Genomic DNA, 132606 nt, shown 5'->3' on the forward strand with positions numbered 1-132606 from the left:
TAATTTTATTTTTTATTTAAAAAATATAAAATATATATATAAAAATATATTTAATATATTTTTAAATATAATTATATTTGTATAATTGCAACCCCGTTTTCAGTCAACATAAATTAATTATCTGCAATTTTTCAAACAGAATATGAAGAGTTGCCATCAGATGTTCAACTCAAAGCATGACAGTGTCTCTTCAACAGACTTTCATAAGCCACTTCTTACCAAAGAAAGATATCCTTTATTTCGCCCTTACGCCTTATTCCTGTCATCACTGTCAGGCAGAACGTACATATGTGAACAACTCTATTCAAGGATGAAGCACAGGAACAGTAAAATTTCATCAAAAATCTGATGAACACCTTCAGAGCTCAGTAAGAACTGCAGCCACTGCCAGTGAAACAGACACTGATGTGATAGATTCACACAAACATGGTCACATATCCCACCCGTCTTATGGTGTTGTTGCTCTCTTTTGTTTTAATAAAAAATGTTCAGAAATAAAACAAGTTTTGTTACTTATATACATGATATACTTTATTATACTGATATTACATGATACACTTTATATTTGGCCCAGTACAACTCCTCTTCAGACAACTGGCCCAGGCAGCGAAAGGTTGGACTCTTAACTCCAATTTAAGAGGAGTCTAAATAAGCTTTAGTTAATACTTAAATGGCATATTTCCATTTTTATTTTAGAATGATATATCATATGGCAGCCTAGAGGAAAAAAAAAATCACTTTTTCTGTGCCTTTACAAATAAATAATCACATTTTAATTCATCTCAATTTTTACTTTAACTTTGTTAGACTAACATGAAATCTTTAAGGAAATCCATGAATGTGCATAAGACCTACTGAAACTTCTTCCACATTCTCTTCTCTCTGGAAATCTTGCCAGTGTATATCACTGCTGGACCATGCTAACAACTCATCTGTCTACACTGAATGCATTTTCAAAGACAATGCTTTTCTGATGCCAAGATGTAGTAACAGATCTACTCTAGCATCATAATGCTAGAGTATCTGCAAGTGAAAAGTGAAGAAAATTTTCCTACTAAGTTTTGATGCACTAGAAGATGTTGGCATGACCTCTGCTGACAGAAAAAAGTTCTCGATAGTTTTTAATATGCAGAGCAATGAGACTTTGGCTAAAAAGTTACATATGCACAGATGCCTCTCACTTGCTCATGTTCACACAGCATCAGTTTCAGGAGTTTCTGAACATCTTAAGGTTACCAAAGAACCCGAAGCACAGATTTTAAAATACAATCTAGAGATACCACCTCAAGCTGAAGTCGTATCAGTACCAAATATCTGAGAGCATCTCTTTACCAGCATCAGAGAGCTCTTGGCAGCGGCGGAACAACCTGAGCGGCGCGGAGCACTGTGCGGAGCCGGCCCCGGAGCGGCGTGGAGCCGTCGCGGCACGCCGCCGAGCTTCCCAGGAGCTGCTGAGCGGGCTTTCCCACGCACCGCGGGCACCTCGCCACGCACCGCCGGGCGCAGCCACGTTGCTCGGCGCGTGCCCGCGTCGGCAGCGCTCCCGTGCGCGCAGTACCTGCAGTACCTCCCGGTGGCCACAGGAGGGCGTCAGGAGACGCCTCCGGCCCGTCGCCTGCCCGCCGTTGCCCCGATGCTGCTCGCTATTCAATCCCCACTATTTCAAAATATACTCCAGCCCCAAACACTACCAATTTCACCCTAAATTCCTCACAAGCCTTTGCTGCCTCACCCCAATCTGCAGCCCTTAATCCTCCCACTATCACAATGGACTCCCGTCCTAACTCCTCAGCATTTTCTCCTCACACTCCAGAGCAAAATCCTCATTGTTTCACCCCGTGCTCCAGCCGCAAGCCCTCACTATTTTCTTGCAAACATGAGTCCCAAATCCTCACCATCACCCTCACACGCAAAACCTAATTCCTTGCATTTTCACCCCAGGCTCAAGTGCCAAATCTAGATAATTCACTCAAAACTCCATCTTAACTTCTTGCTATTCCACACCAGGCAACAGCCCCAATTTTTCCTTATTTCACAACCCTAAACTGCTGCCCCATATCATCACTCTTTCACCCCATCGCCAGTCTTGAATTCTCGCTCATTCACTTCAAACTCCAGTCCCTCTTGGTACCCTTGAGACACCTCCCCATGAGTCTGTGACTTCAGAATTGACAGAAGAAGCAAAGTACTGCTGAAGCGTTAAGAATAGATGAAATAATGAAGAGAAAAGAGACAATAAAAAGAGGGGTCGAAAGGCCCCTGTTGTGCGCCTCTGGTGAAGTGGAGACTCCTGGCTACCCAGTGCTGTTGCGCTCGTTTATTTATTGCTCAATAAATTCTTTACTGTTGGCAATGATCAGTGTGTATCATTCTTTTCACACCTATAACAATTTGGTGCTGTGACTCGGATCCAGGCCACTCTGCTGCGGAATTCCCACTCCAGGGGGGGGAGCCCCATCTTCGGACAGCCCCTGGGCTGGGTAATTCCTGTGCAGAGATCTGTAGCTCCGACCTCTAAATTTGGTAAGCGAGCAAAAGAAACTGCAGCACCCAGTAATTTTTGTGCATGAAGACCTGAATGGAGACTCAGGATTAAGTATTTGCATGAAATTGTTCGGTCGGGGTGGGTATCCCAGAGCATGTGTGACTGAGACATCCCATAGGGGAGAAATGAGTGTGGACCCTCTAGTAGTGCAGTTCCCATTGCCCGCAAGGGCGTGGGTCATGACTGAGGGGCACGAGTGTGTGTGTGTGTGTGCATGAGTGCTCTGGAAGATGGGGCAGAGTCAGAGTAAGCCCTCTGACTCCATGGGTGGCTCGCAGGTAAAGCTACCAGACATACCACTACAAAGCCCCCTAGGTTTAATGTTAAAACATTGGGGCGATTCTCCCTCTAGACAAGGAAAGAGTAAGGTGAAGATGGTACATTACTGTATGGAGGTTTGGGGAGGAAAGCAGATAAGGATGGATCAGTTGTTCTGACCTGAATTAGGGTCCTTTGAGGACCAGATCTGCCTTTCTCTAAATGCTTATGTGAATGAAAAACAGCCTTTTAATCTGGAAGAGAGTGAGTATGCCAAATTATGGGTAGAATCTGATATTCAAACTTTTGTGTTCCCCATAATTAGAAAAAGGAATACAACAAAGGAGGACATTATACACTATCCCCCTTCACATTATGCTCCCCCCAAACAGAATCCAACGGCTCCTCCAGAGAAAGCTGAATCTGACTCAGGAGATGAACCCCTAGGCTTTCCTAGAAGGATCTCTAGAAGGCAAGTTAGGCAGGTGAGAGGTCAAGGAAGAAGCCTTCTCCCTTTAAGGGAAATACCCATAGCTACCAGGGGACCAAACCCAGGAGTTGGATATGTTTCAGTTCCCTTAAATTCAGGAGATATGAGGGAATTTAAAAAGGAGATGGGGAATTTGCTAGAAGATCCTTTCGGGGTCTCTGAGAGGCTAGATCAATTTTTAGGTCCCAGCCTTTATACCTGGGATGAAATACAGGCAATTTTGAGCATACTATTTACAGTAGAAGAAAGGGATATGATCAGGAGGGCAGGTATGCAAATTTGGGGTCAGCAACATCAGGCTGGTCCAGGAGCAGACATAAAGTGGCCCTTACAGCAGCCCAATTGGGATAATCAGAACCAGGCACATCACTCACATGGCAGATTTGTGAGTTATTATTATTCAAGGGATTAGAGAATCTGTTCCTCAGGGGCAGAATATTAATAAGGCTTTTAGTGAACAACAAAAAAAGGATGAAACCCCTACTGAGTGGTTAGAGAGACTATGCAGAAATTTACAATTATATTCAGGATTAGATCCTGTTATCCCCTTGAGGCAAGCTCTCCTGAAAATGCAGTTCGTGGCCAGGTCCTGGATGGATATTCGAAAGAAATTAGAAAAGTTGAAGGATTGGCAGGAGAGAGGATTAGACGAATTGCTAAAGGAGGCTCAGAAAGTATACATACGGAGAGAGGAAGAGACTCAGAAGAGGCAAGCTAGACTTCTGGCAGCCGCAGTAAGAACAGAAGGGGGCTTTTCAGGCAAGGAGAAGAGGGAATATTCCTCAGGTAGAGAATGCACTTCAACCTAACCAGCTGAGACCTAGAGAGATGAGGACAGTAGAACATTTCTACTGTCAGAAAAAGGGACATGTGAAGAAAGACTGTAGAGAGAGAATCCAGGACGAGAAGATGTTTAAGGAGGACTGAGGGGGTAAGGGGCTCTATGTGCTGGGGACCCGGAAAAAAAAAAGAGCCCTTGATAAAATTGAAACTGGGTCCTCAGTGTCAGGAAATAGAATTTTTGGTAGACTCCGGGGCAGAAAGATCAACTGTTCAATATTTACCTCGAGGATGTTCTGTATCCTCAGAAAAGATACAATTAGTTGGAGTGAAAGGGGAACCTTTTATGGTACCTGTTATAAAGCAGGTAGAAATAGAATCACCTAGCACCTGTGGAATTGGGTCCTTTTTATTGATACCTGAAGCAGAATATAATTTGCTAGGGAGAGATTTAATTGTGGAGTTAGGAATAAATTTGAAATTAAAATATAGAGAATTAACTGTTAACCTATATACTCTAACAATAGAAGATGAGGCTAGAGTTAACCCAGAAGTTTGGTATCCAGAATCAGTGGGGAAGTTAAACATAGAACCGTTTGAAGTGACTATGAAGAACCCAGAGATCCCAGTTAGGATAAGGCAATATCCCATTTCACAGGAAGGTAAATTAGGGCTACAACCTGAAATTGAGAGATTAATAGCTAAAGTCTCCCCTCTGTATGTCTCCCTGTAATACTCCTATACTCCTTGTAAAAAAAACCTGATGGCACATACAGACTGGTCCACGATTTAAGGGAAATTAATAAGAGAACAATAACCCGTTTCCCAATAGTGGCAAACCCCTATACCCTGCTTAGTCAATTAAAACCAGAATTTAAATGGTATAGTGCAATTGATTTAAAGGAGGCTTTTTGGACCTGCCCCCTGAAGGCAGAATGCAGAGATTACTTTGCCTTCAAGTGGGAAGATCCAAACACCCATAGAAAACAACAACTTAGATGGACAGTGCTTGTTTGGACAAGCCCTTGAGCAGGTATTAAAAACTTACGAATCAAACCCACAGGTAATCTTAGTACAATACATAGATGACTTACTATTAGCTGGAACAGATGAGGAGGCGGTTAGACAGGAGAGCATTAAACTATTAAATTTCTTAGGTTCAAATGAGTTGAAAGTTTCAAAGGCAAAATTACAATTTACAGAAGAGGAAGTGAGATATCTGGGACATTGGTTAAGCAAGGGGAATAAGAAATTAGATCCAGAATGAGTAAATGGGATTTTATCTTTAAAAGCCCCAAGAAGTAAGAGGCAGGTGAGGCAGTTCTTAGGGCTGCTAGGATACTGTCAACAATGGATCAAGAATTATAGTAGTAAGGTAAATTTTTTGTACCAGAAATTAGTAAAAGATGGATTAGTAAAGTGGAGTCAGAAGGATGAGCAAAGATCAGAAGATTTAAAGGTAGATCTTGTTAATGCACCAGTGTTATGCTTACCTGATATAAAAAGACCTTTTTACCTCTTTGTAAATACAGACAAAAGGACTGCCTTTGGGGTACTGACCCAGGAATGGGCTGGGAAGAAGAAGCCAGTGGGATACTCTTCAAAACTCTTAGATCCTATTAGCTGTGGTGGCCTACCTGTTTACAAGCAATTGTTGCTGTAGCTCTGTTAGTAGAAGAAGCAGGGAAGATTACTTTCGGAGGTGAGTTAAAAGTGTATACTCCACGTAACATAAGGGAAGTACTACAACAAAAAGCAGATAAGTGGATTACAGATGCTGGACTATTGAAATATGAAGGGATCCTAATACATTCTCCTAAATTAGAAATAGAAAGTACAAGTTTACAATATCCTACTCAATTTTTATATGGGGAACCAGATGAAGATTTAACCCATGATTGTATTCAGTGTATAGAGTATCAGACTAAAATATGGGAGGACTTAGAGGAGGAGGAGTCATTAGAAGGGGAAAAATTATTTGTAGATGGTTCCTCCCAGGTGGTAGAAGGGAAACGAAAATCAGGGTATGCTATAATAAATGGGAAAACATTTACAGTAATTGAATCAGGACCATTGGATAAAACGTGGTCAGGTCAAGCCTGTGAATTATATGCAGCCCTTAGAGCCTTACAGACGATAAAAAGGAAAAATTGGGACCATCTATACAGATTCTAAATATGCGTATGGGGTAGTCCATACCTTTGGAAAAATATGGGAGGAAAGAGGATTGGTAAACTCACATGGGAAAGGGTTAATTCACGAGTCATTAATAAGGCAAACTCTGAGGGCAATAAGAGAACCAGAGAAAACCGCAGTAGTACACGTAAAAGGCCACCAGAGGGGGATGTCGGCTCAAATAAGGAGAAATAATTTCGCTGACGAAGCAGCGAAAAGAGCACCCTTATTGATCCTAAAGGAAATACAGTCTGATAGTCCCCGAAAAGAAACAAGCGAGGCTAAAAGCTTTACAATACAAGAGAAAGAAAGGCTACGACAAATGAAGGTTGAGGAAAAGGAAGGAAAATGGTTATTACCTGATGGAAGAGAGGTAATCCCTAAAGGACTAGCTTGGAGAATATTAGAATTTCATAAACAGACTCATTGGGGAGTTCAGGCCTTGGTGGACCAGTTTGCAATTAAATATATGTGTATAGGCAATTATAGTGTAGCTAAAATAATTGTAGATAATTGTATGATTTGTAGGAAAGTAAATAAAGAACAACTGAGGGAAAAAATACAAGGAGGAAGGGAATTGGCTGTTAGACCTTTTGCTAAAATACAAATAGAATTCACAGACCTTCCAAAGATTGGAAGATATAAATACTTATTAGTAATAATAGACCATTTAACACATTTTGTGGAAGCCTACCCCACCGCTATGGCTACAGCCCAGACAGTAATTAAGATATTGTTTGAACATATTATTCCCAGATATGGGAACATTGAGGTTATAGATTCAGGTAGAGGTCCTCATTTTGTATCAAAAGCAGTGAAAGAAGCCTTAGCTCCTATGGGAACCAAATGGGAATATCATACTCCATAGCACCCACAAAGCTCAGGAAGAGTAGAAAGGATGAATGGGGAAATTAAAAAACAGCTTACCAAGTTAATGATTGAAACCAAGATGTCTTGGATTAAGTGTTTGCCTCTGGCACTACTTAATCTAAGGACACAACCAAGAACAGACACTGGAATATTGCCTTTTGAAATGTTATATAGAATGCCATATGATTTAGAACTCCCATCAGAACATCCCATGGTAGAAGAAAAATTACTACAGGGATATTTAATTGAAATTAATAAAAGAAGGAATGAATTAAGAAAGAAAGGACTGGAGGTACAAAGGACTCCGCTAGATGTAGAAATACACCGAATTAGTCCAGGGGACAAGGTTTTAATTAAAACGTGGAAAGAATCATCTCTAACTCCCCTCTGGGAAGGGCTTTTCTTGTTTTATTAACAACAGAAGCAGCGATCCGGACAGCTGAGCGCGGATGGACCCATGCGAGCCGAGTGAAAGAACCAATCCATGATACAGGACCCCAGTGGAAGGTGTCCAAGACTTCAGATGATCTAAAAATCACTCTAAGAAAAACGTAAAACTGCTGTTGTTGTTTTTTTTTTTTTCTTTTAACAGATAAGATAACTCAGTCATTTCATTGTATATGTATTGTGCATTGTATATAATGAACACTTGGTGAACTCACTCTCCCTATAAATACCTTTTAAGATAATTGGGAAATAGTTTTGTGAGCAATCAAGAAGCTAAGAAAAAAAAAAAAGAGAGAGAGAGGAGCTATAGATAGAGATTGGAGAGACTTATAAGGCAAGGAAAGGGGAGGTTCCCCTGAAGAATATGACTGCTGCCGAGAAGATCATACACTCTGCTGCTCTAAGCAAAAGAGTAGGTGAGGGAGGCAGAGGCGTACAGTGGTGGGGCTATGAGAATGACCTCCGAGGTGAAATCACCTTGACCTTTGTCTCCTAATCTGGAAGGCCTCTTGAAGCAATACTGAAAGTGCTCACTGTATTAAATTACCAAAAAAAAAAAAAAAAAAAAGAGAGAATTAAAAAAGGGGGTTGGGGCTAAGAAATAACTTGAAGGTATTCAGTCTAGAAAATGAGTACACCAACAATAGTCGCAATACTATTGTTAACAACAACAATGGTGAGAATGGACAACAACCCCCACCAATTAGATAAGCAGTTTACTTCACTGAGAATAGTTGTTGAGGAAAATCTGGACCACGATGAAAAATCAATAACTGCTCTGGAAAAATCCCTAACATCCCTATCGGAGGTAGTCCTACAGAATAGATGAGGATTAGATCTTGTATTAGTACAAGGGGGACTATGTGCAGCAATGGGGAAGGAGTGTTGTTCCTATGTTGATCATATGGTGGCAGTTAGGGACTCTTTGGCTAAACTAAGAGGAGAGCTTGAAAAAAGGAAACAAGTCAACTATGCTATTTTGCTCACGACGTTATTATACACTATAGATGGACCCCTAGTTCTGTTAATCCTAGTATTAGCTACTAGTCTCTATATACTGAATAAAATAATTACTGCAATAAAACACTGCCTGAAACAATTAAAAGGAAAAGATAATGTTTTAGCCCAAGATGCAGTGATACAGTTTGATGGACAAGATGAGAAAAAAGAAAAGGAGTGATTGTGATAAAAATAAGTGCTGTACTTGTTAATCAAACCGACTTGAGACAGATGTGTCAGTATTTTTCAGTGTTTTGCTTTCTGAAAACTATGTAGTTTGTAGAAGTCTCAAAATAGATATATACATGTTTTGTCTAAGAACTTTGTAGTTTGTGCAAATTGGAGCCTCAGCGCTTAGTTCTAACACCTGAACAATGAACAACAGATAGCAGTGACCTTCTAAGAAACTGAAAAAGAAAAATAAATGAAAATCTAGCCTTAAGTGTGCATGATCGGAGATGAAGAGGACTACGTCCCTTTTCATCTCAATCACCAGGAGGCAGAGAACGACTCCCAGATAGCAGATGCAGCCCAGGAAGAGTAAGAGAAATACGAATGTAGAAATACAAGACAATAGAAAGAGGGGTCGAGAGGCCCCGTTTGCGCACCTCTGGTGGAGCAGACTCCTGGCCGCCCAGCGCTGTTTTGCTCATTTATTGCTTGCTCAGTAAATACTTTACTGTTGGCAACAGTGTGTATGGTTCTTTCCACACCTATGACAGTGGCACTGTTCCTGGTTGCCATGGTGACTCTTTGTGATAGTTGCCATGGTGAAGCTGTGTGATGGTTGTCAAGGTGACCACATCTGGAGGTTGCCATGTTGACACAGCGTGATTCTTGCCATGGTGATGCTCTGCGATGGTAGCCATGGCGACACTGTGTGACTGTTGCCATGGAGACGCTGTGATGGTTGCCATAGTGATGCTGTGAGATTGTTGCCATGGTGACTCTGTGTGATGGTTACCACGATGAAGCTGTTTGATGGTAGCCATGGTGACGCTGTGATGTTTGCCATGGTGATGCTTTGTGATGGTTGCCATGGTGACTAAGTGTCATGGTTACCATGGTGACGCTGTGATGGTTACCATGGTGATGCTTTGTGATTGTTGCCATGATGATGCTATGTGATGTTTTCCATGGAGACTGTGAGGGGGTTTGCCAAAGTGACACTGTTTGATGGTTCCCATGGTGACGTTGTGTGACTGTTACCATGCTGACAATGTGTGATGCTTGCAATAGTTTCCACAGTGACATTTTGTGATGATGTCACGGTGTTGTCCGTGACAGTGACCCAAGGGAAACGGAGAAGGGAGAGGGGAGAGAAAAAGAAACTGCGTCAGTGGCCGCGCGGCCGCCCGAACAGAGCCGCGCTCCGGGAGGGGGAGGGGGAAACAGCGGGAAGGGATGGGTCTACAAGAAAACAACGGCACGATCTGAGAAGGAACGGTAACTTTACTAAATCTAATAAAATTGAACAACTGAGAGAGAGATAAAATTTCCAACCCAAAAGCTGTGAGCTTACGTTAAGGAGAACCTGCAGGGGAAGCACACGTGCTGCACCTCCACGGCAGCCCAGAGCAACGCGCCCAGACCGAGCGCCGCCTGCATCCGGTGCGGAGCTCCGCCCCTCTGCTGCTCCCACAGCATTAACTCCTTCACTGCTGCATGATGCTCTGATGTGGAATACCGGCATCAAAACCACAAAACCACAACATTCCACCCCTTATTCCACATCATCACATCATGCTTCACACACATCTATACATAACCAAACAGTAATAACATAAATTACATAGAAACATATATATATATATACATACATACACACGTAATTACAGACTGCATTCCCCCAGCATCAAATTCCCTTGTGGGACACACTGGACGTCCCCATTTTTATCCATTACCCACCAGGTGCACCCAGGTCCCTGCGCAAAAACGGTTCCACGGAGGGGTTTGCCCTTTCCAGAGGCTGGAAGGACCCACACCGCTTTTCCCAACATGCTCCTCACATGTACCACAGGGACCTTATCTCCCCCTATGGTCTGTAGGGAGCTGGACTGTGTAGGACCCTCTCGGTTGACTGATCCCCTAGTGTTGACCAGCCAGGTGGCTTCTGCCAGATGCTTCTCCCAGTGCTTGAATATCCCACCACCCATTGCTCTCAGCGTGGTTTTTAACAACCCGTTGTAGCGCTCGATCTTACCAGCAGCTGGTGCATGGTAGGGGATATGGTAGATCCATTCAATGCCGTGTTCTTTGGCCCAGATATCCACAAGAGAATTTTTGAAATGAGTCCCATTATCGGACTCAATTCTCTCTGGAGTGCCGTGTCACCATAGGACTTGTCTCTCGAGCCCTAAGATGGTGTTTCGGGCGGTAGCATGGGGTACTGCGTATGTCTCAAGCCACCCAGTGGTCGCCTCCACCATGGTGAGCACGTAACGCTTACCATCGCGAGTTCGTGGCAAGGTGATATAATCAACCTGCCACGCCTCCCCATATTTATACTTTTCCCATCGCCCTTCCTGCCAGAGGGGTTTCATCCTCTTGGCCTGTTTAATTATGGCACATGTGTCACAGTCATGGATAACCTGTGCAACAGCATCCATAGTTAAGTCCACCCCTCGGTCTCTAGCCCACTTATAGGTCGCATCCCTTCCTTGATGGCCTGAGGTCTCATGGGCCTACCGAGCTAAAAATAGCTCTCCTTTGTTCTGCCAGTCCAAATCGATCTGAGACACCTCAATTCTGGCAGCTCGATCTACCTGATGGTTATTTCTCTGCTCTTCAGTAGCTCGATTCTTGGGCACATGAGCATCTACATGACGAACCTTTACACCCAACCTTTTTGTTCGGGCAGCAATGTCTTTCCACAGTTCAGCAGCCCAAATAGGTTTACCGTTCCATTGCCAGTTGTCCTGTTCCCACTGCTGCAACCACCCCCATAAAGCATTTGCCACCATCCAAGAGTCAGTATAAAGATATAGCATGGGCCACCTCTCCCGTTCAGCCACATCTAAGGCCAGCTGGACAGCCTTTACCTCTGCAAATTGGCTTGACTCTCCTTCTCCTTCGGTGGCCTCTGCAACTCGTCGTGTGGGGCTCCACACAGCAGCCTTCCATCTGCGATGCTTCCCAACAATACGACACGATCCATCAGTGAAGAGGGCATATGTCTTTTCATTCTCTAGTAGTTCGTTATATGGTGGGGCCTCTTTAGCACGTGGTATCTCCTCTGATGGGGATGTTCCAAATTTCTTGCCTTCAGGCCAGTCCATGATCACCTCCAGGATTCCTGGACGGTTGAGGTTCCCCATCCGAGCTCACTGTGTAATCAGTGCAATCCACTTACTCCAGGTGGCATCGGTAGCATGATGGGTGGGGGGAACCTTTCCTTTGAACATCCAATTCAGCACTGGCAGTCGAGGTGCCAGGAGGAGCTGTGTCTCAGTACCAATTACTTCAGAGGCAGCCCGAACCCCCTCGTATGCTGCCAAAATCTCCTTCTCAGTTGGAGTGTAGCACTCCTCTGAACCCCTGTACGCTCTGCTCCAAAATCCAAGGGGTCGGCCTCGGGTCTCCCCAGAGGCTCTTTGCCACAGACTCCAAGTGGGACCTTTCTCTCCAGCAGCAGTGTAGAGGATGTTTTTCACATCCTGTCCCAACCGAACTGGCCCCAGGGCCACAGCACGGGCTATCTCCTGCTTAATTTGCTCAAAGGCCTGCTGCTGTTCAGGACCCCATGCAAAATTATTCTTTTTCCGAGTCACTTGATAGAGGGGGCTTACTATGAGGCTGTAGTTTGGGATGTGCATCCTCCAAAAACCTACTACACCCAGAAAAGACTGTGTCTCTTTCTTGCTAGTGGGTGGTGACATACTGGTGATTTTGTCAATCACATCTCCTGGAATGTGACGACGTCCATCTTGCCATTTTACTCCTAGGAATTGAATTTCTTGGGCAGGTCCCTTCACTTTGTTCCGTTTAATAGCAAAACCAGCACCCAGAAGAATTTGGATTATTCGCTCTCCTTTTTTAAAAACTTCCTCTGCTGTATCACCCCACACAACAATGTCATCAATATATTGGAGGTGCTCAGGTGCCCCACCCTGTTCCAGTGTGGTTTGAATCAGCCCATGGCAGATGGTTGGGCTGTGTTTCCACCCCTGGGGCAAACGGTTCCAGGTGTACTGAACGCCCCTCCAGGTGAAAGCAAACTGTGGTCTGCACTCTGTGGCCAAAGGAATAGAAAAGAATGCATTGGCAATGTCTATAGTGGCATACCACTTGGCTGCTTTTGACTCCAGTTCATACTGCAGCTCCTACATATCTGGCACAGCAGCACTCAGAGGGGGTGTGACTTCATTCAGGCCACGGTAATCTACCGTCAGCCTCCATTCTCCACTGGCTTTACACACTGGCCATATGGGGCTGTTAAAAGGTGGGTGAGTCTTGCTGATCACTCCCTGGCTCTCTAGCTGACGGATCAAGTTATGAATGGGGAGCAAGGAACCCCTGTTGGTGCAGTACTGCCGTCTGTGCACTGTTTTTGTAGCGACAGGTACCTGCTGCTCTTTCACTTTCAGTACCCCCACAACAGACGGATCTTCTGACAGGCCAGGTAAAACAGACAGCTGCTGAATGTTGTCTGCATCTACAGCAGCTATTCCAAAAGCCCATCGGTACCCCTTGGGATCCTTGAAATGTCCCCTCCTGAGATAGTCAATACCGAGTATGCATGGAGCCCCCTGTCCAGTCACTATGGGATGCTTCTGCCAGGTTTTACCGGTGAGGCTTATTTCTGCCTCCAACACAGACAGTTCCTGAGAACCCCCAGTCACTCCAGAAATATGAATCAACTCTGTCCCTTTATAACTCGAGGGCATCAGAGTGCACTGTGCACCAGTGTCCACCAGTGCCTTATATCTTTGTGGCTCTAATGTGCCAGGCCATCTAATCCACACAGTCCAATACACTCTATTATCCCTTTCCCTCCCCTGGCTGAGGGCAGGGCCCCTCTATTGGTTACCTGCAGTGACGGGAGCAATTTCATTGGTGGCTGATCTCTGCTGTAGTTCTCTCACCCGTGCTCGCAGTGCAGGAGTGGGTTTTTTATGCCACTTCCTCATGTCCTCTCCGTTTTCTTGTAAGAAGCTCCACATGGCCACACGTGACATGATGTTACTGCCGTCATTTGCTCGTGCAGAGGGGCGGTTGCCTTTGGTGGCCGAGACTTTCAACAGTTTGATCAATTGCTTCATCAGATTCTTTGGGTCATGCTCGTCTTCATCAGGTGTTTCCAATACTGACACAGGTTCATCCCTATTCATCAGTAATGACAGTTCCTCCAGTATAGTTTTCTGTGTCTTCTTCATCTCACCTACTTCTTCTGCTACTATAGCTGCAATGGAAGCACGTGATGGTGGAAACTGCTGTTCAAAGTTTTGGAGTGTAATAGTCAATTCATAAACTGGGAGTCTTCTGTCTTGACCCTCGAATCTATGGAACATTGCTACCAGTGTGCTTGCGTACCTCTCTGGTGCTGTTTTTGAGAGCTTGCGATATACATCAGGTGTGCACCTTACTCTATCAGGATCACGGTCCTGGTGTGGATTGTTAGGGACGAAATTGGGATCATACAGCATCTCTACTACGGCTGTTTCTCTCAAAAATTGGATGCCTTTCTCCACGGTGTTCCATCTTTCCACCTTAGGCTCCAGATCATCTTTGTAAGGGTATCTATCCTTTACAGCCACTAGGACTCGTTCCCAGAGGGTAGCGACTCCATTCAGACATCTGCCAATTCCTCTGTCGATAGCTGGGTCTCGGGCAATGCTTGCCAGTTGGCGGGCTTCGCTGCCATCTAGGGACACGCTGCTGGCACCGCTGTCCCAACACCGCAGCAACCAGGTGACAATAGATTCACCCGAGCGCCGTGCAAACTCCTTTCTTGAACCTTGTATTTCAGTCATCTTTAGGGGCCGACGAGTAGTGGTAACAGTGACTCCATCATCATCGCTGTCTTCTCCATGTCTCTCACTTTTCTTAGTGGCCTTTTTAGGTGGTGGTGATGGTGGTGGTGGTGCTGAGGAGGGCCCCTCGCCTGGATCTTCCTTTTTTTTCTCTGCTTCTTCTTCTTTCCGTTCTAGGCGCGAAGATGGCCGTGTCCATTTCTGGCCTTCCACAGGGGCAACCGACACTGATACCGGTGCTTCCTGTGATTGGTCAGGTCTAGCTTCGAGGTTTTCATTTTTGCTTTGGACCTTGGTTTGGAAACCATTTCTCTCCAGAATATCAATTATGGCTCGATAAGCACAAGCCAGACCCCAAACAATACATTCCTTCTCAGATCGTCCTGAGTCCCATGACTCCTTACCTAAACACTCACTGAATTTCTCAGGGTCCCACAGGTGCTCAAGATCAAAATTGAATAACACCGGGGGTCCCCACGCTTCTAATTTCTTTCCTAATTTTTTCCACCTTCCCTGCCATTCAACACTCTCTGGTTTTGAGGAACGCTCCCTCCACATGATGTAAATTACTATTGCAGAGAGTGCATGCAGAAAAACAGATAACTCAGTTGCCGGGCTGACATCTTGAATATAGGTAAAGACCTGAAAAGAGTAATTGGAAACCGTTCCAAATGCCGCATAATCTGTCACGTTAGCCAGGGTGTTTAGGTAGGAGGCATGTAACCCCCTCAGCACACTAAAGTAGCTGTATATCCACATTACTCCGGTGCTGAACGCGAGGAGCTTAAAAAGATGCCAGCATGCTATAAGGTACATGAAAAACTTTAGTCCACTCTGCACCAGATTTACAATGGAGTGCCAATACTGCACTGCCCGCATCCTCCACCAATAATTGTCACGGTGTTGTCCGTGACAGTGACCCAAGGGAAACCGAGAAGGGAGAGGGGAGAGAAAAAGAAACTGCGTCAGTGGCCGCGCGGCCGCCCGAGCAGAGCCGCGCTCCGGGAGTGGGAGGGGGAAACGGCGGGAAGAAATGGGTCTACAAGAAGACAACGGCACGATCTGAGAAGGAACGGTAACTTTACTAAATCTAATAAAATTGAACAATTGAAAGAGAGAGAAAAATTTCCAACCCAAAAGCTATGAGCTTACGCTAAGGAGGACCTGCAGGGGAAGCACACGTGCTGAACCTCCATGGCAGCCCAGAGCAACGCGCCCAGACCGAGCGCCGCCTGCATCCGGTGCGGAGCTCCGCCCCTCTGCTGCTCCCACAGCATTAACTCCTTCACTGCTGCATGATGCTCTGATGTGGAATACCGGCATCAAAACCACAAAACCACAACAGATGGTCACCATGGTGATGCTGTGCGATGGTTCTCATGGTGACACTGTGTGATGGTTGCCATGTTGAAGCTGTGGGATGGTTGCCGTGGTGACTAAGTGTTATGGTTGCCATGGTGATTATGTGTGATGTTTACCATGGTGACACAACTTGGTTGTTGTCCTGGAGACACATTGTGATGGTTGCCATGGTGACGTTGCATGATGCTTGCCATGGTGACACAGTGTGATGGTTGCCGTGGTTGCCATGTGTGATAGTTGCCATTGTGATGCTGTGTGATGATTTCCATGGTTAAGCTGTTTTATGCTTGTCATGGTGATGCTGTGTGATATTTGTCATGGTGACACACTGTGATGGTTGCCATGATGAAGTTGTATGATGGCGACATTTTGTGATGGCTGCCATGATGACACAGTATGATGGTTGCCATGGTGACGCTGTGTAATGCTTGCCACGGTGATGCTGTGTGCTGGTTCCAATGATGAAGCTGTGTGATGGTTGCTGTGGTGACTAAGTGTGATGGCTTCCATTGTGATGATGTGTAATGGTTGCCATGGTGACACATTGTGATGGTTGCCATGGTGACACTGTTCCTTGTTGCCATTGTGTCATGTTGTGATGGTTGCCATGCTGATGCTGTTCCTTGCTGCTATGGTGAAGCTGTCTGAAATTTGCCATGGTGATGCTGTGTGATGGTTACCATGTTGACGTCATGTGATGGTTGCCATGATGAAGTTGTTTGATGGTTGCAATGGTGACGCTGTGACAGTTGCTATGGAGACATCGTGTGACGGAAGCCATGGTGAAGCTGTTTGATGGTTGTCATGGTGATGTTGTGCGACAGTGGTCATGTTGGCGCTGTGCAATTGTTGCCATGGTGATGCTGTGTGGTTGTTGCCATGAGGAAGCTGTGGGATGGCTGCCGTGGTGATATGTTTGATGGTTGCCATGGTGATTCTGTGTGATAGTTGCCATCGTGATGCTGTGTGATGATTTCCATGGTTAAGTTGTTTTATGCTTGTCATGGTGACACATTGTGATTGTTGCCATGGTGACACACTGTGATGGTTGCCATGGTGAAGCTGTTTGATTGTTACCAAGGTGACGCTGTGATGGTTGCCATGGTGATGCTTTGTGATGATTACCATGGTGACGCCGTGTGATGTTTGCCTTGGTGAAGCTGTTTGATGGTTGCCATGGTGATGCTGTGTGTTGTTGCCATGGTGACGCTGTTTGATGGTTGTCATTTTGATGCTGTGTGATGATTGCTGTGGTGACACTGTGTGATGGTTGCAATGGTGACATAGTTCCTGGTTGCCTTGGAGACGCTATGAGATGGTTGCCATATTGGTACTCTTCCTGGTTGCCAGGGTGACGATTTCTGATGGTTGCCATGGCGACACTGTGTGAGCGTTGCCATGGTTATGCTGTGCGATGGTTGCCACGGTGACGCAGTGTGATGGTTGCTATGGTACAAGAGCAGCTCCTGCAGGCAGGGCAGGGGCCTTCTGCTTCCACAACTGCTGCTTGGAGCTGGGCATCACAGCTCCACTGCACTGCAGGGCAGTGCCATGGGACTTTCCTGAGAAAAGCAAATATATTAGGCCGATTTTCCTGAAGATTGGAGTATAGGGAAGGCATAATAAATAGACCATTTTGAGCACACCAAGGGAAAATCCTCAAGTACTTTCAGCCTCTCTTTTTCCTATAAACCCTTATGAACTAAACTGAACATCATGGGTTTTTATGATGTTCCTTTTTTACTGCAAACTTGAACACTCTCCTACCCAATGCCCTGCAGACCCGATTGATTCTGAATGGCAAATAGGAATGAACTGAGTCTGAAAGTGCTGAAATAGAAAAGGCTTGGGGCACAGAAACACATCCAAGAGGTGAAAATCTCCAGGCAACTGGGAGATGAGCAGGGAATGAGAGGAAAGTAAGAACAAAAGTTCTGATTTTCCTGAGGAAGAATTCACTAGTAAAGCCCATATTATTCCCTTCAGTGCAGAATCACAGAACTGCAGGTGTTGGAAGGGACCTCCAGAGGTCATCAAGTCCAGTGTGTCAGCTGTTTCTTCGAGCTCAGGTGGAGCCCAGGGGTAAGTCAGTGCAGGGACAGAGCCTCTGGGGTTCTCCTGTCCTCTTCTCTTTTCCTCCCTTCTCCATCTCCTTTCCGTTTTCTTCTCATCTCCAGACAGTTCCACACATGGTTTGTGGTGTATTAGTGTGGTGCTGCTGCAGACACCCAGCACCAATTTCTGAGATGCTCCTATGTAAAAGGAAGAGAAGAGTTCTGAGGAACAATCAATCCGCCATTGTTCCCATCTGGAGACAGATGCGGTTTGACACAATAATGTTTGACAGGAGCTGCTCTGTTCTGCTTTACAGATATGAGTGGAAGTGAACGGGATGCAGGATCCCAGCTGGCTTCCAGGACAGAAGCTATAGGAGATGACGTGGGTATGTCGTGGCATTTTACTTCCTTTGAGAGCTGCCAGCTCACAGCCCTCACGTCAGCCAGGCACACGTGCAGGAGTGAGAACACAGAGCTGCACATGTGTGCCCCATCCCCGCACTGTCCCCCGGTACCGTGAGCTCTTCAGCTGTGCCGTTACGCAGTGACATAGATGGTGGTGCGTGATGCAAAGCTCTCACGGTTCTTTGTTTGCAGAAATGTCTCTGGAGAGGGCCGTGCCAAACCCTTCTCTGCTTCCCAGGCTGGAGAACCACTGGTATCACAGGGGTGGGTACTCTGTCTGGATGGACTTCACTGAAAAGAGCGCTCGGTTCAAGCGTTGGTTGAACATGTGCAATGTGCTGTGGTATGTTCTGTTAAGGTCCTGTGAGAGAGAGGTGGGAACTGGGAAGTGGAAGATATTTGCAGAGGCTTTCTCACCTTGGAACGACAGACATAAAGGAGACCGCAGCGCCTGGTGGGTATATTTCTATCTGTGCATCAGCAGACTTGGGAACGCAGCGTTCCACATCCACACGTGGAAAATACTGAGCAGAGAGCTTGGTGGCCAATGGTTAAGAAGTCGCTCCCCTCCCATCGGCTTCAAAAGGACTTGGGAACTTTGTCCTCTGGGCACAAAGCCTCCTGAAGCATGTTCAGCAGATGGAGAGAAGAAATAGGGATCTTCTTCCCGCGGTCTGCGCAGGCCAGGGAAGCGCTGTGGGATTTTGCTTGCTCCAGGAGGCCACAGAAATGAAACGGAACGTTTTGTGTCAGTGTCAGAGCTCTGATGAGATTGTTCGTTTACCAGACCATGATTGTTCTTTCAGGTGCGAGTGGTGGAGAACCCGCGAGTGGCACCCACATGAAAGACGTGCCCATGTTCTGCCTAAAAGGCACTATTGCTGTGTTTGTTCCTTTTCTGCTGGTGGTCATTGTGTGCTGCATTTACCATGCGGCCATTCCGGCGGCGGAAGCAGAGACACCAGTGAGTTGTTCCCCTACCGCCATCCCACCATGCTCTTTATCACAGCTCTGTTCTGTGGGGCGCTGGAAGGAAGGAGAGCGGGGGGCTCTCCAGTGCCCTCAGCAGTGTTTCTCTCTGCAGGGACCTCACCGAATCTGCCAAAGCCTGGTGTGCTATTCAAGAACGCTTACTGCATCTGTACAGAGAGCAGTCCGTACTTGAAGCACTAGACAGACACACTGAGCGCCAGTGGTCTCCACGTGTGCTGGGACATACTGCCCACGTGCTGCAGAGCCCAGAAAGATCACCTGCACCCTCCCAGCCACAGAGCTGCCTGGCTTAGATGCCCCAGAGCAGCCCCTGCGGTCCCCCAGCCCGGCCTACCCCGCTATGGGGAAGCAGAACAGAGCAAGAAGCCCCCAGGCCTGCCAGCCACTGCCCCCATCCTATGAGGGATGGCAGCAGTCACCTACAGGAACCGTGTGTCACACCTGGACAACCGCTGCTGCTATCAGCTGTGGCTTTCCAGGTTTCTGTTGCAGCAATAAATAAGAAATAGCTGAGTTGACCGTGCTGCATTTTGTTGAATTCTCACAGAACACATTTGAAAGATGCTGTGTTTAGAGAGGAGAGCTCGCTTTATTCTACACAGTATGCAGGGATTGAAATCCTCACAACAAGCACGCCGTGTCTTCACACTGACTTCACTTCAGAGTGAGAAGTCTCCACGCTGCACCTGCTTGGTGTGTAGGTCGCAGCAACCACATAAGCATTTGAGATCAAGGAGCAGACCTTCCTGGAAGACATATTAAGGCACCTGAGGGATAAAGAAGTGATGTGGGACAGCCAGCACAGCTGCACCAAGGGCAGATGGTGACTGGCCCACCTGATGGCCTTTTATGGCGCAGTGAATCATAGAATCATAAGGGTTGGAAGGGACCTCAAGAGATCATTGAGTCCAACCCCCCTGCCAAAGCAGTTCCTTACACCAGGTCGCGCAGGTAGGCGTCCCGGCGGGTCTTGAACATCTCCAGAGAAGGAGACTCCACAACCCCCCTGGGCAGCCTGTGCCAGTGTTCCGTCCGCAGGTGCTGCAGTGAGAAGTGTGTGCCACTGCCTGTGAGTTGCCGTCCCTCCTCCTCATCTCCTTTTCTCCTCATCTCCCTCCCTCCTTCCCTCCCTCCCCACGGGGCACTGCGAGGCCAGGACCACTCACTCGCAGACACCTGTGGTGTGGTGCATGGGCCGGCACGCGGCCAGTGGCACAAGGATAAGGAGCAGCAGCAGCACCATCACTCCTGGAGGAGAGTGATGTAGACATGATTTAGACTTGATTATGTTGTATTTAATCATCCAAGATGTACTCATATTTCCTTCAGGTGCATGGCCCTTTTATTGTGGATTTGGAACCAGCAGTAGTTAAAAGTCACATCTCACCTGTACTTCCCTCATCCCAATCTATCTACTCTCATCCCCACTAACTGCCCCAAAATGGGCACCTCCAGCTGCAACTGAGTTTTATTCTATTTTTCTTAGTTATTTAGCAAAATTAAAGGGAGTGATCTGAAATAAAAACCTCCCATAGTGTCCTAGACTTGGCAAATGCATTCTTCGGTATTCCCATTTCTGAAGAATCACAGGACCATTTTGTATTTACATGGGGAGGCAGGCAGTGGACCACGCAGGTCCTGCCATGGGGGTACGTGCATTCACCAGCTTATAGTCATAACCTGGTGGCGAGCAACCTGGCAAATTGAGAAAAACCTTGCAGTGTTAGCTGATATCATTATCTTGATAATCTCATGTGTACATCTGACTCACTGGAGGCATTAGGACAGGCAGTAGATTCACTGACTGCCTACCTGCAGGGAAAAGGATGGGCTATAAACCCTCAGAAGTTGCAGGGTCCGGGCCTAGCTGTGAAATTCCTGGGGGTAGTTGGGTCAGAAAAGGACAAAGTACTACCCAGTGCTACCACAGATAAGGTTCAGGCATTCCCAGTCCCTGTGACACCAAAGCAGCTCCAGGATTCTTTGGTATATTGGGATGTTGGTGTTCCTTTAGACCTCATTTAGTGCAGCTGCTGAGGCCTATATATAGACTCACGAAAAAGGGGCAACTGTGGGACCAGGGAAGAACAAAGTCCAGGATGTCCAACAGGCAAAGCTGGCTGTTAAACAAGTCCAGGTGTTGGCTGGATTTGATCCTACCCTCCCAGTCAAATTGGATGCTTATGCCACTCCGGACAGCTTTCGGTTGGGGCCTGTGGCGGTGCTGGAGTTCTGTCTGAGCCCCACTCGGGTTTTGGTCACAGATCTGGCACAGAGCAGAAGAGAGATACAGTATGGTTGAGAACCAGTACTTGGCTACCTATTGTATACTGCAAGCGGTAGAGCCAATAACTCAAACAGCCAAGATACTGTACAAACAACCTTGCCACTCCAGGGGTGGGTTAAAGATCTGACCCACCTTCCTAAGACGGGTGGCCCGAGCTCAGACTGTGGCACTTTGGGTAGCTTACTTAGGTAGCCAAAGGAGCAGTCTATCTTTATCACTGTTGAAGGAAGAACTTGAGAAGATCCTTGGCCCAGTGACATATCGTAGTGACATGCCAATAGAGACGGTGGTCACTCCACCAGAAAAGAGTTGTGTTCAGGAAGGGAAATATCCCATAGGACAGTAACTAAGGTATGACAAGGACTCACTACCCTTGCTGATGAGCCCGCCGCCACTCCCATGGTATGACCCATGCTGACCCCACACTGAGCCCTGATCCCATGCATGCTGCCCCATATCCATGCAGGATTCTGGTGGAGGTTGTGCAGAAGAAAGAGAAACTGAATCTGAATCGTCTTTAAAAAACACCCGAAGGAGCTGGAAAGCACTCAGAAGGGGTCCCTCACTCATGCAGCCCTCCCAGATGCCTGCCTGCCTGTTCCTGTTTCAGCTGGGGTGGAATTGTCTCCTTTGGAGTGCCTGGTATGACACTATGTCCTGGCTTTATCAGCACTCCATGCTGTGCCATTCTGCAGCAGGCTGCTGTGCAGAGGCACAGTGCTGCAGAGCTGTACTTCCTGGCCCTGTGCTTCCAAGCAGTGCCACATGAGTTCCAACTCTCCCAAAAAAACCCTGTTACCAGGAACCTCTGCTGTTCCCTACCTGAACTCTGTTGCGAGGTGATGGGGTGAGCGGACATTCTGTGTCCTGGCAACACAGCAAGCAGCAAGGAGCCTTCCTCTCTCTCACATTTGAGTTATTAATTATAACTCTCTTTCTTATTATTATCGTACATTCTTCTACCATTTGTAGTACATTTGTTCTCTCTCCTCTTCGTGGGGTCATTTTCCTTTCCCTCGCCTCCAGAGAGGCAGAAAGGGGCCCCTATAGAACAATTGAAACTGCCACTGCCCATCAGCTCTGGAGCCAGCAGCGAGCTCCCAGCCACCACCACAGCCACATTCCTCCTGTGGCCCATTCACACACCCTTATCAGCCCCTGCACTCCTAGCTGCGCCAGAAGCTGCACCGCATCCTGGGCACCGAGGAGACACGAGCAAATACACGGGCATCCAGTGTCACCTGGGCCCTGTGCCTTGGTGGCTTGGAGGAAGAGGTCCTGATAGAAAGGCTGGATCTCAACCTGCAGGGCCACGCAGGGAACTCTGTACAGCATTTCATCACCTTCACTGTGCAGAGGTGCAGCAGAGAGGCTCACCATTCACTGGCTGCTGCTGAAGCACCAACCTTGCTGAGGCCATCAGAGCCCAGAGCTGCCCTGTAGGCTCCTGGCCCTGGCCCAGCACCCTCTGGCAGTCCTTCCAGCTCCAACAGGGATAAAACACTGGGCAGGACCACACAAGAGCTCGGTGGGTGTCCCAGCTGCCCCTGTTCCAACCCTGTGACTGTCACCGTGGAGCAGGCAGCGCCTCGCAAGGAGCTGGCAGAGACTGTGGCAGAGCCCTCTGGCACCAGCCTACCTCAGCAGAGCTGGTGAGCCCCAAAGGCCAGCAGCTCCCAGGCCTCAGCATTGCCAAAGGAGAGGCCACCTCACCACCAGCAGGAATATGACAGTGGCGGAGCTGATGAGACTGGGGCCGGGCAGCAGCTGGGACACACACCAGCCCCAAAGGGCCCCTGTCATCAGTGTCCAATTCCACCATGGAAAGAAAGGAGAAAGAAAGACTGCAAGAAAACGGTGCTGGCATTGCTAACAATGCAGCGGTAGTCACTTCCCCATCCTAAATGCTTTTTCTTTTTTTTCCTGCTGCTGTGCCACAGTTGCATCCCAGACAGAACCCCACAGACTTCAGAAAGGGAAAGGGCAAATTTCTGCACCTGCTGAGGAAAATTCCCCAAACAAAACTACAGCTGGGATCAGCCAGCTGGAGCAGACCTAGGAGTCCTGCTGCAAACCAGGCTGAACCAGCAAGGAGCCTGGGCATCCTTGGTGAATGGTGTCCTGGGTGGCTGAGATGAGCAGCAAAAGAAGAAGACTTGGGACTTGTGTGCAATCAGATCTTTCCCTCTGAGTGGAAAACAGGAACACAAAGTCCTCTGGGCAATGGAGTTCTTCTCTCCTGAGAACAAGGGACCTGAAATTTGGCAGTGCACAGCACTGCAGCATTAACTCTTAAACTCCCAATTCCTCATGTGGTGTGATGATGTGGAATAGTGATAACAAGAAACATAAAAACATGACATTCCACCCCTATATCCCACATCACTAATTCACGCTTCATATATATATATTTACAAGTAACGATTATCATGCATAATACACATGTATTTATATACATGTATCCATTTATATCCATGGAAGTATTTAGCACATATTATAACTGCCAAAGAAGTGGGCAGCTGAGAGGACCCACTGTGGGCTGATGAGGGACCCTCCACACATGTGTCTCATGCCAGAAAACCAGGGATTTGGATACTGATGATCCATGGCCAGGACCCATGCAGAGCATCCATACCTCCCACAACACGCATGTTGCCGTATTGATAGGCCAAGGGCCGGAGCCCACAGGTGCTGCAGTGAGAAAGAAGTGTGTGCCACTGCCTATGAGATACCGTCCCTCCCTTCTTTCCTCCCTAGTTCCCTCCCTGCCTCCTTCACAATGGGGCACTGCAAGGCCGGGACCACTCACTCGCAGACACCCAAGGTGTGGTGCATGGGCCGGCACGCGGCCAGCGGCACGAGGATAAGGAGCAGCAGCAGCACCATCATTTCTGGAGGAGAGAGGCAGCGCATCGCGCCCGGCTTCGTCATCACTGACTTCAGCCACAGCGTTCCCGATGCTGATGTCGGTTCCGTGGGCTGTGCCATCACTGGGGGTTGCGCGGGGGGGTCTGGGTTGGGGTGGGACTCCTGTGGGATGGGATGAGCGCCTGGCTGCCAGCGCTGCCTGCAGGAGGAGCACAAGAGGCTTCGCAGCACGTTTGGGTACTGGAGCACAGCTGTGACTTGGAAATACAGATGTTTTTTCTTTCCTTAGGTTGTTTGGGTTTTTTTTTCTTTTTAATCTCATCTCACAGATTTCTGCTTTGTTGGGTTTATTTTCCCGATGCTCTCTTCCATCCCAGTAGGTGGGGAGGGGTGGGGAGCAAATGGTTGTGCGGTACTGAGCTGCCTGACAACACTGCGTATGTCATTTGAATAGAATCTTGTTATAGAGGAAGATTTATTTTGATTCTGGATTGATTTTCTTAAAAATATTCCCTGGATTAATTAGACACTAACTGTAAGAGGAGATAGAAGCTCCATGGATTGAAACCCACCTCGGCTAAGTGACATCTTGGAGACATCTGCCCAAGTCTTTCTAGCAGAAATTGGGAGAAAAAGGAAGCGTAGACAATTGCAATGGTATTTGGTATTACCAAAAAGCTCTGGATGATAACTGTGGTCATTTAGGGATGTGCGGCGGAGTAGCAGACTTGCAAATCAGCTGCTTTGATTTGGACACATCTGAAACATTTCTGGTCTAGAAGACAGTGACAGCAATGCGGGAAAAAATCTCACAGAACAATGACAGCAGTAACCCTTCCTCGGGAATACCTGTGCGTGGCTGTCTGAGACACTGTGAGAGTCTGAGTCAGAGGTGGGACTGCTACACACAAGGGTCATGCTAGCAGCAAGGCCATTGACAGCACTGATAAAAGCACTGACTGCTTTTATGGTGCAGTGATGGCACTGGTGGACAAAGAGAAGATGGCAACTGATGTCATCTCCTGGACTTGTGCAGGGCCTTCAATGTGGTCCGTGCCATCTCCTTCTCTGTAAGTTTCACTACTTAACAGCCCTTCCTTTCAAGATGTTCCTCCTGATCTCCGACCTCGATCTCATCCTCCCTTGGTGCAACTTGAAACCACGTCCCCTTGTCCTGTCACTGTCATCAGTGAGAAGAGACCAATCCTGCTCTCGCTGCCATCAGCTTTCGAGTATTTGAAGAGAGCAAAGAGGTCTCTCCTCAGCCTCCTAATTGTTAGAAATGCTCTAAGTCAAGAACTTTGGGTTAGGCAGTTTCTCAGTGGCAGCAGCAATTTCATTCGTTATTGCAATAATGGATGCACACCCCCTACTGACAAGCTAATTATTCACTAGTCCTGTCCTGTGCCAGCCTACCCTATCTAATTACCTTTCCCAGTGCCTGTGCCAATTCTCCTTGGGTTGGAATCCCCCAGTCTCAACTTTTCTTTTGGCAACTAACCCATGCTACATACAGAAATACTGGAAATTTCCACTGCAAAAACACAATCTACTTCTCACACATGGTGTGATGATGTGGAGTACTGATAACAACAATCATAAAACCTCAACATTTGACCCCTTATTCCACATCACTACTTCATGCTTCATATATATACATACAAACAAAGAATAATTAACATACATAACACACGCACATATAACAGGCATATATGCATAAATATACATGGAAACAATTAACATGCATCATAACACACATATCTGTATTCATGGAATTACTGACTGCACGTCCCCAACATCAAACTCTTTCTCTTTCCTTATTTTTCTTTCTTTCTTCCTTTCATTTCCTTTCCTCTTGCCTTCACTGCAGATCACAGTGTGCAGTGCAGATCCCCGTGCTGCTTTTCCCCATCTCTGTGTCCTGCACAGATGCCGTTGTTTGGCTGTATCTTTCTGTGGTGTGGATCTCCCATCCCACAGCCCCACTCAGCTCCGCCATCCTCGGAGCTCTGCCCTCCCCCGTAACCCCTCCCCCACCTCCCCAGTCTTCTTCAACCCACACGCGTGACGCCGTCTCCGTAGCAACGGCGCCTCAGCGCTTGCACCCGCTGTTGCCGTAGCGACGCGCCTGCGCCGTGACGTCATCACTCCGCACCGGAGGCGGAAGTGCCCGCGCGGTTGTGGTGCCGGTCCCGCTCTGTCGCCGCGCCTCGGGGCGATCCCGGGGTTCCGAGCGCCGCCTCAGATCCTGCACGTGGGTGTTCGGGGGGGCACTGGGGAGGGGGCCAGGGGGAAGGGGTGGGGGGCCGCGTGCCGCTCTACCTTGGCCCCGTGGGGTCTGTGTGGCACTCAGTGCCTCTGTTCAGTGGGGGGAGGTGCCCTGTCCCGTCCCGTCCCGTCCCGTCCCACACGCCCCTTCAAACTTTGTACCTCACTGCCCACCCTATCCCCGTCTCTGCCCACGGGGTGGTCACGACCCTCCCCAGTCCCTCTTTGTAATTTCCAGGGCCTCTTTTCCCCCTGGTCTCCCTCCCATTTGACCGCTAGAGTCCCCTCGTCTCCATTTCCCCTTTTCTGATCCCTAGGGTTCTTTTCTCCCCCCTTACCTCAGTTCTTTCCTGCTTCTCCATTCTGACCCCCAGGGTCCCTTGTCTTCCTCCCACTTCGAGTATCCCCACGCTGTTCCCTGTCTGTCCTCTCTCTATTCTGACTACCAGGGTCCCATGTCCCCCCTCCCCATCCCCCCATTCTGATGTACAGAGTACTCTATGCATCCCCTCCTACAGTTCTGTCCCTGAAAGTCCTACCATTCTGACCCCTGTGTCCCCTTTCCCCCCGCCCTGAGATTCTCCCCTCCAATGGGTTAGGGCTAGGGTTAGACGGGGTGGAGCTAGGGATAGTGAGGGTAGGGTTTGAGCTAGGGGTAGGCCTATGGTTAGAGCGGCTAGGGCTAGGGCTAATATTTGAGGGGCTAAGGGTGGGGCTAGCGTTAGAAGGGCTAGGGTTGGTTAGGGCTAGGGTTAGCAAGGCTACGACTAGGGCTAGGGCTACGGCTAAGGTTACAGGTGCTATTGCTAGGGTTAGAGGGCCTAGGGCTTGGGTTAGTTCTAGGGCTAGGGCTATGGATAGAGGGCCTATATAATGGTCTATGTTTAGGGTTATGCTTAAAAGGGCAAGGGCTAGGGTTAGGGCTAGTTTGCGTTGCTAGGGCTAGGGCTAAGGCTAGGTCTAGTTTTACAGGGGCTATGTCTCAAGCTTGTGCTAGGGCTAGGGTTGGAGGGGGTAGGACTTGGGCCAGGGTAAGGATTAGGGCTAGGGTTAGAGGGGCTTGGGCTAGGGTTAGGGCTTGGGCTAGGTTTAGATGGGCTATTGCTAGGGCTTGGCTAGGGTTAGCATTGGAGTTGCTAGGTATAGCTAGGGTTAGAGGGGCTAGGGCTAGTGTTAGGGATAGGGTTAGAGGTGCTACTGCTAGGGTTAGGGCTAGGGCTACGGCTAGAGGGGCTAGCAGTAGGGTTAAGGCTAGGGCTAGAGCTAGGATTAGAGGGGCTCAGGTTAGCTCGGCTGGGGTTAGTGGAGCTAGTGTTCAGGGGCTAAGGCTAGGGTTAGAGGGCTAGGGATAGGCATAGGGATAGGGATAGTGCTAAGGCTAGAGATAGAGTGGCTAGGGCTAGGGCGAGGGCCAGTGTTAGGGTTAGAGGGGCTAGGGTCAGGGCTAGGGCAAGGTCTAGGCTTAGAGGGACTAAAGCTAGGATTAGAAGAAGGGCTGGGGCTAGGGTGAGGGCTAGGGCTAGGTTTATGGGTAGGGTTAGAGGGGATAGGGCTAGGGCTAGAGCTAGGGCTAGGTTTAGAGGGGCTAGTGCTATGATTAGGGCTACGCCTAGAGCTAGGGTAAGAAGGGCAGTGGATAGAGGGGCTAGAGGTATTGCTAGGGTCTGAGGGGCTAGGGCTGGGGCTAGGGTTAGAAGAGGGATAGGGATACATTTAGAGGGGGCAAGGGTTATGGCTAGGCCTAGGGCTAGGGTTAGAACTAGGGCTAGTGTTAGAGGGGCTATGGCTAGGATTTGGGCTAGGGATAGCTTTAGAGTGGCTAGGGGTAGGATTAGGTTTAGGGTTAGAGAGGATATGGCTAGGGCTAGGGCTTGGTGTAGAGGGTCTTGGGCTAGGGTTAGGGCTAATTCTAGGGTTATGGTTAGAGGGGCTAGGGCTTGGTTTAGGGCTAGGGGTAGGGCTGGGTTTAGAGGGGCTAGGGCTAGGGTTAGGGCTAGGGCAAGGGTAAGAGTTAGGGCAAAGGCTAGGGTTAGAGGGGCTAGTTTTAGAAGGGTGCCGCGAAATCTTAGGGTCCAACCTGGGGCCGGATCGATTGCTCGCGGAGCGGTGAAGCACAACAGGACTCAGTATGAGTGATCAGGCTTCCACGTTATTGTTAGTAACACATGGATTATATAGTTTCTCTATAGTTTCTCTCTAGCAAGCGTACCAACTTACCATTGGTTGCCAGTGAGTCATCAGTGATAGTTGCTAGGCATGTTGCTACAACACTGATAGTTGCTAAGCGTAGTATCAGTAACATAGATAATTGCTGGGCAATTGCTAGTCAATGCATACAACAAATGCTAAGTAGTTTCTAGGTATAACAGGTAACAAAGCAGTCCCGTTAACTCTTGAGCAGTCATCTGGCCATATCCATTGTTCAGGTAAGTTTCACCTTGGGCTAGGTTTTGCCTTAAGTTGTTTACTATTTAGCCCAAGGATACAGTGACTTTCTACCAGTATCTGATACCTTCTCCATAACTATGCAGTTTGTACTGCCACATAGGCTATGCTTGTACATATCACCATGTCCCCCCTGGTCCTGCAGCCATTCCTCAACAGAGGGGCTAGGGTTACAGCGGCTAGCGTTAGAGGGGCTGGGCTTAGAGGGGCTAGGGCTAGGGATAGAGGGGGTAGGGTTAGAGCTAGAGGTAGGCCTATTGTTAGAGGGGCTAGGGCTAGGGATAAGGTTAGGGGAGCTAGGGCTAGGTTTAGAGGGGCTGGGGTTAGAGGGGCTAGGGTTAGGGCTATGGTTAGCAAGGCTACGACTAGGGATAGGGATAGGGCTAAGGTTACAGGTGCTAGGGCTAGGGATAGGTCTAGGGCTATGGCTAGGGTTAGAGGGGCTAGGGCTTGGTTTAGTTCTTGGGCTTGTCTAGGGCAATGGTGGGGCTAGGGCTAGAAGGGCAAGGACTAGGGCTGGGCTAGGGCTGGGGCTGTGCTAGCGCTAGAGGGGATAGAGCTAGAGCTGGTCTAGGGCTATAGGGGTTAGGGCTAATTCTTGGCTAGGGCTAGGGCAGGGCTAGGGCTAGAGGGGCTTGGGCTAGAGGAGACAGTGCAAGGGCTGGGCTAGGGGGGCTAAAGCTAGAGGGGCTAGGGCTTGAGGGGCAAGGCAAGAGAGGCTAGGGCTAGGGCTGGGCTAGGGTTAGAGGGGCTAGGGCAAGATGGTCTGGGGCTCAGGCTGGGCTAGGGATAGGCCTGGGCTAGAACTAGGGCTGGACTAGGACTAGAGGGGATAGTGCTAGAGAGTCTAGGGCTAGGGCTAGAGGGGCTAGGGCTTGGGCTTTAGGGGTTAGGGGTAGAGGGGATAGGGTAAGGGCTGCGCTAGGGATAGGGCTGGCCTAGGTCTAGAGGGGTTAGGGCTAGGGCTTGGATAGGGCTACAGCTGGGCTAGGGCAAAAGGGGCAAGGGCATGGGCTGGTCTAGGGCTCGAGGGTCTAGGGTTAGAGCTGGGCTAGGGTTAGAGGGGCTCAGGTCAGAGCTCGTCTAAGGCTAGACAGGGTAGGGCTGAGCTAGGCCTATGGTAGGGCTAGGGCTAGGTCTGGGATAGGACTAGAGGGGCTAGGCATAGGGTTGGTCTAGGGCTAGAGGGGTTAGGGCTAGAGAGGTTAGGGCTAGAGAGTCTAGGGCTAGGGCACAGTCTAGGGCTGGGCTTGGGCTAGGGCTAGGGTTAGGGCTGCGCTAGGGCTAGAGTTAAAGGGGCTAGGGATAAAGTGGCTAGGGCTAGGACTGGCTAGGGCTTGGGCTAGGGCTGGTATAGTGCTAGAGGCACAAGGGCCAAGTCTAGAGCTGGGCTAGGGCTAGGGATATGCTAGGGCTAGGGTTGTGCTAGAGCTAGGGCCAGGCTAGGGCTGGGCTAGGGGGACTAGGGCTAGAGGGGCTAGGTCTAGGGCTGGTCTAGAGCTAGAGAGGCTAAGGCTAGGGCTGGGCTAGGGCTAGGCTAGGGCTAGAGGGTCAAGGGCTAGAGCAGCTAGTGGTAGGGCTGGGTTAGGGATAGATTTGCTAGGTATAGGGCTGGGCTTGGGTTAGAGGGGCTGAGGCTAGATGGACTAGGGTTATGTCTAGGGCTGGGTTAGGGCTAGTGCTGGGCTATGGCTAGGGCTGGCCTAGGGCTACGGCTGGTCTATGGCTAGGGCTATGGCTAGTGCTAGGGTTAGGAAAAAAGAGGAAAAGTGCACCTTGAAGCAGGGGATGCCCTGCTGGCACTGCCTATCACATCCACTGCCAGCATGTTCCTTCTATCTCTCTTCTCTGGTGACTTGCCATTTCTCAAGGGTCAATAGCTAATAATGCAATTGCTTAGGGGAGTTTCTGCTTTGTGCTTACACTTATCTAAGATGGATATTTGTGTATATGTTGAGTAAAACTCTAAGCCTCTGTGTTGCTCTGAGTGCATAGTTTGCTTGCCTCTGCTCCTGAGACATCCTGTCTCTCAGATCCAACATACCCTGAAACAGCACCGCTCAAGCTTTAGCCACACTCACTAAGTTAGGATGTTAGTTGGCAAAGGAAAGCAATACCACAAGTGATGCTTTAGCAGGCTTGCCTACTGATGTTGATTCAATTTGACAGGCGACTTTAAAAAGTTGTGCCACCATTGATCTTCTATTATTAACCAAAGGTATGATTGTGCAGATTTTAAGGGCACGTGTTGTGTGAATCTTAAGGAACATTAGAAAGTCACTATATTAGAATATTCAAAAACTGAAGATTCTTTCTAATCAGTAACTGATACACTGAGTGGGACCCTCAGGGATTCTTTTCCCAGGTTGCAGGAACTTAAGCCGTAGGTGAAACACATTTGTTCCTTTGTTAATAAGTGTAATATTTCTTATATTTCTTGTCATTATGATATTATTGCTTTGTCTCTTTTCTTACATTCAGCATGTTAACAATTGATGCCTCAACTAAGTTGTGATAACCTAAATGTACTAGTCAATGCCTTTACAAAGTGTAACACAAAATGAAGAAGGAAGCTCTAAATCAGGTGGTCGGGTTGCTGTGTACAAGGAGTGATTATGCTGTTAATGTGATCTGTGTTGTTATTTTGTAGTAAATTAATAGTTCGCTGATTAAGTATATTTAGAGCAGAAGCTGTGGGAGAGGATGAACAGCATGAGACAGGAAGGCTGAGATCCAAGGACGTTTCCAGAAGATAAGGAAAACAACTTCAAGTAAGCTGTGTGATGGAAGACCCTCATTGGAGGAAGAGTGCATGGCTTGGAATGACTCATGGAGCTGACCTTCAGCAGAGTCTGCTGGAATGTTAATCATAGGGAGTGATTTTAGAGTTGTTTTTCTTGAGACTTGCTGCCAACAACTGTGTGCCAAAAAAAGGTCTTTAAAGTTAGTGTTAGTAGGGCGCAAAATGCACTTAGAAGCTTACTGGTGTTATACCTGTAGTACCCTGCAATAGCTGCCTTTTGGATCCCTGTACAGCCCAAAAGAAACATCTGGGTTACTATGGCTAACCTGGCAGGTCAGGATGAAATCTGTCTCTCCATATCATCCCCAGGGAATCCCATTTCTACATGCTTAGTAGGTCAACCCATTGACATCTGGCCAGTTCCCTCCTCCATAGTTTCAGCCCTCAGATATGCATCAGGTAGTAGACAATTGGGACACTTGGGTTCTTTATTTACCAAAACCTAACATAGAACCATAGGAAACTGAACTTCTAGGATCAGTAAAAATGGATTCTTGTCTGTATTTCAATTATATGGGAAAAAATCAGAGCAAGCTGCAAACAGTAAATGCCATATTACCAGTCTATCAAAGTGCTTCAATGTAGTGTAATTATATTGCTAAAAATGTTCTGTTTCTGCCAATGCCCCTGTGGCTCTACCTCCAGGGAAATTCCTCATTTGTGGTGGTTGCTCCTGGCCTGCGATCCCATCTTATTTGTGAGGAGGGCCATGTAGCTTAGGTTGATTGACTTTGCTAACTGCAAACCTCACAATGATTTACCAACACCACCGCAATCACATGCGAATTAAACGTGTTGTCCATGCATTCAAAAAGGATTGTAGAGATAATGTAGAATTTGGGAATGCAGGGGCCAGAATTGCTGCCTCATCCTTTGCCCCAGGAGTAGCAGCAGCGCAAGCTTTAGCTACCCTTAACAAGTTGGGCTGTTGGCAAGCCAAACAGACCAATGCCACTTCTTTAGTGGTTTGCTTTTAGATGTAGATTCTGTCCGGCATGCTACCCTAGAGAACAGAGCTGCTATTGATTTTTTGCTTTTAGCACACAGCCATGATAACTTGACGCTCGTAATGCTAACTAGTTTATTGCTTCTGCAAGGCTTGCTCAAAATAAAAAGGGGGATTTGTAGGGGATTTTTGAGAAGACGTGAGCAATCCTTGCCATAAAGGTTGCTGTTGTATGAAAAGTAGAACAAAACAAGAACAGAACAGAAACTGTAAATCAGCAGAAAGGCATGTACCAGATAGAAGGGGAAGATGTGCATTTGGACTAGAGTAACAACTGGATGAAACTATTATAACACACAGCAGCTTCGCCTAAAGTAACAACTAGATGAGATGCAACAAACAGAACAGGTGCGTGATTGTATACTGTGAGCCAATCAGATGCTGTGATTATGTGCGGGCTATTTCCAGTGAATGCTATAATCTAGAATGGTATAAATGTAAGCTGCAATTAGAAATAAACAGAGGATCACCATTAATTGCATCAGTACATGTGATTACTCGGCCGCTGTCTGCGGCACTGGGCTAGGGCTAGGGCTAGAGGGGCTAGGGCTAGAGGGGATAGGCCAAGGGCTAGAGATGGGCTAGTGATAGAGAGGCTAGGGCTAGGGCTGGGTTAGGGCTATTGCGGGGCTAGGGCTAGAGGAGCTAGGGTTATAGCTGTGCTAGGGCTTAGAGGAGCTAGGGCTAGCACTGGGCCAGAGCTATAGGGGCTAGGGCTAAGGCTAGAGGGTCTAGGGATAGAGGAGATAGAGCAAGGGCTGGGCTAGGGCTAGTCTAGGGCTAGAGGGCCTACGGCTAGGGCAGAGCTCAGGCTAGAGGGGCTAGGGCTATTGCTGGCCTAGGGCTATTGCTGGCCTAGGGCAAGAGGGCATGCATGGGCAAGGGTGAGGGCATGTGTGGGCAAGGGTGAGGGTTAAGGGCACACGTGGGCGAGGGCGAGGGCTAGGGTATGTGTGGGCTAGGGCTGGGATAGAGCGAGGGCTTGGCGAGGGCTAGGGATGGGTGAGAGCAATGGCTGGGCTAGGTCTAGAGGGGCTAGGGCTAGAGAGGCTAGGGCTAGGATTGGTCTAGGACTAGAGGGATAAGTGCTAGGGCTGGGCTAGCGCTGGGCAAGGGCTAGGACTTGGCTTGGCATATGTCTGGGCTAGAGCTAGCCCAGCCCAGTGCTAGCTTTAGCCACTCTAGCCCTAGACTTACATGTAGCCCAAGCCCTAGGACAGCCCTAGACCTAGATGTAGCCTTAGTCCTAGCCCTCTAGCACCAGCCCATCTAGTCCTAGCCCCTCAGTCCTCATGATCAGCTGCTTTGAATCAGCACAGCCAGAGCTGCAGTGGCTGATTTGAGGTACAGGGGGGGTTTCGGGAGGTTCCTGTCTCACAGGGACCGAGTGAGCGGGCAGTCCCCACAGCTGTTCTCGCCAGAGGCTGACGTAGGCGTTGCCACGGTAATGGCGCCCTCGCCCACAGCCCTCAGCTGAATGGGGCTCAGGGAGGGCAGCAAGGTGTCCCTGCCCACCGGGCACAGGGAGGAACGATCTACAGATCTACACGTGAGTACCCCTCCCTTACTGCGCTGCTGTAGGTGTGGGAGTGGCTTTTGCAGGTGCAGGCAGGGTTACTGTCCCTTCTCTCTTGCAAATCCGTCCTATTTATTGCTGGTCTCTGTGTCTGCAGTGTTTGTTTGTATTTATTTTATATTTTATATATTTATTATTATTATTATTTATTTTTAAATTATTACAATTCATATCTATATATATTATTATTACAAACTATTTTTCATTTATTTATTTATTTATTTTCAATTTTCATTTATTTGTTTTTATTCTTTTTTGTGCCATGGTCTCTACTAGACAGAGGGCTTGCCTTAAAAAGGCTGTGGCGACCCAGACAGAAGGTCTGCCTAGAAGTGTGGCTACACAGGTCTCTGGTTGCAAGGAGTGCCAGAGCCTGCTACTGCTGGATGAGGGTGGCAAGCAGTTCTCTTGTGCAAGGTGTGAGCAGGTGGAAGATCTGCTTAGCATGGTGGCTGAACTGAAAGAGGAGGTTGAGAGACTGAGGGCCATCAGGGACTGTGAGTGGGAGATTGACTGGTGGAGCAGCTCCCTTGAGTGCCAGAGAGAAAGGCACCGGGGAGATCCCCTGCAATTGGTGGTGGACTCCCTGACCTGTCCCCGTAGGGCACAGAGGGGGTATCTGAGGGATGGGGAGGGCTGGCAGAGAGTCCCTGCTTGGTACCGTGGGCAATCTCCCCCTCTGCCTCCCCAGTGTCCCCAGGTCCCCCTAAGCAATAGGTTTGCAGCATTGGATGTTAAAGAGGAGATAAGGGGGGAAGTGCAGGAAGATTCCCCCAGGAGGTCACCAATGGCAAGGCAGTCAACTCCGTGCATTGAGACTGCTGCTGCCAAGAAAGAAAGAAAGGTGATCGTAGTGGGTGGCTCCCTTCTAAAGGGAACTGAGGGCCCCATTTGCAGACCAGACCCAAACCGCAGGGAAGTGTGCTGTCTCCCTGGGGCCCAGATCAGGGACATTGCTAAAAGACTCCCAGATTTGATACGCCCCACCGACTACTACCCATTACTCATAGTTCAGGCAGACTGCAATGAAATAACTCAGAGAAGTCTGCGAACTATGAAAAGAGATTTCAGGGGTTTAGGGCGATTAGTTCAAGGAGTGGGAGCACAAGTGGTGTTTGCTTCCATACCTTCTGGGGCGGTGAAGGACACAGAATGGGCTAGGAAAGCACAGGTGATGAATCATTGGCTGAGAAGTTGGTGTAGAGACAGACACTTGGGGTTTTTTGACCATGGGGCAGTTTACTTAGCTCCTGGCCTGTTATCTGTTGATGGAATGCACCTGTCTCAAAGAGGGAAACAAATCCTAGCACAGGAGCTAGCTGGACTCATCGAGAGAGCTTTAAACTAGCTGTGACGGGGGAAGGGGATAAAACAGGGCTCACCAGTAAAGAGCCTGAGGAGGCTGTGCTGGAGAAAGGGGTGAGGCAGATATCTCAGCTGAAGTGCATCTACACCAATGCACGCAGCATGGACAATTAAACAAGAAGAGCTTGAAGCCATTGTGAGGCAGGCTAACTATGACCTTGTGGCTATTACAGAAACATGGTGGGACCTCTCCCATGACTGGAATACTGGGACTGATGGCTACAAGCTCTTCAGAAGGGATAGACAGGGAAGAAAGGGTGGTGGCATAACTCTCTATATCAAAGAGTATTTTGATGTTGAAGAGCTTGAGGTTGGAAATGATAAAGTAGAGTCTCTATGGATAAGGATCAGGGGGATGGTCTTTAGGAGTGACATCGTGGTGGGGGTCTGTTATAGACCGCCTAGTCAGGATGAAGAAATAGATGAGGTGTTCTATAAACAACTCATAGGTGTTGCACGATGGCCAGCACTCGTTCTCATGGGGGACTTCAACTTCCCTGACATATGCTGGAAATATAATACTGCACAGAGGAAGAAGTCCATGAGATTTCTAGAATGTGTAGATGATTGCTTCCTGACACAGCTGGTGCAAGAGCCTACCAGGGGAGATGCCTTGCTAGACCTACTCTTCACTAACAGAGAAGGACTAGTAGGAGATGTGAAGGTTGGAGATTGTCTTGGCCAGAGTGACCACGAAATGGTGGAGTTTGCTATTCTTGGTGACGTCAAGAGGGTGACTAGCAAAACTGCTACCTTGGACTTCCGGAGGGCAGACTTTGACCTGTTCAGAATGCTTGTTGCAAGGGTCCCTTGGGACTCGCCCCTGAGGGGTAAAGGGGTCCAGGAAGCCTGGATGCTCCTCAAGATGGAAATCTTAAAGGCACAGGAGCAGGCCGTCCCTGAGTCCAGTAAGTCGAGCCAGTGGGGATAAAGACCAGTGTGGATGAACTGGGAACTTTTGTTGAGACTCCAAGAGAAAAGAAGAGTCTATGTCCTCTGGAAGATGGGATAGGCTACTTGGGGAGACTACAGAGAACTGGCCAAGATTTGCAGGCAGAAAGTTCTGTTCAAGAAGCGTTTAGATGAGGTGCTAAGGGATTTGATTTAGTAGTTGGGTAGGGATAGTGATAGGAGGATGGTTGGACTAGATGATCTTGTAGGTCCTTTCCAACCTTATGAACCTATGAACCTATGAAAGTTAGAAATGCTAAAGCCCAGCTTGAACTTAGACTGGCTACTGCTGTAAAGGAGAACAGGAAACCCTTTTACAAATATATTAACAGCAAGAGAAAAACTAAGGAAAATTTCTCTCCTTTACTTGATGAGGCAGGGAATGTAACCACAGATGATAAGGAAAAGGCTGAGGTTCTCAATGCCTTCTTCACATCTGTCTTTAATAGACAGAGCAGTTGTCCACAGGGTACTTGCCCTGACCTGGAAGTCCGGGACGGAGCGCATAATGCACCCCCTGTGATCCAAGCAGAGACAGTCAGAGATCTACTCCTCCATCTGAACTGCCACAAGTCAATGGGGCCAGATGGGATCCACCCAAGGGTGCTGAGGGAGCTGGCAGAGGTAATTGCCAAACCACTTTCTGCCATCTATCAGCATTCCTGGTTATCTGGAGAGGTCCCACAGGATTGGAGGCTTGTCGATGTGACTTCCATCTACAAGAAAGGCCGTAAGGTAGACCCGGGGAACTACAGGCCTGTCAGCCTGACCTCGGTATCAGGGAAAGTTATCGAGCAGATGATCTTGAGGGAGATCACACGACACGTGCATGGCAACCAGGGGATCAGACCCAGCCAGCACGGGTTCACAAAGGGCAGGTCGTGCTTGTCCAACCTTATCTCCTTCTATGACTGGGTGACCAGACAGGTAGATGTGGGAAAGACTGTTGATGTAGTCTACCTGGACTTCAGCAAGGCCTTCGACACAGTCTCCCACAGTATTTTCCTGAGGAAACTGGCAGCCCGTGGTGTGGACAGGTTCACTCTTCTCTGGGTGGAGAACTGGCTGGAGGGCCGTGCCCAGAGGGTAGTGGTTAATGGATTTAAGTCCAGCTGGCGTCCTGTTACGAGTGGTGTCCCCCAAGGGTCAGTTTTGGGGCCCATCTTGTTTAATATCTTTATTGAAGACCTAGACGAGGGGATTGAGTGTACCCTCAGTAAGTTTGCAGATGACACCAAGTTGGGAGGTTGTGTCAAACTGAATGAGGGTAGGGAGGCCCTTCAGAGGGATTTGGATAGGCTGAATAGCTGGGCTGAGCTCAATGGGATGAGGTTCAATAAGACCCAAGTGCCGGGTCTTACTGTCACTTTGGCCACAATAACCCCATGCAATGCTATAGGCTTGGGGCAGAATGGCTTGAAGAATGTAGAGAGAAAAAGGACCTGGGGGTGTTGGTTGATGCTCGGCTTAACATGAGCCAGCAGTGTACCCAGGTGGCCAAGAAGGCCAACAGCATCCTGGCCTGTATTAGAAATAGTGTAGCCAGCAGGAGCAGGGAGGTGATCATCCCCCTGTACTCAACTCTGGTACGGCCGCACCTCGAGTACTGTGTTCAGTTTTGGGCCCCTCACTACAAGAAGGACATTGAGGCCCTGGAGCGTGTTCAGAGAAGGGCAACAAAACTGGTGAGGGGTCTGGAGCACAAGTCTTATGAGGAGCGGCTGAGGGAGCTGGGATTGTTTAGTCTGGAGAAGAGGAGGCTCAGAGGAGACCTTATTGCACTCTACCACTTCCTGAAGGGGGGTTGTGGTGAGGAGGGGGTGGGCCTCTTCTCCCTGATAAATAATGACAGGACGAGAGGGAATGGCCACAAGTTGCACCGGGGAAGATTTAGATTAGACCTGAGGAAACATTTTTTCTCTGAAAGAGTGGTCAGGCACTGGAATGGCCTGCCTAGGGAGGTGGTTGAGGCACCATCCCTAGCGCTGTTCAAGAAGCGTTTAGATGAGGTGCTAAGGGATTTGATTTAGTAGTTCAGTGGGTAGGGATGGTGATAGGAGGATGGTTGGACTAGATGATCTTGTAGGTCCTTTCCAACCTTATGAACCTATGAACCTTCTAGCCCTAGCCCCTCTAGCCCAAGAACATCTTTAGTCCTAGCCCAGCCCTTTCCCTATCTCCTCTATCCCTAGCCCCTCTAGCCCAAGTCCTAACCTCCTCCAGCCCTACCCCATCTAACCCTATCCCAGCACTAGCCCTAATCCAGCCCTATCCCTTGCCCTTCTAGCCCTAGCTCAGCCTTAGACCCTCTGGCCCAACCCAGCCCTAGGCCTAGCCCAGCTCTAGCCCTATCCCCTCTAGCAATAGCCCCTCTAAAACTAGCCCAGACCTAGCCCTAGCCCCCCTAACCCTGGACCCTCTTGCCCTCGCCCCTCTAGCAATACTCCCTCTAGCCCTATCCCAGCCCTAGCACTATTCCCTCTTGCCCTATCCCAGCCCTAGCCCTTCTAGCCCTAGCTCATCTAGCCCTAATCCTAGCCCTAGCCCAGGCCAACTCATAGGCCATATATCCCTAGGCCTAGCCCTAGCCCTACTCTGCTCTAGCCCTTGCCCCTCTATCCCTGGCTCCTCTAGCACGAGCCCCTCTAGACCTAGCCCAGCCCTAGACATAGCTTCTTTAGCACTAGTCCAGCCCTAGCCCTATCCCCTCTACCCCTAGCCCGACCCTAGCCCTATCCCAACCCTAGCCCCTCTAGCCCTAGCACAGTCCAACCCATAGCCCATATATCATTAAGCCTAGCCCTAGCTCTGCTCTACTCTAGCCCTGCTCTACTCTAGCCCTAGCCCCTCTAGGCCTGGCCCCTCTAGCCCAAGCCCAGCCCTATCCCTTGTCCAGCCCTAGCCCCAGCCCCAGCCAAACCCTAGCCCCTCTAGCCCCTCTAAGCCTAGCACTAGCTCTTGCCCTAACCCTAGCATATCTAACCCTGGACCTATCCATAGACCTAAACCTAGCCCTAGCCCCTTAGCCCTAGTCCATCTAGCCCTAGCCCCACCCTAGCAATAACCCTCTAGCCCTTGCTCAGGCCTAGCCCTAGCCCAACCCTAGCCTTAGCCCCTTTAGGCCTAACCCTAGCCCCTCTTGCCCTCGCCCCTCTAGCAATAGCCCATCAAGCCCTAGCCCAAGCCAAGACATAGCCCCTCTAGCCCTAGCCCTAGCCCTAAGCTAGCCCTAGACCTAGGCCAGCCCTATACCTAGTCCCTCAAGCCCTTGCACTGCCCTAGCCCTAGCCCCCCTAGCCCTATTCCCTGTAGCCCTAGACCCTGTATTCCTAGCCCCTCTAGCCCTTGCCCTTCTAGCTCTAGCCCAGCTGTAGCCCTAGCCCCTATAACCCTAGCCCAGCCCTAGACCTATTCCCTGTAGCCCTAGACCCTGTATCCCTAGCCCCTCTAGCCATATCCCCTCTTGCCTTAGCCTCTCTATCCCCAGCCCAGCCCTAGCCCCTCTAGCCCCAATCCTTATCCAATCCCTAGCCCATCTAACCCTAGCCCTATCCCTAGACCTAACCCTAGCCCATCTAACCCTAGCCCTATCCCTAGACCTAACCCTAGCCCTAGCCTCTCTAACCTTAGACCTAGCCCTAGCCCAACCCTAGCTCCTCTAGCCCAGCCCTCACACCTCTCACCCAGGCCTAGCGCCTCTACCTTAGCCCTAGCCCCTCTGTCCCATCCTAGCTCCTCTAGCCCAGCCCTAGCTTTAGCTCAGCCCTAGCCCTAGCCCAGCTTTAGGCCTAGCCCTAGTCCCACTAGCCATTGCCCCCTAGCCCTAGCCCCTCTAGACCTAGCTCATCTATCCCTAGCCCATCCCTAGCCCAGCTTTAGCCCTAGCCCTAGTCCCGCTAGCCATTGCCCCCTAGCCCTAGCCCCTCTAGACCTAGCTCATCTATCCCTAGCCCATCCCTAGCCCTAGCCATGCTAGCCTTAGCCTTTCTAGGCTGAGACCAGCCCTAGCCCTAGCCTGCCTAGCCCTTGTTCAGCCCAATCCCCACTAGCCATAGCCCCTCTAGCCAGAGGCAAACCATAGCCCTAGCTCTTCTAGCCCATCTAGCCCTAGACCAGCCCTAGTCCTAGCCCCTCTAGCCCTGGCCCCTCCAGCCCGAGCCCCTCTAGCCCTAGCCCAGCCCTATCCCTAGCCCAGCTTTAGACCTAGCCCAGCCTAGCCCTAACCCATTCCTACCCCTTGTCGCCATAGCCTTAGCCCCTCTAGCCCTATCCATAGCCACCCTAGCCCTAGCTCAGCCCTAGTCACTCTAGCCCTAGCCTAACCCTAGCCCTAGCCCCTTTAGCCCTAGGCCAGCCTTAGCCCTGGCCCCTCTAGCCCTAACCCCTATAGCCCTAGCCCAGCCATAGACATAGTCCCTCTAGACCTAGCTCCTCTAGCCCTAGACCTAGCCCAGTCCTAGCCTTAGCCCCTCTAGCCCAGCCCTAGCAGTAGTACAGCCCTAGCCCTAGCCCCTCTAGAGCTTGCTCCTCGAGCCGTAGCCTCTCTTGCCTTAGACTCTCTATCCCTAGACCAGCCCTATCCCTTGTCCAGCCCAAGCCCTAGCCCAGCCCTTGCCCCTCTAGCCCCAACCCTTATCCTATTCCTAGCCCCACTGAGCCCTGCACTAGCTCTTGCCCTAACCCTAGCCCATCTAACCCTAGCCCTATCCCTAGACCTAACCCTAGCCCTAGCCTCTCTAACCTTAGACCTAGCCCTAGCCCAACCCTAGCTCCTCTAGCCCAGCCCTCACACCTCTCACCCAGGCCTAGCGCCTCTACCTTAGCCCTAGCCCCTCTGTCCCATCCTAGCTCCTCTAGCCCAGCCCTAGCTTTAGCTCAGCCCTAGCCCTGGCCTAGCCCTAGCCCTAGCCCAGCTTTAGCCCTAGCCCAGCCCTAGCCATTGTCCCGCTATCCATTGCCCCCTTGCCCTATCCCCTCTATCCCTAGACCCTCTATCCCTAGCCCTAGTCCTTCTAGCCCTAACCCTATGCTAGCCCTAGCACCTCTTGCCCTAACGCAGCTATAGCCCTAGCCCCTCTATGCCTAACCCAGCTTTATACCTAGCCCAGTCCTTGACCTATACGCTCTGGCCCTTGCCTCTCTAGCCCTAGCCAATTCATAGCCCTAGCCCTGCCCTCACCCTAGCGCAGCCCTAGCTCTAGCTCCTCTAGCCCTAGCCCAGCCCGAGCCCTAGCCCCTCTAGCCCTAGGCCTAGCCTCTCAAACCCTAGCCCCTCTAGTCCTAGCTCAGCCCTAGCCCTATCCCAACCCTAGCTCTACCCAGCCCTAGCTTTATCATTTCCCAAGCCCTAGCCTCTCTATTCCTAACCCAGCCCTAGCACTAGCCCCGCCTTAACCCTAGTCCTGTCTTAACCCTAGCCCAGCCCTAGCCCTTGCCCCTCTAACCCTAGCCCGTCTAGCCCTAGCACCTCTAGCCCTAGCCCCTCTAGCCCAAGCAAATCTAGCCCTAGTGCAGCCCTAGACCTAGCCCCTCTAGCCCTAGCTCCTCCAGACTTAGCCCAGCGCTTGCCCTAGCCCCAGCCCCTCTAGTCTCAGCCCCTCTAGCCCCAACCCCTCTAGCCCTAGCCCCTCTATCGCTAGCCCAGCCCTTGTCCTATGTCACGGTTTTATGATATTTTGGTACTGGTATTCCACATCATATCATCATGTAGTGCATTTGGAGTTAAAGAGTTAATGCTCCAGCTCCATGGATCATCGATAGTTCCAGGTATACCTGTCTCAGAAGAGAACTCCATTCCCCAGAGGACTTTGCGATGCTTCGCGTTCTTACGTGTTTACGCTCAGAGGGAAAGATAAAAACTGTCTGCGGTCACGGGACACTCTCTTTCCTTTGGGATCCACTCAGCAGTGGGTGCTCGCTGCCGTCCGCCTTCAGCATTAGCGTAAGGCCTTCGGTTTATCGGACACTCTCTTGCTCATTTTATTTGATTTATTAGCTTTAATTCCAATTATATTGTATTATATTGTGTTATTTTGCTTTCCGATATCTTATTTAGTAAATTACCTTTCCTCCTCAGATTGTTGCTGCTGTTTTGTTTCTAGGTCCATCTCCCTTTTTTCTTTCCCCTTTCCCCCTTCCCCTTTCCTGGGGCGTGGGTCCGTGGGTCCCCTGCACCAATCATCATGGGATTGGGCCGAACCCGCCCTTAAACCATTGACAGTTTTGGCACCCAACGTGGGGCAAAACCAGCTGCCTTAGCTGGGCAGAGACATACTTTTAGAGTGAATCTCCGTCTCTTGTTAGCAGGCTTATCTGTACTGCAGGTACTGTACTGCAAAACACGACCTTGAAGTCTGGGCATACTGCCAGTTGTCCTGGGATATTTGTAAACTTTTTGGGTGCTACCAGCTAGTTTTAGTAAAGAAAAAAAAAAGAAAAAAAAAAGCTTTCTCTTTTTAAACTGCTCTTAAAGGGACTGCATTTCATCATTTTTTCCCTTGTAATGCTCAGAACGTACTGGGACTTACTTAATTAAGTTTGCCAGTCTGGATCCATGGAGCTTGGTCTCTATATGATAAACTAAAAACACTGATGGAAATACCTTCCTGGCTTTTGTATACGATGTGGCATTCAGTTCCAGAGGGAGTAACTCCAGATGGAGTTGCTAACTCTATGGAACTTGTGATTTTTAAACAGACTCCTGGCCTCTCCTTTGAATTCATTATGTGTTTTCTAAATGCCCATCCAATGCTTGTTATGACTGTGGTATCAGCCTCCCTGAACGTACTCTTCATTAGTATCTGTATTTATAATACTTTGAGAAAGCCTTCCCCAGAGCCAGAGAATACTGACTGGCAGCGAGTTTGGAGGGACTTAGGAGAGACTTTAGAGAAATGGGCATCACCGGTGTCATGGAACTTTTCTCCTGAACACCTGCAAGATTCTGAGAACTTAAGCAGATATTTGAGACAGGGATGTTGCAGCTCAGACAGATCTGAGGAGGCCCAAATTATTTGGGGTCTGGCTGATGCTTACCGGGCCTTATTCAATACTATCCCAGAGAGGCATAGAGTTTTTGAAATAGAGCGAGAGAGTCTCAGAGCCAAAAGGGACAGTCTCCTGATCCAGAAAGAGAGTCTTTTAGCTGACAAACAAACTCTCCAGTCCAATTTAGACAGCTTCCAGTCCAATCGAGATTCCCTCGAGGGAATCCCAATTGAGGGAGTGATCAGCAAAACTCACTCACCTTTTAACAGCCCCATACGGCCAGTGCATAAAGCCAGTGGAGAATGGAGGCTGATGGTAGATTACCATGGCCTGAATGAAGTCACACCCCCACTGAGTGCTGCTGTGCCAGACATGCTACAACTCCAGTACGAACTGGAGTCAAAAGCAGCCAAGTGGTGTGCCACCACTGACATTGCTAATGCCTTATTCTCAATTCCATTGGCCACAGAATGCAGGCTGCAGTTTGCCTTCACCTGGAGGGGCGTTCAGTACACCTGGAACCGTTTGCCCCAGGGGTGGAAGCACAGCCCAACCCTTTGCCATGGGTTGGTCCAAACTGCATTGGAACAGGGTGGTGCTCCTGAGCACTTACAATACATTGATGATATCATTGTGTGGGGCAATACAGCAGGGGAAGTTTTTGAGAAAGGAGAGAGAATAATTCAGATCCTCCTGTGAGCTGGCTTCGCCATTACGCAAAGCAAAATGAAAGGGCCTGCACAGGAAATTCAGTTCCTAGGTATCAAGTGGCAAGATGGACGTCGTCACATCCCTACAGATGTGATTAACAAAATCACTGCCATGTCTCCACCCTCAAGTAAGACAGAGACCCAAGCTTTTTTGGGTGTAGTGGGCTTTTGGAGAATGCATGTTCCAAACTACAGTCTCATTGTGAGCCCTCTCTATTGGGTGACGCGGAAAAAGAATCATTCTGTGTGGGGCCCTGAGCAGCAGCAGGCTTTTGAGCAAATTAAGCAGGAGATAGCCCGTGCCGTGGCCCTGGGGCCAGTGCGGACGGGACAGGATGTAAAGAACATCCTCTACACTGCTGCTGGAAAGGAAGGTCCCACTCTGAGTTTGTGGCAAAGAGCTCCTGGAGAGACCCGAGGCCGACCCCTTGGATTCTGGAGTCAGGCGTACAGGGGGTCTGAGGAACGCTACACTCCAACTGAGAAGGAGATCTTAGCTGCGTACGAGGGGGTTTGAGCTGCTTCCGAAGTAATCAGTACTGAAACACAGCTCCTTCTGGCACCTCGACTGCCAGTGCTGAACTGGATGTTCAAAGGAAAGGTTCCCTCCACCCATCATGCTACTGATGCCACTTGGAGTAAGTGGATTATGCTTATTACACAGCGAGCTCAGATGGGGAACCTCAGTCATCCAGGAATCCTAGAAGTGATCATGGACTGGCCTGAAGGTAAAAAGTTTGGAACAACACCATCAGAGGAGGTATCACGTGCCAAAGAGGCCCCACCATATAATGAACTACCAGACAATGAAAAGACATATGCCCTCTTCACTGATGGATCGTGTCTCATCATGGGTAAGCACCGCAGATGGAAATCTGCTGTGTGGAGCCCCACACGACGAGTTGCAGAGGCCACTGAAGGAAAAGGAGAATCAAGTCAATTTGCAGAGGTAAAGGCTGTCCAGCTGGCCTTAGATATTGCTGAACGAGAGAGGTGGCCAGTGCTTTATCTTTACACTGACTCATGGATGGTGGCAAATGCTTTATGGGGGTGGTTACAGCAATGAGAACAAAATAACTGGCAGCGAAGGTGTAAGCCTATTTGGGCTGCTGAACTGTGGAGAGATATTGCTGCCCGAATAAAGAATATGGTTGTAAAGGTGCGCCATGTAGATGCTCATGTTCCTAAGAGCCGGGCAACTGAAGAACAACAAAATAACCATCAGGTAGATCGAGCTGCCAAAGTTAAGGTGGCTCAAGCAGACTTGGACTGGCAACACAAGAGTGAATTATTTTTAGCTTGATGGGCCCATGAGACCTCGGGCCATCAAGGAAGAGATGCAACATATAAATGGGCTAGAGACCGAGGGGTGGACTTAACTATGGATGCTATTGCACAGGTTATCCATGACTGTGATACATGTGCCACAATTAAACAAGCCAAGAGGATGAAATCTCTTTGGGGGGAAGGGTGACGGCAAAAGTATAAATATGGGGAGGCGTGGCAGGTTGATTATATCACCTTGCCACGATCTCGCAGTGGTAAGCATTATGTGCTCACCATGGTGGAGGCGACCACTGGGTGGCTTGAAACATATGCAGTACCCCATGCTACCGCCCGAAACACCATCTTAGGGCTCAAGAAACAAGTCCTATGGCGACATGGCACCCAGAAAGAATTGAGTCCAATAATGGGACTCATTTCAAAAATTCTCTTGTAGATACTTGGGCCAAAGATCATGGCATCGAGTGGATCTATCATATCCCCTATCACGCACCAGCTTCTGGTAAAATTGAAAGGTACAATGGGTTGTTAAAAACCATGTTGGAGGCAATGGGAGGCGGAACATTTAAGCAGTGGGAGAAGCATTTGTCAGAAGCCACCTGGTTGGTCAACACCAGAGGATCCATCAGTCGCGATGGTCCTGCCCAATCCAGATCTCTACCTACTGTAGAGGGAGATAAGGTCCCTGTAGTACATGTGTTATGGTTTTATGATTTTTGTTATATTATTGATATTCCACATCATAACATCATGTAGTGTACTGGGTAAAGAACATGTTGGGAAAAGCGGTTTGGGTCCTTCCAGCTTCTGGAAAGGGCAAACCTCTCCAGGGAACTGTCTTTGCTCAGGGACCTGGGTCTACCTGGTGGGTGATGCAGAAGAATGGGGATGTGCAGTGTGAATCAGAAGGGAATTTGATGTTGGGAGAGTGCAGTCAGTAACTGCATGTATATACATGTACATAAGTTGTGTGTGTGTATTTAATGCCTGTTAATCATTGTTCCTCTCTATATATATCAAGCACGATGCAGGGATGTGGAATAAGGGGTGGAATGTCATGGTTTTATGATTTTTGGTATTGGTATTCCACATCATAACATCATGTAGTGTATTGGGAATTAAAAAGTTAATGCTCCAGCTCCATGGATCATTGATAGTTATGGGTATACCTGTCTCAGAAGAGAAGAACTACATTGCCCAGAGGACTTCACGTTGCTTTGTATTTTTACTTTTTTCCACTCAGAGGGAAAGATAAAAACTGTCTGTGGTCACGAGATGCTCTCTCTCCTTTGGGATCGACCCAGCAGCGGGTGCTCACTGCCATCTCGCCTTCAGTTAAACACTGAAGGCGTTTACAGTTACAACACTGAAGTGTGAGGTTTTTCGTTTATCAGACACTCTCTCTTGCTCATTTGATTTATTAGCTTTAATTCCAATTATATTGTATTATATTGTGTTATTTTGCTTTCTGGTATCTTATTTAGTAAATTAGCTTTCCTCCTCAGATTGTTGTCGCTGTTTTGTTCCTAGGCCCATCTCCATTTTTCCTTTTCCCTTTCCCCCTTCCTCTTTCCTGGGGCGTGGGTCCATGGGTCCCCCGCACCAATCGTCACGGAACTGGGCCAAACCAGCCCATAAACAATTAACAGATCTTTAAGCTTTCACTTAACCCACTACCTAATCTCACTTCATACATGAGCACCAACTATACCCACTCCTTTCCCAAACTACCCAAGACAAGTAAGGACTAACTGAACAGCTTCAAAATCAAGCGACACGAGCTTCACACTATCCTTGACCACAAGCAGCTTTTCTCCACTGCCAGGCACCTCTCAGCTCTGATTCTCTGAGCTGCTGCAGAGTTTGCTTTCACTGCAAAGATGACTTTTTCCTGGCATTAGAAACAGCCCTGAGGAGATCTATTTGGGGGCACCAGTTAATGAAAGTGAGACAAGCAGGGCCAGGGAGGTGGTTCTGCCTCTCTACAAGAACACGAAGCTGTTGGAGTAGGTCCAAAGGAGAGCCACGAAAATGATCAGAGGGCTGGAGCACCTCCCCTACAGGAAAAGGCTGAGAGAGCTGGAGCTCTTCAGCCTGGACAAGGCTCCAGAGATACCTTACAGCATAAGATAAGGATACCCCCTTCAAACAGTCTTCCAGTACCTTACAGGAAAGCTCAGAAGGGGCTTTTTTTAAGAGCACATAGCAACAGGATGAGGGGAAGGGACTTTAAACTCCCTTTATAGAGGGCAGATTTAGACTACATATTAGATATAAATTCTTTACTGTGAGGGTGGTGAGACACTGTGGATACCCCCACTCTGGAACAGGTAGATGGGTCTGTGAGCAGCCTGGACTGTAGGAGATGCCCCTGCCGACAGCAGGGGGTTGGAACTGCAGGATCTTAAAGGTCCTTTCCAACCCAAACCATTCTATGATACCATGACTAGAAACGAGGAACACCCATAAAGATGAGCACTACAGGTATGTGAGCTGCATGGTGCACTTCTGTGTTTTACAAAAGCCTCTTCAGCTTGGGGCATTGCCTCTTCCACCCCCCTCCTTCAAACAGGATGAGACCAGCAACAAGGAGGAACGCCGAGTTCTAATTCTACACTGAAATCGCTGGCTTTGGCCCCACACCTTTTCCTGAGAAGCTCAACCTCTAAGCTGTGCAGTCTCAGGTTCTGCACCAAACTGCCGCGTCGCTGTCTCACTGTATATCCCTTTGTGAGAAGCAGCAGCAGCCTACTCAGCAGCATCCACGGCCCCCACGTCCACGGGACATACAGGGCCACGCTCGAGATACCGACGCGGCCGTCAGAGACGCCGCAGTGAAAAGTGAGCGGGGAATGGGACGTTCTGCAGCCGGAGCGGCACTGGAGTTTCGCCACCAACTCGTCGGCGACCGCTTTCCACCAGGCGGGAGGGAGGGGCGGTCAGAACGGACACCCGCCCGCCCGACGCCTCGGACCGCCCCCCTCCGCTGCCGCCGCCGTCCCGTGCAGCTGCTCCTGGCACCCGCCCCCTGTACGCGGCTGCGCCCGGGAGAGCGGCGGCCCCGGGCGGAAAGGAAAACCTCCGCTGAATGCAGACGGCACTCGGCGCCAATGCCCCGAGCCGAGGGCCCCGGGGACGGGGACGGGACGGCCCCGCCATCACCACCGAGCGGCAGCACCGCGTCGTACCCGTACACGACAGCCTCGGGCCGCGCTGTCCCGACCGCCCTCCTGCCCCCTCGCAGTCCGTACTAACCCGCGGCCACAGCCGCTCGCTACGTCCAAGGCAAGCAGTTGCAGTGCAGCACCAGACCCAGCAGCCAGTAGGACACGAAGTACCCCAGGACACACTGTGCGACGGGCGTCATCGAGCGGTAGTTCAGCAGTAACCTGAGCAGTGGGTGTCCCACAGGTCCCTTCCCGCAGGAGCTGGAGCTTTGCCTGTCGGCCCCCTCCTTCCACAGCCAGCCCTCATGTCGGAGCAGGTGGGCAGAGAACCAGTACAACACGGGGCTGGAGGAGCCGAGGAACCGGGTCAGCACCTGGAAGCAGCAGGCAAAGAATCGCTGTGGGTCTGACTGAGCAACCCCGAGAAGCGATGCAAAGAGTAACTCAGCCACCTCCACCCCACTGCTGGTCCAGGGAATGCAACGCAGCCCCACCTCACAGTGCTGGAATTTATTACTCTTGAAACAAAACACCTCAGCTCAGCCCCGCTATTTTTCTGGAGGAGTTTCAGCAAGATGCCAGGTGCTCCTCGGGTTTTGGGCAAACATGGTGATTGCCAGCAATGCTTGTCAGTCCCACTCGGGAACTCTGACAGCAGCTGTTGGGGGGATCTGAATCTCATTTTTTTATTATTCTTTCCCAACATTAAGTGCCACTAAGAAGCACCTAAAGCACTTTCAAGGGACCAGTACAGGCTCTGGACCACGCCCTGCCATCCCTAGCGCTCAGCCCGTGACAGGATGTGATGTTATCTGTGTCCTCTGGTGGGCAGCGGTGAGCTGACATGAGTACACCACAGATGTGATTCAGTCCCAGCGGTCTCACCACAGTGAGAGGCACCTCAGAGGCACTCTGGGAACTCTGAAGCAACATGAGGCTTTGGAAATCTACCACAAAAGCAGCACCACGAGAGGCAAAACTGTGTGTTTGCACGGCCCTGTGCCTGCCCTGCAACTGTGACCATCACCAAACCACCTGTGTTCCCTTCAAGAAATTACTTCTGGGTGTTGCTATGAACATCTTACCTGAACGTGCATGCAGAAGAACCCCAGCACCAGCAGGGCTGTAGCATGGACAACATACACAAAGACAGCGGGGCAGCAAAACCCAAATCTGGGTTTACCCTCTTGTTCCTTCTTTCTTCTCTCTAGTCCAAGAGTCAGGCAGTGCCGGGGATTTGCAACAGTGAAGGTCCAGGTAGCCCACGAGCCCAGAAGTGTGACAGGCAGAGCAAGCAAGAAATTTGGTATTTGTCTGAGTTCAAAATACCTCAGAAAGCCCACATTCCAGTAAACATCTTGAATATAGGAATAGACCACAGGGAACCGCTGGGAGCACCAAGGGGGCTTAATCCCATTGGGAGGCACCAGACGATAGCCTTTGTCCAAGGCCAGCTGCTGCAGCAGCTCAGGAACAGCCAGCTCCAGGCCAGGGCCACAAAACCTAACATAGGCATAATACTGAAATAAAGCAAAAGGCAGACAAATCCCAGCACACGTCAGAAGCACAGAAGATGCCACACCAAGGAGCTGCCTCTGTAACAGAGAAAGCTTCCTTACCCACCCTGAACCCACCTGGAGCTGGAGGGCAAAGGATTTACTACGAGAGTAGAGAAAGAAACCAGTGTTCACAAGCCCATTGGCACGCACACCAGTGGCAAGGGAGAAGAGCAGCACACTGAGCCAGCTCTGCCCCTTCTCCAGTTGCCACATGGCACTGAAGGTCAGGACGGTGAACATGCTCTCGGAGTAAGCAGCTGTCATAAACACGTTGGCAGGGCTGATACAAAAGAGAAGGGCAGCGAGGAAGGCTGTCTTGTGGCACCGCAGCACGGCACAGCCCAGCTTGTACAGGGCAGCAGCTGCCAGCACGGAAAAGAGAGAATTAAGGAGGACAGCAGACAGCAGCAGGCGGCTCCGCAAACGCAGCAGCTGCTGCAGGGGCCACAGAGCCCCATCAGCCACAGCTCGCAAGCTCAAAGGGTAAAGTGGGAAGAAGGCACAGTTGTGCTCATAGAGGTAACCCCACTGTGCGATGAAGAGGAAGTGCTCTGCATCCCAGTGTGCCAGGCCACCCAGCAGCCACTCCAGCAGCAGGTCACATGCGCCAGGTTCAGGCAGACGAGGTGGAGAGAAGGCATCCGCTGTGTGATCTGGGATCAGCAGGTCAAACACGGCCTGGAAGGAGGAAGAGAGAGAACTGGAGGACAGAAGATGTCCTCTTGCCTCCTATTGGGAGCACCGGGCTGGAAGAGCATTTCTGGGTTTCAAAAAAGGGCATGAGCAGCACAGAAGACAAGCTAATGGGACTTCCTGCTATAAAACTGTGAAAACGGACACATAGTGGTTTGGGGCATTTATAGCAGAACTGAATACAATTCTGACAATATCCAACATGAATCCCCATGGAACTGGATAGAGAAAGGCAGCTCAGCTCCCTGCTCAGGTACATCTCACTGCATATGCTCACACCAGGTTCCTCTGCAGTACTGGTAAACCAAACTGTCCTTTCCTACTGAACTTGGTATTCCTGTCCCAGCTGACATGCAAGGGAAAGTAGACAAAACTAGAGAAAAGATATTCCCAGAGCAAAATGATGTAGAAGACAAACAAAACAATGTTTTCTTAAAAAACAAACCCTCCAAATGGTACTTTTTGCAGCTTACTACAGGGAGATTGGGATGAGTCCCTTGCCAGGACAAAGAATAACAGACACTGCAGCACCTGTGGTTCAGGAACTTGCCTGTAGCAAGAGTGTCAGGGCTCTGCAGCACGCTGCAGTGCGCACAACTGCTTGCAGATAGGGATCCTGTCTGCTCACTGGCTCCATCCCGAGCTTGAAAGCTGCCTCAGTCACTGACATCAGAGAAATTCTTCTTCCAGTTTCGGAAACCTGAGTTGATCAACACAGAGCAGAGACACCAAGAGATATTTCTTGATTCAGACATGTTTGTATATTATGCATCTCTATTTGGTATCGGAGTTCAGAGGGCTGCAAATTTCTATGAACAAGAAAGTCACGTATGTAAGAGACCAAAGGACCAGGGGACATGGAGACATCACAGAAAATAATCTTTGATAGTGTTCCTATTAAAAAGGAAAAAACTTCCCTGACTTCTCAACCTTGGTTAGGATGCAGAGGAGGAGAGGTTACAACAAATTCTCAGCCCATTTCTGACTAGGCTGATGTAAATACCCACAGCAGAGTAACACTGACCTCTTTGCTGGCTGTCCCAGCCAAGGAACTATAAACACATTCAAGTTCCAATGTGTTCAATGACACTTAAACCTTTTTTGGACTAAAAACACAACTAAAACATGGAGTCTGAGTGCAACGTCCATTGCCAATGGGATGCTGCTTGGCCAGGCACTGCCAGGCAGGCTCTGCTCTTGTCTGCTCTCTGCCCAGTGTTTCTTCTTGGGAAGCAGAAAACCACACAGTACTGTTGGCTGCTCTGTCTGCACAGTGTGGCCCTGCACGTTCATTCAGGGGCAAAGCTCCTCAGAGACACCAGCTTCCCTCCATCACAGACAACACCTCTGGGACGTGACACTTGTGTAATGCAACTCCCTCCACCTGTACTCTTCCAGTGCTTTGGCAGGAGTCCTGTTCTCCAGAGGGAGGGCATCTGCCTGCCAAGAAAACCACATATGCTACAGTGGCTCTCTTCCATCTCTTCCCTCAAACACTTACCTGCAAGATGTAAAGCACTTAGCAGAGCCACGCTTTCTTTTCTATGTATTTCAAACTGACATTCTGGGACCAGATATGAAAACTGCTGGCCTGGAGCCACACAGACAGGCAGTATCTGTTAGGCAGCCTTTTAAGATAACACATTTCTTCCATTAGTTCTCCAGCCACCAATGGCTTTTCAAACAAACAAAAGTTTTACAAACAAAAGACCCACAGCACTGCCTGGGCTCCAGCACCACATCCTGCACCACTTCCCACTTTTCTAATCCAGCATGCAACAGTACACAAACATCCCCAACACTCACCTAGTGACCTAACAATACTCAGAGATTCTCCTATTGCCAGTTGACTGACAAATAAATATCAGACAGGTTAAAAGCTGCACACAAGAGAAAGCAAGGCAATGGCAAAGCAAAAAGCAACACACAAATGCACTTGTTTATAGATCCAGCCCTGAACAACAGGGCTCTGCTTCTTCCTATTTTGCCACATGCTAAAATTTTGTTTCTGCTCATATTCTCCTCTTGCTCCAGAGCATTCACAGCTACAGAGCAAGTGGGAAGCGCACTCTCCTGAACCACAAAGCTGCAACGTTATTTTAAGAGGGGATACTAAAGCCCAGCTGCAATTCTATCAAAGCACATTCATAGCTGCAAATCCTATTAGAGATTAGAGTCAAAAATTGTCCAAGTACTAAATGAATGAATGAATGAGAAAATCCTAGGATGAACGTGCCAAGAAGGCTGTAAGCAGTTTTTGCAACCACCACATCCATGACGCTGCAGCACAGCACCACCGCGTGGGGAGAGAACGGTTCGGCGCTACTTCAAAGAGCACCCGCACGGCCAGAAAAGGCAGAAGCAGGTTACACGTATACCAGCAGAGAATAACACCAGGTCTTAAAGACGCATCTCTTTCCTCTTTCGTGTTTTTACGCAGCGCTCTACACTCAGGTACGAACTCCACTCAGCACTCTGGAAGCTGTGCTAAAGGACACGACTCCGTCCGGAGCAGGCGACGGGCGCACGGCCGCGCGCAGCAGCACAGCAAGGCTGCAAGGCCGCACGGCTGCAGCGCAGCGCGGTGCCCACGCGGGGGCAGCAGCGCTCCAGCAGAGCCACTTCTCCCTCCGCGTAGCGCGGCCGTGCGCTCCCGGCTGGGCCGCGGGGCTCCACGGGAACTGTCTCGCAGCCTGAGCCCAGGGACACGGAGCAGCGGGCAGGGCGCCGCTCACACGGGACTCGGGAGCCGCTCCGAGCGTGCAGAAGGCCCTCAGCCCTCGTGCGAGCGGACGGACGCTGCTCCGGGCGCCGCTGCGCGGCCGTTCGCTCCGTTTCTCCCCTTGGGAGGAGGGCCGGGCCCGCGGTGAGGCGAGGGGGCGGGGGGCACTCGGTCCCTGCGGGGGCCGCGGGAGAGAGCGGCGCGGTGCCGGGAGGCGGGGCAGTTCCCGGCGCAGCCCCCGCCCCCTCTGCCACCCCGCCCCTCCTCTCCCCTCCCCCACCTTTGCGCTCGGCGCGCCGCTCCGCTCCGCACCGACCCGCCGCCACCCGACAGACGCGGACCGCCGCGGACCCCCGCGCGCACCTACTTCCGGAACGTCGCTTCCGGCCCCGCGGGCTTCCGGAGCGAGGTGTGTCACGTGGTCACGACGCGGGGAAGGAGAGGCTGCGGTGCTCCGTGCGGTGGCAGCCGAGGGCGGGGGCGTCTCTCCGCCGTCAGTTCGGGTCCCGCTCCCGCCGAGCGCCGCTGGTGCGCTAATAATTCTCCCGGACTCGGCAGGATTCGCTCGGTGCGCTGCTGCCGTGGTAGAGGGCGAGTCCTCAGACCGAGGTGGAGGACGCGGGAACGGCCCGGGGCTGGCGCAGAGGGCACAGCAGTGCCGAGCCCGTTAGGCAGCGGCACACCGCAGCAGCCTGCCCGCAGGCACGTCACGGCATTAGGGACCTGAAAGAGGCGGGCAGGGTTCCCTGAACGCCCTCATCCACGAGATGACGGTGGCGGCGTGGGGTGCTTTCCCTATATCCCTGAGGACCCCGAATCGCGGCAGTGCGGAGGACCTCTCGCAGCCACCTCGAGGTTTAGAGCAGCTCCGGCTCTCAGTACCGCCCCTAATTACCAACTGCGGATGCTGCAGGTTGCTGATTTCTCACCAGTGCTATTTTTCTTTTAGCCACGTCACAGAAGCACGAGAGGAACGCGTGTGTCCACGTGTTCAAGCACTGGGGGAGCAGAACTACTCCCTCAGAGCATCTGTTTGTGTAAACACCACCACAACGGGTAGTTAGTACCACACACTGCTTCCTTCACTTCCAAATGGCGCATTCACTTATGACTAAATTCACTGAAACGTAACACAGAGGCTGTGCAGAAGCTGACAACTGGTGAGTCCTCTTATACTGTTGAAATCTTCAAACAGATGAAAAGAAGCTTCAGGAATACAGAACTCAATTATCAGAGAAGCGGGTTTCAAACCAACAGCTACGTCCCAGATCAGCAAAGGCCAACAGAATTCTTATCGCACACCTTGTTTTTCCATTCAGTACATTTAAAGCCAAGAAAGCCCAGCATCATTCCCTTCCTCTTCGGAATTCTATTTTAAGGACCCTCCCCTTCCCAGACAAGCCAGGGGAGAAGAGTTTCCACAATTCCAGCTAGTAAACATTTCAGAAGAAAGTCTGATTCAGGCACAATTCCTCACAGCTGTAATCCTGAAATTCAGATTTCTAAGGGCTCAGGGAACTGAAAGCTTCATAGGAGAGGGCTGAAGTTGGGGAGGGAAGAGGCAGTCTTTTAAACTAAAGACAGAGAAGCCACTCCTTTAACTGACACTTTTGCTTAAGTGAGCTCAGTACAGTCCTAGCTAGCCTGCCGCTATTGTCATTTGAGGATAAATCTTCAGGCTGAATAAATATCCATTTACTAATCATGAAAACATGCAGATTGTCAAGTGAAGAGCCTGATCCCTGGCCATGTGCTGACTGGTATCAGACCTCTGTACACTGGAAAACCCTATCCTTAGAAGATGACCAAGTCCACATCACAATTACAAGAAAAAGTGAAAAATGCAAGGGGAGTGAAAACTGTCCTTTTAGAGAGTTGACAGGGAAACGCCTCATTTACAAGCAACACCTTTCTCCATCCTGAGAGCTACACATTTATCCTTCCATGGCAGAGCTTCACCTCACATAGCAAATCTGCTCTTCTGGAGCAAGAGTGACATAAGCTCAGCAAGAGAAGGAAAGCCAGACCACACAGCATCAGCAGTTCAGGGCAAGGTGCTGCTCTGTTACCTGGCTGTGCCACCAAACAAGCTGCTGTCCTGGAGCTTCCAGGCCTCCTTGCTGCATGGTTATAAAGCTGACCTGCAATACCACACCTATAGGGCCCGACCACACTAAGGTCAGCCCCGTGCTCTGCTAATAAAGAAAACCCTTACAAACATCTTACCAAGATTTAATGTACATTTATTCTTAACACGTGGAACATATAGTATAAAGATTTCATACTGAATAAATGATATTCATTAAGCCAAAAAAGGAAAAAAGGGAGGAATTTACATCAAGTCTTTAGCTACATCGTCTGAAATACAAATATGCAGAAGTCATCACTGAAAAATCTCAATTGTGTTTCTTCATCAGGAACTTCAACTGAACCTAGAACTTTTTCACACCTCGATTAGAAAGAAAACAAAAACAGGTAAAATAAACTATAAGTTGATTGGCTGCTGAGACAGCAATGACTTTATACACAGAGACCTGTACAGCACCCTCCAGGGAGGGATGTCTGGCAAGAGATTAAATAATTGTGTCTCGCTTTTGCAGGTCATCAACTCGTTAACTCGTCATACTAGAAAGGGGTGGGGAAAGGGGAACAAAACTGCAAGGAATCTTAGGGTATGTGCAATGTACAACGTCATAGATATATACACACGTGGCAGCATTCAGGCTGCAGCTAAAGGTTAAAACCAGTTCTAAGAGGTGATCTCAGGGTTATTCATACAATCAAGGAGGAAGAGAGAAAGAGGTCAGGGTGTTGTAGGTTCACACATGATACTTTGGGGGAAAAGCCTTTTTTCTCCTCAACATTAACTAAAAACATTTTTAAAAACTACAGCTTGCTGCTGATCCAGCGTTTCTTTTTTTGTTTGTTTTTTCCCATGTGAGACAGTATTACAGTATGTTTACAGTTTAAGGTGTACAGTACATGAAGTTCTACACGCTACTGCACAGGCCTCCCTTGGACAAGGTCTGTTCACAACTGGAAACTTCTTGGTTCCTGAAAGATTGTGAATGTACAACAATAAACCACAGAGTTCAGCAGTCACTTTTGTCCTTCAGAGTTTACCATTAAAAACAGTTATGAAAGTGGAGCCTGTCAATGTGGTAACACGGCAAGTCGTTTTCCCCAAACTCACTGTAAACGACAGTAACTTTGGTTAAAATTAAAAAAAAAAATTCTTCTATGTAGATAGAACTTTGTCTCCTTTAATAAGGGATTCAGGACAGATTTGGAGGGCAGGGGATGGGGAAAGGGAATGGGGATATCTTTCCCCAAGGGAGAAGGACAGCGCAGGGCAGACAGTGGATTCTGAGGTGGTTTTGCATAAATAAAGGGCAACAGTCAGTTTCTAAATTCTCCACTCACGCACACGCACACAGGGTCTCGGATCCCACAGCTGTCATGACTGGCCAATTAAAAACAGTACATCACAAATAACTTGTGAAACCAAAGAGTTCATCAAAGGCGACACGGAGATGTCCAACAGCCGCGACTCATACAACGTGAACTCTGAGTGGTTCTCGTCCACCTTGGCCAGGGCGAGCAGTGCCCGAGCAGCTCGGCGCATCATGTCCACGCTCGTCGACTCAAAGGGCGTGTTCTGCATGTGCATCAGGCCAGCCTGGCTCTGCTGGAATTGCGCCGCAGCCAGGCTGTCCTCCAAGAAGCCCAGCAAGTTGCCAATGCTCCCCTTCTGCACAGCAATCGCTCTTGCTGCCAGGCTGTCCCCCTGTGCCAAGTTGGCCAGTAGTACCACAGCCATCTCTCGACACACCGGGTTCTTTCTGTCACTAAGGAAACGCACCAGGGTGCTGTACAGCTTCTCCAAGCGACTGAAAGGGGGAGTTGCAAGAATCAAATCCACGTTGTTGTCCTGGATGCTGAGTTTGCTGAGTGTTTCCAAAACCAGTCTCTGAGGGGAGAGGACCGCATTTGGCCCCAACGTTGGAAAGGGGTCCTGGGCCTCTGCTGATGGACATACTGCCCAGTGGAGGAGACCATCCAGTATAGGCAAACATATGCTTTCTGGGTAAGGGGACAGGTCCAGCTGGCCAGAAATGTTGGCCAGTGTGACCAGTGTATTTTCACGCAGCACCTCTAGGCAGTCCCACCACCACTCCACCTTGTTGCAGCTCACCCCTTGGTCCTGCTCCTCCTCCTTCTCATAGGTCAGGGGTGCCTGCTTGCGCTCTGGATGCTTATGGTGTAAGAGAATCAGTTTCCCTAGAATCAGCAGCAGCCCAGGATGTTTGGACATTTCAAAGTCATTGCCCGGCACAAACGATAAACTCCTGATGACATTGGACACACAGATGCAGCGCTTCGCCAGAGAGTCCTGCCAGTCTTGGATGGTACAGAGGGGCGTCTCGTCTTTACTGTGAGGCTCATCCTCCAGAATTTTTATATTTCTGTGGCTCTGAGCTGGACTAATGCCAAATGGAAACTTACTTTCTTTCTCCATTTCTGAAGCTTTGGCCTCTTCCTCCTCCCCTGATAATGAGCTTGGACATGCTGAAAGCATGTCGTCCATGGTGGCAGTTATTCTCTTCTCTGAGGAGCTGTCAGATGGATGAGCATCTCCGTCTCTAGAGCTTGGATTGCTCTCAGCTGCAGAACGTTTCCTTGATATAGAACTGCAGGATGCTCGTTTGTGAATCATAGGTAGCTCCATCTTGCTCTCAAAGTGGGTCTGAATGTGCTCAGTAGTGTCACCGCCACCAATCCGCCAGTGCAGCAGGCCGCTCTCAAACTCCTGCACTCGCCCCAGCTTGTCTGAATAATCTACCACGAAAGGGTCATTCTTCTGCACAATCTTGATCGGAAGCTTGTCAAATTTACTAACTAATTTCTCCTCGCTGCACTCTAGAGGTGCTTTGTCCTTGCTCAAAAATGCAGCCTCCTCCTCTTCCTCATCATCTTCTTCCTCCTCATAGTTCAAGCTCCGTAGTTCCTCATCCTCCTCTCCTTCCTCATGAGAAGAAGCTGAAGATCTGCAGAACCTCTGGGGATCTAATAGTGTTCTTTGCCCAGGGTCTCCCACCTCGTATTCCTTCAGGATTCCAAAGATCTCAATCAGGCAGCGCCGGAAATACTCCACCAGGAGTTCCAGCAGGCCTGGCAGCTGTGGGGGAGGAGAAAAACGGGAGGGGAAGGAAGGAAGAAAGGGCACAGTGATCATAAAACAACTTAGGCCACTATGAACAACTGGAAAAAACACTGCATGAAGGGCAGAGAACTCAAGCAGTGCTGTTAATTAATGAGATCTTTTCATGCTGGCAATAAGCTATTTGCAAAAGAGTTTTCCGTTCTCTGAGAACAGAAAGAAGGGGGAAACAGATCCTGACTGTCAGGAGCAGTCCACAAACTCATACCTGTGCAAACACAGACACTATTGGTTTTATCTCCTCTCCAATAAATACACTGAAAGGAGCAGGGCAATACTAAGCAAAGGGCCTTTATAGTACTGTGCAACAGCTTTGACAACAGCCACACAGGCACAACTAACTCATGGAGATAGGGTGGCCTTCAGACGAGCGCCTAAACCATGCTGCACACTGACACATGGGGAAAGACAGAGCCATCTCACAAGGATAGGCAAAGCAGCATTTGACCCTTCACAGCGCTCTGCTGCAAAGCTCCTCCTGGCCTCCCCCCTGTGATTCTCTTTCTGCATTAGAGGCAATATATTCCACCAGAGAGGAGAAACTGCACACTTGCACACCAACAAAATGGAAATTCACAGGTCAGTGAGCACTCAGTGCAGCTCCACAGACCTGGCATACTTTTCAGACCTGACACACACCACAGGCACAGGGATACCTGGCAGTATGGCTCTACAAGGGCACGAACTGCTTCTTACTATCTCACTGATAGAAAACTGTACAAACTTAGCACTTCAAAGACCTGCACCAGAGAGCATCTGCACCCACCTGGCTGAGGTTGAAGGTCATTATGCTGTTGTCATCATAAAGCAGGATGTTTATGGTATCTAAGGCCCACGTACTTTCAGCTAACAGCCCAGACTTCAGAGACATCATCACTCTCCATGCTTCAGGAGTTCCTGGAACATAAACACATGATAATTCCAGCTCCCGGAGTTTAAAAACAAAAATGAGATACCTGATACTGCTTTCTGGTCCCACAAAGAGCACAGACTACTTAACGTGTTGTGCAGACTCCATGCAAAAGCAGTCTCTGAACAGGCAATGCTCAACACAAACATTATATGCGATATTCCAACTAATTTGGGAAAGGAGTGTTACTACAAAGCTGGCAGAGCCCTTCCATTTGGCAGCACTGCACCAAAGAGTAATAGTGACACCCAGCCTCTTGATGATAAGGACAAGCAGAAAAGCAGGAGTTTCCTCTTACCAATATCTTTTGCTGTCAGACGCCTCCTTTGTTTTAATACAGGTTGAGTAGCTTCTACTGATCCTGGAGGGAAGGTGATGTCTCTTCGTATCATGGGAGGCTGTACAGCTGCTGGTGTGATGTGTGAGGCAGGGACTGGTGGTCCTGCCTTCTGCATTTTCATCCCCGAGTGCAGAAACGGAGATTTACTGGGAGAAGTGCGATTCTCCAGAGGTCTGGGCAGAGGTGCTGGGCTGGATACCTGAGGAATGTGATTCTGCATGCTAGGAGGGGTCTGATAGTTAGACTGAGGTGGCCTAGTCATTGGGGGAACGGTTGCAGAGGGGCCGTACGGAGGCTGCCGATTCCCATGGGAAGGCCATGGTCCCTCATGGTTTACCCTCTGTTCTGAATGCAGTATATCATCTGCTCGAGTCACTCCATGATAAGCAGGCCCCTGGGGTGCAGAGCCCGTGCTCTGCCGATTCGGATAGCTGTACCCTATTTCGTTGCGCCCTTGCCACATGGCGCTTTGCTGGGGGCCCTCTGGAGCAGACTGGATAGGACCCCCCATCATCTGAGGAGGCATGTTTTGTTGAGCACTGGAGCCTGGGGGAGCTGAGACCCTGTCTCTGCCAAATTGGAATGGGAACTGGCTCTGTGGCCCTCCGGCAGATCGACGGTCAGCAGCAGGGTATGTGCTCCCATACTGGTTATACAGGTCCTGCTGTGGAGAAGGCTGTGCAGCCTGCTGCTGGCTTGGTTGCTGAGTTTGTGCTGGAGGCAGCTGCTGCTGTGTCTGCCCCTGCCCAGCACTGTATGGGACATTGTACATCTCCCCTTCGTGCCGCTTGGCAGCTGGGCCGTAGCTGCCATCCATCGGTCGCTTGTAATTCTAGATGGAAAATGAAGGCATTGACAACATAAGATTATTAAACTGGAAACAGACAACCCAAACACAGTGAGAAGAAACTTCAGAGTCAGAGGACAAAGCTCCACAGCCTGGCCCATAAGAGGGCAAGACTATTCTCAGAGTAAGCCATTCCAAGGCAATCTGGATCAAGGTTGCAGTTTCACAAGCCAAGACCAACTCCTTGCAGCTGGCTGCATACCTTCCTTGTGTAGATTCTATTAGAACGCTTCAAGGAGAGAAATCTGCCCAGAGAAAGGACTTTCCTGTAGAAAAGACTCAGCCCTAGTGTACATTCACCACAAATCATACTGCGTACAGGTACTTCTTTCTTTCCAAGTCCAGGAATTTCATCAGACTCTCTCTCTGTTTTCTTAGAAAGCACAGGTTTTTTGCTCAAGCATCAAACTAAACATGTTGAAAACTGTTGTACTTCTTGCTCCTTCCTTTCCTGAATATTTCAATACACATCACTGAAAGAAACAAGAACTCTTCTTCCCCCTACTGCTTTGAAGTGCAGAAGTAGAAAACACTCAATTGCTGAGACAAAATTAAAAACCAAGACCTCTCTACCCCCACGGGTCTGTGTTCTAGCTGTTACAGTTAACTCAGAAGCCCTACAGTCATGACTGGCTTCAGATGGAGCTCTAGGGCTTTAACGATGACAAGTACCAGAAAAATTCAAACTCTTGGCTCACAGCCCTGTGGCTCTGGTTGCAGAGCCAAATTGCAGAGCAGTTGAAATTATTCTTAGCACAGATCTGAAAGTACCCTCTCTACACACTCCTCAACTTGAGGGCTTAGAATTATCATGAAAACATTATGCATCTTGACAATGATACAAAGAGCAAGTCATATATAAGGATTAAGGAAAGAGATATGCATTCATTCAAACTCTGCTCTGGAAAAAAGCCAACGTTTTTGAGAAGACACAGAAGGCAGTGGGGGCAATGAGGATGTGGAGGCAGTTCTGAAGCCTTTGCCTGCAGACTCGGTAAGGCTGACACAGAACGATCCACCTGAAATGCTTCTCCTGAACAACAAAAGAGTTCTTCTGAACAACGTCATGTCATCACCCAAACCCAAAGTGTTACAGAAACAGAATGGGATTCAGAAAGCTCCAGAGGAGCAAGAATGCTTCCTGACCAGATCATGTTCGTTTGGAAACTACGTAAGTTGTTTTCTCCAAACGTTGTATTTTTCTAACACAACACTGGAAATGCTAATTAAAACTTCTGTTGCCTAATTGGAAACTGTCAAGAAAGCCTCTTGTAAAACATACTTAATTCCGTTCGGTACCTACACATACAGCAAACACACATTCCAGAGCTTTCATCAGCCTTTTTTTCACACTTGGCACAGATACAACTCCTCATTCTGATACTTTCTGATAACCTACCTGCTGTTGCTGTTGATACATGGTAGTTTGCTGGCTAGGGAAGGGGCTGCTAGAGGATGTGCCTTGAGTGGAAAATTGATTGCCATAGGAATCATGTCTGGAAAAGAAACACACATCACTTTTCTCATCAGCTACATTTCTCTGTAACAGTACTTGTCCAACTCGAAAGAGCTCTTTGTGGCAACACCCCACACAAACCTTTGTTGCTGCTGCTGCTGAGGGTAGCGGCTAGGAGAGTACATCCCCGACTCCGAGGTGGAAGGCATGATGTTTGGCTGTGGAGCTCCAGCTGCTAAGTTGCCCTCTGGTCCCATGCCTGGCTCTGTCCTACATGGAAACAAGTGACAAATTTTGTAACATTCCTCTTACACCTCAAATGAAAAGCAAAAAAGCAATGATCAGGCAAGTCAAAGCAACAATGAGAAAGCAATCTGTTCAGTTGAAACAAGCAAATCAGGAAAATCATTGTGGCTAAAGCACCCACCTCACTCTGTCGTAAGGACCACCGTAGGGATAGTGTGGTCGCTGTCCCATGGCCATATTACCCATCCCTGGACCTGTAGCACGATTGTAGGGGTCACCCATACCACTGTTGGGGCCCTGCCCTGAGGACATGAAAGGATCACTTCCTGGAGCTAAAAGAACAAAAGAAAGATAAGCATAAACATCTATCTCTGCATTAGAAAGAAACACCCCTTCTTTGGTGAAAGAAGGACAAGTAGCTCTCCTACAGCACATTCCAGCATTCATCCAGATACACCAATAGTGCTCATAAAGAAAAGGGACAAGGGTACACATGGACTTCCTCACCTTTCCTCATACTACTATAAGGATCTTTATTTGGCTCATAAGACATGCGACCCATCATGTCGGAGGTATTCATGCTGGGCTGGTACCCTGGATTTGGAGTCATGGAGTTCCGCTTCTGGAACGTGGGATCACTGCCATCCGTAAAGGCATCTTGAAGGCCCACTGAGTTACTCCTGATTTAAAAACAAAACAAATCCAGAGATTTTTAGAGGCCCACAGTGCTTTCTCAGTATTCTTCCTTCCACATATTCCCTGACAGATATTCCTACCCCCTAGAAGGACCAAAATCAGGCTTCTCCAGGAGAGGCAAGAATCTACAATGCTATCCTTATCAAATCCCCAAAGTAGAAGTTATTCATACACACAACAAAAACACAGTCAACAATGTCACTGTGACCTATTAACAAAGTAGCAAAGCCTAGCAGTCCTATTTAAAACAGGCACTTAAGTCTCCAGCCATCTGTGGGAGCAGCCTTTTGGCAACCTCACAATCACAACTCACATCCAGAAAGGTGGAAGAGTGCAAGGTTTGCATACCTGATGCCTGGCAAAGGAGGCATCTGACTGTGTGGTGTAGATGCTGGAGTTGGAGGCTTCAAGTCTCCTCCTTCTGCCATGGAGCTGCTGGTGGACTGAGGCGTCTGAGGACCCTGCATTGAGCCTGAACCCGCTGCAAGAACACAAACGTGGCATGAGCAGCTTTGCACCTTACAGATGAAACCCAGAACCTCCCGAAGTACCACCCTCTATAACAGCTAGTGATTAGTCTCTGAAGAAAGAGACAGATGAAACATGGCCAAAACAGTACAAGGAGTGTAATGCCTCCAAGGACATACCAGACCAGACTTCCCACAACTCTACAATTGTAGAGTTGAAGCTGAAAGGATGTGCTCATTTTTACTACAATTTTTTATTTATTTATTTTTACACACAGTGGCATTGCTGTAGCACTCTGTCCAGTTGTCCAAGCTATCTAATCTCAGAGGTTGGTGCTCTACAGTGGACCACGCAGTAGAGAACGTTTCTTCCTGCCAAATGACAACCTCTGACCCCACTGCCCTCCCATTCTAATTCTGGTCAGAAAGAAAGTGGGTTTAAGTCCTCCCCCAGAAGCTTTACAAGTCTTTCCACTTGGCGGAAACTAGGACTTTGCAGTCACTGGGTAACCCTGAACAAGGCTCCTCTGTCTGCTCTGCCCTTCCAGTGGGGTTAATTCACACAGGTGAAATTTAGGCACCACTCCCAAGAATTCCTGGAACAAGTAATTCCAGAGATGCGGGATCTTTCACTAAACAACAAAACCTGTTCAGCAAGTTCCCTGACCCTGTACAGGCTGCTTTACATCACTGTAAGCTTTCATCAAAAATCCAAGGCCATCAGGTGTGATCCAGCTGTGCTGGGAGCAGCAAAGCTCTGCAGCAAAGATCGCTGTCAGCTCTCAGGTTTATAAGCTCTTCACAGCTGGCAAGAGCTGAGCTCTTAACATTTCTATTAGTTACCATCTCCAGCACCCAATATCCCTCAGCTTCAGCCCTGCTAGTTGATGAGTCATTTCAGCTATTCATTAAAATCCTCTGAGGTCATGTCCAGGGCACATTTGTTTACACCCCACCTTCCTGGCACCCTGTCCTCCTCTCTGTGACTCCCTCCCAGCCCAGGAGCTCTCGGCAGAAGAAAGGGCAGAGACAAGCTCAGCAGGGAGTTTCATTCATGAACCCTCCCTGCAGTTCTCTTTCCCTTCTCAGCAGTGGTTTGGTTCCACTTGCTTCCCCCAGGAATTTGCTGTTGTCTATGTGCTTCACAAATGCTGGCAGCAGCAGGAATTGGCCTCCAGACATTCCCCGCTTCACTGCCATTTGGTGTTTGTCCCCACCCCCTGCTGGCCCTCCCACTCACAAATTTACACACAGTTGGAGCCAGGCCAATTCCATGCTCTGGGAATTAAAGCCCAACAGTTGGCTGATTACAGCTCCCCAGGGACATGCTGCAGTTTGAGAGCGGGAACCCAAGAACCCATGCTGAGCACCCACAAGGCAATCCCTAGTCCTCTTCAGAGGCCTTTCTCTAAACAGTTTTTCTTCTTTAGGGTGAAGAAGGCACAATGAATGGAAAGTAGCTTTAGCACCAAGAGCTCTTCTCTGACTGCTGCCCAGCAAGGCTCTTACATCCTCCAGGGCCGCACACAGTGGCTAATGCAGAACCATACAGTGTGGCCTCTATCACTGATAAAGCACTGAAAAGTTAACTTTGACACAACAGGCTGAAATTAAATGTAAGACAACGTCAACAGGTTACAGAGTCTGCAAGGAGAGCAAATCACTTATGTCTGCCTATATGAGAGTCCCTCCCACATACAATGGCATTCCAGCACACTCCACTGTTGCCCACTCAGTTTTCCAATAGGGAAGTGCTCCAGAAGGGTGATTCCTTGGCAAACAGGCTCACAAGCTTTAAGGATGGTACTAAAATGGGCCTCATGGAACAGCCCTGGAACAGCTGTGCCCTTGGGACTCAATGTTCATCTACAGCTTCGAAGCCTGGAGCTAGAGCTGAGACTACCTTTTGTGTTGTATCCTCTGCCCTCACTCCTGCTAATGCAGGAGAGCAAGAGAGAGGAAGAAAACGAAAATGAAAAAGGAGCACAAACAGGCTGAGTGATAAGCCTAAAAGCATCACAGCAACCAACCACGACTCAGTCCTGCTTCTCCACAGTACTAGTTACAAGAGTCTGGAGTAAGACAAGCAAGACAAGAGAGCAGTTTAAGTGGGAAAGAGAGAACAGTCCTCACACAGCAGCAGTCACACTGATGAACTAAAGTCAACAGAGCTGCACAAACCTGTGGTTTGTGATAGCAACCCTGCCAATTCCAACCACTGATGTGCTGAAGCATGAGATCAGTTGTAGCACAGCCCTACAAGGCAGACTTGGGACTTTCACATGCCACATTTGCTAAAACAAAAGAAAACCTGATGTATCATCTAATCAATTCTGACAGGCACCCACTGCTACAAGAAGTTTCAAGTGGCTTCCCAAACATCTCAGCTCTCTCCAAATAAACGCCAAATTTTCATAGCTTCTTTCTTCCACTGCACGCTCTCTCAGGGGGCAAGAAATGTGTTTTGGAAAGAAAGTGAAGAGGGATTCATAGTTGAGTCTAAGAACTTAGAAACAGCATTAGACAGAGATTTGTTATAATGAAACAAAAGTCATTTTCACTTCACCAAGGCGAGTCTATACTAGGACAAGTTACCTGACAGGTAGAAAGATATTATTCTGCTCTGCAAGAAAAACTCTAACCAAGAGAATAGATAAATGCAGTTGTTAACACTATATTTGGACAAGAACATTTCCAGTCAAGGGCTTAGCAAGGCCTAGAGACAACTGCAGTACAATCAAACCAAGAGTTCACTATTCCACTGCTCAGGAGCTAGGCATAGATGACACCAAGTTTCAGCAACAAAAAGGCTTTTTGTTGTTGTTGTTTTTTAAGCAAACAGAGCCACAGTTCTTACTTCTCCCACACAAACAAGCTCCTGACCAGAAAGAGCACCTGAGGGTTTTCCTTATAAAACAAGCTAAAAAACTGAAGCTTAAAGGGTTGAAAAGCTCAGCTGCAATTCAAGTGGCAAACTCAATGCAGATAAGACAGAAACTATCAGACCTTTCGAAGACTAAAGAGTACAGCGTGCACTGCTAGTCCAGCTGCTTTGTCATTTTTTTCTTTTTTTCTTAGTTTATTTTAACAAATCTGAATTAAGTCTGTGATTAAATCTTCAGAAATTTGAGCACTCCATCACATTTGAAACAACACCATGAAGATTAATGAATTACAAACTTTTTTAGAAGTTTATTTTAAAGGGTTTCAGCTCTAGAACATTTAATTCATAACAGGCTTAAACAGGCTTACAAAGCTCTCCAGGCACGAAGTCTGAAAGTACTCACTTGCCAAAGACAAAAAGAATTAGCTGACAAGGAAGGTGAGTGCAAATGTACACCAACCATTTGTTCCCAAAAGGAAGAAGCTGCATAATCAGAACAAGCACAACTTTTCTAGAAAGTTCCCAAAGATCAAAGAGTAACAACAGGGGATGTTGTTAGGAAGGGCAGAGAACATCTTGACAGTCGAACTCTAGGCTCCCCTCTCTCTCAAATTCTCATAAGGCATTCATGGACTGGAAAGCATTGAGGTGTGTGTACACAAGTATATGTTATACTTAGTTACAGAAGTTACACACAAGAGCTAAACCATCCCAACAGTCTTGACTGTTATATTCCCAGTATGATGTATATCAAATTCCCAGTATCATTCAAGTCCACACTACCAAACTATTTAATTTACAAACCACAGAACATTTAATTAAAGACAGACAGGAGGGCTGTTGGGAAGTCTGAAGCCAGTCTGACCACATGCAGTCATGCACACTATGCTAAAGGGTCCCCTGGTTCAAATATTCATTGCACACCTTAACTAGTGTCAATACTCACCTGGAGATGGAGGCTGTATCTTAGTCTGAGACTTCTTCGAATCAGCTGCTGCAAAGATATCTGGAGGGGGGTCTTCACCTCGCTCAATCTTGCACTCAAAGGCATAGAGACACTGGATGTACTGCTTCTTCAAAGAACTAGCTGCACTGCTGGATGTGCCCACATTGAGATTTGTGGCTAACTCACGCCATTTCTTGTTTTTGTTGACCTGCAAAACCAAACATGAGACTCTAAACTCAAAATATTACTTATGTCTCCTCCAAGTAATAATCACTTGCCAGCTAAAACAAAGGATGCAGTAACAGTAAGCAGAGCAGATACAGCTGTGTTCAAGAACTAGTAAAGCCTTTTCCTCACCTACTGAAAAATTTTCCAAGAGGTACAGAAGACACCACACAGCAAATCAAATCAGCCATGAGGTCTGTCTTTACATCTGGCTGTTAAGAGCATCACCAATCTTTGCCATGGACAAAGAAAGGAAAAAAAAACTTGCACTGAATCTCAAGACACACTGTTCCCAAGCAGACAATGAGAAAGCAAACGTTTGGCTAGCTGAAAGAATCCTGGGTTTTGTAAGTTATTTAAAAAAACAAAAATAAACACAGTTAAATGGAAAGTCAAGGTTTCTATCTAGGCACAAAGCCAACACTAAATTTGGTTGTCTACTGATGTGTTACTGCCATACACTGGGTAGCCCTGAGTGTCACCACACCAGTTGCTCAACACTCACCTGAGTTAATCCGCCAATCTCCTTCACTGAGATGTAGAGCCGGTAAAGGTCCAAGGGTTTTCTGCCAACTGCTGGGAGGTTTGTCATGCCCATGGCTTTCTCTTCAGTAAAGGCCAGGTAACGATCTACCCAGATCTTCCTCTCAGGCTCACCACCCAGCTCATAGAGTTTGGTGATCTTCTCATTGGTCGTAGTAGAGGAACTGGACTTCTAGGAAAAGGAAACATAACAGGACTGAGCAGCACAAAAACTCCTATCACATATTCAAGCAGTCAAGAGCACAAAGTTCTGCTGTTATATTGAGATCAGCTTTGTTCTAGACTCACACACATCAGTCTAATGACTCAATGGTATCAAGAAAACAGTCTGTACTTACAGAATATATATTTTTAAAAAGAAAAAAGTTTCATGAATGCTACAGAAACCAATCAAACCTCAAGGAAACATTGTAGAACAACCTCTTTGAGAGACTCTCTGCGGGCTCAATTGCTAAATGTACCAGGAAACACCTAAGACAACTTGCAAGATGCAACATCTCTAATCATTTCAAAAATTCGCAGTTAATATTTAAGAGCTGAGCACTCATCCACAGTTAGCAAAGCATCTTCGTGGTCTCCTGACATCTCAGATGTCTACAGTCTCATTAGCTATGTACTGCATTTGGCGACTTGGAAAAACTGACCCCCCCCCAGGAACATCTGCTCTGCTCCATTCCTTCAAATTAATAAAGCTGAGACTGGCCCGGGAATGACATGGGGACAGATTGATCTCTGGAAAGGGATAGGGAGGACAACACCCACACCATCTTGCTCACACCTAACAGGAGATACCAGCATATGCCACTCTCCAAAAGACAACACATCCCATCAGAAGACAGCCCACTCACTGCCACACTGCTGAGTTAAAACCGAGCTCACACACAGCAACAAGATACATGTACATCACAAACAGTCATGCTAATGACAAGTCTGATCGTGGTAGATGGCAAGTCAAGTTGGGCTCCTCTCAGAATCTACGCTGACTCGGTGATATTAAAAACATATGTATACATAAAAAGAAGTTTTACCTTTGACTTCGATTCTGCTTTTGGGGTCCCATCAGACTTATTGTTCATTTTAGTTGCAGGGGTTAATTTGACATCCGCAAGACCCATCATTTCAGGACTTGCTGCCATCCCTAGGAAGTTACAACAATCTATGACACTGCTTTCTAACCAACACCAATGAAGTCACCCAATGCCCAGCACTCAGCAACACCTTACCTGCAGAGTTGTTAGCCATACTCCCACCCATGGGATAAGGTGGGCCCTGGGGGTTGATCATGCCAGCCATGCTGTTAATTCCCTGTCCATAAGGAGGTCCAGTGCCCATCATTCCCCCTTGGTTCATGTTGGGATAGCCAGGAGGCCTACAGAAGGCAAGGCAGAAACAGACATTTACTCCAAATACAAAACATTCACATGGTGCCTTCTAACAAAACAGGTTGATGAGAAGAAGCCTTCCGCTACAGAAGCGGAAATTCAGCAAGTGAACAAAGACTGGGTGCTCTTTGAAAGCTTGCCCACTCCAGAACCTAAGGCTCACACTCAAAAGCAAAGGAGACACAACCCATTAGGAAAGAAGGACTTAAGCACTCAACAGTTCCAGCTTTCACCTTCATTCTCAAACTGAACTTGGTTTCAGGTCTTAAGTCACCTTCACAGGAAAGAAGTGATCTACAAATACTGTAGCACTGTGCATTTAAGTAAGAATACAGCACTTCTACGGATGTACAGTGCAGTGCTCCTATTTAATGGCTTTTCTCTCTTTACCTTTTGTTATCCACAGAAGGTACATGAGTGCACATGGGTCAGAAAACCACGCACACAACCGTCCCTTAAACACGTTATTCAAATTATAATACTGATGGATGCAATCTGTTTAACTTTGTGTTTCCTTAAGTTGATGCCTCTGATAGGTGTTTGGGAATTGACCTCTCAGCAGTCATCAGACACAAGATTGCAGAAATAAGCTTTAGGACGGGATCAAGAGTACAATGCCTAGTCAGACCACAGATGCATGTAAATCTAACAGCTTCACTGAGGTAGCCTAACTTATAAGCAAGTTTGTGGCTCTCATGGCATTCTGAGGCCACATAGTAAATCCTGTGAAACATGCAATTAAAGCAAAATAAAACACAGAAAACAGCTGTAAAGTTCAGCACAGGATTCCAGATCCTTTTCCCATAGCTGCTCATCGAAGCCCTAAAAGGAAGAGGTCTAATACAGCGGGGAAGCAATCCCCTGGTCAAGACCAATGGAGCTGGATAGATGGATGCTGTTTGCTACACTTGAGGACTTTACTACACATAAAGCAGCTTTAAAATTATCCATACTACAAAGTAGACCAGAACACCAAAACAACTTAAGGAAACACCAAAATAAAAAACACAGCATCCATCAATATTAAAAATTCACTAAGTAGGTCATTAACAAAATATTAAATTACACCACTTATTCAAGTATTTTGAAAAAAAATTGGGCAGTTAAGAAAAAGACTTCAACAAGGTAAAACTCTAAGGAAGCATACGTTCACTGTCAGCCTAGCACTGGGTTACCGCATGCATGGCTTTCAAACCCAGAAACAACACAGGGAATGGATTGAGTATGTTCAGACCAAGGGAATGTTCACGCCTCACCTGCTCTGGATGGAGTTGGCAGCAGCGTGCATGGCGGCAGCAGCCGCTTCTTGTGCTTTGCGATTCATGCTACCTGGTGGGGGGCACATCCCTGTCCCCACCTGAGGAGGCATATTCGCCATGTTAGGTCCGTAAGGTCTGTTCCCAATTGCTGCATGACTCATCCTCCCAGGAGGAAGCCCACTGTATGGAGGCACACCGGTCTGCCCGTGCATCTGGCTCCCTGCTGACATCGGGTTCATGCTTCCTCCCATCCCTGGACTGGGGTAATTGGCATTGGACAGAGCATTGTAGTTTGGCTGCCTGGGATAACCTCCTAAGAGATGAAACAAGGAGAAGACAGCGTTGTTCATCTCATTAGTTCCTGAAGCACCATACTAATCTTCCATCAGCAAATACTTAAAGATCACTAACAGAGATGAGGGGGAGTCTTAACACATCTACAAAAAGTCAAAGAACTTGGACAGAAGCCACATAACATGTGTTTTGACACAGCTAAGAAACAACATTGATTCTAAAGCTGCCTGATATTTTCCCAAACCTCAGCTAAGCATGCTGAGCTAAATGGTCCAGGACAGGATGTAAATAAACTCATTTAACCCTTTCCAAAACATACAGCACACCATTGTCTTCCGCTCTAAAGTGAACTGGCTTTTCTCTTAACACACTGGAGGTGCTACCCATATCTTTCTGAGAAGGAAAGATCCTACATGTAGAAGTACAGATAGCACTGAAATAACATCTTCCACAAATCTCAGCATAGTACTCAAGCACAAGTTGTTCCACCTCATGAGAAGGGAGCTGTTCCGCATCACCCATGGATTAAGAGGATACACCTCAAAATACATTCTCCAAAGACGTGACAGAGGCCTTTCCCATTTGCTGCACACAGTTGAGAAGCTGGCCATGCCTCACCTTGAGGGCCGTACTGCCCGGCCTGGGGTCCATAGCTTCCCATGGAGTTCTGCTGGTACGGCCCCATTGCAGCGTGCATCTGTCCTCCAGATGACTGACGGGGAGATAAGGCTGAGCCAGGCTGGGGAGAGCTGTACTGGGGCATCTGAGGATTCCTCTGCAAGTAACCTGGGCAGCCAGGAAGGGAAGCAGACAGAGAGTAAAGTACCTGGCAGTACCACTGGACACGTGTCTTAAGTAACAACAGCCCACAGAGCCCACTAGCATAACCCTTCTAGCAATAGCCAAGGCACATTTTACAGTTGTTGCTAGCAGTCCTAGCCACTAAGAACAGATTCAATTTCCTGTTTAAACCAAGGAAAAAAAAGAACTTAGCATTACAGGAAAAGACAGTAAATTAGCAAATTTTTGGGACTTCGTCACTTTTAGAATGTGTTTGTTTTTTTCTGGGTGACGTCCATATGCTTTCAGACTGACATTATACATTCATTTTCCCTATTCTCATATGAGGAAATGTCACCCAATATTGGTATGAGCACCTCTCATTCTGAAGCTTAACGTGACAGAACTTGGGCAACTAACATCTGCAGAAAAGACTTGGAAAAGACAGAAGAAATGTCTTATAAGCAAAATGATGAGCTTGCGTTGAACACTCAGAAACCAAAGGACAAGGAGCCAAAACACTTGTAGTTTACAATGCTGGCACAGCCTTTAGATGCTATCTCACCACAGAACTCATGTTATCAGGACAGGTAGTTTTTAGCTACGCATCCAGCTTTACCAACAGCTTTGTACCATTAAACCCTCTCTAATCCAAGTCACACACCTCGATCTTGCGCTATGCTTGACTGGTTCATGGAAGGATGCATGATACTGTCCGATTGGCCACTGGGTGGTCGTGGTGGCATCTGATTGCCTACACCACAAAAAGGAGAGCCGTTAATCACAAGAACTGCGCACCACAAAACTGAGGATGCAAGAGTGTTAAAACCAGAACTACAAACAGTTTCACAAGGACATCTTAGCCACAGTGAAGAAAAACAAGAGCAAGATCAGCCACACTAATGCGAGAAAATGACACTGCTGGTTTGCCAGCTATACCACCCACTGGACTGCATTCCCTACATGTTACAGGCATTTTAAAGGGAAAAAAAAGTAAAGATAGAAGAAAGACACCACAAGCTTCCAATAGCCACGTAATACTGACCCTGGCCAGTTTCTCCCCACTGACTATTTTAATTCTCTCTCTACATGCATTAGAGAGTTTAACCAAGCGATCAGTAGGTGCCAAGCAGTGTTACCTGGTACTGCAGCAGGTGAAAGCGGACCAGAGCGAGACTGAGCAACACTAGCTGGAGATCCAACAGGGGATGGGGAAGGCCCTCTGATGCCTGGCAGGTGAGGAGAGGTATGTGGAGAGAAAGGAGACTGAGCCGGGTTACTCTGCTCTCCTTGACTGCTGGAAATCCCTGATGTGCTTACTCCAGGGCTCAGGGCTCCTTCTGTACCCATGGGTAGATCATCTATTGAACCAGACAAGTCCTGCAACACACAAATAAACAGATCAGCCATCAGCAAAAAGAGACATGGGACTATTATCTCATATACCACCCAGAAAGAGTGAATTTCTCCCTTCGGCATACTACAGATTGAAATGAATCAACTTGGTTCATGTCACTGTATGTAATAAAGGTTGCTGAAGACTGAGGTGACTGCTGAATGTGTTGCACCCTGCTGCCTGCTCTGAACCCAGCAATTCCCTAGGTGGTTTGCTGAATGCTTCCTGATGGTCTGAACACCTAGCTCATTCTCCTACTTGCTTCTTTTAATTCAGTTTAGAGGCAAGAAACTTAAAAATGCATCAACAATACACGTAAAGCTGTATATGCAGAAGGTATAGTCACCAGGTATAGTGACTTGGAACAGAAACATCAGGAACAGAAAGCTCAGCCTCTGAACAACAGAAAATTCCTGCTTCACTGTAATTAATTCATAAACTTCACGTGAGCTTAGAAACTACTCACTTGAGATGAATAAAAACAAACTAAAGAGATATTTCAAAGAAAACTGTAGAACATTCTTCAGGGTTTCCACTTCCCTTTCTTCAACGGCAGCAAAATCTAGCATGTACAGTACTGACATTCAATGTTTAAGATTTGTTTGTTTGCTTGTTTTTAGAGAATACCCTTTGTGTTATGTGCATCAACCTTGTAAAAGGGAAGTATCAAAAAAAAAAAGTTTAAATCTATTGCAACACTCGCTGCGAAGCAACAGAGCCAAAAAACACTTGGCAAAAATGAGGTACTCCCAGGTACACTCCAAATGCAACAGCACTGGCTGCTTGATATTAAACTGCACTGGCTACCCAGAGTCAGCCTGGGGTAAATGAGCAAGGAACAGTCAACAACAGAATAAGACAAACAGCCTGTAGTGGCACATCTGAACACTACAGTGCAAAGTTAGAGCTATTCCAGCAATAAGAGATTCAGAGCATTACAGTTGGTTAAGAAATGTCAGACCAAAGCTTACTAGGCCCTTGCCCACCCTTTGAAAGTCTTTCAGAGCAATCAACCCTAGCTCAGAAGTGCCCTGGACTGAGCCCTGAAGGCATTTTAGACCAGGTTTCTCTCAACAGAATTCAGTTGACTGGCACAAACAGAGCCAACCTCACTGAAAACACCATGCAGAAAGAGTGAGCATGCTGAAAAGTCACTGGGACACCCTGGTCTCATTTACACTGGATGATGCCTTGCTTAGCAGCAGAGCCTGGAACACTCTTCTAACTCCCTGCAGCACACAAGGACCTCAGACACAAGATACTGCAAACGTATCAACCATCAGAAGCAAGAGTTTTTGGCCACACCTTAGAAAGCAGAAAACGGGTTACAGAAGATAAAAACAACATAAGAAATACTCAACCACCTCATCACACTTGTGAGAGTAATGTTCAGAAGGACAAATGGGAGCTCTTGGCATCAGCTGCATCACTTTTGATTGTCTGCTGCATAGGGCAACGTTGTCTATTTTACAGCAGAATTGGTGAACAGCATTTTTAAGAAATACTGGAAAACGCTACGTTTGAGCTGAAAGTGCCAGTGACTTGATGGGAGGGAGGACTGTGCATAGTCCTCTCCTTCCATCACTGCATCCACTTGAGAGAGAACTTCCTGTATAACAGTCTCAGAGGTACATGTGCTTATTTATGATGTATTACGTCCCCAAAAGCACACAAACACTACCTAGTTTGTTTTATGTCAATGAAAGGTTAAAAAAAAAATGCAGAAAAAGCATAAGAAAAGTGCCTATGAGATTCTGCAATTTTCACTAACTTCCTTACCTAGCACCAGCGGCACTGCTCACGTCTGCAGCTGTGTGGCTTTTTCACCTGGACAGCATCAAGAAACTGGGGAAACTATCTCAAGTGGCAGCAAGGGAATAGTTTCAACATTTCACATTAAAAGGCAACAACCAACACAGCCAAAAGCAGAATATTCTTCTTCTGTCTGCACTTCCTACCTAAGAGTGAGATTACTGTAAGATGCACATCTTGTCCTCTCTAGTCAGTGAGGGGACTGGAACATCCAGAAGCCAATTCAGTCCAACCTAAAATTGGTTTTAGCAACCACTGACATTCCTGTTACTTAAAGGCACTTCTAGGATAAATTAGTAAATGTATACACTTTTCATTGTCACTGAGATGGAACTGGAGGCCAAAACCCACTGCAGTTTTCAAATCCACAGCACTTCAGGGCAGTTAAATCTTCACAGCAGAGAGGGAGGCAGAGTCTATAGCTACCTAAATGAGAGATTTTCAGTCTCAGAGGAGAAGCACGTTACAAGGTATACCCAAGCAGGCATATAAGTATGAAAGAACAGGTACAGGGCAGCTATACAAGGTGAAGCCTGGAGCTTTCCATCCATTATAAGCAGTTGGGTGAAACACTTCTCCCAGAGGCAGGAGGAGTTTGCCTGCAGGAGGTCACCACACTCTGTGGTATGAGTGATGTTCATACACATCCTGGGCAGAATAAGAACATGTACTTTGGCAAAGCCAGGCATGAAAATATCTGCAATGCATAAAATGAAGCAATAGGAAAAACTGGTGGAATACTAACTCCTAAGCAACCAGACAGCAATCTTCAAAGCTGATGTCTTCGACCTTGCCTATGCATCAAAGCTTAACCTGAAGACTGCAAATCATTTAAAAACATTCAGCTTTAATTAAGTGAGTTAATACGGGGTTGCTTTAGACATGCAAGAAAAGGCCTCTCTACATTGCTGGCATACCATCCTGGACCTTGCATACACAAAAAGTTGGCCTTCCAGCTGTAAGTATTTGGATCAGATGCTCAGATCATCAGTTTACATTAGCTAAGAATGAAATTACATGTAAACTTTTCTTGGATGTTAGGACACATATGAATAGAAAGAAAGCAGTATCATACAAAATATTAACTCATTAAGAGAATTTCAGCTTTTGAGATGTTTAAATTTTATGAATTGCAACAATAAAGCCTTTTCCCAGCAAAGCAGTGGTCCACAAGCACAGCAGCATTTTTTAAGTGTTATTCAGCAGTGTTGAGTTTCTCAGAAATGCGATTCCCCCATGTGAAAGGAGAGAAGCAGAGACTAGAATGCTTATATGCAAGCAGCTCAGCAGTAGGAGCTGTTTTCCACCTACCAAGTCATTTTCTCAGGATGCAAAACATCAAGGCACTGAGTGGTTTCCTAACTAAACCTAAAGATGCCCTCCAGCTCTGATATCCCATTTATTCAAGTGCACCACAAATGAAGAGGGGAAAGAAATCTGTCTCCCTGCATACCACTTTAAGGACAGTTACAGCAGAGAAGCCTTGAAAAGGGAAAACCTTGTTGAAATAATGGAGACCTACTGCTGTCAGTGGGCCCTGGATTGAGCTGAAAGAGGAAAGGGTCAGCAAGGTTTTCTTTGCCTCCCAAAGAGCATCAGGAAGGGACCTGAAAGATGCAGCACCACGAGCAGGGCTCTCCTCTCCCCTCCTCCAGTGAACACAGCCAACGGAGCCCAGACAGGAGGTGAAGCTCAGCAGCAGTAATTCTGCCAACTTGAAGGAAACGTCAGGGGCTGGAGAATTTCCTCACGTGTTTCCAGTGTAGTTTTTATGCATTTTATTGCTCATCTGCCATGCAGATCAAAAACGCTGGAGGGATTCCAATCCTTTCACACACAATCTCACACTCCAAGCTGGCTGCAGCCCCAAAGCCTGAGTTTCTTCACTTGAAATACTGCCCAGTGTTATTTTGGGATGTGACCTGATAGCGGAAGCCCACAGAGACCCTGAGACGATAACTGTTCCAGCTGTGACTGGCTGCCCATTTCTCCCTGATGCCAGCATGGCTTTGCCAGTGCTGCTGACAAACAGGGACTCAGCAGCTTACACCTTCTTTTCACACCACAACAAAACCATGCCTGAAATCATGCAATCTAGTACTCAAAGGAGGGGGGCAGGGCAGTTCATTTATCTCAGGGAAAGGGCTGCAAATCCTGGCATGACCAGCCTAAGGGAGCTGCTTAGGTTATGCTGGAAACGTTGAGGTTTCTTTTACATGAAAGAGGGAACCACCACTGCACTGATATGAGATCATTTGTTAAACAAAAAGCTGAAACAATCAGAAATACTTATGATCAAGGTAAAGAAAACCCCAGAGGAGGACAGATTCGAGGCTCCCTGGCCCATCCCCCCACACCTGTCAGAGGAGGAAGGCTGACCAGAAAGCAAACTGACCTTCCCACTGAAGCCTCCTACAGTGCTCCCCCACAAACACCAGTAAGTGGGCATGAAAGCATGGGGTAAGAAGGAAGGCCCACCGGCAGACTGACACGACTGCAGGCACTGTCAGATCCCTAGATAGCACACAAGGAAATTATGAGCTGGCAACAAGCATGTGGTAAAGCTTATAGAAATCTGTAAAACCAGTTGCTTCCATGAAGGTACTTACAAGCAAGACCAGAGAACAATGGCTAAATTTATTTCCCATCCTTTCTGAAAGAAGAAAAGCATCTTCTTCACTTGTGACTAATTGAAATACTTACCTTCTGTTACAATTTCATTCCCTCTGCAGTTCAGTTTCCACTCATGCAAGACATACCAACAAAATCAAGCCAGTCCTCTCCTTCTCCTTTACTTCCCTACTCAAAATACCTCAATCTTTTCTATCCCAAAATTGACAGAGATGACTGGCAAGGCAGAATCTCCCTGCTATTTTGGGGAAAACTGACAGACTTGCTCCTTCTTTTAGAGTACAGACAAATTAATTGTGCATCTTATGCCTCACAGAGCACTGCAAGTCTGGGAGGCCACACTGTCCTCCAGGCTTGGAGGCCTGCACCACATCTTTCAGTTGCACAGAAGAAACAGGTAGAGACCAAACAATACACATCCTTAAGATGTCAGTTTATCCTTCATTGATTCTGAGTTCACATATGTGCATGAAAATATATACTTACCCCTTTCCCAAACTGATTAAGAGAACTAAGGACTAATTTGATAGATTCAAAATTGAGCAACATGAGCTTCACACAATCCTTGACCATGTGCAGCTTCCCTCCACTGCCAGGCACCTCTCAGCTCTCACTTTCCAAGCTACTGAAGGCTTTGCTTTCAGTGTAAAAAGCAAAGATGACTTTCTCCTGGCATAAAAAAAATGGAGAATACCCAGAAAGATGAGTGCAGCAGTAGCATGAGCTGCGCTGTGCACTTCCGTGATTTAGGAAAGCATTTTCAGCTTGGGGCATTGCCCCTTCTATCCCCCTGCAAACAGGATGAGACCAGCAACAAGGAACACAAGAGTTCTAATTCTACACTGAAATTGTTGGCTTTGGTCCCCACACCTTTTTCTGAGAAGTTCAGACTCTGACCTAAGCAGTCAGGGGGTTCTTAGGTCCTGCATCAAACTGCTGTGGAGAAAAGCTGAAGTTCCCATTTACAAAACTGAGCACATATTATGGTCCAATTACACACCACTTCCTGGCATATCTTAAATAAAGGAGAAGAGTTAGATTTTCACTACTGCAGGAAAAACCAACAGCTCAGTAAAACAAGGAACAGGAGGGTAACACTACCAAGGCTTCAGCCTTTGCTCAATCAAGTCCATATTCCCTTTCCTTATCAGGAGTTTAAGCTCCTCTCTTTGGTGTCATTGCTAACAATAAACCCAAGATGTGGACTAGAACACACGAGAGACTGGTGCAGTTTCCTTGCTCAAAGAAGTTGAGAAGCTCCTTCTTCCAGGCTGCCTTTAGACAAACTGGTAGAAGCTGCTGGCTGTAGTTGCACTGCAGGAAAAAGAGTGTTTGCAGATGAAGCTGTCAGGAGGAGGGGCTCAGTGCCACACAAGAAATTTCACCCTGGCTGCCAAAATAAGCTGCTGTTCTAATCCACCTCAGCACATCTAGGTGAGTAGGGCCACTTGCCAGAAGGCAGGTATGAAACCAAAAAGGGAGGAAGACAGATGAAGTGCTGCTGGCTTTGCTATGTTCCTGCAATGGGAGACCTGCAGAACAGCAGCACTGCTACCGCAGCAGCCATTGATTTTTTCAGAGGTCGATACTCCACTCCCACAGATCTGCTTGGCAGGGGCTTTAATCACATCTAGTGCTCCCACTCCAGGCCTCTTCTCCTCTTCCCCCTCCAAATAAAATTTCTAAAAAGGGGGGAGGAAGGGGGAGGGATAGGGGCTCTCCTCCCCTTTCAAACACTGAACAGGTTAACAAATTTCATATTCTCTCTCTTTGGAGAGGAGAGAGAGATTCAAAGCTGTAGCTGCAGCACAAAGTACAGAAGGAATAACACGATTAATCCACAGAAAAAGATGACACTGAAGGGAAAATCCACTGTAGGGAAGCCAGGGAGCACTTGGTGCTGAGCTTCTCTGCAGGACCCTGGGAAACAAAGCAAAAAGCTCTCCATAAGATAGCTCCCATTTAACCTATGGAAAGGTGCTCAACTTCTAGAATTACTCCCAGTTTTCTCACTACAACAAATGTACAAAGCAACAGTGGTAAAAGCAGAAGTTTTGCTTGGCAGAGCTATGTCACTTCAGCTCACTCAGTGGCAGGCCAGGCCATCCAGCAGCAGCCTGAGTACAGAGGGAAGAATCTTTAAGCTTCAGCAGTAACATCAACACTAAACAGGCTGCAGGGAAGAAATATGCATGACCACAGGCACTGTGAGAAGCAGCTCAGCTGTATCAGAAGATGTCCTCAGCAACACCCATTTTTTTGGAGGGTGCTGGGGATGCAAGGCAACAGCAAGAGCTACCTGCTGGCCACATCAGACAGAAGGGCTGCCCAACACCAGCCCCAGGGAAGGAAAGAGCATGTGGGAAATCTACGTATCTCAGGTGACAGACCACAACCTGGTTATTTGTAAAGCCTTTGTTTTTCTTCCAGAGGTTCCAATGGGGTCTTCTGCTTCAATCAAAAGACAAAGCCCAGAGCATGTGACACGCTTAATTGATCAAGAGGCAGCAGCTACCCTCTGACTGCAGCCATAAGGATATTCCAACCCTGCAGCAGTGCTTACTCTAGAAGGCAATTTCCAATCTCTGATGACTGATTTAAACTCCAAAGCATTCACAGACATCTCCACATACAATGCCACCAGTACCACCATGCCAATCACAAGATTGGGTGGTGAAAGAAAGGCAGCAGAGGCAGGAGTTCAGCTGCCATACCTGTGGGGAGACAGTGCAGCTCCAGGGGCCATGCCAGAGTCCCCAACCTGGTGAGCACAGCACAGTCAAAGAAAGCACCTTCGTGAGCTGCAGCCCAGCCCCAGGGACCACTGACCTTTGCAGGACAGGGGAACTGAAGGCAAAGTGCAAAAGATAGGAGGAGATTCTGCTCAGAGCAGCAAGTGTGCAAGGGAGGAGATCAGCAGAGCCCTGCCTGGTGCACACTCACAGTCACCACAGGGCCAGGGCTTGCCAGAGCAGTCAATGCCTAGAGATGTCAGTCCAGCAAATTCTACTTTCTTTTCCTCAGTCAGACTTTATTCAAAACCACAATAAAATCATTACACAACACCTCCTCCAATTACCACGTAGGCCCTGCTTGAAATCTCAGCACCAACCTCACACCCACAAGAAGAGTGGCATGAGCACCGCAACTGCCACAGACAGAGGGGCAGGCACAGCCTTGGGCCCATGCCATGCCCACATCCATGTGGAAGCAGTTTTCTCCAATACATTTACAATCCTGTGCATGTCCAAGACAGGTCAGTCCCAAACGCCCAAATGACATCAGCAGGAAAATGAACCCTGTGAACTTCAGACTCAGGGATGGCATCAGAAGTTAAGTGCCTTCACTCATCCCCACAGCTACACCACACAGTGCACAAGGTCAGCATGGCCTGTCTCCTTCTGCATGGTTTGGGGTCTCCAGAGCGGTTCCATTCTGATGCCAAGGGCAGAGGGATGTGACTGCTCCCAATGGCAGGCTGAGTGAGGCTTCTGTGCTTTTTAAGGGGTCTCCAATAACATCAACTCAGCAACAAAAAATGAACTGAAAGCCTGATTTCCCTGCCCTACAGGAAGCTTGTTGGAAGTGTGTTTGAAAGCACAGGATCATGTTTGATTGACAGCATGGACCATTCTTCAGGACCTAACATCAGAACTGCTCACCCTACAATGCTTTCCTGGTTAATGCCTCCTCCACCGCTCCAGTTCAGCGAAAGCCTGGCTGCACTAGGAATGCAGGGCGCTCAAATCCCAAGTTTGCTGTGGCTGCAATCCTGTCCTCACGAGAACACCACTCTTCAGTTCAGCCTGCAACCAAAATCGCTCCTAAGAAATCAAAAGGCTCTGGGCAGGAGAATCTGAGCGAGGCATGCAGGCAGGAAGCAGAGCTGAGCTGCTGACAATGAGAATAAGAACGGGAAACAAGCCTTGCATTGAGCACAGCACAATCTGCTGCCAGCTCCAGTAAAGCCGAGCTGCCCCAGCAGTGCCATGGGCTTTCTGCAGGGACCTCTCCCTGAAGGCAGAGGGCTTGGGGCAGCCCTGAGCTGGCCCAGCTGCCCCACACAGGCAGGGAGCTCCCTCCAGGGTGCTTGGGTGAGTTCAGTTCAGAACCAGAGGAAGGGGTGGGAGGAGAGAAATTGCCAGTGGACGAAGAGTGCAGCAACCCCGAGAGGGACTTGCCTGCAGTGCCTGTATGACCAGGGTACCTCTGTGTACTCTGCACTCAAAACTCTCTACACCTGTAAAGGGCATGAGCAAAATTAAAATTATTTTTTTAAAAAGCAAGGCCTTCTTAAGAAAGGACACAAAAACAATTCCCAAAGTCATACACACCCAGAAAAGTCTAGAGAAGCCCTGGTCAGGATAAAAAAACATCCAAACTCCCCAGATGACCGTAACTTGACATAGAAACTTTCCTACCAGCATAAACTGGACTGCATCAATCCTACAAACACTGATGCTCCAGGTTATGTGCTCCTAGAGGCAAGCCCCCAAATGCCCAATGTGTCCACTGATGCCCAGCCACTAGGGCCCACAGCTGCCCTGCACACATCACTAATCCCTCATTTGAGGCTAGCAATACGCTCAGAAGGTCAAACAACTCAAACATAAGCAGGAAGTCCCAGAGGGGAAAAGAAAGTGACCAAAGGCACCAAGACATTCAACTATAAAAGTTTCTTCTCCCCTTCCCCAAAATAAACTGACAAAAATAGTAATGTTTCCTTAAAAATTCCTTGAGCCTCACCATCCACAGCAACTGTGAGGTAGTTTCTCACTATATGGCAGGCTGCTGCCATATGGTTATTTCCAGGTCAGGGGATGCGCTGACAGAGCTCGACTTCATCCCACTTCAGGTACCTATATAGTGAGAGCTGAAACAACCTACTTGCAAGACCCACAGATTCACAGTACCCTTAGTAACCCCACAGTAACCTCAGAAATGACTTGAGAAGAAGAGATCAAACAAAATACCCTACAACCATGGCATCATTCCTCTCCTCTCCCCACAAAATCTAACACTATCAAATCCATACTACAAAGATCCAAGACCAGAATTGGTCTCCTGCATGGGCAGGAGTTAAACACGGCTCAGGAATTTGTTCGCTGTTGGCTGAATTTCTCTCTCCCATCAAGAAGACACATTTCAGTCCTGAAGCTAGTGATGAACAAAGCTGAAATGCAGCTAAATAAGCAACAGATCCACAGTGGTGAAAAATACGGAGACAGAAATCCTTTCCACTCTACAAAAAGATGCAAGAAAGACACTCAGGAAAGGTACAGGGATTCTCCCTCAAACTTTGCAGTACAGCAACCAAAGAAACTAAAGACATCCTATGTTCTACTCCACATCTACTTCAAAGGCACCAGAAATTTGCACCTGGTGGCCCATAAGACAGAGACCAAGGCAACGTTTAAGAACCTGCTACTTGTTCCATAACAAGGTACAAAATTACTACAAACAGCTCCCAAATTCCAGAGATTTTTGCAGAAGCGACTTCAATTCAAACCCAAATTGACATCCTAGCACCCTGTTGGCTTCCCCTATACGCATACTGGTAGAGCACCTTCCAAGTCTAAGCAGATGGTAATTAATAGCTGGAAATATTTTACTTCCACTGACTCGAAAACCAAGTCGCAAAAGGTAGAGGCACCAAACAAACTGGATACAACTTGCCAAGAATAATTCTTTGCTGAAAAGACTGAGGAACCTCTTGGGAGAATAAGATTTATATTGTGGATTACTATTCCTCCATTACGCTCAGATACAACAGACTACACTTCTCCCATATATAAGAGGAATCTAAGTTTACTTGAGCTGCAGTCCTGACAAGAGATTCCCTAGGGAAGCAGCAAATTCTTCAGAGAAATTCTTCATCCTGACTGCTGTAGGAAAATAGTACCAGCCGGGACACACTTGTGGATGCACTACTCTTTAAAAAGGCATCAGTGATTTCAAGCTAGCAGCAGTCCTTTCCCCCCAGCACAGCGAGTATAATCTTCAAAAAGGGAATAACAAACCCAGAAATATTTAGGCAAGGACGGAAAAGAAAGACCAGATATTCTGCTACTTAAAGATGTTCAGGCAAAGCACTACAGAGAGTTTGACTCTTGAGTTGTCCCAAGGAACACTGTTGAGAAATTTTAGATAGTGACACAAAACTCAGTGGAAGGAAGGTATCTTGAAGACCCCTATGCAGGGAGACTAACATGACATTTCTCAGGCAAATCCTAACAAAGCCAGAAACATCTGACAGCAGTTCAACAACTTGACAATGATGCCAAGCCAATACTTCCATCACCATGACATCACGAAATGACAGCTGTGTCAGTCAAGGATAGAGTCCCACCTTTGTTACTTGAAATTTCAGCACTAATACAGATGTACAGTGTTAAATGGGTAACAGTCAAAGTCTTGTAACAGCACTTGGTACATAAATTTAACACTTCACAAATACATACCTAAAAGCAGCAATCTCTTTTTCCTACTGGAGTTGATCTGTGTTTAATAAAAAATGATGCATCATATGATTTGCTCGGATTCCAAGATACCCAGTGAGTGGCTCCCCACAATGCCCACTGAGGCTTGGAAGAGGACTTAACTCCACAAAAAATTAAAAACTTACAACCTATGACACTTTAAGTCATATGGAATGGCAAAGCAGGAGTCAAAGAATTCTCCCTAGTGGGATAAAACTTTCTAGAACAGACAGAACGAACAATACATGAAGAAGATAAAAGAAATTGCTAACACTCCTCCAGACAGCTCCTCTGCTTCTAAGCATCTCTAGGCCAAGTTTCCTGCAAGACACCAATCACTGAAACCAAGAGCTGGTTTCCATACACCTCCAAGGTTCTCTTTAAGCCATTCCACAACATCATTATCCAATGTATTCTCTGTTTACAGATGGGAGTGCTGGTCCTGCCCTACAAGATCCTCACTAGAGGACAAAGAATTGTGAAACACATATGGGTAATACACACACACATCATTTCATGTTTTTTGCTTACTGAAGAAGAAAAAGCCCAGAAGCACGTGAGGGTTGGGTAAGCTGAACACTGCTTCGTTTCTTAAATGCTCATCATTTGGTGATAAAGGTATGAAAACATCATGACTGTGAAGTCTATTTAATACAGAAAATAAGTTTTATAGACGGCAGCTGGACCAATTTTTGTGCCCTGGATTTCTCTTTAGAAAATCTCTGAGTATCTGTTTAGAAATTCATTGGCATTAAAAACTTTGAAAGAGGGTAAGTTCCCTCACAGCAGAGAGGGGTCTCTTTTCTTAAACTGCTTGGGAAAAAGGAAAGCTGGAAAGGGGACAAATATATCGTACCACAGGGTACAGAACAAACTCCCACTAGGTGCTGAGGAGCCACTTCTGCTATGAAGAACAGCTAATTCCTACCATCTGAGTCACAGGGCACTGACTGGTAGGATTCAGTAAGGCTCTATCAACAGTGCTACTGAACAGGACTTCCCACCGTTCAGAGCTAGAGCAATTTCTTCAGTTACTTCAGTGGCTTCACTTCTCCTACATTCTTCACCAGAAGATGGGTCACATGGAAGAACTTGTGGAAAGGCAGAGAGGAAAGAAACATCCATAAAAGGATTTTCTCTGGGCATCAGGACAAATTAAGTCTTCATAATTAAGGTCCACAATTAAAAAAAAAAAAAAAAAAAAAAAGGAAAAACAACCCACAACTACTCCATTAAGTGGTCAGAACTAGAATCACTTTGTGTTTTGGGTGACAATTTGTACCCATAATCCAAAGGAATTATTTCAAAGGGCTCACAACAAAGCTGTTCTCATCGCTGAATGCAAAAATAATTTTACTACATACACAGCTCACTCTTCTTTGACCAATCCAGCTGCAGCTTAGAAAACAGACTTAGCCAGTGGCTAAATAAATAAATTAAAAAAAAAAACAAAACACCCAAACTTCATTCACTTCCTACTGGTTAGAAGTGAAAGCAACCAGCAAAATCAGAAGTCAGCAGCTCAATACTGTTCTTCCAAGTCGGAGGCACAGAGCAAACTAATCTAAACATCTAACCCTTCCCCATTTCCTTTATGAAGTTCAATGCCAAATTTAAACTACTCTGGCCCAAATCTGCTGGAAAACTAGGCACTCGTCTCATACCCAACTGTTCTCTGCGCATACACAGTGAGCAGATTTAAATGGAGAATCACATTTTCTTTTGCATTCTGTCAGGGAAGGAGCTGATCTTACTCACTTCAGGAACTATTAAACTTGTCCCTTTTATCAACCATTTGATCAGATTGGAGAAATAAACCTTAAATCAGCAGTGAGGATCTAGTGACAGAACGGGAACAGTTCCACAGCCAACAAACAACCTATGCAACAGTGAGCTAAAGAAACAACTGAATAAAATAAAACTATATCTTCCCCTGAAGGTCAAAGCCTGCTCTAACAGCAATCAGGTACTCCAGACACTACGGACAGAACTCTCAAGAAATCTTTTGGCTAGAACATGCAGACCAGAATATATTGGAGGTAAACTTTACTCTCAGATCCATTATTTTTGTAAGTTACATTTAATTGGGCAGGAAGCCAGAAGCTTCCTGAGACTTAGTAAATGAGACTTAGTAAAAAGCACAGGCGGTCTCCACCATTCATTTCCACGTGGAATACTACCACCACTAATTTATATTGCTGTGCTTCTGATTGCCCTTACCCCATCCACTTCTAGAAAAGCTCACCACTCACCGGTAGGCTAGAAGGTCTGGACTGAAGATTCAAGTTCATATCTTCTTGCCCTTTACTGGAAGCCATTGAGGGAGCAGATGATGTCTGGGACCCAAATGATTCTTGAGATAACTCCTGAAAATTTAAAAAAAAACCACCCCCAAAAAATCAAAAACAGGAATAAAATAAAGATTTGTCTGGAATCACTCCAATATCTTCTGACATAGCAGAAGAATTACACGCCCTCAGTGTCATTTGCCCAAAACAGGAAATAGGACAGAAAAGAGTTGAAGCCAGCATGCCTACTGCTCTGCAGAATAAACTCTGCCACTCTGCTGTAGTGAGTGCTTAGTGCTGAACTCCAAATCACAACAAAAGAGTTATTCTTATAACTGATAGATTCTGAAAAACTGAGACTGTCCTGGGAGATTGCAGACTCAGCTTCTTGATTTTATAACATCATACAACAGCTCTAAGTACTTCCTTATACAAAGACTGCAAGTCAATTAAAATTTCAAACTTTTATTAAGTTGCTTTTGATGCACTGCAATATTTGCTGAAAGGTCTCACCTAGCCTTACATGACTATTAAAATATTAAATATTGCTGAACACAAAGAAAGAAAAATAGCTATTGCTTGATTTTACCTTCAATTCCACATGCTTCATGTTTTACCTCTCCTCCTAAAAGCAAAGCTTTACATTTAAGAGCAAACTCCCATTTATGTGTCACTCTGTCTTCACTGGCACAGTTTCCACTTGTGCTGCCTTCTGTGAATGTCTGTGAAAAAACTCCACCCAAGCAGCAGGGAACCCAAGCTTTCCCATGCTCATTTCCTCTGTATGATCAATACACCTCCTGAAGTCTTGGGATGAGATATAAAAGCACCAGGAAATTGGGTGTTTTTTTTTGAAGACTCAGAAGTGCTCTGCTATTGTGCTAAATTAAGTGGCTCTGTAGACCACCTGGAGATCTTCCACAGACCACAGTGTGAAAACCATGCCAGTACAAAATCTTTTAGACTGGTACTGCTGATCAGCAGCATTTACTTGCAACTGGTCTTCAGAACTGCAGCATTACTGCAGCTCGGCCTGTTACCAACGTAATATCTCTGTACGAGATGCAGATCTAGACACAATGGAGAAGCAGCACATGTATTATGGCAATCGTTCCAGCCAGCTTGTCAACACGTAGCTTTACTGACTTAAACCCACAAAGAAAATGATTTGCCCAAGTTTCTTAGCAATTGCTTAGAGAAGGAAGCCAAGCAGAAGACAGCCTACCTGAGGAGGGGGGAAGCGTTGCTGGGAATATGCAGACTGCTGCTGCTGCGGCTGTGACTGAGAGTATGAAGATGACTGCTGAGAAAGAGCCGAGGAAGCTGTCTGCTGAGTTTGCTGCTGCTGCTGCTGGTAGGGTGACTGTGATGGCTGCTGTGAGTAGGGAGGCTGATTCTGTTGGTGCTGCTGGGCTGTGGACTGCTGCTGAGGATATGGAGCTGGGGACTGCTGATGGGGCGGCTGGGACTGTTGCTGAGAATATGCAGGCTGTGATGTCTGAAGCTGTGGAGCTTGAGACTGAGGCTGTTGCTGCTGCTGATAAGAAGGCTGAGAGTGAGGGGTTTGGGATGGAGTCTGCTGAGAATATGGAGGCTGCTGCTGTTGGGGATGAGGGCTTTGCTGGTTGTAATATGGAGTCTGACTTTGCTGCCCATATGCGCTGGGACCCTGCTGTCCGTAAGGCGGAATCTATAGAAGAGGAGGGTAGAATCATTAAGAAGTAATTTTACACATACAGTCATTTATACTCAAGAGTACTCCAACAGTTCAGAGACCTGTGCAGTGCAGTTAACTGGGAAGGTACACAAAATGTCACTACATATGTAAGGAAACCTAACAGACAGTATCAAAAGTCACTTGCGTGTGACATTATTCTCAGCAGTAAGGAAATTTTAATAGGCAACATAACTAAATTTTTAGGGATCCCTGTCTGACCACACTTCGATGACATTAACATCAAAAGGAAAGAAGGTTTGCTCCACACAAAGGCAGCCTTTCGTATCTTGTTAACAGTCCAGCAGGAAGTACGCAGTTCACGCAGTGAGCCAGAACTGACCTGGAAGTCATTTCCACTGTAAGAAACAGTTCTATCGTTAACAAATACAGTGGTGAGAATATCTTAGTTGATTGCTATTTATTTTTCCCTTGGTTCTGACTCTGCTCTGCTGCTGCCTCTTGTGGAAGCAAAGATTCCACAGATCCTGATCACTCCGGATCCAGGTGTGGTTCAACACGCAGCCTAAAGAAATGCCATTTCACCTAATCAACCAATTCCAGGCTAGTATAAGGAGGTTCCTCCAAAACTCACAGTACTTACTTGCTCTTCTGCCTACCCCTGCTGCAAACAGAGACCTGCAGAAGCTTGGGTGCTCTACCTGTTGTGCATATGAGATGCTGCCCATTGTACTTTGTGTTCTGCTTTGCATTCCCATGGGATATCTCTGGGGAGCCTGTGGCCCATAGGGCTGTCCTGGATAGCCATGTCCTTGCTGTGGCCCCGCCTGAGGTCCCTGCTGTTGCGTGTAGGGGTTGTTTCCTCCATACAGCTGAGGCCTCATCTTCCCCATCTGATCCATAGGGCTAGAAGGCTGCAAAGCAAATTGCAACACACGATGTAGATCCTACATACAGGATTCGTTCACAACTTAAAACAAAAACAAAAAAATGCAGAAGAAAACTTCAACAGGGTTGTGCAAAGCAGCAGAAGCCATCTGCCTCTCTGCAGGTACTACAACCCACAGTTATTTTCTGAAGTGCAGCATGGTCTCCAGCACTCTTTCAAACTACAGACATTTCACAAAGAACAAACCCAATGAGAAGTAGTCATTTTATGCTGACATATCTTCTGTGGCCAGAGGACAGGAAAGAAGGTGGGAAGGACCGTTTAGAAAGACAAATTATCAATGTAAGTGGCTTTTCCCCACAGTAGGCAGTGGTTTAACATCCAGATACTCTACAACAAGGTAAATTCACTCTGAAAATTGAAATGTTCACAAGAACACTTCTTTCACACAGGCTGTTAATTTACACCTTTTGATTTCAATTAATCCATATCAGTGTAATAATACTGGCCAGCACTACTGATGTTCAAGGACTGCAGCTCCACTTTTTATTATTCTTATTATTAACACGTGTTTTGTGTCTGATGCTTTTTGCAGAATACAGGTTTCTAAATGAAATTTCTTCAGATGGATGAAAAAAGTACTAGTCAGCCTTGAATGACAAGTCCACAAGTTTTAGAGCAAACATCACAAGACACATGAGTAAATACAACTTGAGTAGGTCTTCCTAATACCTCTGCCTGCAACTGAGACATAGGAGTAGTTAAACTGCCTGAAAACACCATAAGCCCCAAAACACAGCACTTCTCCCTAGGCAGTAGTGTTAATACACTAAAGCAAGACCTGCCATCAGCCTGCTTTGGCATAGTGACCTCTAAATGAATCCCAGTTGCAGTCTTTAACCACCATCACTTGGACTGAATAAGGAATTTCACTGATCTCCTGATGACTTAATGCCAATTAGATGTTTTCCACTGCATCACCATGACAATGGACTCTCTGTTACATCCTTGCTTCCTGTAACTAGCCCTAGGGTAGTATTTGCACAGATCCACCCTCTCTTGCAGAGCTCAGATGCTTGAGGAGTGGCACTACAGGCCTGCACAAGCAAGTATCGCACAAAGCCAGCTCCTGCTGGAAACGTCAAGAATCCCAGACACTAGAACAGTATTTTACTTATGTTTGCAGAAGCCACCTTCCCAGGAAAAAGTTTATGCAGTATGCTACTCTTCAGAAAATCCTACCTCAACAGCCAGCACAGCTTGAAGCCCCAGCACACAGACCCTGACATTTGTTTGACCAGCAGTCTACCAGGCAAGCCTGGCTCTGAGCCCCAGCCAAAGAGAAGAGACCAGGGGCACCACGGGGAGCTTGCAGCACTCTTGTAGGGGCAGCAGGAGCTGGAAATCAGTGGAGGGAATTCAGTGAGAATGCAGGAAAAGAACACCACTGTCAGTACAGAGGTGCTACCCCACTCAGCCAAACCAGGCTCCCCTAGAGCCATTTGCACCACTATGACAGAAATCAATTAGGAACCACATCTGAGCATCCTCCAGTTTGAACCCAGGCAGCCCTGCAAGCACGGTGTTTGCCATCTTACAGAAGCTCTCCAAGACAACCACATACAATGCACCAGTATGATTGTACCAAGCCAGTTTTACAGAGATGTGACCCACCATGCTCCTTCATGATTTTTTTTCCACTTCAGTTCATATACTGATACTGAAACAGTTCTGGAAAAGTTTTGTGTTTAATATTCAACATGCCACAGCTGCTAGAGCTGAAGAGCAGCACGGGCTGAGGCCGTACCACCTTGGTGGAGGGAGCCCCAGGAGCCCAGGATCACTGTCACACAACCGAACCAAACCCAGCACATCGCCAGCATTCCACTCATTTCATCTTTTCCCTCTTCATGCTGTTTTCTTTGCTATATCAAAGCAGTACCAAGATTACCTCCTTGCCCCTACCGCTCTTTCTTCCTCCAGGGGTTGCACACTGTGGGGTTCTGCTGCTACTTGCTGCAGAGCAACTTTTGTTACCCACTGTACATCTCAGTATCTTTTCCCTTTGTTACTTGTTTCCCCCAGTTGTTACCTTATCTTCCCGGCTAGCTAGCAAGGACAGCTTCTCAAACACATCCCTGTTAATTCTGTTGTTGTTAAATGTTTAAATGTGCACACACCATACGCTGCCTCCTCCACACAAATTTTCTTGTCTGTGGTCATGCACAAGGACAAGAAACAAGGTGAAGATCCACGTAGCCATGACTCTTACATGAAAGAGTACGGTGACTGTTAAAAAAACTTGAAGAAATATTTTTTTGCAGATATATTTTTAAAAGGCAACACAAAATCCAAACATATTTTGAAAATATGACCAAGTCATCACCCCAATGTCTCAGCACAAAGTGCTGGAAATCAGTGGAGGGAATTCAGTGGAGATGCAGGCAAAGCACACCACTGTCAGTACAGAGCTGAGCCCACTTTCAAACACCGCAGCTTTGAGCTGTAGCACTAGCACACAGAGATGATAAAAACAAACATGAAGAGGATCACTCTGAATTACAACTTTACAGGTAGCATTCTCTAAGCAGGGAAACACAAATCCAGATTCATCACTTCAGTGAAGGAACCATCTCATACACACAGCCTGGACTTGCTACTTACCAGCAAGCTAACTGGTTGGTGCCACCCTGGACATCTCACACTGCAACACTTCATTTCTCCCCTTCAAATCTCCCATTAAAAACAAACTCCTTCTTCACTGATGGGGCTTTAACTACTCTGATGTGTCGTTCTGTCTTCAGGAACATGCCATCAGGAAGGCCACCCCAACCTGCTATTTCAGTCCTTGCTGGTAATTTAACTACACGTGCCTCGAAAAGGAACATTAAAAGTCGAAATACAGAAGTTGAAATCAATCCACGAGCTCTCATAAAGACTTTGGGGAGTGGAGGTGGTGCAGAGCTGCTCTGCACACTGATGTGTGCGAGATGGGAGAGCCAAGAGGAAGCAAGCCTGCTCGCTCACTCCAGGATAAACAAGGAAATACCAAACCCTGACTGCAAAAGGCTGGAGACGCTTCTCTGGACTGATACATGGGAAATCCTTTCAATAGGAAACCACAGGAGTAGATTACTGTGATTACACTTCAAAAGCAAAGTCCCTGCCACAGAGAGACATAATTGAGAGAAAGTGTTGCTCCTTGATCACTGAAGTCCAGACCCCCTGCTTACACCTCCTTGCATTCATAGAAATTGCTTCTATTCTCCCTTCAGTCTCAGTACCTCCGCTGTTTTACAACACTGTTAAGCACCAAAACTTGGAAAAACACAGCCCTGTTCCCAGTCAAATTTTAAAAAGCTACATTGTTCTGTTCAGTGTGAAATGAAAGCGACCAAAAGCTGGTGTTCCAGACAAACTGCTGAGCTTTCAAGAAAATTTAAAATATTCCTAGAGTTAGAGCTTGTAACAGCAAGACCAAAGCAAGCCTCAATGGCTGAGCTCAAAAGCTCTCCAGAAACAGTACCTCCAACACACAGCGTGTCAGCCCCCAGTGCAATGGCATGGTGAAAACCACACTTCTTCCAAGATGTGCCACGGCACTGAGGCTGTGCGAGCAGGAAGAGATGGAAAAGCACAGAGTAGGCGCTGAGCAGAAAAAAAGAATGACAGCCAGTGGTCTGCTTCACCACTGCACAAGCAGAGAAGCGGTTTTCTTTAAAAAAATCAAACTGAACAAAATAAATGAAAAAAAAAAAAGAAAAACTAAGCAGATGAGGAATTCACAACAATTCTTCCTAGGATTTCTCCTGTAGAAGAAAAGTTTGGCTTCTCCAAAGAGAAGTTTGCTTAACTTGGAGGGGACTTGCCTAACTGTCCCAGCAGGAGAAGGAATAAAGAGGCAAAACCCACTTCGGGAGCAGGAGCCAAGCCCTCTGAAAACGTACAGAAAAAACACAGCTTTGACTTTCTCAATTACCTTAGTACATGTTTGTATTTTATTAGGTCTGAAGAAGAAAAGGAAGGAGGACTCCTAACTGAACTCTCCAGTTTCAAATCAGCATCACTTAGCTGTTGGCAAATGTGGGTACTGGCCACAATCGGTTTCCTCAGTTGCCCCAAAATAAAAATAAAAAGGACAAAAAAAAACCTACAAGGCACTAAGCTTCCACCTCAGATCCAAAATCCTTCCCTGACCAGATCTGTTGTCCATTTTTTGTGGGTGGGGGTGGGGGAGAAAAAAAAAAAAAAAGCAGCATTGCTGGCTGTTTAACCAAGAGAAGCTCTAATTGATTCCCACAGTAATTAACCTGCATTTTACCTCGGAGAGTGGTAGTTAAGGAAGTCGGCACTGCTATTTATAACTCATCTCAAATTGAGGGCAGACTGCCTAAAATCTAACACATCCCAGCTGTACTCCTGTTTGAACTGGGGCCAAGGGAATATTTTAAAGCAATCTTGGCACCGAATGAATGACACCAACAGTATGAGCGCGTGTGTGGTTGTGTTGCGGTGACGTAGCAGCGGAGGTGGGATGGGAAGGGGGGCCAGCACGCCGTAATCCCTTTCCCAAGCGCACTTGCCATGCATGGCCCCAGCCAGGCTGTGCTGGAGACGCCCACTGCGAGCCAAACACAGGAAGCGTCTTTTCCTGTGGAACGCCTTGAAGTGAGAAGCACATGGCTAATCTGCATAAAAGCAAAGCCACACCACCCTGCCAGTAAGGTTAGTGCTCATAATCTCTGGCCACGGAGCTGGCTGCCTGCAAGCACTTGGACCGGCGCCTGATAACCCAGAGTCAGAACAGATGGGCAAGGACCCCGGCAGAAACTGCGCGGCACACGTGACTCGCCGCATGGCCGAGAGCACAAAGCATTGTTTGGCTGCGAGCGGTACAAAGAAGCCGCCGGGCGCTGCCAGCACTGCTCGAGGGGCAGCTGCTCCCAGACCACGGTCGAGTGCTGGTGCTGGGAGCAGAGAGCCCTGACGGCCTTGAAGTCATCAAGATGAGAAGACCCTGAGTGCCTTCTGTGCAGGTGAATGCTGTCCTGCGAGCTCAGAATGAGACAGATCCAGGTGGGAACTTACAGAAAGGAAGAAGTTCAGTCTTGGAGAAAGAGAAGGTGCTTTCCTCATATCTCCAGCCCCTGGTTACCCAAAGGTCTCCCTGACTCTGCACACAGGGAGATTACAAAGTGGATTCCAACATCAGCCACAGAAAAGGCATCAGTGGTGGACAACACTGGGAAAGAGGTGTCATTCTCCCTATGAACCTGTCAGCTGAAACCACAGTCATACTGGACTTTTTACATCATTTAAACAAGAGAACTAACCCATTAATGCTCCCCAAATCTTTCTGTACTATGTCAGTCAAAGCCACTCACTCTACAAACAAGAGCAAAAAAAAAAAAAGACAGAAGCATTATCATAACTGATGGGTGACACCTGTGGCAGCTCCTGGAAGAGACCTGGGGCCGCGTGCAGAATTCCCCTTGCCCTTTCTTCAACACCTTACACTCCTACACCAAAGACAGCTGGGAAGGTCCCACATGAGCCACTGGCAAAAATAATCATGAGGCTGCCGAGAGGACTAATCAAAAGAACATTAAAACTACTTCTAAAAAACAGTTCTAACAAAAAGGAAGAGCTTCCCCTGAAGTTTGTTTTTTCCAACACGTCCCACATTGGCTCTGGTCACCATGAGACACCAACACTGGGTAAAGACACAGAGGTCCCAACATCCAGCACCATTGGCACATGTTCACAGTGTTGCAGGGACAAGGGCATTAATCTAAGCCTCCCCCAAAACTAAAACTCTGCTGTATCTTCTATTTAAATGGTACAGCCAGAGTGACACCCTCCGCATCACCAAGGCAAATGTCCACCAGTGCTGCTACAGCAGCTGCGACAGTACCGACGCACAGGCCCCTGAGAACAGGACTGGAACATCCACGGCAATGCCAAGAAGTCACTGGCAGCAGAACCAAGGGCAACATCCAAAAAAAGATGCTTCCCAACCCCCACATACAGCTTGCTCTTTTGCCTCCACAGGCCTGCTGGGGCCATCCAAAACTCCACAGAGAAGTGACTCAAACCCCTCCAGACCCAGTTTAGAGCTTAGGCTGAGAAGTGAGCACAAACAACCAGCCTCATCTGCGAGCAAACACAGCTCATCTTGCAGCCACACAACTTCCACCTGATCTGTTTAAGGCCCAACTGGCTGTACCCAGCCAGAGCTCATCCCGCTCCAGAGCTTTGTAAGGGGCCAGCACAGCAGGTCACACATCACTGCTTCTCTCCCTCCCTATGGTGCTCCACTTTTTGAAGAGAGATGGAGGAGACTATGGTGAAATTAAAATAAAAAAGAACAATTCTCCTGTAATAGATTAAGGTCTCCACAAAAGATGACAGGCTTAGAAAACACTACACTACACAAATGTGGATACGACACGCACTACACAAATGTGGATCAAGTGTTTCCCACCAGGACAGTTTAAATGACAAGCGTGCTTCACATCTGAAGGATACATCTATTTTATGTAAATAAAACTTCCCACTGTACCTCAAATCCAGGAATCTAACAGATTTGAACACATTAACCGAGAGACAGAAAACTTACCTCATTATCAACAGCTAACACAGATTAAATTATCAACTGCCAAAGTGTTTGAATAACTGACCTCTGCTCTGCAAGCAGAGGGAGCCTGGTTCTGTTTCTTACTTTTTCCAGTCAGACAGACTCTGACCAAAGACTGACTCAAACTGACACAGACCTCAGAACAAGCTATTGAAATCAACACTGGATGCAAAAGGAAAATCAAAGATTTCCTAAACAACTTTACTCACCTGCTTCTTATTGGGAGCCCTGGCCATTCACCATCAGCTCTGCTACACCTTTCACCTTTCCTTGCCTACAGACTTACTGCACAAATTCCTCTCAGGTAATATTCCACAAATCTGTGACACTGTCCTACCAGTGGAAAACAAGATGAGTATGTTTTCTCCAAACAGCTATTCTGTGAATGCATCTTACTGGCTAAACATAATTCAGTAATTACCCTGACATTTCTCAACAAGAGGCCAGTCCACACATCTCGGAGGACTTCCCAAAGCACCACTTTTACTAATAGTCTCTAAAATGATCAAAACTGATCAATTTTGACACAGGATCTATTATTACGGACTGCTTTACCCCAAAAGAATATCTGGCAAGGACTTGAAATCAAACCCTCTGCAGAAAGAACCCAACAGGAATAGAGTACTCATGTCCAGTTGCAGGTGTGTGCGCTTTTTTGTTTCGTTTTTCTTTTGTCTTTTCTTTTTTTAAAGGCAGAAGGAAGGTGCTTAACCAGCCCCTGCTTTAAACAAAGTGCAATTGTTGATCTCATCTTTCCCTCCTGGACTGACTTTAAGCCCTCCTTAGCAAATTCAACAAATCCAGCTTATCAAGGCTCTAGGTTGCTGTTTCTTCCTTCCTTCAGTCATTCACTGACACACAGCCACATGGCTCATCACACCACATTATTCAGGTATCTCTCAGCATCCTCAGTGTAATATTTCCACCACTATCATATCTGAAGATGACACATAGTTTTCTGCATCTTCAGAGTCTACTCAAAGACAGAAGCATACTCACACTAGCAGGACATTCTCCTGTAGCGACAAGGGACCTGAAGTAAGATTCACAGTGTAGAGGCTGCAATGGACTGAGCAAGGAGAGAAGGAAAGTCTCTTTTGTTTTCCACAAAAACTAGCGCTGGTAAGGGTGCCAGGCAGACAGGCCCAGCCTTGCCCAGATGTCATGCAGCACCAGCACTCACGAGACACATCAGCCACACCAACAGCAAGTTCCAAGCAGGGTCATCACTCCTATCCGCAGATCCAATGCACCAGCAGAATACAGATCCTTATGAAGTGTGCAAATGATCCCCTACCACACCAACATTAGGCAAGAGCAACCAGAAGATTCATTTCCCTCATGCTTCATCTCCATTCTGCCAGCATGACAGCAGTGTCACAAATAAAACATCTGCAGTGAGTCAGAACAATGCCATCCAATGCCTGCACAGGAGCTCCGGCCTGCAGGTGATCCAGGGGCTAACACAGAGCACCTCTGTTTGCAGGGCTCCTGCTTGCTCTGCAGCTGGCTGCACGACACACATGGGCTGATGTCTTGGCCCAAGCTCCTGCTCTCATCCCAACTTCGCTATCAGATGCTGAGGTAGAAGCAGGAGCTGACAGCTACCGACAGGGTTATTTTAACACGGCGGGAAATTCTAACAAGCATTATTTACTGAACTAAAAGCAGGTTAAATTAACAAAGAATTCGGATTCTTCTGCAGCTGCTGGAGACTAATAAAGTTTTCAGACATTTCACAGGTAGATGAACTCAGCTTATCCACTTTGCTATTTAGAGGGGCAGCATAATCTTTAACACCTTCAATTACATCTGCATGCACAAGTACAAACTGAAAGTATTCCCTCTGATCCACATAATTAGGTAACTAGCTGTCCCCTTACACTATTCAGCCAATTCATCCCAAGAGTTGCAAAGTGCCACTGTTCACTCCTTCCAAAATCTTCACCTCAGCTCTCTCACCAGGGGAGATCATGCCTATAACAAGGTGCTGTTCCTTTTAAGATGGAAAGAAACATCCTTTCTGAATATTAAATCAGGCTTTAAGTTTAGCCGATCTGCATCTGCTTTAATGAACTGGAGCCAAGTCAACAAGAAGACAGTTAAATGTCTTATCACATCATTTTTGTTCCAGGCCCACGTATATATTAGGAGCATGCAAGCTCTTGTTGTACCACAGAAATGAGACAATGTCATGAGTGAACTATAAAAAAGCAAGAGAAGGAAGGGCAAGGATAGAACAGCAAAATTACACTAAGTGTCACTACAGCTTAAGCGATCTGATTTCAGTCCAGAAGAGCACAGCTGCTCCAGATCACCAAGATGCAAAATATTTGCCCTAAGCACCACTGAAAACCTGAAAGGCTCCAGAAGCTCTGCAAATGCATTTGGACAACTGAGACCTGTGAAAGACATCAGTCACGCAGCTAATTCTCCATAACACCCATTTCCCTTCAAACAAGCGATACTAATCTCAGAGACAGATGGCTTTTGGTACTCAGCGTTGTGGACGTTTGTTTTCCAGAACTTGAGTTGAAGGAAGATACAATACAAGAAAGCTCACTAGAGTTTATCTTCCAGAATAAAGTTAATGTTACTGATTCATTAAAAGCCCTTCACACACAGAAAACTAAGGGGTCCCAGGACACACTTAAATGTCTCATGAGGCACCTCCAGCACACCCTCCTCGCTTTCTAAAAAACACTTACTTACCATGGAAAAAAAAACAACATTTCTACAAGCTCTGAAAGACAAAAAGACATCAAGCATTAGCTGCTGGAGGGGTATTAAGTTGACTTCACATATGCAAACATCATCATGAGTACCAAGCTAGAGAGGGAGTTCATGTATTTCCAGCCTCTCCCACACAAAATCAACAAAACAACAAAGCTGCACGCTGTCCAGGAAGAAGTTGCAGGTAAGTCTGTCTGAAGGTAGGCCTTCCTGTAACATTTAGGGAGGGAAAGAGGAGACCGACACTAACTATACCATCTTATGTGGCTTTCCTCTTTTTAACTTACGCCTTAATTATCCATACATAAAATAGGAATAAACGTGGCACTGCAGGTTTCTACCCACTTTGTGTCTGTCTGAAAGCTCAAAGTATATTTGAATATTTCAACTTTTCTTTGCAAATTTGCTTCATTTTACACTGGAACAAAGGGTGACTGACCAGACTCATCGGACAAGTAAATTCCCACAGCCACTTATCATGCTGGGTTGGTAAGGGTGTACCTGAGGCACCTCAGCAGTCCAAACTCTTCCACTGCACACAGCACTGTGACAGAGGATAAGCAGCTCAGCTTGAACTAAGAGATGTATAGTTGTCAGAGGCTACCTCATCTCAGCACACAGAGCTCCATCTTGTCCAGTGTAGCTGTTTGCTCTAAGAAGAGCTGCATGTTAGGGTCTGTAGTTTCTACAAATCGCATTTCAGAATAACAGCTCTCCCTCACTTCTGCAGAAGAACTGAATATGCTTAAAAGCATGTATAACGTAACAGAAAGGAACGCCAAAGTAATCCAAGTAACCTGAAGTTTGGAACTGAACTATGGAAGAAACAATCCCAGCTTAAGTTAACATGTGAATGAAAGACGAGCACCGCACCAGCCCTCCTTACCTCTGGGACCATGAAACCCAGCTCACACAGCCCCAGGGTGATGTGGGCCCAGCAACTGGACTACACACAGGCACACCCTCACACCCCCCTTCCCAGGAGTCCTACTGCAACACTCTGCTAAGAACAAGAGCATCTCTAACACACCTCGGTACCCAAAGTTCACAGCACCCTCTGCACTGTAACATCAGCATCTCATTGCCTTGCTAGGAAGCAACTCCCTCAACATCCGTCCATCCATCAGAGGGATTCAAGGAAACAAAGCCGTGTAATGCTAATAGGAAGAAACAAGACTTATCTCCCTTCTTTTTATACTAGTTGATAAATTTGGAAGCTATTTTTGTGGGCTTTATTGAGCCTGGCATGAACCCCAGCCCTACAGCAGGGCAAGGTCATTGCTATTTTAAAAAACAGAAATAAAAATCCATCAGTCCTTTGTAGCTGATTATAGCGATTCTGAGGCCTGGTCTACTACCCTATGCTTACTCTTGTCCTTGGGCTTCTATTCTATCTATGCCTAGAAAAATCCAGCTTCTTTTAAAGCAGAATGAACAATGTGAGGAGTTACTCAGCAAGTTAAAGTATGTGTGGACAGCTGGTAAGAAGATACAGAAATGCCTCATTGAGCCAGTGTCAAGTGGGATCAGCCAATGCTGCAAAGTCTTCACTGGTTTCAGGTATAACAAGAAACTGCAAGGCAACTCATATGAGAACAGGAGGATGGGGCATGACTGTGCCTTGACAGCAGTGACAACTCTCAACAGTTTATTGGCTTTTACAGAGTGATAAGATTTCAGGCTAACATTAATACATGTTCACCGTTCAGTACAAGCATCAATGTTGCCTTGACACAATGCACTTTCAATATACTCCACGCTCATCATTAGAGCCAGTAAATCTACACTCTGAAGGTCAGCAGAAAATTATCCCCCGATCTTCTAATACAATACGCCTAATGAATTATTCTCCTGGGCGTGCAGACAATAGATTTAGCACCTTGCACCAGAGAAGGAAAAGGAAGTGAGGGCTAAGGGCCAAGAACAGTTGAAAGCCAACAAGAAGCACTCTGGCATATTTCACAGAACACTAATTACTTCATCTGATTTTAATTCCTGACACCAAATCAGCATAGAGCTTTTCAAAGGAAGTCTTGTCCTAGATTGCAAAGTAATCAATCACAATTAATGTTGAAACAAGCTTTTGCAATGCTGCCACAACTCGTGAATCAAACAGGATGGCCAACGAAGGCCTTTTGGAAATCTTTTTAAAACACAGGCTGGTGGAATACTTCAGGATCATCTGCCAGTCACTTTTGTACAACCACTAGTAGCTAATGTGAGACAAAGAGCAGCCAGGCATTCCGCCCCTCCTCCAGAGCAGTAGCTCGGTGAGTGCTTTCCTGATCTTTTCTGCTCTAAACCCTCATCAAGATCCAGGGTCAGCATGTATTACATGAAAACCATCCCATCTCGAGCATGCCCTTTTCCAGGGGATCCAAGTTCTGCCTATGGGCAATAAAGAACTGACATTTCCAGTGAGACAATTTTTCATAAGACCAAAGTATAAAGTGTTCCAGGTGCAATGCCAAGCCCTCAGAGAAAGTTTGATCCATCAGGTACTGTACTAGTCCTGGCTTGGAGCACCTCCCAGAAGCTCCAAAGCACCACAACTACCAAAACCCCATACAAACTCATTTGGTTACCACTGTGTTTGTAAAAAATAATAATTAAGAAAAACACACCCACCCACTCAGCTATCACACAGAGTAGCTGACCTCCTCACATTATGTGCAGCCAGAGCACAACCATAAGGCCGCTCCAAGGAACATGTGATTGTGCCCTATACACTGCCCTTGAGTGTGATGCCTTTGCCAGGGCCAGCAATGCCAGCTACAAAGTCAGAAGCACCTAATGCTGAAGAAAGATCAGGCTGTGTCTAATTCCAGCACTTCCACCATTTCAGTGTATGCTTTACAAAGAGGTGAAAGATCTTTTAAAAAACATTTCACAAGAAGTATGTTTGAGGAAAGACCACCTCTAGTCTTGAGCTGGTTTAATTATTTACATACAGTTAATGAATACCAGATTCTCCTCCTAGACTTGCACAGGGTGCATAGTCCTACAGTCATTTGGACTTTAAATCTATCACTAGACTGTTAAGAAGAATGAAAATCAAAACAAGACAACATGAAGGATCCCATCCAGGGAAGCACACTGAGCAACTCAGCTCTGCGACCCTAGAAGGTGTGCAAGTGGTAATGCAGGACAGACCAATCCCTTCGACGCAGTCCCCAGCGAGCGCAGTAACCTGGAAATAAAGGGAGACATTTTGCAACTTGATCCTCAAACTTGCCCTTTAGGGGAGGGGGGAAAGCTTATATTCATAAGCTGGTTATCATACACTTTTGCTCTGATCCTAATAACTAGGAAGACAAGAACAAGAGATACTTGATTAAGATTGCTTGAGTCAGAGAAACATTTATTATAATGTCCAGTGCTAAAGACAGTAAAGCACTGAAACAGACTGAGGACGCTGCATCACCTTCATCACCGTCTGCCCTGTTATTAGGTGTAGCTGATTCTGCCCTGGAACAGGATAGCTCTACGTTACCTTTTTCTGAATTCAGATACAGGCCTCTGTTTAGCAAGAAAACCACAGTCACCTACAAAACACAAGCAGTGATCAGGCAGCAAAATTTTGCAGGCAACCACAGACTACTCCACACTATCTCATCAAAAATGACCAAAACCAGCACCCCCAATCCAGAGCAGAATGGACATTTCCAGCAGGTACCCTGCCTCTTCTGCACCTCCTTGCTTCTCAGTCTGCATTCGTATCACTGCAAACACTGTCCCAGACGCAGCATACAAACACCATTGTCAGTGGTGGAAGCAGCAGTGTTATGCACTGGTTCGAGGATATCCCAGAGCTCAACCCCTGCTGGGGCAGAACAGCTCTCCCACCGCCATGTCTGGAGGTGCAGCTGCAGCTGCGGCCTGAGCTCAGGTTTTAAAGCATTCCTGCTCAGTTATTCACAGGCAGGATGCCAAAACAGTGCTGACATCAGAAGGGAAATGGTAATTTTCAGGGTTTCTCTAAGTCAAACCTGAATGAAATCTCACAAGTGAGGGGGGGACGAGGGGGGGGAGGAAGTACTTGGTTAACCTAGTAATTCTCCCCAGGGGAAATTCCAGAGTCATCCAAACTTCAAGAATTTCTATTCGAGAAGAGTAACAGAATCTCTCAGGATGAAAAGTCATGTCTTCTTTAGGCTACAGTCTGACATCAGCAACTGGCTGCTGCCCTGGAACACTCTCTCCTCCTTGTCACATGCCAGAAAAAATGTGAAAGTGTTCCTCAGTCCCCTCTGCTTTGCCACACGGCCAAAACCACTCATGTTCACACAAAACACAGGGCAAGCCCTGAGCAGAACAAGCAGCAGAGAAAGCACTGCCTGCTCCAGAGGCACCCACAACTTCTTCAGAAACTATTCCCCATGTCTAACATCGAGTTTCTTGGGATAGTTGGGTCTAATATTTACTATGCAGGAACAGGAAGTTATTCACATTTAAATGATAAAAAGAGGGAAAAAAAGTTAATAGCAATTTAATATGTCCTTGAAAGCATTTCAATTGCTAGAGGTAAGTGAAAGAAATAATGACACACTGGTTATCGCATGAAATGCCAATAACTGTAATGGAGCAGTAGCTTTCCAGGGTTATTTACTCAAACTGATTCTTCATGGGAACTTCACAGGAATTAACACACACTCTCTCTCCACCAGCATACTCCCCCATGAAGACATTTCTACACCAAAAGATTTTATGGAATGAGCCAATCCTTTACCTGACTTGCTCCTACCCATTTCAGTCCCTTTTCTCCCCAGAAATAGAAAGAAACAAGATTAGAAATTAAATTCTAGCTACAGTTACAGTTTTACTCTGAATGAACAATCAAACAAAAAAAAATTGGCTGTGAAATTCAGAAGTAGCTTTTATTGAATTCACCTATCATCAGGTAGCATCTTTTACATTTCACCATAGAAAGCTCATGCCTACATTGTGGAAATACTTACTGAGCTGTGAACTAGTGTCAGAAATACTCCAGATATAACACGATGGCAAACTAGGGAATGCTCTTCTTGATGTTTTTAAAAAAATAAATAATCTCAAGTTGCAGGATTGAACTGCTAAGTTACATACTGAGAGTGTAGGTCCACAGAAGAGAAAGGGAACCCCTCCCTCCTCCATATGCTAATACACATCCTCATCCGATTAAGATACTAGTAAAATATGTACATGAGTTCAGACCTGAGAGAAGCAGCTCATGCTGTTCCTGCCCTGCTGCTTTCACTCTCCATGCTTCTGAGTGGAGAACTCCACTAAAATGGTCTTACCAAATGCAGCTGAACCAGGCACTGCAGGATGATCAATGGCTCACACTGGCAGCGCAAAATCTGTATTCCATTCTCAGCCCTGTCCCAGCTTCCATGCCCCACCTTGTAGCTTCCACATCCAAATCTCAGCTGCTCCCACTGAAGAGCAGATAATGTAAGAACTTAAGACCTTATGCTCCTCCTCTACATACCAGAGCAGAATGATTGCCTGAAGCTTACAGTTTCTACAGAATTTTAGCCTTAAAGAATATGCACACACTGAACATAGCAGAGGTGATGACATTTAACTTATGACTGGAATCGGTTTGTAAGTACAGTGTGGTCTTCCCAAGCCTGCAGAAAATACACATGGTTCCTCACCAGGTGACCAACTTCGCTCCTTTTTCAGTTGCTAAAACAAAGAAGAGAAAGTTATCATTAACTTTCCTAACATCACCCAGGAACAAGTGGACTGCAGGTACCCAGACAGAACACATCAGTTTTGGTCCAGTGTGCAAAAGAAAACTGCATTTTTTCCTCCAACCCCACCTGTCATCCACTCCTAGCTGAAGATTTACAGCTTTGGCTAACAGACACCCAGTCTAGTTTTACCAGTGCATGTGCATAACCTCCTAATAAATCCAAGGCTGAATCAGCACAAGACCTTTTCCCAGGAAACACCCTTTATTTCGTCCACCAGAAGGAAAAGGAAGATTACTACTTTGCATCATTCATGATACTTTATGGACCCTTTTGGAAGAGAAAGCAAGTGGCCTCACAGCAACTTTAATACTGACAAGGTTATCTTTTCCCTTTTTGGCCCTGCACTCCTGCCTGCCTGCCTTCAGTTTCTGCTTTGCTGCTGCTCGACAGTTTCAAACATTCTTGGCAGGAACTGGGCAATGGCATGCTGATGAGCTTTTCCCCAGAGCAATCCATCACACAGGAGATGCAATTCAAAAAAGAAATCAAACAGACTAGACAAAGAGTGAAAACTGGAAAGGGCATCTTTCTCCTCCAATATTTTAATTACAGAGATCACAGATTCTGATTCATAGGGTAAAAACTGGATTTCCAGGTTGGTAGAGTTCCCTTGAAAAGTGTAAAGTGGAAAAGCTGCATGTGATATAACAGGAAAACAATACAAACGTGCACAATTCAGCCTATTTTCAGAGTTTGTATTCTCTATGAAGGAAAGTTGTTGTGTTGGGGTTTTTTTGTTCTTTTTTTTAATAGTCTTCATGTTAATACTTCTGTATGACAGTACTTATTAACCAGTGTTCTCAAATACAGCTAAAGACCAAGTATTACAAACACAGCAAGGTGTCTGACTGTATTTGATTCCTATGCTCCCCCCAAGCCCAATTTCTGCTAACACCTAAGAACAGCAAGGGATGCAGTATATCTGCTGAGTATCTCAGGAAACTGAACTTTCAGTGTGTTAAGAGGAATTGAACTGGACTAATAGTTTTTGGCAAGAGTACTTGCCAGTTTCCTAAAATCTGTGACCCAGAAGCCAAGCATACAACCTTCCAGAAAGCATGTTTCTATCTTACAAGCAACATGATTACAAGAGACACGTGTGTAGAAACTCACTCCTAGCCCAGCTAATAAATAAGGACTGACAGAGCATTTAATTCATGCTTAACAAAATACAGGCACCAAGCCTTACTAACCCCATTTCACTGAGAAAAAAATAAATTAAAAATAAGGCTTTCTGTCCTGAAACCTACTTCGGACATAGTCTGCCTAGAAACACCAGCCACCTTCCAACCAAGCAGCAGGGCAATAGCATTTTGAAAATCAAGGTATTTTATGAGAATCAGGTAACTCTACTTCACACTGCTCCAAAACACATGCCAGTAAAATCTTCAGCATCCACATCAGAATTAACTAGATTGATCCTCACAACATTAAGCTAACAGTTTTCTACTTATGCTAAAGCAGAGAAAACCTAAAACCATTCATTCAGAAGCAAACGGTACATCAGAAAAAAGAGATGTGCCCCATTTTCATGGGAAAGATCCAGTGCATACTGCACCCCTCACAAGCAACTCCAGGATTACAATGCTAAGTGAAGGAAAACCCTGTGACAGACGACAATGGGAGCCAGGTCTCAATTTCAGATTCCAAGATATAACAGCTCACTGGCAGCACAGACCCATTTGGTGCCAATTTAGTTTAAAAAAGCATATTTTCAACAACATTTTTCATGCCTCACTTGCTACTAAAGTTGAGATATAAGTCAACAAAACATAACTATCACATGGCAACGGGCCCAGAGAGTATTTCTTATTAACATACAATTTTTAAAACGACTTCACTGAACTCCTAATAGAGGTCTGGAGACGTTAGTGCACCTACGGGGACATTACCCACTACTGACGCTCAACGCAACTCTAAAGCATTTCCCAATGCAGTAGTCATTGCTGTAGTGAAAACACATATGAGAGGTGCCCACCTCCTCAGGAAGGGAAGAGCTTTCTCTTTAGCAGCTTCCTTTAAGTCTCCAGACACTGGAAAAGCCAGTTGGTTATTACCAACAGCTACATACTCTGAGGGGAAGTGGAAACAAATACACGATAAGGCCGCTAGTAAAATGGAAAAACTGAAAACTATGACTCCAAGCCTAATTTCTTACAAGCCATTCCCACAGAAAACCACAGATTTCTCATCTCACACTCTGTAAAAAGGCGTTCTGATCTCTTGACCCTACTTGCATTTCCCAGTTATAAAGGCCATCCAGAAAAATGCCCAGTCCCTGCACCCCTGCCCCAGTCCTTGCAGACACCGGGCATGCCTGCCCCTGCTCAGCACTGTGCTCCCATGCCCAGCCATCAAGCAGGGGTCCAAGAGGGTACCATACCACCAATGTAAGCAATTACAGTCTCCATTTATTACCAAAACTGCTCCCCCAAGACAACTTGCACTCCAGAAAGTACACAGTCTCTTGATGAGCAATGCAATAAAACTCTCCATACAACATCATTCATAAATCCTAACAAGTGGAGAATTAAGGTCACTTCTGTGCACAGCGCTGCAGCCCACACCCAAAACCCCAGGCTCACTGTCCCAACAGCTCCTGCTTGGAAGAACCCCGCGCTCTTTCCATCACTTTCTCCTGCACCAAAAGATGCTCCTCCTCCTAACGCATGGCCAGGGGAACCACGTCTTGCTCTCACTCTCCAACATTTTCTCAGAAAGTTACACAGTAAGCACACACCACTGCACAAAACAAAGAAAAGGCACAAGCTTTAAATTCTACCAGTCCAGCGAATTCAGCAGACTCCCCAGTGGAAGAAGACTACAATTTAGGTTCAGAATATTGTCATTAATCAACTATTTATTGTGAGCAGCAGAGAAGACATGTGCAAACTTTTTCCATCACACCAGGTAAGCCTGTTTGTGTTGTTTTTTGTGTTGGGTTTTTTTAACAACAAAAAGAAGGATCTGTCAGCTTCAGTCCAACAATCCTTCACATGAAGGAAACTGGGGAGCTGTGTTTGGTTTTTACGGTGGGAAAGTTAAGTTCCTTTTTATATACACTATCGTTATTCCTTTTTATGTGCACTAACTAATTCTCAAACCAGCTATTAATTAATAATTCCAGTTAATTTCTGAGTAACTAGTCTATTATTAATACGTAGCATATCAAGAGATGCAGAATCAAGGTAAATTCACAATCCAGGACAAAAACACAATCCAGAGTCATCTCCTGTTCTATCGTGACACGGACAAATATGTCAAAATGTCATATTTTTTGTCAAATATGTAGCATAATAAAATACCTGCCTGAAAAGTTCAGTCCAACACTTGTCTTTTAGCACCCATTACATCAAGAAGCACATATTCAGGCTACAAAGTAAATTCAAGTAAACACCCTAGCATCTGTGTCACCTGTCTGATGTACACTTGTGATGCAGGTACACATGGACCCACCCCTGAGGACTTGCAGCCTTCACTGTGAACAGTCAGATGCTCACTAACAGTTACCACGAGACGCTTCAAAGACCACAGCAGAGGTAAGATCAGCTCTTCAGAAAGCACTATTTCACAGAAAAGACAATTAAGTAACTCAAGATGCTGAAGGAGACTGCCTTTGGATAACCAAGGGACAAAAATCAAGCAGCTTTCGTGTGGACACAAGCAACAAGAGAGAAGGGAAACTCTGGAGACTGCATGTCACACCACATGGGACCAAATGGCTCTAACCCAGGGCCTGAAGTTAGAGCAGAGCATACTGAACAAGGAGGGACATCTGTCAGGCCGTACGAGGCCACAACAGGCTGCGGAGATGCGTGTCTGAACACAGAGAGGAAGCTAGTTTTAGTCAAGTTTCCAGATATTAGATACCAGCATCTCTTCTTTCCCATATCTAAAATGCCTGATCGATATACCGTACTGCTTTCCCCTCTGCATGCTTTCTGCTCCTCCATATTTCCAGCAAACAGGTAACTCTACCCACATGATGATCATTCATCAGGCTTGGTTCTCCTATCCATACTCTTTCAAAAGCAAAGTGCCATGACACAGTGAGGACCTGTGATATGTCCTTTAAATGCAGAAAGGGGGCAGATGTTGTCAGTGCTCACTCAAAGCCAAAAGGTACCCCAAGATCCACAGCAAGAAGCTGGGGCCTGATCAGTACTGAAGCTCCCCAACTAACTGAAGTAGGTAATTAATTTTCAATGCTTCTACTGCAACCTTGGTTGTATCTGTTCAGTAGTATGGTGTTTTTTTTTTTTATTTGTAAGGCTGCAATACACCCCAGAAACCCCCATATATCCAGCTCAAAGAATCCAAACAGACCCAGTTTGGAAAAGGGACAAAATTAGTCAAGAACAAATGCACCCTCATATCCATCAAAGAAATCATTTATACCAAAGGGAAAGTCACATAACCAAAATAAACAGCAAGCTCATTGTGCAGAGAAGTCCTGCCACTGTACTGACAACAGACTCTATCCCAGGCTGCATAAAACATCGCAAGAGAAACAAACCCAAGGTACAAACAAAATGCCATCGCCTCTTCTTTTGTCTCGGGCACAAAGCAGCAGGGCAGGCAGGCTGGTGCTGCGCTCCCGCAGGGCCGCTGCAGACCCTTCTCAAGGTCACAGCCAATTTCGGCAGGGGGCCGCGGAGGTGGAAACCAGTGGGGCTGCTTTGGGTCCAGGCTGGCAGAAAAGCCGAGTGTAAAAGTTTATGAGCTCATCAGGATTGTTGTACCATTACATCAGAGGCAATTATAAATGGCCAAGAGCAGGAGATGGGGAGCCAATCAGATCACAGATAGGATGTCAACCTAAGACCAACTGTCTCCTGGCTTTGACAGAAGGATTTTACCTCCATAATTCAAATCCCAAACCAAAGCAATCTGCACTCACTACTCCCATCGCTGAGCTGTTTACCAGCACTCCCAGCCACAGGCTCGGGCCCCCGGGCCTCCGGGCCTCCCGCGGGGAAAGATGGCCCCGCCAGGCCGGGCCAAGCTGAAGCCGCCCGGGAGGGCCCTGAGTGACCCTCGGCGGGGAGCGAGGCCCCCGGGGAGGGGAGCGGCGGGGCCGAGGCGGCGGTGCGGATGGCAGTGGCAATGCCGGAGCCCCACGTTGGCCCAGGCGGGCCGCCCACCACACGGCCTCCACCGGCCCCTTCGCGCCGGGCCCGGCCGCTCCCCGCCGGGGACGACCGCCGTTCTTCCCCGCCGGAGCCCCCCGCGGGACGGAGGCCGCTCTCCGGGACCCTAACCTCGCACAAAGACTGGGGAGGGAGGAAGGAAAGGCAGAGAGGCAGCCATTTTAGAGCGAGCAGGCACAGACAATGGCAGCTCCCCAACAGCGCCGACTTGGTGGGGGGGAAAGCCACGGGAGAGGCGCCGTCCCATCCCCGTCCGCACCCCCAACCCCCCGGGGCCCCCTCTCCACCCCCAGCCCGGTGGCCCCTCCGTCCCGTTCCCCCCCCCTCCTCCCCCCTCCCGGCGCACCGCCCGCCCCACGCGGCCCCGCTGTTACCTGCTGGCTCCGGCCGAGGTTCTGTCCCCCGCCGCCGCTGCTCCCGGGACTCATGGGCGCGTGGTGGCTCCTCGGCGGTGCCCCACCAGGCGCCGCGGCCCAGCCCTGGCTGTTGCCCCCGCCGTACTGCGAAACCATATCCGCGGCGGCCTGGCCCTTACTGGCAGCTCCCCCGTCCTGCGGCCCGCCGCTATAGTCGCCCCCGGGGTACCCCTGATAGCCGCGGGCGGAGCTGGGGGAGGTGAGGAGCTGGTTGAGGGTGGGGGTGGCCGTGGGCTGCGGGGTGGCGCCCCCTCCTCCTGCTCCACCGGCGGCCGAGGGCCCCATGACCCCGAAGCGCTGCTGCTGGAAGGCGACGGCGGGGGACTTGGCGCCGGCGGCCGCCTGAGCGGAGCTCTGCGCGCTGCCCCGGGGGGAGCTCAGGGCGTAGGCCTGGGGGGGAGGCGGGTAGGAGCCAGCGCTGCGCCCGGCGCCGGCCGCGTAGTAGGAGTTGTACTGGTGGTTGGGGAAGCCGTGCTCGGCGCCGCCGTGCGAGTTCTGGGGAGGGGGCGGCCCCGCGGGGGCTCCCGCCGGCCCCGGGTAAGACTGCTCCAGGCCCCCGCTCTGCAGCGCTGCCATGCCAGGGCTTTGTTGTCCGCCATGTTGGTGGAAGGCAGCGGCGGCGGCCGCAGCGGCGGCGGCGGCGGCAGCAGCCTGGGCGCCCCGGCCGTAGGGCTGCCCGAAGCCGTAGGCTGGCGGGGGCAAGGCGGACGGGTGGGAAGGGGGAGGCTGCTGCGGCGGCTGCTGCTGCTGCGGCGCCCCCACCCCGTCGCTGCTGCCGCCGCCACCGGGCGGCTCCGGGAGGTTATTGTTCAGGGTGGCGACGGCAGCGGCGGGCCTGGGGCCCGGGTTCCCGTTCGAGTTCTTCAGGTCGGACTCGGCCCCTGCGCCCCCTCCGTTGCTCTCGGCCCCGTCCTGCAGCTCCTTTCCCGGGGGGCCCTCGTTCTCCGCCTGCTTCTCGCCGCCGCTGCGCTCCGCCGCCGCCTCACCCCCCGCCTCCTCCGGGGGACAATCCCGCTGCTGCGCCTCCGCTTTCTTCAGCTCGGCTGGAGCCGGGGCGCCCAGGCTGCTGGCGGCGGCGGGGGCGACCTGAGCAGCCATGATCCCCCCCCCCCTCCCCGCCCAGCCACCCCCCCCCCCGGACCGGTCCCCCCGAGCTGCTCCCTGCCTGGCCGGCCGGCGTGAGGCCTCGCTGCTCTGCTGCTCCCCGCTCAGGCGGCGGCGGGCTCTTCAGGGCAGCGGGGGCTCATTCCCCCCCGGCCTGGTTGGCGAGGCGGGGAGGGCTCCGCTGGGCTGGGCTTCCCGGGGCCTGGCCCCGCTGTACCTCCTCAGTTGCAGCCGGCAGAGAAAGGGGAGGAGGAGGAGAGAGTGGGGGAAAAGGAGGAGGGGGGGGGGGGGGGACCCGGGACGGGGCTCCCGGTGCGGGAGAGGCGGGAGGGAGGGAAGGGGGAGGGGGGGGGGGGGAACACGGCGGGCGGGCGGGCGCCGTCCCCGGAGCCGGGCCGTGCCGTGCCGGGCCGAGCCGAGCCGAGCGGCGGCGGGGCCGGGCTGAGCGAGCCGCGCGGCAGCTCCCGACTCTGGTCCGCCGAGTGGGGCTCACTCCGACACGAGGCTCAGCACTGCCATTTTACCCAGCGCCGCGGCCGCCTGCCAAACCCGGAGCGGAGCGCGGTGCGGCCCGGACTGGAGTCTCCCCCCCTTCACAAAGGAGGAGCGGGCCGGCCCCGGCCGCTCGCGGCTCGGCGCGGCAGAGGCTGCCGCACGCAAAACCCGCAGCGGATTCGCGGAGCCGAGCCCGGCTGCCGAGCGTGGGGCGGTGCGGCGCGGCGGAACCGGGGCCGAGGAGTGGGTGGTGCTGGGGCAACGGGCGCGACCCCGGCTGAGCCGTCCAACTCGGGGCAAGGGTCAGGAGCTGTGGCTTCGCTCGGAGCGGCCTCCCTTACCTTCTGGGGCAACAAGGGCAGAGAAGCTGCAGACCACCTTTGGGGGAAAGCAGAGAGGGTGCATGGCTGCATTGCTCTCCGGTGGCTCTTGAGATTCAGTAGGGAGATGTCCTGTTGGTCAACGAATCACCTCCCTAGAAATTCTGTTTAGAATTAGCCTTTACAAACTACTAAAGATAGTCATTTCCTCTCTGTTGGTTGTGTCCCTCTGGAAAAAGAGTTGGCAGTGTACTAAGATGATAGCTGCACACACGAACATCCAAGAAAGTCCAGTTCCCACTCCTGCCAAAGTGACCGCAGTGGGCAGCGGACCAGGAGCTCTCTGCAGGTGGCTGAATGGGGAGAACCACAACCACCTGAACATGCCTAGACACAACATGTTGAGCAATGAACCAGGATGCTCCTGTGATCTCAAGGATAATGAGGTGCTGGAGCTCCCCATCTGTCAAAAGGTGAACTGAGAATTAGGCCATGCTCTTCCTTAACCATTTCAGAACCAGATTCCCACCTCTTCCACCCCCCTAGCCTTTCCCAGAGCAGAAGGGAGGAGAGGAATGTACCTCAAGCTCAGTGCTGGACACGGGCTGTCCTGTCCCAGCAGCTCCTCTAGTTGTGTTTTTTACTGCACTTTGTACAGGTCTGTGGCAAAGATACAAAAAGATGAGTTACTTATACTGTAAAAAAACAAGCTCCCAGAAATGATGAAGCAGATGCCTATATACTTAAGATCTCAGTCCTGCATCCCAAATTTGGACAGCTGAGGAGGCAGGGGTCTCCTTTGGAATTACAGGAATGTTTGGAAAAGTGAAGTTTAAGTAAATATAACTTTACAGAGAGAAAATGTTAGAATACAATGGACGAGAAATCAGAAGAGTCTTCCGAAGGGCAGGCTTACATTTTAGAAAATCACCTTAAAACAAATGGGGCAGAAGAACCTCGATTACCAGCTGTACAGGGATGAAACATTGAGCTCAGCCAAGATCTAAGAGCCAGCAGGATACACCATAAGAAATCTCATTTTAACAGTACTAATGGCAGTGGTGAAAAGTGAGTCCAGAGGACGAGGCAAGGCCATGCACAGAAGGACAGAATCACTGCAAGTGCTCCATGCCTGCTGATGTAGATGAACTGAGGATCCCAGTGTCTACTACTATCAGCTCAACCCTCACACTCACTATGAAGCTGGTCATATAAAATATTTATTATCTAGAACACAAATGGCAGAACAAAAGGTTTATTCCAAAGCTGAAAATGAGAAGGGAGTCTGGATAGGGCAATAAATAGCAAAATTTTAAATGTATTCTAGAGTGATAAATTTCCCTCAAAGCTTTGCCACAATTTTTACAGTTGATTGTGTCACATGGAAGAGATTCTATCACAGCAAAACTGTGGAAAATTATAAAACAAAAAGTTGATCTGCATGCTCTCTCTGGAGGAGCATCTTATTAAACCAAGCCCCAAGTTCTAGGAGCAGGTAGAGGGAAAACCTTTTAAGACATCAGGCTAGATTCTGTGAGAGTGGCTTCACCAGTGTCATTGGTGGGCTGTAGTGGACCACAGCACTAACACACCCTTTTCCAGATGTTTCATTTGCTATAAATATAGAAAAACAAACTGGAGGCAATTCTGCATCACAATCTTGAGAACAATTTCTCAACTCCAAAGCTGCAATCTACTTCAAGAAACCGAGCCCATTGTCCAACCAAGCACCACCAGAAATTTACTGAACACAGATCTCACAGAGCTCAAGTTTCAGCTCAGGCAAAGGTTCCATGCTCACAGCTCCTCTACGTGTGTCAGCCTTTTAGAACCTTCTTCAAAGAGCATGATGGAAGACTATGAAACCTGGTTTTAATTGTAATGTGAAAAGCAGACTGGATTCCCCAGCCACCCACACAATAAGGAGACATTCACTTTACCAAATGTTTGTGAAAGCTGAAGCAGATTTTGGAATATGCCTCATCTATGAGGCCTTGGCACATTACTAAATAGTAGGGGATTCAATGAAACTCCAACCATGGGATTTGGAAAGTGGATAACAGTACAGTTCTTAACATCATTTCCATCTAATAGCTGAAAATACTACTGTCAGCTGTGTCATCCCATGCTGTAACTTCCATCTCTCCAGATTTGCAAAACTGGGTAAGACTTTTCTTTGCAACACCTTAACACTCTTCTCAGCCTGAGCCATCTCGCCTAAGTACAATGCAGCAGCTGTCCCTTCCCCAACTCCCTAAGTGCTGAACACGCTTTCCTCCACAGCAGGCTCAGCCCCGGGTTGCTCAGATAGGCTGGGGCCAGCTTGGAGCTCTCACATAGCACTGCAGGCCACCAGCACTAGGCTGGCTCCTGAGTGGAGTCTCCTTCATGAAGGTGGCCATGCCATTTAACCTAGCATCGAGGCAGGTTAGGAAACCTGGTGTAGATTAGAGTACTAGAAACAGGAGTAGTGTCCCCCTCCTGAAAAAAAAAAAAAAAAAAAAAAAACACCTCTGCCAACTGTGTGATGGCAAATATGGACTGAATCGTTGACATGGAAACCGGACTAAAGCTGCTCTCCCTCTCTCTCGCTTGCTCACACAAGTTATCATTATCTCCAGCCTTTCAACCCACTACAAATGTGGACTGGATTACTTCAGGAATTGGGTAGAGTTTCTATAATAAAGTATTAACTAGCACAACTGAGCTAGAATGAAACATGCTGAGAAGCAATTAATGTAGTTGGCTGAAGAAGGATGCTCTTCCATTTTACTGAAAGGCACAGTATGCTGAGATATGCAGACTGGACGCAAGAACAAGAGATTCATCCATTATAATTCACAGAGTACACCGCAAAATATGGAGTGGATTAAGGAGAGGTTATCTACAGTGCCTCAGTTTATCTGAAAGTAGTTTTGCTAAAGAAAATTACGTTTCCTATAAATATATTTCTATTTGTCCAGCCCATTCTTTCCAGTATTTTAGCCACTATCATATCGAGGTTAAGGGCTCCTGTTGCAGCTTCATAATCACTAAGATTAACAGTATTTGAATTATTTGTTTGCTGTGAGTGGCTAATGTGCTGGGTCGTTGTACAAAACAATGCTTAGTTATCCTCTTAAAAAATATATGTCAAGATATTGTATAATCTCCCTCTCCAGTGCTGACACAATGGCACAAGGGCACGCAGCAAGAGAGCTCTACACTGAAAACTGAAGTGGAGTTTCAGCAGAAGGTAACTCTGTCAGTTCGCTGGATGCAGCAGCACGGCTCAAAGGCAGGAGTGGATTTTACACGGGATTTGCTGCTTCCCACCGCGCTGGCACCAAAGGTTACAAAGAGGAGCGAGCCTTTGCGCCAGCAGCGCTGCTAGCGCCTGCTGTTAACATCTGACAGCACGCTGCATAAGTTTGGATGCATATTAGGAGAGGAAAGTGGACTCTGCCTGACTGAAGGAAAAGCATTATTTTAGCAGCCCCCTCTAGGAGGAGTAAAAAGCGAAGCGGAATTCGCAGAACGGAAGGGAAGAGGCGCGGGGGCGGTGGGAGAGGGACAGGAGCACGTCTGGGGGCACATGTGGGGCTCGGGACTGCATGGGCAATCCGGGAGGGGCGCATTTCAAATAAGTGAAGCTGGAATTTATACATTCCAGGGAGAATTTACAGATGTTCTGAACGTTAACACCTGGAGGAGGAATAAAGTTCTGGGAAGGAGCGCTTTTTGGCGTGCATTTTGTACAAGCGATTATGCGTACAAGGCTCCACAGCCGCTCTCAACTCTGCTGTTGAGCGTTCTTGGAGGAGTAAATCTACTTAACAAAAAAAAAAAAAAAAAAAGAAAAGAAAAAAGAAAGAAAGAAAGAAAAGAAAATGCGGACCGGAGCATGCAAAAAACCCTGCACTGGATCGGGAGCCAGCCGTCTAATCTCTACAGAATCCCACCAGATTTGGGAGCTGTCGGAGAGGCTGGACGATGAGGCACATCACACTGCAGACTCCACTTGGAAGAGTTAAAAAGGTTTTCATTGCTGCGAAAAGAGAAAGACCTCAACGCCGGGCCTGGATTTTCCCACTGAAGCAAACTATTATTATGCTTAAGTACTTGGGAACTGGCAATACCACGGAGGGAGGTGAAATCAGCAGAGTTCTCCAGCACACAGAAAGGCACTGATTCCCAACAAGTCTGTCCCTCTGCGTCTCCCCCACCCTCAGCTGCTCTTTTCAGCTGAGTGTAAAAATATATATATATATTCCCTCCCGTTAAATTCTGCCCCCCTAAAGTGTATTTTTAGAATAGTTTCAGTTCAGGAGTCACGACTGGGGCAGGGGGGTGCTGCGAGAGCCAGGCGCCGAGAGCGGAGCTTTTCACCCTTTTCATAAAGCTCTCGCACTGCCATTTTACCGAGCCAGAGAAAGAGTGAGCAGGCGAGGGAGGGAGCGCGACAGACAGCGCTCGCAGTGAAGTTTCTCACGGCAACTCCGGGCTGGATCTGGAACGGAGCCTTTTGTTCACAGCAAGTTCAGCAGGAGGGAGCTGAGCCTGCTGAAAAAGAAACGGAGGAGAAATAAAATGGAGGCAAGTAGGAGGAGAAGAGACATAGATCGTACCGAGCTATTAACTGCAGAAGGCGGAAAGTGGAGAGCTCAGTTATCCTCTGTAGCACGGCACTGATTTAGAAAGTTAGCACTGTAGCCCCAGTCATAGATCCCTTGTTAAATGCATGGGAATGAGTGAGAGAACCAAGGACAAGCATTAGTACACAGGAAGTGGAATTTTCCGAGGGGTTCACATCCTTTGGTGCTCTTTTTGCCAAGATTTTATCTCCTCACTTGATGGAGGGTGCTTCCTAGAGACATCAGAAAAAGAGCCTTGAAGTTCAGTGAAGAGCACTATAGGTCTATTTAACTAAATAACTGAAGTTAAGGGACACCTTCCATTAGAAATTACAGTGAGGTCTGAAGGCCAGATACAACTTTGGGTCTTCCCCTTCCTTTATCCCCACTGAGTGCTGAACCACCACACGCTGAGACTGTCAGCTCTGAACGGGGTGAAAAGATGACCAAAAAAATTCCCCACCCCATCCTCCCAGCACTGTTTCAATGCTCATACACACATCCAACATATCCTATATTTGCACAAACAGTTGAGTTTTGTCTACCAGTACGTACTAAGCTTTACCCACTCCTTTTTTGTTTCTTTATTTTTTTCTCTCATGGTGTCCTGGAAATGCCGTTTGATTAAAAATGTTCATCAGCTCTTGCATTCTCAGCACAAGCAGGTAAGAAGTGCTTTCTCCGCGTGTAAATGAAAGTGCTCTGAGCCTTCTGACAGCAGCTCAACAGCACACCACGAGGGAAAGCCGAGTTAAGGATTTAAATGTGTTTTTCCACTCTGGCCATGAGGGACTGAGAGCCTCGGTGGGGTAGTAAATAAATAAATAAACAACCACCAAACCGACTACGTTTAGTGCTGCTCAGAAGCGACCTCTGTGGCTGCTCGGCGAGTGAAGTTCTACAGCCTTAAGTGAGCACTGGTAGATGCGGAACAGTACCAGCGACTTCTGGGGAGGGAAAATCAAACATAAATAAATAGATAGATAGTAGATAGATAGATAGATAGATAGATAGATAGATAGATAGATAGATAGATAGATAGATAGATAGATAGATAAATGGAGAGGTGGGGGGGAACATCAGGGAAGCGCAATTGGCTGAGAAGCGTTATTCTGCGCCTCGTAATTAGGAGTCACACCCCAGCGATCGGAACTGGCTCTGAAGCGGCTATTTCAACGCGCAGCTGAACACAATGCTGCTCCGCAGGGTGCACAATTATGGAATCATAAGCGCAATCTCCAGGTGCTGGAGACATCTAGCGCCGGATTTTCAAAGGCGCGGGCGCTGCGCGGGGCCCCATCCCACTCCCTCCCCGCTCCCCCCACCCCCCCGAGCTACGGTCGCTCCGTGCGGGCCGGGCCGGGGGCAGCAGCACTCGCACAGAGAGCCTCGTGGGGGGGGCAGTGAAACGTCCCTCTGCTGGGCACCCCTACAAGGCCCGTAAAAGTTTACTGCGGAAATGCCGTAAGGCATCGCGCAGGAATTTCAGTTCATTACATTATTATTATTTTTTTTAATAGTGACATTAAACTTACTCGTGCTTTGTGAGTAAATAACTGTGGTTTAAAGACAGGTCCCCTGTCCTTTCTCTCTTTTTTGAAAATGGTGCAAATCTGCTTTGCCTCTGCCATGACGTAGTAGGACAGAGGTGAGGGGACAAGTAGAAGCCTCACAGTTTGTCCATGTGCACAGAAGAATATATTAAAATCTACAATTAATTAAAGCCTACAATTAATAAAAATGTCAATTGTAACAAACATTATCTGCTATGGTTATTTTTTGATGTTGAGTTCGGTGTTTTTTTTCCCAACTTTGTTTTACTGAAGTAGGGAAGCATACACAGAAACCTTGCCTGCAGTATAAGCTTTTTTTTTTTTAAACGTAGCCCAGATGCTGGTCAGGATTAAGGTTACACCAAACACATTCTACATTGCCATTTTCCAAACAGAATGAAGCAGACGGAAAAAATGGAAAAGGATCACACAGGAACGGAGCGTTACTGAGAGCGGCAAGCCCTGCACTGAGTCTGTAGGGAGGGAGCTTGGATGCCAGGAAAGCCAGAGAAAAACCAGGCATGTCAGCTTTACAGATTGCGCTCCTCGAATTTGAAATAACTATTTTAATTAAACATCTGTCAGGATTTCTGCATTATGCCTCATATTTGAAATAGAGGAAGAGAATTCAGATGCACAATTTGCAGTAGGCTCCTCAGGGCTCAGTCCTAAAAGATGTGCAAGCCACTGACCTCAGGTCACCAGAGAGCCTCAGTGTATGTGCAATTTTAAACAGCAGCAGTGCCTGTGATTTTAAGTGCATTCTCCCTTAAAGTTAACCATGTACTCAGCACTCTGCAGGATCCACCCATAATACTCATACCAACTCCTAGCTCAAGAAAATGAGTATCTGCATCTGAGAACACAAAATCTTTTGAAAAGAGCTTAAGATTTTTGATTTCTAAGAGACAGCAGTTCACCTGTATTGTAGACTCAGATCACACTGAACTAAAATCTCAAGGGGAAGTTAGCTGAGTCCGTGCTCATCTGCTCTATTCACTCTAGCATTTTATACAAGATTCTGCAATGGCTTAGTTCATCCAGAACTGTGACTCAATCACATGATGTGCTTTGAAAATCTCTTTAAAAAATTGATTTTAAGAGGTTTTTGTTGATATAAAATACTTAATATAGAGAAAGAACACACGAGCTATTAAATATTCATGCTATGGGGAGAACACTTACTAATGCCCCTTCATTTCAAATGCTCAAAGGCAGGCACAGATAACACACAGAAAGTAAGTACATTTAATACAACAAATGCAACACTCCAAAGAAACAAGGTGTTGACCAGCTTTGACACACCTGATCATGAAGGGGCCAGACAGAAATTGTACTCATCTTCCTTTCAACTATAGTCATTTATAACTGTGTATTTCAAAATCTGAATCCTCTAATCTAGCCCACATGGTATGCTTGCAGTCTGCATGCAGGGATGTGACTTTTTTACTTTTGAGGTCTCCATTTTGTCATATTGCTCACTTGTACATCACCTAAAAAGTGTAATTCTTAGCTTCAGAGGTAGATACCCCAGAGAAATTTACTTGCACTTAGCTTCACTAGAACGTTTGGAACTCTACTGGAGCTGAGAAACAAGGTCATCTTTTATCTAGCTGTTATCTCTGACATTGAGAAGGCCCACAATCATACCTTAGAAATATTACTTCTTCATAAGGGCTGATATTATCTCAGGCACCTTCAGTAAAACAAAGGTGTGGGTTAAAAGGGAGTAGTATATCGAGCAAAAAAAAAAAAAGTCATCCAATACTACCGATTGTGCTCCTGACTTCAGAGTGAGATAACTCAGTGAAACACACTCCAAAAGGTAACAAGTATAACAGCACACATTAGGAAACAAAGTGTTCAAAGCATGATTTGTTTTCTCTTTCAGGAAACATTGTTAACCTGTGCCACAGAAAAACTTAGGTCCTTGATGTAATCACTGGGAGCTCTGCAGTGCTCCCTAAGTCTTACTCCAGATTCACTACCTTTCCTCCATATCATTCTATTTATTTTGTCTACTGTTATACTGTATTTTCTTAGGGATTCATTTATCCATATGTATAAATATGTACATGTACATTATACATATATATATAGAGAGAGTAGCCAGCACAGGGAGAGGTACAAGACAAATTTCTCACCTGGAGGGGAGAAAGATGTGGAGGAAATTCAGGCAAGGTTTTAGAACAAGATAGGAATTCTGAGGACTAGATTAACAGAAGTGGAATGCAATAATATTATTGCAAAGTGTGAGGCTGTTCACCCAGGGACTAATAGCCAAAATTCTTGCAAACTGGGGAATTCATCATAGTTAATAGAGAAAGATGAAGACTCAAAAGCATGATTTAGTCATAGAATGACTATGAAGGCACAAAAAATGAAGACTGATGTGATCTAACAGCCAAGTAAGGCACACTCAGATGTTACTGCAATGACTTTCCTGAAAAATTCTGTGTACAGTTTATATCATGGACAATATGAAAATTGGAATAGGCATAGAAAAGCCTTACTAAGATGGTTACAAGAACAAAGAATCTATAATGAGAGAAGACTGAAGTTTTAGTTCAGCTAACTTCAACAAAAGAATGACTGAAATAGGATGGGACTAGTCTCAAACATGGGTTATGGTTTGTAAACAAGTATTTAAATTAAAGGGTTATGTTGGCACCAAGTATAAAAAAAGGCCTGATTACACTTGAGAATGTAAGTCAGAATAGGAGGTCTTATTAAAAATAATAAGATTAAAAAAAAAAAAACCCTTCTAGAGGGGCTACCAGGCTGAAAAGGCTAGCTTTTTTTTATGCTAGAATTTTAGGTTTCTATGGACAACATGAAACATGACTACCCAAGGCACAGTGACCAAGGGAGGCTCCTTAAGTGCACTGTCACAGGAAATAAACTAACACCAACAGCACACTTGGAATACTCATCTGCAACCTGGTGGATGGTTGAAAATATTGTTAATTACTTTACCAGGACAAGTTGAAAATTTGTTTCTTGTCACTGTGGAATATATAGATTCAGTGGAGAGTTTTGATAGCTTTGTCATTAATTTCCATGCTTTGCATCAATGCAACAAGAAGGGAAGCCTCTTTGCAACATTGTGAAGATATATTTATAGTAGTTAAAAAGTATTTAGATACTATAGTGTAAAACACCAAGAAAAAACATGACAATTAGTGATTCCTATTTGCTGCAGCAATTTGAACTATATGTATATAATATACAATAAATAAAATTAATAAGAAAGCATCAAATAACAAGGATAAAAAAATCTGAAAAGAAGTCATAAAATGAGACTGCATTTGAGAAGGTCAGTAGTTGATTTGGAATTACAGACTGCATCACAGTGCCCAGAATTGGATTAAGATGGGCAGAAGTCTAAGAAGCATACACAGGAAACTCAACCATACTGCTCAGTACCCTGTTAAATTCATCCTGGTCACAAAAGCATAAAGCAGCATGAAATACATAGTGAACAATATGCAAGCTGACCCAGCAATGGAATACACACAAGCTCAGCAAATTCTGTCAGACAGCACTTGGAGAACTGAACAGTGACCCTTGCTGTAGTCAGATCTCCACTCGCAGACACAAACTCACCTCAGCACTATACCAGTCCTCTAGCTCTATAAGGTATGGTTGATCTTTTCCCAGGGGAGAGCTTTCAAAATAGAAGATGCAGAAGGTCCCAAACACCATAGAAGATTTCCACTATATTTCTATTATTTTTTTTCCTTCTTCTTCTTCTAATGACTTTCAATTTTGATAACAAAGAACTTCACTGGGTGTAATCAAATCCTTCCAATCTAAGGTCTCTTAATTTCTCTGGACAAAAATATGCCTGCTCTAGCAATACTTCTCTTTTGCAAACAAACCTTGGCTGCTCTTTTTAGGATCTTCTATTCTCAAGTAGATATGTATTTCATGATTTTAAGCACACCCTTATGTGTGTATTCCTTCCTCATCTGCCACTGCTTCATGTTTCTTTAAACAATAATATGCAAGGGGCATTAGGAAGAAACACATCCTTTGTTGTTGTTTTGTTTTGTTTTGCTTGTTTGCTTGTTTGATTGGTTCTCGAGGTGTTCTAACCAGATAACCACACGAAAGACCAAGAGGTCACCTCATATTTATAGATTGCATCTTTGTGTTCTCAATATTTTGGTCAAAAGCAGAATTGCATAACTTTTCTGGTTGTTTTCTTCTTTCTTCAATTTTAATTTCAGTTCATCTCAACTCTAGCAGCCAGAACTATTATTTATTAAAAGGGACATTTATTAAGTTGTTCTGCACACCTTGTGCAGTAACAGGAGAGTAAAAAAAATGTAGCAAGGAGTATAATCTAAGATTAATGTACATAACTACCTTCTTTCTCATTTACAAGCCAACAGTCCTACTCCAGCTCATATTAGGACTTCTATGACCTTAATAATGACAAAACATTGTAATTCCACCCATTACTGAGAACAAACATTAAGTGATAATCCCTCTTCCATAGACAGGCTGACCCATTTGGACTTCACAGGATCTGTCTTTGGAAAAGCTCCTCATCTCTTCTCCTTGTCTTCAGACATGACATTTTCAGCAGTTTTCTGTAGCCAAGGATCAAGTCACAAGCATGCATGATAAGAGGAATACCAGGCTGCAGAGCAGTACTGCACTAAATAAGCCAGTAGTTGTAATGGATCACAAACTGAATTTGAGTCAACACAATAAAGATAATACATCACAGAAATATTTAATAAGATTGTTTTACATAGGACACCCATGACAATTATCTTGTTCAACTCAGTGCTGGTTAAATTCTCAGCTGGAATACTGTATCCAATTTCAGGCACCAAATAAGACATAAAAATTGATAAGAAACAACAGAGAAGAGCACAAAGACCAAGAAGAATGCTAGGAGACTTAGAAAAACTAAAGGGGAGAGCTCACCTGAGAACTGAAAGGGAACAAAATACCAATTCTACACTTGGTTGTGCTGAATGTTGGCCATCGAATGTTCATGTCCACTGAAAATGGGACAGGTAGACTAATTAGACTTAATTCACAGTAAGATTTGATAGAGTAACAAAAGTGATGTGTAAACAGTGAAATACTAGCATGAGGAGAATATATATATTTTAAAGATAGGACATGAAAACACCCACATGGGATATTTAAAGAATATTTATCTTGTTCCAGAGCAGGGATGGGACTCAAGGTCTCCTGATGTCTCTGACTGTTATAATATTATAGAAAATACAGGAAGAAAAATTCTGTTGAGAAAGGTGCACAGGATTTCCTCATAAAACGGCTATTTTGCTGAAGCTTTTTTTCACTGGATCATTTTTTTCACCCTTCAGCATCTTTTCTGTTACAGATGTTGCACAAATCAGGGCAATTTCAAGTTTCTAGACTGTTATGAGAAAGTGTTGTAGTACTGTTCTACATTCATTCTATATCTACTTAATGGCAAATCACCTTCTCTGATGAACAAGGCCTTGTACAACCATTAAGAAATTGTTCAGTGTTCACAAATTCTCTCTCCTGGTTCAACAGGCCATGTTTGTCCCTTGAACCTCTATAGCCTTTATTTGATTCATGGACTACATCTGGGAAAAGCTCTCAGTAATTTCTTATGCATTACCAAGCTTTATGACACAGAAGATCAGCTTCTTCAGCTGTATGCATTAAAAAACCCACGACAACATCCCTGACATAAAACCAACTGGTTTTGTTGCAAGTAATCAGAGATGATACTTTTCCATAGACAGCAATGGGCTTCTGTATGCTAAGGGAAATCATTGCTTTGCATTTTACCTCTGCAGCTGAGATCTGCACAGATTTCCATGAGTTCAATGTTGTCATCCTGCTGTTTGTCTGTGGCTACAGGTCAGCATTGGTCTCCTGTGCTATCCAGACACTGCAAGCTGACTATGCCTAGAAACAGCACACTGTGTCAGCTGCTCCAGAAACATTGCACAGAAGTAACAGGTTGATCATAACTGATGATTTACCTTTTTGCATTTCTTCTACTACATAAGAGCTTTTGCTACTTACAAAGCTGTGGAACAAAACCTTTCCAACTGTGCAGCCTCTGAGGAATAAGTATCACAATGGATTTACTGGCTTTTTCTTCACGCAACCTTGCAGCATTTTTGCAGAAGATGCACAGGCAAAAATCAATGCCAAGGAAAAAAACAATAGTAAATTGTCAGTTTGACCTGTAGAATTCCCACATTCCAGAGAATTCCCTGTCAGTCTGCTGTGAAAAAGAATGTACAGCACTATTAGAACAGTGCTCCATGGGATAACTGCACAGAGTACTCTGAGGGGTGAATTGATACAAGAAATGGTGTGCACATAATTAACAGTGAAAATACCTTAAATCAGCATAACAAAGTGGGATGAATGTAATTGTGTTCAACATAGTTAAATAGCTGTAATTAGATCAAATGAACTAGATTGATGTATCATCCCTTTGTAGACACAGCCTTAGAAGGTAGGTCAGCAGCTAAGTTCAGTAAAACAGTTTTAGTACTGCAGCTTTTATCAGGGCACAGCCACTCACTGACTCTAAAGTAAATACTAATTAGTACAATTACTGAATTCGAAAGAAAATTTTATAGGGAAGCATTCTATAATAACTTAATTTTTGTCAGTAGTAAAACCTCTGTGGTGGATTGGATAATATGCCTTTTGGATAAACAGTGTGCAAAGTCTGTTACAAATTAATTCATCTTGAGGATTTGAAGGCCTTCACTGAATTGTTCCTTCATCAGTTAAGATGTTGAGATGGAAATGGTGAATTCTAATTTGCTTTTTCTTTTAAAACCTTTTAATTAAATTTTAAGAAAATAAGGTAGCACGCTGTTGCATGTAGCATGGTTACTAAATTTCAGAGATGAGCAAGACATAAAGTAGCAGATGGTATGAAGAGGATACATGTGAGGAAATGTAAATAGTAGGGAACATCACAAAATCAAAAACGTAAGGCAGAACTGAAAGTGCATGTAAGATCCCCCAGGAGACCAAGGAGATGAAGCAACAACTGAGCTTAAAGATATCAAACTTTCCTTACTCAGAAATAACAAAACACCAATGGGAAGCTCTAATCTAGTTGAAGAAAGGGCCCATCATATCTAAAGGACTGAAGATAGTTTTATCTTAAAGTAAACAGAATGAGTAGATGGAGCAAGGACAAAGTTTGCAGGTGCCTACAAATATATTCATCAAACATTCTGAATCAAAAGGAATACCCTCAACCCCCAGATATTTCAGAATTGGAATAAATAAATAATGGAGTCATTATAAAAGTGCTGAAAGTAAAAAGTAACCTTATATTGAATAAATACAAGATGCACTGTTAAAATTCAGAAAAAAAGACCTAAGAGAAACCAGTGTAGTAACTAATCAGAAGAGTTGTAACCATCAGAATTAGCTGCAGCATTACTATGGCATTAGGAAGAGATTAGTCTGCACATTAGCATCCTTCAGTACACAACCTGCACTCCAAGCCACATCAGCTACAGTGGCTGCACTTTTCTCTCTGGTAGTTCTGTTTTCTAGGATGTAGCCTGATAAATTAACGATTATATTATGACATATCTGCTCACCACATCATAGCATATCTGGGTGAAGACTAGGAATGCCTTTCCAATCATTTGATAAGACATTATCAGTAACAGGATAGCATGGTTAAATGGGAGCCATGAAATAATTCCTTAACATAGCAGACACTTATGAGTGAAGAGACACATGCTTGAGAAATGGGCTTAGTTTGCAACTGTGATTCAGTTGAAGGGGTACCTGAAAAATTGTAATAGAGCTAACAAGTAGAAGAGCTGCTCCAAAATTAATGCCTCCTGTATTACATTGGAGGTATATGTTGGTGGCATGGCAGCAGAGGTTGAACCTTTCTATCCATAGTCCATTATACTTCGTTGCCATGTGACAGATGACCAAAGGGCATCTGACATGAATATGTGTATGAAGCAAAGTTGTGGAACTGAATTCCCCCATGTGAAAAAAAAAACAGCATGACATCCATTGATGTTTGTTGAATGTTTATTGAGATCAAACAGTGGATGTGCACAGTGAGGCAGAGGGTGCTGTGTTTCAGTAACAGTGACAGGGGGTCACCTCCACCATTGCAGATTTTTATGAGTGTGGCATGCAGGCTCTCATTCATTGTGAAAATGCACAGCTAATGGTAGTGAGTATGATGAAAAATAGTGTTTTGTAGCAACTATCTTGCTCTATCAAATAGTGTCATTGTGCTCTTTGTATTTGTTATTTCCATGGAAATAGAGGCATTACTGCTAAAGAGACCTACGTGTATCTCAAATAGTTGTTACAAATCAGAAAAAAAAAACAGCTGCTTTTTTTCCTTGCAAGATTTGTTCTAGCCAAAGACAGACCTATGAAATACATCACTAATTTATGAAGTTGGTAGAACTAATTTCAATTAATAACCTATCAAATGTGTGAAGAAGAGGGAAGAAGAAATAAATGACCCAGAGTTAACAAAGCCTAGCATCCACACTCAGAAGTTGGGAGAGCATTTTCTTTCCCTATATGCACCAAAAATACCACTATCTGTACCCACATGTAAAATCCATCACCCTAAAGATGTCTTTACAAGTCTCCACCTCCAAAAGAAAAGCCAGAAACAGAAATAAGACAAGAGGAACACTGACATGTAGACTGACAAGGGTGCATAGTTTGCTTGACAAGTCTGAAAATTGAAAGAGGAATGACTGGGCCACAGATTTTCTTAACATGTCTGTTTACTAAACACCAAAAGTTAAACACAGCTAAAATGTAGGAAGCTACAGTGCTGCTGATTTCTGAAGTGGCCCTTCCACACAGCTGCAGAGAATACAGCATCAGTGTCAGATCATAACATACCTTCTACAGGGAACCATAGGAGGACACTAAGAAGACACTGAGAAGACAGCAAACTGTCTGTCATTTGCTTGTGGAAAAAGTAAGATAAAACACTGCGTTCTGAATATCAGAAATATCAAAACAGAGAAAACAGCAGTACAGTATGCAAAAGACAGCACTGAGGAAATATGGGACAGCTATCTAAATACAAAGCCCAATAGTTGAGCCCACTGAAGCAACCTTGTGGTGCTTCCTCCACCATCAAGATGGCTCTCTCTGGTTGATACTTATCAAGTACAATTCCACAGCAGAACAACACAAAGTTTGTTGAGTTTAAATCATAACTGTTCTCATTTTGCATCTTATTCTGCCCCAAGTTCAATTTGTCTAGGTGAATTCCATCCATGCACTGGAGTCTTACCTCAGTGCCTGGGAAGGTTATGGAATGGATAATCTCAGGAGCCATCATGGACCAGTTAAAGATCAACGAGGGTAACAGGCCCAGTCAGCATGGGTTTACAAATGGTAGATCCTGTCTGATAAACCTAATTTATGATGAGGTAACCCACCTAATGGATGAAGGTAAGGCTGTTGATGCGGTCTACCTGGATTTCAGTAAGGCCTCTGACACTGTCCCCCACAACATTCTCATGGAGAAGCTGCCCATGGTTTGGATGGGCATACACTCTGCTGGGTGAAACACTGTCTGGATGGCCAGGCCCAAAGAGTTGTGGTCAGTGGAGTTAAATCCAGTTGGCAGCTGGTCACGAGCAGTGTCCCCCAGGGCTCTGTACTGGGGCCACTTCTACTTAACATCTTTATTAACAATCTTGATAAGGGGTGTAGAGTGAATACCCTGAAAGAATAGTACCCACACCAGCCACCTGTGGCTGACTCAGTGCTCATCTCAGGTGATCAATCAGTGGTTCAGGCCATGATTGAACAGTTCCCATACAAGGGGATTGAGTGCACCCTCAGTAAGTCTGCAAATGGCACCAAGTTGGGAGGGAGTATTGATCTGCCTGAGGGGAGAAAGGCACTACAGAGGGACCTGGATAGACTGGATTGATAAGCCAAGGTTAGCTGTATGAGTTTCAATAGAGCCAAGCTTCAGATTCTGTATTTTGGTCACAGGCAACCCTACAGGCTTGGGGAGGAGTGGCTGGAAAGCTGCCTGATGGAAAGGGACCTTGTCGCGCTGATGGACAGTCAGCTGAGTATGAGCCAGCAGTGTGCCCAGGTGGCCAAAAAGGCTGATGGCATCCTGGCTTTTATCAAGAATGGTGTGGTGAGCAGGACTAGGAAAGTCATCCTGCCCCTCTACTCAGTATTGGTGAGGCCTCACGTCAAGTACTGTGTTCAGTTTTGGGCACCTCAGTGCAGAAAAGACACTGAGGTGCTGAAGCAGGTCCAAAGAAGGGCACAACAAGGCTTGTGAAGGGCTGGAAAATATGTCCCAGAGAAGAGACTGAAGGAACTGGGGCTGTTTAGTGTGGCGAAAAGGAGGCTGAGGGGAGACCATAATGCTCTCTTCCAATATCTGAAAGGTTCTTACAGCAAGAGCGAGGTTGGTCTCTTCTCACTGGTGACAGTGACAGGATGAGGGAAACGGCCTCAAATACGCCAGTGCGGGTTTATAGGTTCATAGGTACATTAGGTTGGAAATGACCAACAAGATCATCTAGTCCAACCATCCTCCTATCACCATCCCTACCCACTAAACTACTAAATCAAATCCCTTAGCACCTCATCTAAACGCTTCTTGAACAGCGCTAGGGATGGTGCCTCAACCACCTCCCTAGGCAGGCCATTCCAGTGCCTGACCACTCTTTCAGAGAAAAAATTTTTCCTCAAATCTAAAGGAAGTTTAGGTTGGACATCAAGAAACACTGCTTTACAGAAAGGGTCACTAAGAATTGGAATAGGCTCCCCAGGGAGGTGGTTGAGTCACCCATCCCTGGATGTGTTTAAAAACAGTTTGGATGTGGTGCTCAGGGACATGATTTAGCGGAGGGTTGTTAAGAGTTAAGTTAGTATCATTAGGTGATGGTTGGACTCCATGATCTTTAAGGTCTTTTCCAACCCGAGTGATTCTACAATTCCATGCAAGTCTTCTCTCCTTCTGAACAAGAAATAATCCAGAAAAGAAATCTTTGTTGAGTTAATGGAGGAAATTGGACTAAACCACATTCACCTAAGTATTTATTATACATCTAGGCCAGATGAAGCTTAGGTGCTAGAAAGAGCAGAAAAACAAAACAGATTGACAAGTTTCTTAATAATTTAAATTAAGCTACTAAAGCAACAGAGAAACAAGAGTTGCTGGCAAAAGCAACAGATATCTATCAATTCCAGCTTGCTGCTTATAGCAACACACGCAGACTGAAAAGCAGTTGGGTCTAAGTCCTCCCAGATATCCCTGACAGGCTGAGGGACCGTTAAATTGTAATCAATGTGAATACATAACCCCCAATGGGCACTGCATTACTTTTGTGGCTGCTGATTTCATAAATTGTCTTCAGGTTCTTTGTAATGAAAGATATTGTACATAATTACAGGAATAATAATAATAAACAAAAAGACAACTGCAACTTACAGACCTGGTCCTGTGCAAACTGCACATCCTTTGACAACTCAGCAGTTCACTTTGCAGATCATCAGCACTTTGCAGACGTGAGCCCAGTGTTAAGATGTAATTTGCAAGAAATAACTTGAAAATATACCATCAAGATTTATCAATTCAGGGAAGACTATGGGCAGAATCCTTGAAAAGAAATGAAACCAAAGAATTAAACATTTTAAGTATGAAAACCGTTAAGTCACCCGAGTCCATTTTCAATTATTGATAATAAATCCATCTACTCCAGATGGGAGAGGTCACTCACTTTTCCCAGGGAAAATCTATGAATTAGATTAAAGCTCAAAGCAGGTGTGAAAATGAAGACATGGAAAGCACATGGGTAAGAAACCATGGTCACAAGAAGATAATAGCTTTCCTCCTGAAATCAGACAAAGATACCCTCAATTCTTCCCAGTCCATACAGACACAAAATACAGAAGATTTCTTATGTTCTTCATTTTTAGGAAAAAAAAAAGTTGTCACTTTTTAAAGCACACTGAAATCTCATTTTTACTTTTCAGGTTTCCTCTTCCTTCTTCTAACAGAGATGACCTAAATTTTGAGCTGAAGCATTCACAGGATGCTTGCTGGGAATATAAAACAACAGCAAAAACATCAGGCTGCAAAAGAGGCAAAATAATGGGAGGGAAAATTACAGTGAAGACCTCCCTGAATAACAGGAGGTCACAAACACTGCAGAAATAGATGCTGAAGTAGTACTATCCAGAGACAGTGGACACAAAGTGATTGCATTTACAGAAACCTAGCTGAAGGTGGGAAGGAGGCGAAGCCCAACTAAGCGAATGGTGACAGTTCTGGGAACACCCAACATTTCTCAAAATTTCCCCTCAAGTATATCACTCTAATCCTTGTACAAAAACATCAGAGATACTGATATCCAAAAGATTCCTGGTGCAAGAACAAACAAACAAGCCAAAAACCCACAAAATTTGAAAGTTCACTAGGAAAATAATAAAACTAAGTAAGTACAGACGGGGGTGGTGGCTATATGTCAGTGTAAGACAAAGAGAAAACCGTACAGAACAGACATATATAACTCAGCAATCAGCACTACAGACTATGGAAAATTCATGAAGCAAGCTATTAAGAAAAAAAGGAGGCCATTGCATTTTACTTTGTTTTTGACAATTCCAGCTTCAACAGTCAACAGAAACTAAGATTATAATCTGTGCCATTTTAAAATTCCATTCAACAGATGTTCATGAACAGTCTTGAGCCAAATTTCAGTTCCCCAAAAGGATATTCAGCTGGAGAACTTTTACAAATGGATGATAAAGTCCTGCTTTTTCCCTTGTAATAATTGCTTTTCTGAGACTCAAATCCTCTCTTAGCCTCATTACAAAGTTCCTACCAGGATAAAATGTATTTTTAATTTATCTTTCCTATAATATTTTTTTCTAGAAACAACACTGACTTTCACAGAGCAAAACAACACTCCTTCAGTCCCTTTCTATGTCATATTCTCAATACAGCATGAAGCGATTGTCACAGCGGCAAGGCTCTGTTCTTAAAAACAAACAAAAACACATAAAAAGATATAAAAAATATCCGACTAAGTTAAATATGAAAATTCCATTGGGGGGAAGAAAAGTGGGGCGGGGGGGGATTGGGAAAGGGGGCTTGAAAGACAAAGCTGTAGAATTTATTTATTTATTTTTTTAAGAGAATGACTGCTCAAAGGCTCCTTTTGGAATACAGTGAGATGACTTCCTTAAAAGTATGATCCAGAAATACCCCCAAATCACACAAATAATAAGTCACTGGAGGATTTTAGATGCAGTACAAAATTAAAAAATATCGAAACACATAATGAAAACAGTCTTGCACTTTCTTGTTTATGTTAAAAACGATGGAGAGGGCTGAAGTGAAAGGTTTTATTTTTACTTAATTACCCTCAGTATTCACTGGGGACTGCTTAGAAAGGGGATCTTACATTTGGACCTAAATGCAAGCAAGATTCAGCCTTGATCTCATTTCTTCTGGCAATGTGTTTCTTAAATCAGAAGTCCCACAACTAGAATGTTGATATTACCACTATGGTCCTCCACTACCTTCTTCTCTTATGTATTACCAATTTATTAATCCAGGAAGAAGTTATCATGGGGGAAAAAAAAAAATCAACAGAACAACATCCCAGCAAAGACATTGTTTAAAATGAAAAACCAAGCCAGAAAATACTGCTTTGTAGGTTTGCAGCATTCTTCATCCAAGGATTTAAATGTATTTTGAAATACGTCATCTTACAGTAATTTGAGAAAAACAAACAAAAACCAAACTTTTAAGTATTGTGAAAATGATAACACACTGAGTGAGCATCCACCTGTGATGCAATTACAAGAGTCTCCTACTGCAGCATTTCACACATTCAATCCACCTTCTGGTTACAGCTTACAAGTTTGTGCTATGTAAAGGGAACAGCAGAGCTGGTTAAAGATTTTCTCTTGCTTCACATACTCTGCAAGCTTCTCATTAACTCATACATGACTTTAATCAGTGCTGAAGCACACACTTCTTCCAGCAGGCACCGGGATCTTGTCTGGAGGAGAGAAAAAAGAAAAGAAAAAAAAAGAAAAAAACCCACTCGATTAAATATTATCAAAAACATGAAACAGTAAA

At 46.7% G+C, this 132606-nt stretch overlaps 2 protein-coding genes and 1 long non-coding RNA gene across 3 annotated transcripts; 1 reads left to right on the forward strand and 2 right to left on the reverse strand.

Moving 5' to 3' along the window:
• The first annotated feature begins 17962 nt into the window (after positions 1-17962).
• On the forward strand, positions 17963-19282 carry LOC136053741 (uncharacterized). The gene is made up of 4 exons (XR_010622670.1): positions 17963-17980; positions 18270-18341; positions 18553-18624; positions 18719-19282. It is a non-coding gene; the product is annotated as an uncharacterized LOC136053741 (long non-coding RNA).
• A 29842-nt stretch (positions 19283-49124) lies between these two features.
• On the reverse strand, positions 49125-52612 carry PIGV (phosphatidylinositol glycan anchor biosynthesis class V). The gene is made up of 3 exons (XM_065744357.1): positions 51873-52612; positions 50156-51307; positions 49125-49444 (listed from the first exon to the last, which is right to left on the reverse strand). Exons 1-3 carry the CDS (start codon positions 51990-51992, stop codon positions 49178-49180), a joined length of 1539 nt encoding a protein of 512 aa, XP_065600429.1. The 5' UTR covers positions 51993-52612; the 3' UTR covers positions 49125-49177.
• Positions 52613-56953: 4341 nt separating this feature from the next.
• On the reverse strand, positions 56954-111485 carry ARID1A (AT-rich interaction domain 1A). Its single transcript, XM_065744358.1, has 20 exons — positions 110346-111485; positions 89523-89735; positions 88372-88836; positions 87111-87224; positions 73680-73920; positions 73205-73294; positions 72379-72546; positions 71464-71779; positions 70049-70194; positions 69854-69963; positions 68788-68997; positions 68058-68265; positions 64109-64241; positions 63572-63744; positions 63246-63396; positions 62960-63088; positions 62762-62858; positions 60474-61347; positions 60032-60162; positions 56954-59223 (listed from the first exon to the last, which is right to left on the reverse strand). Exons 1-20 carry the CDS (start codon positions 111483-111485, stop codon positions 57502-57504), a joined length of 6831 nt encoding a protein of 2276 aa, XP_065600430.1. The 3' UTR covers positions 56954-57501.
• Between the last annotated feature and the right edge of the window lie 21121 nt (positions 111486-132606).

Source organism: Cyrtonyx montezumae, unplaced genomic scaffold, assembly GCF_038088225.1.
Source record: "Cyrtonyx montezumae isolate F1298 unplaced genomic scaffold, pur_monq_1.0 scaffold_31, whole genome shotgun sequence".
Classification (NCBI taxonomy): domain Eukaryota; kingdom Metazoa; phylum Chordata; class Aves; order Galliformes; family Odontophoridae; genus Cyrtonyx; species Cyrtonyx montezumae.

Coding starts and splice junctions, on each gene's coding strand:
- PIGV (XM_065744357.1), bottom strand. CDS start 51,992: ATGTCAGTGACTGAGGCAGCTTTCAAGCTCGGGATGGAGCCAGTGAGC. Junction 51,308..51,872: donor CCCTGACACTCTTGCTACAG/GCAAGTTCCTGA, acceptor TCCTCCTTCCAG/GCCGTGTTTGACCTGCTGAT. Junction 49,445..50,155: donor TCTTCTGCATGCACGTTCAG/GTAAGATGTTCA, acceptor TGCTGCTTCCAG/GTGCTGACCCGGTTCCTCGG.
- ARID1A (XM_065744358.1), bottom strand. CDS start 111,485: ATGGCTGCTCAGGTCGCCCCCGCCGCCGCCAGCAGCCTGGGCGCCCCG. Junction 89,736..110,345: donor ACCTCGGCCGGAGCCAGCAG/GTAACAGCGGGG, acceptor TTTGCTTTGCAG/CCTTCTAGCCCTATGGATCA. Junction 63,397..63,571: donor TTATAGTAGTATGAGGAAAG/GTGAGGAAGTCC, acceptor TTGTTCTTTTAG/CTCCAGGAAGTGATCCTTTC.